Source organism: Patagioenas fasciata, chromosome 10, assembly GCF_037038585.1.
Source record: "Patagioenas fasciata isolate bPatFas1 chromosome 10, bPatFas1.hap1, whole genome shotgun sequence".
NCBI lineage: Eukaryota > Metazoa > Chordata > Aves > Columbiformes > Columbidae > Patagioenas > Patagioenas fasciata.
The window spans coordinates 18,998,220-19,141,867 of NC_092529.1; the positions used below are offsets into that span (position 1 = coordinate 18,998,220).

Here is a 143,648-nt window from a genome sequence, read left to right on the forward strand (position 1 = left end):
GTTGGTATCCTTGTTCTCATCATTTTGTATCTAAGTATGAGCTTTAGAAGACCTCACTTCATAAACTAAAAATATCTGTGCCTTTTTGTGTTATTGAGCCTGAAGAATTAAAGGAATTCTTCAGTGTAAAATCAGTTGTAGAATTCATCTTGGCCACACTGTTTTGTAATAGAAGATGCAGAACAGCCAGCCACTGGGGAAGAGGAAAACCTGCTGTCACTCTAACAAGCTCTGGGAGACTCTGGGTCCTCCTACAAGTTCTTACTGGGTCCCTGAAGTTTGCTTTATGCTTCTAGACAGATATCCAGTTATGTTGCAAGAAGGGAATGGCTCTTTACCCTTAACAGTCCACACAGATAAGGATTGCTTACTGCCAGAGAACCTGTTTTTCAGAGTAATGAAGTAAAGCCAACAGGATTGGTGACAAGGGCTTGCCTTTCCTAGAACAGAATTCATCCCAGGAGAGCTTGGTGCACAATAGTCAACAGCTCTAACGTTGTCACGACAGAATTACCACGAACATGAGGTGCTTCCTGGCCTGTGAGTACTATGAAGATTTATTTATTTATTTTGTGTAGCCTCTAGCAATGGTTTTTAGGTGGTGTCATTAGATATGGTGCAAGTAATTCAATGGTAAAATTTTAGTGGCTTGTGTGCATGCTGTACTCCGGTTGAGAAAGTGATGTGATCCTTATTAGCACACAGGGAGTTGAAGCCTTCCAAAATGTGCCTTGCTGTGTTTTTAGAAGAATAAAATCACAGGACAGGATTATCCCAAAGAGGATGTCTCTGCTCAGAAAACAAATTGGGATGCAATGTTAAATATACTGTACATCTTAACATATGTTGAGTTTGTGGTTTGTATTTCTGGTGACAAGCCTGTTCAGCTATAGGTAGCTTTATGCACAAACCTCAGTACATATACCAGAAGAGCCATGTAACTATGTTGCAGTTGGTGGGTTGTGCTGATATAAATTTAAGCAGGGTTTGTCCATATTAAGGGAAAGGTATGTATCTAATCAAGTTCTACCCTTTTGGTACTCCTGTTCAACTCCAGTGATTTCATCAAAGGCATAACGGTTACTAACATCAGGGTTTGGCTTTGCTGTTTGGGTTTAAAGGAGGCTGCAGCAAAGCAAGGCTTACCAGTACTCACTGCAGAATTTCTGTCACTAGGAAAAGTTATTATTTCACACAGGGAAATGCATGCAGTTAGAAGTTCGTTGGGGTTTTTTTTTTTTGGTTTGTTTGCAGCGATTTTCAAAGCAGTGCAGTTGACAGAATTAACTGTCCCTTGTTAATGGAATGTGAAACTGCTAAAAGCAGCTGAAGAACCAGGAGAGCTGGGAGATCTGCAGCCCATTGGCTGCACTAACATCATGGAAAAACATCTGCACTGCCATTCTCAATTCTGCTGCTTATGCTTAATTATTTAGAGCAGAGTGAACATTTGAGTCCATTTTTTTTCTTCTTCTGAGAGTAGTTACATTAATATTTTCCTCGTGATTTGTACAGATAAGGTAGTGATTCCAAGTGCATTTCATGATGCAAGATGTGCTTTTAGAGAGTTTCAGATACTTAAGTGAAGAACACAAAATGATCTTGCTACTTCATCAATCAGTGTAAAATGCTGCCTGTGATTACTTGTAATGGAGATGTTAATCTCTTGAACTGCTTGTTCTACTGTTTCAAGTGCAATGCATTGGTGCATTAAAAATGAAGTTCTGATAGGTGCCATGTAGTGCCAAAGTCAGTTTGCATGTTTGATGGCTACAGCAGAGATCAGACTGGGGCTAGTGCCGAACATAGCGAGGTTTTTTTTTCCCCAGGAGGGAGCAAGCACATAGAAAATAGTATCTTTTTTTTTTTTCCCCTCTGGTTATAAGCACTTATATATTTATAGGCTTTGTGCAGTGGAAACTGTGACTATTTGTCATCGACTGACACTCATGATGAGTAATGAAATGCATACATCTCAAAGTAACATGTTGTTCTATAATATTTTGTGAAGTGTTTCCAATAAATCATATACAGGTACATATCATCCATTAGAGGGCAGGACTCTCAGGGTTTTTAATCCCAGGTTGAGCACTTAGTACCTTTTTGTATGAAACAAATCTTTCAACTTATCCATTGAGTTATTGTCTCAAAGCATCTCTTTCTCCCCTGACACCAGTGCTGTAAAGACCACTTTGTGATTGTCTGTAAAGTTAACTAAGGAACAAGGATTCTGCAAAAGATAGGTGTCAGGTACAATTGTTTATATTTTGTATATTTAAAACACATTCGCTGGATAGGACTCTTCAGACAATAAACTGTACTTAAGTGTCATCAAGCACACTACTTTGCCCATACCCTAGAATGGGACTTGGAGGTCAGTCTGCATTGCTTCAGAAAGCTCGAAGCTGACCAGGTTGCAAATGCAGTCTGCTTGAAGTGAAACAGATGACAAGAAATATGGTTATGGTTAGAAATGACAACATAAAAATGAAAGCTTCATACTCAGTTGCTCTGATCTCATATTTGAGAAGAAACTGCAGTGTATTCTCTAAAGGTGTGCTCTTCTGCTCTAGTTCAAAGCAGCAGCCCTGTAACGTTGTGCTCTAGTTAGAGGATGTGACCAGTAGTTATCTTCTGGAGTCTGGGATGGAGAAATCCTCAGGATAGCCACATCTCTCTATTAAATACAAGGTACCTACATACCTAACCTACTCACCTGAAATAATTCATGTCCTAGGCTGGTTCTTCAATAGCTGAGCAAACTCTTTGTGCAGTGGTTGTCTATGTTTTAGCATTTTTACTGAATAAACTGCTGATAATTTGAAAAAAAATAGTACAGGATGATAATGGAATGGTGAGTCTAGTTGTTTTGAGTGTCACGACAACAGTTTCTCTCACTTGAAGGCCTAGATCAGGGCCTGATTATGTCAGTAGTGCAATGCCATGAATGTATCTCAAAATTTGCTTATTGGTTTACAATAGTGTGCTAAATCTCAGATGAATAAGGAGCTGCAGCATCCCTTGGATTTGTTGATCTAGCCAAGCATGTAATTTTTTTTACAAAGAAAAACCAGGTGAGGCTTTGTGTAACTGACTTTGATAATTGAATATTGAAGAGAGCATTAGTGGTTGGAGTGTCCCTCTGAGGTGTCAATGAGAGAAAACACAACATATTCCATGGGGAAACTATAGTAAGAAATAACCATGGAAACAGTATCATTTGAGCCTTCCGGGTGACAAAAACAGGCTCTTTCCACCCTGTTTTCCATTATCACATCTCCTGTGTGGTAGGAGGAAAGTAGGGGACCAGGTAGCAGGACAGCTGTGGAGTGCAAAGGAGTTCAGCTCTGAAGCAAGGAAAGTGGTCTGTGGCATTGTTGTTCCTTCTGCATCCAGGCTATGGTCTGGGCCATGCCCAGAGGACAATCACCATTTTTCCAGTAGAAGAGAGAGGACATGTGATTTGCATGGCTCAGGGATGATCACTCCTATCCAAACTTGCAAGGATAGCTTATCCAATATGTATGGGAGCAGGCACTGGAGGGGAAAAAAGAAACTCATTTGAATGTCCTTGTCATCATTAGATGAGCAAGAGGGACTTGACTACTCGCCTGCACAGTCCTACTAATAAAGCATATTATCAGGAAATCTAAGGATCTGCTAACCTATCTACTGGCAAAAGAACTCTCATCCCCCTCATTAGATCAATGGAGTGAGTGCAACACTCAATTGTAGAAGTGCCAATGGTGAGGAAAATTAGTTCCACTGGGGATTAGCCTTCAATTTTTTTTTTTCCTCAGGATGGATCAGAGAAGAACAAGATATTAATTTATAGAAATGAAACTATTAAAAATGAAATATGAAGGCACAGCTCTCCTCAGATGTTGGGCAGCTGACAAATTCAACGAGATGTGGAAAGGATGTGCATAGGACTGAAGGCGTGTCAGTCATGAAGCCAAAAGAGCTGAAGAACAGGAGCATACTTAAGAGAGTGGACACCAAAGTTGCATGGAAATGTCTTTAGAAAGGCATATAATTCAGGAGAAGAAAGCCTGGATTAGAATCATTATAGAACCATTCAGGCCTCAGTCAAGACATTAGGAGCAGACACTGGTGAGGTGGCTTGATATGCCACCACTAAAATATGAAGCATCTAGCCAAGAGGGGTTGTTCTGCTGCTTACATAAACTCTAAGCAATGAATCTAGTAAAATTTAATTCTAGTTGCTTATTTTCCAGATTGCAGTAGTTAATTGTTATTATGTTGAGTATGAGAAAAGGAATGGTATTAACTACAGGCTCTACTTCCTCCCCTCCTAGACTTGCATGCACACGTAATTTTCTCCTGCATTCACAGAGCAAAGGCTTTGGAAGGCTTTTTCTTAATATTCATAGAGTCATTGGGTCTCTGTATAATTTAGGAGCTTGTCTTGTGCAAGGCTGCTTAGCACACACAATGTTAAGTCAATGACTCCAGCTCAAATAGAAATGTTTTTCTACATTTATTCCAAAAATCTCTAAGACACTAACTTCAAAGTTCTTCAAAAGGGCAAGTTTCTAACTAATGGGACCTGGGAAAGGTCTATAGGTTCAGAAGGGAGAAAGGCAATTAAAAAGAGAGGGGAGCTATTAAAGGAAGATCTCAACTTCTCTGTTCAGAAGAAGCCAAAAATTTCACAAGGGGATTGATCTCGGTTTATTTTGGATTAGATTTTATTTCTGATTAATCTGTTCCTTGATATCTATGCTCAGAAAAAAAAAAAAAAAATCTGTTTAAATCTTTTGAGTTGTATTACAAAATAAACATTTCAATTTTATTTGAAGGAGTTAAACAATGTGGTCACACTTGAAGACAGCATATTAAAGTGTTGACAGATGTCCAGGTCCACTTTCCTCCATAATTACAGCACTACTTGAATAAAACCTGAAAGGTTGTTACCAGATCTCTTCTTTCAACCTACTTTCATTACATTTGAGGTTTCGGTTTTGTACAAACCTTGGCAGAAACTCGAGAACCAAATTTAAATCCAGAATATACTTGATGAATAGAAATGAGCACGGTTGGGCACTTGTGGCCAAGTGACTGTTGGAGTTTTATGACTCTTTGCAATTGAGACTTCAGTCATCAGTTGTGGTGTTCTTTGAAAATTAACTTTTCTCCCTCTCATCCACAATGTTAGCATGCTTGTAATATAAAATATAAATATTTTTATTTCTGTTGGAATGTTGCACCCAAAGCTTTCAACACAAATATTTCATTTCTCATTCATCTGGTTCTCACTCAAAAGTGCGAACTTTGTGCTATATTTATTTCGAAACACACTAGTTTTAAAGTAAAATTTCAATCATTTTTTGTGGATGCTCATTCTAACAACTTGTCCAAGCCAATATGCTTTGTTCATGACCACATTTCACGAGATCATACAGAAACAGATCTATCTCCTCTACTGTGATTAGAATCTATCACACTTTTTCTGCTGTATGACCTTATAGCAAGGTCTTATCAGTCAAAGCTATGTTGTTTTATGCCTGTTATCTTATATGAGGTTCCTGACTGAGGTTTATTGACCCTCGCCTCCTGTTCCAGCTCTGTCAAGAGCACGACTTCTATTTATTTGTAGTGCTCCTAACAGTGGAAGAGGTGGGACTGGGAAACTGTTTCTAAGCAGTTACTGTGCTGTGTATTAAATTAGCTACCACATACTAAATTCTGCAGTGAGTGAAAGGTATTTGTAATGCTTCTTTCTGCAAGTGTGGATTAGGTACCTAATATGCACTCTATTCCCTGGGGGATACAGATGACATGACATCCCTGGAAGGCAAGGTAATAGTCACTGAAGTCAGATAGAAAAATTATTCTATCCACTGAACAGAAGGGCATCTGAATGGCTTTGTTAGTGCTAAATGACAATGAGGACATGAAACGGAGGCAGAATACTGTGACAGAGCAGGAAAAGCAGCTGAGAACTGAAAAATTTGGGACAGGGTGTTTGTGAATCACTTGAGAGTCCACAACTCTGAAGTCTTCACAGCCGGGATGGACTAGGGATCCTTACCATGATATTACACTATGTCAAAGTGGGGTAGCTGTAGTATGTGCTTATCCCCGTGTAATCTGCTACTAAGACTAAAGAGAGTCTCTGCTCTTCTGAGATGACATTTTCTCTTGCCTGTCTCAAAAGGCTTAAGTAAGAGGTAGGGCTGGGTTGAACACTCTATCCTGAGGTGAACTGTGCTCTTAGGAAACACCCTGTAATTGTACCCAACCATGCTGGGTTTGTTTTGTAGAGGTCATGTGTCTTTATGTTTTAGTTTAACTGGGTGGGTGCTGAAAGATCGATTAAAGTTGGCAACTGTAGGCTTAACTGCACTTTCCCCCCTGGTCCTTCATGGTTTTGGGAATATGATTTGCTTGCTGTCCAATTATGCATCCATTATCTTGGTAGGAGAACTATTAACTGGCAGTGCTGATGGCATGTGGTGTGGACACATACCCTGGAAAGGGGACAGTGCTGACATCTGGAGCCCACAAATGGTGTCCTAACAGGGGGAAGAACTGGATCTGAATGAGTTTTGATACCTTATTGTTTGAGGTTATGGACTGGCGCTGGTAGGGAGCACCTGCAAGCAACTGAGTAAGAAGTTGTTATATTGGGCAATTAAACAAAAACCTGGTGTTTATTCCTAACTTGTTTCAGTTAGTCTTTATCTCATATTGTTATTTTGGAAATACTTTGATGTTAATCCATGCTTGATGTTGTTTTAAACAACAAAGAAAAAAAAAGCCTAACTCCTCAAAGTACTTGATGTCAGTGCATTGCCTAAATTTACTCATGTGTTAGGCATTTTGCATTTGCTTCACTGCAGTTTTATTTTTAGTTAGTTCCTAGTGCAAATGAGTAAACATAAGGCCATACCGAAGCTTTCTACATGGGCTATTTTTGACATATTTTTTTCTCTGCTACTTTCAATAACTCCTAAGTAATGCTGTAGGTACTGTAGAAAATAAATAGCTTATGTTTAATTTGGAGGAATGACATAGGTATGACAATATAAATAGAAAGCAGTAGGAAAAAAAAAAAGGTTGCTGTTTCAGATGCTGAAAGCAGAGTAGCTGAGACAGTCTAGAGCTGAGCAGGGAGGCAAAGACCAACAGCCTACCTAGAACAGGGTTTGTAGGGCATGACTTCATGCCTTTTCTTTGGACCTAGGTTGGCCAGGCAGAAGTTAAGCTGAGCCTGACTCCCTGTTCCAGAGGAATGTCCTAACTGCCACACACTACAGGCTGTCCTCGTAACCTCATGTTCTTAGAGAAGCAAACACTTTGGAGATGTGCCAAATTTCAACTACGCAAATCTCCTCTTAGGAAAGGGAATACCCACAGTACCATGAATTTGAACTCCCAATCTGAAACCTCTGATACTACTCAAGTTATTTTATTGTTTGTTATTTTATTTTTTTTTAACTTAAGCAGTTATTATGTTGCAAATGGAAGCTGTTAAACCTCTGGGAAACTGGAGCATCTAAAAGTGGAGTTTCTTGCCTCCCCTCCCCACCCAGAACAGTAACTTGCGTTAGAACAGAATTTTCTAGGCTCCTGTGTGTGGAACAAAATAATGCAAAGGGTTGAGTAACCCCATCTATGGGGTTGCTAGAGGAAATATTGGGAAACTGGAGTGCCTTGCTTTCTTCAAAATGTTCATCTTTCCCTGTACAGACCTCCTGACATGTGTGGAGCAGTCTCAGCTTGAAGTGTAGTATCAGGATTCTCCAGGCTTTCTCTTTTTGTGTGCATTGCTTTTGTGTCACTCGTATATCATATTTTTGCTTGGTACTGTGTGGTTTTTATACTGCTGCCAATGCTTTGTGGGTGCCTGCTCTCAGCACTTCTTTGGATGACTTTTTTTATTAACTTGCATCCACATGGCAAACTTCAATTTCTGAGGTCAAATTGATTCTACTGGTCACCTTGTGTGAGTTAATGAAAAAGAGTCTGGTTTGTAAGTCAAATAGGGAATTTGTTCCTGATACTGTGATTATGTTCTCTTTGTTCAAAAACTTTTGTAACTTTCTTGATGGCACGGGTTTGAATTTGTTTTACAGATGACTCAGGGCTTTGCTGTAAAACTTGTAAATGATCTAATTAGATTTGAACAAACTGTTCTTCTGGAATAAACTGGAGTCAGTTGGCCTCTGAGAGGTTGTGTTCATGAAGTTATTTACATTTTTGGTTTTAGGGCTTCAGATCAACAAAGACAACTGAGTATGACATGAACTTTAATAGATGTGGAAGTAGTTTTTTGAGTGGTTTACTATGTCTTAGAGTACTGCAGCAACAAACCACCAGCATCTTCTGTAAATGATGGCAGGAAAAAGGTATTTCCATAGTGGGATTTGTGGTCTTTTATAAACCCATATAGGTAAGATTTCTCTCTTTCTGCAGTGCCTGACTGTAGCAAGAGCACAGATTGCCATTTTACACTAAATGCTTTGCGTTTAGGTGGCTGAAGGTGGGGGGATTTCACCTCTGGCTCTGCTACTTCTGCATGAAAGAGGGATTTCAGTTGCAAAGGAAGAATGCTGCTCAACAGGATTAAGAGGAGTAGCATTAGGGCCTGAAGTGTCTTCTGGACTGATTATTGAAAGCCACAGGGATAAACTTCTGGTGATTTTAATAAGATAATATTCTCCTTTTAAGACCAGCTAACTCCAGCTGAGCCTACTGAGGTCACCTTCGAGCTAGAATATCTGTTTGGAAGGGGAATGGTGCCCTGAAGTAAAGGGAAAAGATTGTTGCCTTGAACAAATGTGCAATAAGTAAAACTCTGAGAGACCTGTAAATGACTCCAAACTTTTGTCTATGCAGGTGATGATAGCAGCTGAGCTAAGCTCTACTCAGGGCAGGTGTGTGTTTGAGAGCTAAACCGGTATTTAACAATGATGAAGATTGAACACCGATGCCCCTCACTTTCTTCTGCCACAGCATGATGTAGTCTACATGCAGACTGCTGTTTCTGTGATTTAAAATCAGCTTCCTCTGCCTCCCCTCTCCCCTCTCTGCTGTCAGTGGTGGCATTTTCCAGATCCCTTTCCAGGACTTAGCTCACATTCTGAGCCTGAGCAGTCCTGCCTCTTGGGTATGTGTTAAAGTGTCTGCCTCGGGTGGGAAATGATATATAGTAGTCTCCTTTATTTACAGGAACATCTCTTTAATGAGAAATACTCTCTAGAATTTCCCCAAAGAATAGTCGGGCTGCTGTACTTGCATGTCCTGTTTCCTGGGACACCCACGGAAAGGGCACGTGGATTTCTCACTGCCCAGAGTGAAAAATATTCCTGGTGAATGTAAATTTTCTCCTGAAGTTCATAGCTATATTGGGATCTATGGTCTTTTTGTGTGGTTTGGAGTTATTCTCTGTTCTTTGCCTCTGAAAGAGGGGTTTGATTTATAGTGGTTCTCTGTGAAAAATGGTAATACATGATTTTTAATGGTATTCAGCTGACAACAGTGATTTCCCAAGTGCTCATATAAGAAAAGCAAAAGTGCAAGAGAGGATCCAAGTTCCTTGGTAGATTAAAGGCCATTTCCACCATGCCTAAAATATTACGCTGTGGGTACTTGTGGGAAGATCTGAAAAGAGATGTGTTTGTTCTGCAAAACTTGACAGAGGCACCCCATAAGCAGTACAAGACCTCTTTGGAAAAGCTGCAACACTTTGTGCATCCTCCTGGAGTGGCTGAGCAGGCTGTGGCGGTTGCCTTGCCCTCCCCTCCCCATCAAAGACCTGTTGAAATTCAGACCTGGATCACAGCATCTGTGCTCTGAATGGTGGTTTTGGTCCAGCGTTTGCCTGTGGAAACTGCAGCTCTTGCCCAGGTCAAACAAAAACAGTGGAAGAGATGGCCCGTAACACTTGAGCGCTCTGATCCATGTGTACTGTGACTTCAGGATTCATCTCCTGCATTTGGATAAAAACAGTTGTTTGTTTGTTGTGTGTTTTTTTTTATTTCCATGAGCACTCTGGATACAGCTTTGCTTCTGACTGTTAGATCAAATGGTTTGGGGCTTCAAGAGCTGAGAAGAGCTGTTGTACATGGATATTTTGTTACGGTTGTTCAGTAGTTTTCTTTATCTTGTGTTTCCAAAAAGGCCTCTCTGCTGAATTCCCTTCCCTTGATGTGTGAATAGGTGTTAGAATGAGAATGTATAGGTGCTCCTTACTCTGTCTCCCTTCTGCCTGTTCACTTGGTGCTAACATATTGTCTGAGGGCAATGATGCCTCAGGGTGAATAAATACCTTTCTAGTATAGGCAAAATACATTTTTACTGTCCCTGATGCCATAGGGATGTGTTTGCTGTTGCAGTTGCAGTTGCTACCTGACTTTTTGCCAGCACCTGCTTAGCCCAGTGTTTCCTAGCGGAGAGCTTTTGGCTTCAGCAATACGTTACTTGCAAAGATAAGGAATTGTGGCCTCTTCTCTACTGACTAGGCATAGCAAGTTTCTTTTTTTTTTTGAGAATATTTCATTAAAACTTTATCCCTATGTGCTGCCAAATGTTCTTGTCATAACAGTGCCCAGATGTGTCTTTAAAATTGTCTTTATCCATTGGTTTTGATAGCTTTCCTTGGCAACTTACCCTCTGTGCTGAACACTGCATGCATTGTCATGAGGAGTTCTGCTCAAGTGCTGGGTCTCTCTTGGTGTTTTCACATTTTTTTTGTCAGAGGCTCAATAAACTAGGAAACAACAACTGCATGTTGGCCAGGGCTTTAGATTTATAGTTCTCTGGTTGGGGACCAGAAAAAGTTAAAATAAATCCCAGTCATCTTGTCTTATCTTGCTGGTAAAGCATTGTCTGCAGGAGCTGAATTCATCCTCTTGTTTCTGCTGGTTTAGCCATTTCTTATGCCCTGTCTTTCTCTATTGAATGAGTCCCAGCCGTTACACAGCAAAGGGCTTTTTTCCCATGCTTTGATTGAAACTTCCTCCTGTTTCAGCTGTGTTTTACCAAGAGGACTTTGTCATGAGCAGCAAAGGAAAGACACAGATCCTCAACTCTGGCTTGTGAAGCCCATGCTGAGAATTCTTGTTTTCATACAATAATAGCCTTCCTAAGGCAGGCAGTTGGAAGAGCACACGTCATCCATGCTGTCTAAGGCAATGACATCACTTGGGCTGGTATGATGTCCTTTGTTAATGCACCCTCTGGACCTATTTGCATTCCTACATACAGTGGGAACTCGTGAAGACTTCCTGAGAGCTAGAACCAATAAAGCTTCTCAGGAGGGGATTCCTGGGGAATGTTGTTTCCAGTTCGGTGGTTTTGCATAATTTTTTTTTTTTTCTTGCAAATACTTTTAAATACTCTACAGCAGCCTTACATTTTTATTTTTCATTCTGTTTGGAAGGCACATTTTGAATTCTCAGTGGAATTTTTCTTTGATACTCTAGTGTCACAACCACAGATAAAGCAAAAGTTTAATTTTCTGGTTTTAAATTATCAGCAAGCTTTTTCTGGTATTTTATTTTCCTTTTCTTCTAGTGATGTACATTTGTATATAAGAAAGGGTTTTTCCTTATCAGAATCTTTAATCAATGGTTGCTGCTACTTCTGCCCGCTTGCTGCATCCTGGATGTGACCGTTTCATTTCAATGTATTGTTTTGAGTGACCTGGGTGTTGTCATCCCTTTGGTAGTGACATACCTGGACTTGTAACCATAATCTGCCTCAGTAATGACGCGTATTAGTTTCAGAGGGGTCCTTAAGTTGGGCAACATTAACATATTCCTGCTGCCTCACATCTGTGGTTTGCAGCAGTACCAAGGGGACCTCGGTTCAGCAAACCACATGCCTACTTCATCCTTGCATATTTGAAGATGTGGTTTCTGGATATGCTTGTTGTGTCCTACTCTGCTTCTCTGATTAAGCCTTCCTCTTACAAATCTAATTCTGATGCAGATGCTACCATCTTGCATATATTCTTGAATACGTTTCCACCATCAGTTTTTAGTTTTATCCAATACCAGGCCTATTGCTGCAAATTCAGTGACTAGAGGCATAAAATAAGTGAACATGAACATTTCAATAGTGACTTAAAGCATAAATCCCTGAATTCACGTCTATTTCATCTTCCCTGACAATAAAAGATAACATTAAAGGAAAAGAGTAGGTAAGGAGTAGAATTAAGGTTTTACAGTTCTTGATTGCTTAATGCATGGAAGATAAGAATTTCAGATATTCCCAGATTTCATTATTCTCCAGTCCATTATTTGCTCTTTCAAATGAATCAGCATCCTGTCAATGATGCAGCTGTGTTCCATTGTTGCAAGAACTGCATCTGGTACTGACTCTGCAGATAGCAGTGTTCCAGTCACGTCAGCAGAGAAAAATGGGAAGTGTTGCCTGGGTCAGACCAAGGCTTGGATGAAAAACTGTCCAGTGCTGCCTGTCCCTGCTTTTTGCACTGCTAATGCCAGTCCTGTAATGCATAAAAATGCCAACCACCCCACTAGAAACAGCGTTATAATGCTGGTCAGGCTACTGAATGAAGCTTTGCTCATGTCACTGCTGTCCCTCCTGCTTGTCCCCATGGTCAGTAGCATGTTACTGAGGCTGGAGGATGCAGGAGATTGTTGTAGGCTTTTAGAATGACATTTACATTTCATTCGTCCAATCCACCCAAAAAAAAAGTCAAAATAGCTCAAAAAATGTCTGAAGTACTGATTTCTATCAGGTTCTTGTCACCACTGGAAGAGAGCTGTTGTGTTACCTATTAGAAAGAGCACAAGTTTGAGAATGAGCTACCCTAAAATGTGCTCTTGCTTTTGTTACGTCCTGTTAGTTGCAGTTTTATTTCCTTTAATTCCAGCTGCAGTGGCCTGTGGGTCAAAAAAAAAAAAAAAAAGAGCACTTCATTTTTCTGATGATTACAGTTTAACCATGGAAAAATACTCTAATATTTACATTGGAGTAAGTGCTGCTTTTACTGTGAGGCAAATATGCCTCATAATCTGCTGTGGGCTTTCTCGCGTCCAGCATGGGAGAGCCCTGATAGACCCACACAGCAGGGAGCAGGATGTTTAGGAAGATAAATCCTTGGGTCGCCCAGACTGATGGACTCCATCTTCCATGTGCCATGCAATATAGTAAACTCTGTGCATCATTTTTCCTAAATGAAGAATGAATCTGACCCTTTAATCCCCTTTCTTTAATTACCCTACATCTGTACCTGGTTTGATTTGGGCCCTAATGTAGCAAAGATTTTTAAGCATGTTAAATTGTTTTCCTTGATCAGGTCCTCGGGTTCTAATTCAAATTCTCCCAGACATCCTTTTTTCCCTGCTTTGGACACTGTTACCACGTTTCCAGACAGAAGCAAAACACGTTGGGTGCCTGGGGTTTGTTTGGTTTTTTTTCTATGCCAAGGAGGCAAAAAGCCCCCAAAAAACCTCACAGAAATCTCTCTTACCAGTGCTTGAAAGCATTTTGGCTTTTTTTCTCTAAGTATACTGACAACGAAGCTGGTCTGATATGTAGGTGCAGTCAGGACAGACCTTTCAATAGAGCTCAGGAGCTGCTGCTCACACTGCTGAGTGCTCCAGGGCAAGCATCTGATGTACAACTGTGCCCTACTGCCCACCCAAACTGTTGGGATGGCTCCCCAGGGCTCTGCACATCCTCTTGCTAGTGATGAACTGACAGCACCACCTTTCCTCCTCTTCCAAGGCAAAGGACTCAAATTCTTTGTGAATATTTGCTTTGGTTTTCATGCCACTTCAAAGCTTCTTCAGAAAGCTGATTTGCACTTTTGCCACCCAAAGTTTGATTCTCAGCATCCTGTCATGGCTGTACCAGGCAATAGAGAACCCTCTCTTGTTTTGCAGCACCTCCCTTTTTATTTGGTGCCAGGCTGGTTTCTTGCGGACTTTGTGTGATGCAGGTGAATTACTTGGGTTTGTGGGGTGGTTTTTGTGTGTTTTCCTCTCACTGCAGGTGAGCAAGCACCAAGAATATTTAGCTTGTTTCTGCCCAGTGTCTGGCCATCCCACACGTCTGCCCTGCCTTGTCACCCTAGCCCATCCTTTATCTCCTCTGCCTAATTTGCTCCTAATAATTGAACCCATTCACACTCAATAAATTTATCTCAGGTAAGGTGTACAGGATGCATGGTATTTGCAAGAAGTTGTCTCTGTTTTCCCCTCTTTTTCATGTCTGTCTTCTCTACAGAGACTGCAGGGCAGAGATCCTCTCTCTTTTCAGAAAGAATCACAGTTTCAGGTGAGCTCTATAGGCTTCTGCATAATACAGAGCAATATTTGCTTTAATTTAATTTAACTATCTATTTATATTCTCTTGGTGTGTTGCATTCTGCTCTGAAGATTTTGCATTATCAGGCAGGTTGCTGTTGCTGAACAACCCGATGGTACTGAAGAGCAATCTGTTACCTTTTAAGAGGGGTAGTTCAGGCAACATTGAAGAGCATGTCATGATGTGCAACATATCCCTTCTATGGTAAAGATGGATAATTTATACCCCTATAGAATGTTCTCTATGAGGTTCTGTGTGCTTTTAGAGGGAGCTTTATGAATCCACTCAGGTTTTATGGAATTGTATGGGTGTTGTCCATGTTTAAAATTTTATTGGTCATGTTTACTGTGACAGAAAATTGAGTTTCCCTTTTATTAGTCTATAATGGTGGCTGGTATATGTCACACCACTCACAGTAAAAAAATAAAGCAAAGTCTACTTAAAAGTTTGGGACTCCTCTGTATTTCATATTTCATTGCCCCAAGGAAATATCTTAAAATTGCTCTACTGCTTTTGAAAGGAAAATGTTCTGGCTGGATTTGGATGTGGACTGTTGTTTCCCTATTTCATATTAAAGAAGGGAGGTCTGCTTCTATGCCTATCACAAACCTGTGGCAGAGAGCCATAGGATATAAAGTGCAGATGAATGCAGAGAATAAAGTGTGGAAAAAATTTCACTGCCTCTCTATCCATATGCCAGTGGGCATACAAGGCAACAAAGGGTATCCCAAGGCAATTGATACAGGCCAAAAGACCACCCAAAGCAATAGCAGTATGTGAAGGTAGCAATGCCCAGTATCTGACAAATGTGGCACATCCCAAGACTTGCAGTCTGCAACTCCAGAAAGCAACTTCTATTTCTCCCTCATGTTCAGATTCCTTCTTTCATTTTGGACTTTGATCCATCTTGTGCGGAAGTTGAGAGCAAAGCCTCGGCTAAAGGTCACAGAGCAGGTTTGGTCCTCTATCTCCTCAACCATCTGCCACTGGGTTGGAAGAAAGGGGTGTTTTCTTCCAATTTATCCTCTCTGAGAGTATCAAGCACTTAGGCATGCAGACAGACTTTTTTTTTTCTATATCTTTGTGGTATTTAACATGTCAGCTCTGCATCTCAGCTGGGACTTTGAGGTGTTACTGTGATATTATCATAATCATCACAAGTAAATGGGCAAAGGATTCAGGGCTCAGTAGATGTTTTCTCTTGGGTTTGGCCACCAGAATCTGCCTGCACGTGTTCTGTTGCTGTAATCTCGTCTGAGCACGTTGCAAGTGCCCACTGTTTACTTTTGGGATTCATTGAACACATCATTAAATTACTTCTGCAGGTTAATTGAAGAAGGTATATGAGTTCAGGCATTAGGATGAGCTGAGTACTAATCCCCTCTGTGTGTTTTGAAAGCCCATCTCAAAATCAATAACTATGCAGCTATTCTCTCCTTTTAAATAAATATTGCCATAAAGGGCCTGATCCTTGCTGGTAAGACAGTGTTTATTGGGCTGTTCTGTTGAAGGTATCTTTTGGAGGAGGATGCAAAAAGGCAAGCCATAAACCTAAAGAATAACACTTTTATAGAGTGAGTCAGATTAAAATCAAGCAGGTTGAGGAGGAAATGATGCCTGGTGTAGTGTAATTTAATTAATCTGTTTTAGGTTTGAATCACTAATTAGTCTCTTTTATGTTTCACGTTACTGTGTGCAAGTGCATATTTGTAGAAAGATGGTTTTTCCTAAATGCTAGCATACCCTTCTAAAATAAATAAGTAGTCATTTCTGCCTGCCGTTGTTTTTCTGTGAATTTAAAGTCTTTCAATGACTTACATTGAAATGCAGAGTAGCTGCAGTGGAAGACAGGAGGCTCTGCATGATCAACAATAACTGTGTTAAGAGCAATAACTGGAGCTGCTGGTCACTTGCAGGTTGTGATCCAGTAGCATCGTGGAGTAAAACACTTGTTTTAACTCTTTCAAAAACATCCTTATCTGATGACCAATATTTGTAAGAGAGTAGGTGCAAGCTTTGTGCATGTACTGAGGCAGAGGATATGTGATGATTTTCACTGTGAACGGAGACCTGATGGTGCAAGTTTCCAAACTACAGGATTGAGTGAGTCAGAGTAAACACGGAAATGTCAGAACTGACTGTCCTCCTGGATGTTGCTATGACAAAATCCATCTCCTGGCAGTCAAGTATTTGCACAGCCCTAGAAGGACCTGGGGTTGGACAAAGTGCTTTAAAGCTGGTTAGTTTGCTGTGAAAACAGAATCCTTTGGAGATCTTGCTTCAGGTCCAAATCTATTGAGTGTCTCCTAATGGCAGCTGTGGGAGTATCTGGTATGAGGTACAGGACAGGACTTGATCTTCAGGCACTGGAATAATCCAGCTTCCAAAAGTAAAGGCATCAATGGATCAGACATCACTTTAAGCCTGCTTGTGGGGGGCTGCCTCCATTTTAGCAGATGAATGGGACTGTGGCGGGCAGATTGTTGGATTAAAACACTCTGACACCTAATATTTTATCAACAGGGAGGGAATAAGATTAATGTACAAGTCAACCTGGGTAATATGATTGCAGACGTTGTGTTTAACAGAGCAATAGGAAAAAGGAGGCTTCCATATTTCTGACATGATCTTAAAGAGGCTTTGCAGATCATTGATATCTAGTTTGAGAGAAGCTGAGAAAAATGAATTGCTGCTGTGCAAAGGGAGGCCCTTTCCCTGCCAGTGCTGTGCAGCATGCTGCCTCCAAAGAGAGAATGAAAAGAGGGAAACAAAGCCCGTGGGAGAGATGCATGGCAAACTAAACCTCTGGATAACCCCATGTCAGTAAATCACTTGCCCCAAACACTAGTACTTCGTTCCTTAACATGCCATGAAATCATGTGAAATAGAACTTTAAACCCTGTATATTTAAAGCTAAAGCCCTACATAAGTGGATGAAATAGGAGATCTCAGGAAAACTCTGCAGGGCCATTACGTACCACAGGTTGTTACCTCCACGTGGTGTTCCAGCCAAAATGCCCCATGATTGGGGTGAAACAGGGGAAATACCTTTTCTGTGGCATTTGGGATACACCAAAAGTTGGATGTATGTTATACTTAACTTGAATCCCAACTGGAAAACCAAACTAAACTCTGTTCTCTAGGGATCAGCCTCAGTTCTGCATATTTGTGACAAGCTGGAACCTTCCCCTGCGATATAAGGTGTCTTCTCAGATGCTTGTACATGACAAAATGGTTTAATTGTAAAAAGCTCTCGTTAGTTACTAAATATCTGAGATGTGATTGCTATACAGTGATTACAAGTAATTCACAATTAAGCTATACATATATATATATATATATATGCTGTAATTCAGCCAGAAAGAGCACTTGGGGCTACTTTTCCTCTGTTCCCCTGTGCTCGTCCGCACCGCCCAGCACAGCAGAGAAATCCGGATGCAGCCTATGTGTTCCAATAGATTTGCTCCTTTGCAGTTCCTTCAGGAGGCAGGACAGAAGCAGAAAGGATCTCTGTATGTGTACATGTGCATTTCCAGGCAAGTGAAGGAATTTGGTGTCTTTGTTAATGATGTTTTGTTAGCAGACTTAAGTTAACTTCTTGGAATCAAATTTGTTAAAGTGACTCTTATTTTTTTTCTTTCGGACTAAAATGCCTTGTAAAAGTCGTTGTGAGATGGGTTTCAGTCTCTTCTGTCTCTTTGATGTTATTACTTTATTTGCTATTTGCGTTGCAGAACTGTTGAGGACCGGGGTCTTGTGCCTAGAACAAGTGCAATTAAAACCAAATTTCAACAAATTATTCCTATATTTTTGTCTTAGTAAGACATGACAATACAGATAGACCTTCAAAAGGGCTTAAAGGAGAATGTTGTGTTTATATACAGAGTGATTATATTATAAAAATCCATGTACACCTCTTAGCCATACTGCTGCATGGCTAACTTAGTAAATGAGAAACTATGGACCAATATCACTGCAGGAGGAAAACCAGGGCTGTAGAGAGAAGTGGTAGGAGAGATCTCTTGGGCCCCGGAGAGTCCTGTGTTGAGGAAAAGGGATGAAAAGCTGCAAATATGGATGTGGTGGCTCTAAGTGAAGCTCTAGGAAGAACCTGACAGCAGAGTTGCTGGGAGCTTGCCATTCATCTACCTGTCTATGTCTGAGATTGATAGTTTATCAACCATCTTAAATTGAAAGGACAAGGGAAGTTTCTAAGATGAACAGATTCACACACAAGCAAAAATTCCTCTTGCCTGCATCATCTGTGCAGAACAAGCTGCTAGTTTGTGGTACAGCTTTACAAAGCCCAGCTCCTGGTGGATTAGCTCTGAAATGCTCTCAAAAACGCAAACACATTATTCTACCTCCTGCATCTTTTTCTGATAGTAGCTTCTCAAAAGTCCCGCATTTGAGGCAGTAAAATGTGGCTTTCAGCTGAAGCTGAATTGTGGTGTGTTACTGCTATGGAGTCCTGAGTTTTGCTGTATGAAAACACAGTTCTAGGTAATCACATATATTTCCCAAATGATGATAAATTTCTAATCCAGCTGCAAATTCTAGTCATGCCCACTGTTCATTCAGGCTTCTGCAGAACCACCAGCTCCAGTGAACTGTAACCATACATAAAATAAATTGGTACATAATGTTATTTATAGTGTTGTACCAACATTTCCCAACCAAATGTTGAAATGTCAATGTGTTTGTGGCACAGGGATGCTGATAAGGGCTGTCTTGAAGGTAAAGAGATGAGGCAGGCAAGGTATTGAGCTGCTGTTCCTGCACAACCAACTGCTCTGAAGTGTAGCACATTGCAGGCAAGGGGAGTCAAAGAGATGTCTCTGCTGCAAGTTTGAGTTAAATTGTGCTTTGAGGTTTGCTTAATTTTGGAATTACAATTTGATTGTAAAGTGGATAAAATCAACTTTCCATGTTTTACCAGGGGGTGTCCCTGAAATCGCAGGGACAAGGAAGGTAGAGGGAAAATGAGAAAATACAGGGTGGTCTGTCTTAACAGGGTTTGTAGGTCAGTGGTTAATGAAAGTGTAGCTGGTTTCAGAGGGTCACTTTCATGCCCAAGAGGCAGGCTCCCATCCCCGGACTTCCCCATCGGGCTGTAAGCTGAGAGCTCCCAGCCGCTTGTCCAGCGGGTACCGGAGCAGCCTTCCAGCGGGAGTAGCTGGGATGGGGCTGTGCCTGGAGAGCTGCGAGACTCCTGACCTTCGGCTCAGCTCTGGGGTTTGATCTCCTCTTTACTGTGGGAGAAGCTTTGTTTGGTTTCTTTTGCTCAGTCAGCACAGAAACATGCACATCTATCTTTACAGACTGAGACTGCTCTCATGTTTAATTCTTACTGAACAAGTGAGGTATTGTTCACTAATTCTGAGAGCTGTTTGTTAGTTTTTTTTAGGAAAAAAATCTCCTTTCTCCCTTGTAGCAAAGAAAGCTAATTGAAGTAACAACTGGTTTAACACTATCTTGTTTTTAAAAAAAAAATAATCAAATAAATGTTTAACATTTTAACAAAGTTCAGTACATGCTTCAGCAGTACTGCATCTGTGTCTCCTCTGGTCTTTTTTTAAGCTTGGCATACAAAGTACTATTTAAATACCATGGTGAAAAGGGCAAGTGTTCAATTTAATGACTTTGAAATTATTCTGGAATTAAATCCTGGGCAATATATCTCAGTCGAGCAGTGTTGCATGTAGTCACATGCAGCTAATGAGCCATCAAAGGCAATGCTTTAAATCTCCATGCGTACAGTACACAGATCCTTTATTTTTGCTGTCATAACACAAATCACCAACCTTGATTCTAAATTCAACACAGGTAAAAGGAGGAGGAAAAAAAAAAAAAAAGATAAAGGAAAAGGAAAAAAAATAAAAGGAGGGAGTAACTTTGTGGCTAATTGGAAAGAAATTTGAAACAACAGTTGGGGTTTCTTTCAACACCATTAATCACCTCTGCTGGAACATCCTTCACAACCAAAGCTTTTATTGTCCTTGTTGCTATTCTCCCTCTTTAACATGGTACAAGCTGTACATACTCTTTATTGTTCTTGAAAGCTGTTTCTTTCATGCTGTGGTGGAAGGGCTTAGAGTAGGATCCATTCCAGCTCCCTTGGTCTTGCCAGGGCTGTAGGTTTTCTGTCTTCTGGTGCCCTGAGCAATAAGGACATGGCTGCTCCTGCCCTATGGTCTCCGTGGGTGGAGATGCTCATTCATCTTCTACACTGTCCAACACAGCAAGGCTGAGACCTCGAAGACATCATGCGATGAAAATATGAAGCCATAATGGGAGGGTGCAAGACAATATTTGTGTACAGAATCAGGACATGGGTTCTGCCAGCATTTCCTTCCCCTGCCTGTTTTCCCCCAGGCAAAAATAAACATATGCAACAGCTTTGGATCTGTGCTGGTTGCCTGCAGGCTGCTTAATGGCCAGTGTAAAATGCCATTATCCAACTCCATAACTGTGAGCATTCACCTTGCTAAAATCCTTGAGGTACCTGGAAAGAGGAGGATCTGCTGAGGGTGAACACGTGAAAAGCCGCATCAATGGCCTTGGCCACCTTGATTTTCACAGAGCCTATGGTGAGATCAAAGTACGTTTTCACCAACCTGTTTTCCATGTGGTACAGCCATTTGCTGGCAAGACAGCTGAATGGGTGTTGGGTGTGTATATTGTTGTTTTTGTTTTTTGGTTTGGTTTTATTTTTTTTTTTTCAATTTACTTTTAAAAGTGAGAAGTCATCACTGCCCATAGGCAACCTGGTAGCCGTGAAGTGAGGGACCATACAGTCAGCATGCGTTGTTCTCAGAGCCTTTTCTTGACTGGTTTGTGTTTTGGACAGCCTCATGGGGCGGGTTTTTAATTACTCATGTCAGATATCCTTTAATTGCATGATGATGATGGAAGCTAAAAAATGAGGAACTGTGAGAAACACCCTTTTTTGTTAGGTGAAAGATGTTTGTAGGCTAAGAGGTAGTGCTTACCTTAAACACTGAAATGCCAAAGGTGGTTAAAAAGCTGGGAGCAGGGAAAAGTTCTTACCAGCTCTACAGCTGCATCAGTACGACACAGAGGAATTAACCTGTCCAGAGATGTTGGGAGGAGATCACTTAAGCCCGACCTTAACCACAGAGGTGTGTTTGAATGCCATGGCTCAGTGTCCGCGTGCTGTTCCCAGGTACTATGAAGCCACATGTGTATGTAGATCACGTACCTGTGTAGAAATGCTCTTGTTTGTACTATCCACGAGAGATGAGTGAAAGAAGCCTGAGTTGGAATTTGTAGCTATGATAATCCTTTAAAAAATAATTAATAATCTAGTAAGCAATAATGAAAAATGCTTTAGAGACTGGAGGAGAGAACTATGAGTCCTTCAGTCTGCTGCCTTAACCATTCCCAAATTCTTATGGTTTATCTCTGCAACGTAATTTTTGAGCAAAATAATGTTTGTGTATTCTTATTTAAATGCTATCATCAGTTTTCACTAATGGAGTGGTTAAGAGGTTATAACACTTTCTGAGCTTTGAATTTTCTCTAGTTTTGATCCTCAGGCAATATGACTCAGATTTTGTGAGATGTCTAACTTTCTGGCAAAAAAAAAACCCATAGAAAACAAATCAAGCTTTACTGTTATAATTAAAGTAACATTTTCTACTTTGAAACGTTTATGTCTATGTTTATGCATGCATGTTTATATAATATATGCAGGTCTGCAGGTTTTTTTCCTATAGTGGAAGTTCTATTTTCTTTAAAAAAGGCATCAGTGAAGACTGGTCATCTTTGTATTCAGCATATGTTAATGTGATAAATACAGATATTTTTCCCTGTACCATTGCAAATATTTATAAACTACACATCACTGCAATTTACTTTAAAATGTATTTTCTCTCACAGGGGTTTCCTCTGTTTGTCGTGGTATTTATCCAACCAGGAAACACTGAAAAATGGGAATGTGTTAACAGAACAAGCTGGAAGGATACAAATCATTCTGTTTCTGCCCCTCTGTGGGAATAATGTGAATATTTATAGATCTGGAAAGCTTTCAGGAGTCTTTAATAAGTGAGAGCCAAACCATTCTCTTTGTGCTGATGCCATTTCTTGTTTTGACCTGAACATCCATCAGCTAGGAGCTGTAGCACCAAGGAGACTGAATCAAATCAGTCATCTCTACTTAGTCCAAATTTGTGGGTTTTTCCTGTTAAAATTGCTATAGAGCAGGAGCGAAGGCACAGAGCCCCCGAAGGGTAACATTGCTCCCAGCACATGGCAAAAACGACACTTAAATGCAGTCCTCTTGAGGAGTGGGAAGCTTGTGGCTTCTTGCTTTCAGACACTACTGTGAAGTTACATGGGTTGAATGTGAGACCTATTCAACTTGCTTGTCTCGGGCAGGTAGCAGTATTCCCTATGTAATGTTTAGCAGTGGTTTCCAGGCCTCTGTAGTGGTTGTCTTTTGCCAAACTGTTTTATATGGAAGGTGGGTAGGATTTTATGAGGAGTGAAAGTCTGCTGATAAGACAAAAGAGGAGGTTCCAGTGAGCTCGTCTTGCTTATTGAAGCCAACTGATGGAGTGGGGAAAGAAGGAGGGTTAACATGATCTGGTGGGAAAGCAGAAACCAGAAAAAGCACTTCAAAGCGAAGGCTGAGCAGGGGTCAGAAGCAGTGTCAGGTCCAAAGAGAAATGGAGAGGGGAAAACCTGAACTCCCTGCACCTTCCCTGACAAAGAGAGCAGTGTCGGATAATAGAGGGAGTAGTGGAGGCTGGCGAAAATGGACATGCTGCAGTGAAGAGGAGGTTAGAGAAATCTGTGGAAAAGAAAATTCACTACAATTAAAAAAAAAAAAAGTAGATTATCTCATGAAAAATCAATTTTTCCTGTTGTCTTTTTTTTTTTTTTTTTTTTGAGTTTTCAGGAACAAGGTCGGAGCAGAGCTCCTGAAATTGAGTGGGAGGGTGTGTATGTGTCTTCTCAGAGATGTAAGGCTGGGTTTTACTATAGCTTCTTCACACAACTCTTTAATGTAAAGGTCATATTTGAGACTGTGTTTGTTGGCTTTAGGATTGAAAGCCTGTTCTGACCAGGGCAAATGTCCCCTTTTCTGTAATACAGCACCAGCCTAACTTAAAGGTGCAGGATAGATCCTCAGTTCTCTGAGTATGTTTTATTGATTTGTTTTGGCTGCATGTTTAACAAAGGCTCATTTGTGATTGTAGATACTATAAAACCTCCCAGGATGTTAAGTTTTATCAGAATATTTTGCCTGAGAATGTCGTGTAGGCACGAAGCAACCACATCCTATAACAGTAAATGGTCACACAAGGACTGAAAAGTTGTTGATTATACAGTGTCCCTAATAAACTTATGTGGTATCTAAGGATGGAGGCAAAGCAATTGCAAACCAAGAAGACAGAGCAGGAAGAATGGATTACAGTTGCTTCAATCTGCATTAGATCCACTTTGGGGTGGGAGAATAAGTGTGAAGTATGACCAAGCAAGACACAAGGACATGCACTGGTTGTGCTGGGGTCACATCCAGACAACTTTCATCTATACCCAGCCGCAAGTGTTGCCAGAAAGTGGGGTATGGGACCACCTCAGTTGGCCACACATGCAGCTTCACAGTGGGATTATCTTGAGGAGAGGACTGACTGGCTTATGCCAAAGCAGAGAAGAGGTTCCTACTGACTTGTGCGGAAGCACTGGCCCTGTGCCTGGTTGTTGTCAAGCTACTTGGCAAATTGTCGGGGAGTTTAGATTTCTAGGGTCTGCTGGTTCAGTGCCTGTTGGCCATTCAGGCTGGCTCTGGTGTCTACAGGTTTAGTATAGCTGTGTCCCAGCAGCTGCCTGGGTTGAGGGTATCGAGCTCCATGGATTCCTTAAGGAGGAGCCAGTGGTCTGGCAACCTCTGCTGTGCTCTCCTGACAGCCTCAGAACAAGCTTGGGGGACACCAGGCTCCCTCTCCCATTACTGGAGCCAGAGGAAAAAAGAGTACCTGGCAACTTGAGAGACCAAAGAATGGGAATCTCAGCTGTTGCCAAATCTGGAAAAACTTCATATTGTTTTGATGTGTTTTTTTCTCTTATTTCCTCTCCATAAAGAATGCTGTAATTTCTAAACCTTCCTCTAAAACAGAATGATGATAATTCTATTCTAAACTCCCCATGGACTAAATTTGAGTCTACCCTCTACCCTCAAGATTCATTGGATTTTGTCTTGTGTGTCCTTTTCTCTAGAACAAACTATCTGATTTTCTGTGCTAGTATATTTGTCTTCAGGGTTAAACTGTCTTGACCATGCAGGCACTGTAAAGAGGTTGCTTTGTCTCTTCTTCTAGTGCTTAGACAAACCTTGTTAATACTATTTAGATGCTGTTTTCTGTTTGGTAACTGTTTGTCCTTTTAATAATCCTGGGACACAATGAAATCCATGTGTGGTCACTTCTCAGTCTCTACTCCTGAACTGCATGCTCCTTTTTCTGTCACCTCCCTGTCTTGTAGTGGGACTCCTGCTATCTTATTGCCATCAGCAAGGCTGTCCAACTGCTCCCTCTACGCTGGAGCAATCCCAAAATACAGTAAGCTCTTACAGTTAAGAGAAAATGTCTGTGTCAGGTGAAAACAGAGAACTTAAATGTCTCAGAACATCATTTGCATTAAAAATAATTGAAAGAAGAAGGGTCAGTATGGGAGATTGTGGCCTCCCCTCTCGTTTGGATGATTTCTGAGCTAAAAATCTCGATGAATGAGGTCATACTGTCCTCCGATGAAAAGGCTGTTATATTCAGCAGGTGAAATACACAAACATTTAATAAAGTGTCTGTGCACCAGTGTTATGTGATGTATTGGTCGTTAAGCAATCTTCAATCCCAGGAAAGCCAGGAATGGCTTTTTTGGTTTGTTTTAATGTTGAGAAGACATTGATAGCTGCAGCAGGAAAACATGCCATGAACTCAGGGCAAACACACTAATCTTTGACTACTGGCTATCTTGGACCTGAGTAAACACCTGGAATGGTAGTTTCATCATTTCTGTGGAGACAATAGCCCTCACCAAAAGCTCCATTTGTCCCCTTGCTGGTGTGAGCATCCTGGCCCAGCTCAGTTCTCTTTGCCTTTCTGTGCTTGCAGGAGAAGTGGTACTGTGTTCAAGAGACTCACCCGTGCCCTGGGTGCTGTGCCTTGTCCTGGGATTACCAGCCTGGTGTCTACAATAATTTAGTGCAGTCTCAATCTGTGGCTTTTGGGAGCTGTTGAGGTTTGCACATCAGCCATGCTGCAGCTTGGGGATAAGGTGATGTTCTGGTTAGTCTCAACCATATCAAAAAAAGAAAGGATTTGGTCCAAGTAGAATACCCCTCCTCATGTCCTCAGCAAACACAGTTATTACACGTACCGCATTTCAGGGACTCTGTGTTAGAGCATTTGGGAATTTTAATTAGTACGTCAAGTTGATGAATCACAAGTGCCACTTCTCACACTTCAGTATTATTTTTAGTCAGGCTATTAAATAATAATGCTTTTCAAAGCAAGAAAAACCACTTCAGTATAACATTGAGTCCTGAAGTACCCTAAACAATAATGCTGCTCCAAATTCCTGCTTTGTGTGTGATGAGGAGACCAGGACAAGCATAGGACTTTCTATTATGAGACGTGAGCCACTGCCACAGCTGAGAAATGGAGTAGGAAGGATATAAGGGAGTCTAATAACAACACAGAGGCAATACACAACCTGTACTCGCAGGAGAAGCTTTTACTCGTGCGTTCATGCCAATTAAAAGTTGCAGAATCCAAATGCAGCTTTGAGGTACCTGGCTATGAGCTCTGTGAGTCTCAGTGCGGAGTTGCCATTTCTGATGGCCTTCAAGCAACTGGGTGCTTGCTTGCACCAGCTGCCTAAGATGTCACAGAGACATTTCAGAAAGTCTGTTCTTCTAAGGCATCAGATAGCATGAATGCCTCTTACAATTGTCTTGCTAAATACCCTTGGGCTCACTGGCTTGCAATTCAAAAGCAGGCAGTAATAAAACTCTCCCAGAATGTTGTAGCTTTTTCTCCTCCCTGCCAATAAACTCTTGAGTTATTTTACACATTAGGTTGTCTTTTAGTGTAGCAAAAAGAAAAAAATTCAGATGACGTGCTTATTTAAGCAAGATGTTGGTGTCACTTTTTTTTTTTCTACTCTGTTGTGCTGCATCCACCCATATTCTGCAGGAATGAGCTTCTTGATGCAGTTTGATTTGTGTTGTTGGTTGGCTGGTTTTTATGACCTTCCTTCTATTCTAGCAGTTTGGTGCCTGGGGGGCCCGTGGAGATGGGTCCGTGTGAAGTTGTCTGTTCCCTTCTTCCTTCTGTCATTGCCTTCTGCTCCCACTTCTGTTACTTCTTCCTTTGTAACGGCTGTTCAAGGAGGATGGGGAATTGACTGTCAGGACACATTGGACCCTCAGTCCAGATTGTTGCAGCTCATTTTCTAGATTTGCTATGTACTGCTGAAAGAACATGAGCAATATTTGTTATTGTGTATTACAATAGCAGCCAGGGGGCAAAGCAAATGCAAGGACCTTTGTGTTTGCCATCATGCAGGCAGAAATCCTACCCCATGAAATACCAAAATGCACAAGACAGGCGTTGAGTTAGGGAATGTCCAGCCACTGGGGGATTCCCACTTGGTAGGCAGTTGTACTTTGGGATGGATTTCTCTCTGTAGAGCTGGAGTAATGATTTCTTTTGTCAATGTTGTGTTTGTCATACGTGAAAAGTTTGATTATTTTGGTGTTGGAACAATAATAACGAACCTTTCATTTTACTTTTTCCTTCTATATTTCCTCCTCTCTGAGGCTGTGTGTTTCTATGCATTCACTTTTTTCTCACACCCCTGTTTTTTGTTTAAACATAGGCTCACAGCAAGTCCATCAATCCCAAACCAGACTTTATACTCTCTTTTCCTATTGAGAGATCATTTACATGTGCAGCAATGTCACCAAGATCACTAAAGACTGCTTGTTTAAAATCTGCATGATTGCCTTTCAAAGTATAGTTGGAAATCCGTGGTTTACCTCCCTATTTTGTTTAAAGGAACTAAACTTCATTTGGAAAGGTTTTGATGCACTGCAGGACTTGGGGCAGCCTGAAGCTCCATGTGTGTGGAAGAGCTGACAAAATAATGGTTTGGACTCAAAAGTTTTACCTCTACAAAAAAAGCTGCTTACTGCTCAGCAGAGACTCAAACAAGGAGTATTTTATACTATAACACTCTAGTTCACATGAGCAGAGAATGAAAGACAGCCACTTCAGGGTAGAGTGTAGACTTTGAGAGACTGACCTAAGCAGGCTAAGACAAGAGATCACAGGAACTAAAGGACAGCTCTAATCGGGTGTTAGTCAGCCCTTACTGCACACTCTGCATCTTCAGTTGCCAAAAACTCTGGAAGCTGAGTGTGTTCCCATCCTGAGGAACTTAATTATAATGTAAAAAAGTCACTACCCTTAACACAGAAATTTCATAACTTTTGCATTAATCATTTTCTGTGCCATAATTTAAGGCTTTTGCATCTCAAAGCTCTATTGGGGTGACTATAATGAAATAGCAGCAGTGGCTGAAAATTTTATAGTTCATTTGGTAATTTGTAGATGTGTTGTCAGAGTTACCTTTTATGCTTAATCAGTTTTTGTTAAGCATCTAATAGTATGCTATAGAAACATCAACGGATGACATATGTAATGTTGTCTGATTTTCGGTTACAAAGAGTAGGAAGCTTTCACCCATTTTCATCATCACTAGCTGTGAGGCATCAGGTATTGGGAGAGGGATCCTGTGTTGTCCTCTGTGAAGAAGAGGGACCCTCTTGCCCTGAGAGTTGGGCAAAGCATACAAATAGTTGACCTGTATCTTTCTGGAGACTAGTGATGACAAGGAGTAGTCATAGTTCCTGTTCCAAACACAGCCTCCTTAAAGACTCCACAGGTGAATACGAGCCATAGTTGGTGATTTCACCTGTAAGACAGCTCAGCTGAAGAGCAGATTTTTGGCTCAGTTTTCTCCTAGCCTACAGGGTACAGTCCACTTGAGGTAAAGAACATCATTCATTATTCTCTGTCAGAGGAGCACTACTCCTGGGAAAAAAGGGTATACCTGATTACCAGAAGAGCTTTGGTGGATCTTTTCCATCAGTTAGAGACTACATGAAGAGCTACATTTTCCAAATTGAGTGCAGAAAATGTATGGAAGATATCTGAAAAGGACCACCTGGGAGTTAATGCTGGTGAACTTTATTTGAAAGCCCTTGATAAGGACTCCAGTTTTAGATTAATTAGAGATATCATGAGAACAAAGCCAAATACCAACAGGCTCTTGGAATAAAGCAATAATACCTTAACTAAGTTCTATTACAATAAGATGGATTTTTGTCTTTGCAGTAGTCTTGCACAGACTGGAAAGTCAACATTTTATATGATGTGATACTCCCATTAAAAAACAAATAAACAAAAAAACCCACCAGCATCTACAGCAGACCTAACCAAACCAACTTAATTTCTGTTAGCAGAGATGTGTCCGTCGAATGTGTATAATTGTATAAGTGTTGTGTGTTTCTCTCTTGTGCTTTGAGTAATTTTCTGTTACCTCACAAACATCTCACTTTTACTGTGAGAACCAGTATTGTGCAGACCTCGTATATACAAGGAGCTTTGTTGCACGAAGCGTCAGCTCTTGGAAGCAGTTCCTTGCATTTTGACTGAATCCAGCCACTTGGGTTTTAAGTAGTTAATTCAGCCTTTTGTGTGCACACATCCTATACTGATGTCAATAACGATTGTGCAAGAATATTTAAAAGTGCAATTGGTCCTTATAAGTAGGGTAATTTGCCCTTTATATGTATTCTTAATATATAGGGGAAGTGAAATGTTTTTCGTCACCTCTGCCTTATTGTTGCTGAAACTGTGTGTTTATTTTGGGGGCAAAAACATAGCAGGAGAATGTTTGGTACGAAACCAAGATTTGCTCTTGTAACCAAAACGTAAATGGTGGGCTCCCAGAAGTTGTGGATGTACTTCATTGAGAGTAGAGTTGCAGGTTAAACAAATAACCTACTTTGCAGAAAGACAGGATGTAGAAATTGAGCATTTCAAGGTTTTTCTAAGCTTATAAATATCTTTTTTTGTCTTTGACAGATATGATGATACAGAATGTGCTTTTGGAGATATTTACTTTTAGTTAGGGCTTTGTAGAAAAATATTATATTGGTGCCTGTCAATTGGTATGGGAATAGCTATTCCTTACATAGTAACATTATAAAAAGTGGCACTTTGAAGAGGTTATGAAAATTTCTTCCTGCCATGCTGTTCCATGACTGCTGCTTCATTTCAGAACACAGGAAGAACAAGCAGCTATGGTTACCTAATGGTGCCAGAAGAGCACCATCCTCTTTCACCTTTTGCTGCATTGTTAATGGTAAAGCATGAATCATAGTTATCGCTTGGTACATTTTCATAATGATGTATGGTGATTCGGATGTGCGTCTCTGTAATTAATGAGAGGGAGTTGCATGGCTAATTCCCTGTGTGCTGCTGACATCCTGTCTGCAGCTTTGTCCCTGATCTTTTACTTACGTGTCTCAAGCAGCCGGTTATTGCATTACATCCTTGTATTATATAAATGAAGCCTTGACCTTTGTCCTTTGCAATACTGGTTCAGAAGAGTTTTAATTCAATTTGGAAAAGAAGCTTGAGCGTTCAAACCATTTGAATCTCTGTATACAATTTAAACGTTGATGGGACTACTTCTGCTCAGGAGAAAAGCACAGCACTAAAGCTAAGAAATTGCCTTCTAGATCTTTGTCATTGACAAATGAGTGTGTGTTTCTTCAGATTGAAACTATGCAGGACGTCCCTTCTGGGCAGGGAGTGTGCATACTCCTCTGCATTGCAAGGTATCATGGGCCTACAGAAATTATTAGCAGTGCAGTATTTTGTTTATTATTTCATCAAACAATTCTGGAACAATAACCCTCTTCAGGCAAGTTCCTTCCCCTGCTGTGGGCAAATCTCCAGTAGTATTTTTATTCTTTTTCCCATCACTGTGTTTTATAGTTTACTTAAGGCTTGTGTCTGTGAATCCTCCCTGATAAAACCATGCTGGTTCTAGAAGTACTGCAGTCCATTAAGACAGAGACCAGCTCATGGGTATATCGATTGGTGTCAGAAGTTCAGGACTTCTCCAGGAAGAGTCTGAGCTCTTTTCTTTGTATTTATGGGGTTTTTGTTTGTTGTTTGTGGGTGTTTTTTTTGTTTGTGGTGGGGTTTTTTGTGTGTTTGGTTTTGTCTGTTTCCCCTCAAATGTGTGTTAGAAGTGGAGGTAAGCAGTGTGCTTATGTCTCTGAGTATCTAAACCATGTTACTGTTGAGATTCAGATCACCACTGATGGAAAACTGGGATAAAGACACTTATCATCTGTGGATATTGTGAGATAAATTCATTAAAGATTTGGAGTATTAGAACTAGACATAATCTGGTATTTATTAATATCACTGTGATTTTAAGGTCACTAGTACCTCTGTGCAAATCCTAATTAAAGTAACTTTTTTTATAATGGAGACACAGATCCTCTAATTATCCAGGACATCTCAAATTAGAACCACAAATGACTGCTAAAAGTTGAGACTGCATGATGCGAAACATAATTGATTTTGAATATGTTATGACGTAACTGCTCTTAAGTGATGTACAATGTTCTTTTCTCCTGTTGGACATGTAACAATGTTTTGAAGAGAGACAGATGTGATTTATACCATTGCTGTAGATTTTTGGGAACAGAAACCTGAGAGAAATAAGTAAAGAAAACCAAAAAACTTGCTTGACTCTTTCACCCATTGCCACTTCTCCCTTGCCTTATTTAGTTAGAAGTGGCTTTCTATCAATTTCATATTATTTGCATATTGTAAACTGGGTGCAGCTACAAAATTAGAATTAAGAAATAGATATCTATCTTTTAATTCTTCATTTCAGATTTGTCGCATTAGTAGAGATTCCTAGCAAACCTCCAAAGGTTTCCTTTGGGAGAGGTAAAATAAACCTTGGTCATTGATAAGTTGACATACTCCATTTAGACTCCCATCCACCCAACCCCATTACTTTTCATACAATTATGTGTAAGCAGTGATTGCACAAAACTGCCTGGATTACATGTAAATGATACGTCTTAGGCATACAGGAGTTTTTGTAAATCATTTAAAGCAAGGCATTCTTCCATGCTTGGCAGAAGAAGGATACAGAGAGCTTTTGTACTTCACTTGCATCAAATTGAATATTCCTTTAATCACCCTGGAGAAGAATGCACTTGATTGCCTTCTGCAAGCTCTGCTGTTATTGTTTTTGGGTAGACCTGGTGGGTAACAGATGACCTGACTGCACACCACTGCCACCCCAGCCACCCCCTCGAATCCACCAGCTCTTCTCCCCTGGGCAAGAGCTGCTCTGCTGCAGTAGTAATTGTGCAACAGTCAAAAGGAAAGAATGCGAGGGAATAGCCGTTAATAATAAAGTTGGCAACCCCCCGTGAGGAGAGCTATTTTCGCATGAAAATCTTCTCCAAAGAAGCAATGAAGCTTTGCTTCATTTGATGCCTTATCAGGTAATTGCACAGAAGGCAATTTCCAGGTAAGGATTTTTTTTTTCTCCTGAATGACCGGTGAATACCTACCATTTAAAAACAGACAAAAAGCCCTGAACACTGCCCAAATTGTCTAAGAATTAGAACCCAGTGCAGAATTTTAATGTTGGTTTGACGTTTTGGTCAGTTGTTTGAGGGCCTTTTAATCCCTAATAAAAGGGTGCTAATAAGACAATAACTTCTATATGAGAGATTATTAATCTTCTAGAAGAGGAGAGAGAAACTGATGAAAGCTTGGGACTGGTTCTGCATATTGTTGCATGGTGATGTATTTAATTTTGAAGAATATTAAATCTGAACCTTATCCTCCTCTTCTGTATTTACAGAAAATAGTGAACATAAAGCCATAACTGAGAAAGTACATTGTGCTGTCATCAGTTTAGACATTTTTCTGAGAAATATTATGAAAAATTTATCTGCTTTACTATACTCAGCTTTCACTCATAAACTCCAAGTTTTAAGTAGTCACTTAATCTAGTTTCAATCCTCATTCAGTCAGCAACAGTGGAAAGGAGTTCTGTTCTGCTGGTGTCTTAAATCAACATAGTCAGTCTGACTACCAGAAAGCTAAGAGGAATTGCAGTCCTTGGCTTCCGATTATGAGCTAATTACTAATTTGAGAAATGAGACTTTTTCAGTGGACGTCTCATTCTGAAGCTGTGTTTTCTGGCAGTAATAAAAAAGGAGTTAAACTGCCTTTGATGCCTCCCCTCCAAAGAAGCAGTAAGGGTGTACCTGCAATGAGCCTTTCCCTGGTACTTTGGTGCATGGTGCTCAGTACAGAAGGGGTGAACCTCCCCCAGCAGGTAATGCTATTAGGCAAGAGCAAGAAGTGCTCATCCCATGTTTGGATCAGCTGCTAGAAAGTGGTTTGACATCGTGAACGGACAGAATGAACACATCATTCCTTGCAGAGTTCTACAAGTGTGTGGGAGCAGAGTTTTGCCTGTCCTATTTTTCATTGAATTTGTACATTAGAGGCTTTATTTTTGACCTGGTCAGCAAAATCTCTGAATATATATGTCTGCGCAAACAGGTGCAAACATTTGCTTATCTCCATCTGGATGCGAGGCAGTCCAGGCTGGGAACTGTGCAGTCATGTTTTATGCACTGAGGCAGTTCAACTCAGAATCAGCAATGCAAATAAAAGGAGACTTCCAGCTGCCAGCAGCTTGCATCTGGTGGGATCTGTGCGGGGCTGAAGGAGCGTATGGCTGCCTGTGACCATATGTGGAGAGATGTCAAATGTAAACATGAATCCAGTTAATTTTCACACGTTTGTTACAGCTTCCCTTGCGTCCACAGAGGCCTCCCACAGCCCTCCTCCTTCTTGATCTTGCCGGGAAATCTTGGATTAATGACAATGCAGGTTGTTCCTTGGCCTCATAATGTGGTGCCAGAAGTGAGGCAGCAGCTTCATCACAATATCGAACAGAGAGGCAAGCCAGGCTGGTAGGAGATTCAGTCTCATCAACCCATGTCATCCTCTCAATTTATCAGCTGCTGCCACAGAGAGCAGGGAGGAAGACTGATGGAAGGGGAAGGCTCTTTTAAAGAAACACCCAGGAGGTCATAAAATGTCTCTTAAATTGAGAGGAGGGGCTTTCTTGTAAATCAGCACTTTCCTGCTCACATCGTGTCCCCTAGCATGGCTTTCTGGATGCGTACATCCCTAAATAGAGTAACCAGGATGGGAATTGATTTGTGTCCCTGCTTCGATGCTTGTTCTTTTAATCAGAACCAAGGAAGAGAAAAATATCAATGATTTCTCATATGTGTACTAAGCACACGTTATGATCATTTATATTGTGTTTCCTGTGAGTATTTGGGGCCCACTTAAAGCAACAGCACAATGCTCTGCTAGTGTAGCATGCAGGTGTTCAAACTTCAGGAGGGCAAAGCAAGGTGGGGAAAAACTACTTGGCTTTGTGTTTGCATTTGTAAGTCCTGCAGAGATTTTGAGTGCCCTGTGCCGTGCCAGGGTGCAGTGTTGTGCCAGGGCGGTGGCTGTTGGGGCGGCTGCGACCGGACTCCCCATCCTGTGCGTGGGTGGACAGGGACAATGGCCTCAACCCGGCTGGTGAATCAGTGCGAGGACTCGCCCTGCAATCAGCTGCACCGGGATCAGGAAACAAGCCACCTGCCCTGCTTCCTCTCATTTAACCAGTTTATTTTTAAGTGGAAAAGGCTATGAGCTTTGTTCCTTTTTCTCAAGGACATCATGTCCTTTAGAGATCCCTAAAGGTTGCGGTGCAGTATGAGCAGTCACAGGGACCCTCCTTTGTGGGCCGTATCCTGGTATCTTCAGGCAGCATCAGGCACTAGAGCTGAGGATATTTGTGAGATGCACATGGACCAAACTACTAGGCAGTGTGGGAGAAACTCCTGATAACATCTGAGCCTCCTTCCTCTACATTCTGAAGGAGAGCAGTGGAAATTGTTAACAAATAAAGAAAAACAGGTCCTGGCTCTGCTGAGCCTGTGTTTTCCACACCTGCATCTAGTGACCATTACTCATGCAGCTGTGGGAGCAGTGAGGCTCTCGGGCTGAGTGGCAGCATGGTAGCCGTTAGTTCGATCTTCTACAGTGTTATATACTGTAAGCATGTCATGCACTCTGACATTTCCTCTGCTGTACATTTTGTGTAAGAAAAATGTGAATCTAAGATCAGTCTATGGACCAGTAGCACTTCCTCCACAGGGTTCCTCTTCTCATGAGTGGGATTTGAGATGTTCCCAGATTGTGAATCAGTACAAAGTAGTCCATCCCAGATACTGCAATTCTGATTTCCAAGAGTCTTCCTGTGTAGATCAGCTCTGGAAAAGTCAAGGTGGCCTGACCTAGTGAAAGTTTCATTCCTGTGTTTTGAAGAAATGTGTTGTGCTTGCATTCTCTCATTCAGCCATTGCTATGTCACCATCCCAAACCTTGTTACTGCATGTGAAGACTGGCGATCTAAGCCTTGGCTGGATGCTGTGGGTCTGAGTCCAGTGCTGTAGCCAAGTGAGATGTTCCGATGACGTGATGCTGCTTCTGGGACCTGAACTAGTCTGTCTCTGTGGCACAGCATCGCGCTGTGTAGATGTGCTAGTTTCCTCGTATGTCTGGCTGGGGCACCTCCAGCACACCTCTGCATTACACGGTGTAGACATGCCTGTGTTTGCAAAACAATGGTACTAATTAGTGATTAAGTAGAAAACAAAGGGATGCATGAAAGATCCTTTCTTTGAGGAATTCAAGGTCTACCCATGCTTACAAACCCATCCTTTTATTCTAATCTTCTCCCTATATAGACTAATCCACTTTAACATCAATTAATCCATATGTTTCAACCTGCTCACCCATCCTCTTTTTGTCAGGTTAGAATAGATTCTGGGAGGTGGTTCTTTATCTCTCATTGAGCTTTTGCCAAACCAGTGGCTCTCTTTGAGAGGAAATGTCAAATGCTTAACAAAAATTAGTTTTAGTCAGAGAGAGAATAAATAGCACAGCATCACATGTATCAGAACAAAACCCGTCTTTGTGGTGTTAGGGTGGATTTTAACTAGAGCTCCAGTTAAAGATGTGTATATTATACTTCTTTATCTGGTGAAGGGATGGGGAAGATGATTCTCACAGAGACCCCCTTTTCCTATTGGGTTCTGCTGGGAAAGGTGTACATCATTTCATTTCACCTCTGCAAATGTGTTTGTGCTGGTAATTGGAGAAAATGGTCTTACCTATACATCCCTTGTTTTTGCAGGGTTATCACTGTTTGCAAAGCTCTGTAGATGCAGAAGAGAGGTTGGAATTAATCTAAAGTCCCAAGTCTTTCCACTTCTGTGATACTTCATCTAGGTTCACCCAGCTGCTGTGGCTGAAATCTTGGTGAGATATTTGACTTTTAATTCGCTTCACAGGATCTGAAGTTTTAGCTGATGAACAAGCCAGAGGTCTGTAGACATTCATCTAAATTCAACAGAACTTGTTCTGTACTTCTGATCTTTCCTCTGTCAACCTCCTCACCCTATTTTTAAATATCCTCATAATTCCTTACTTCAACCTCTGTTCAGGAAGTAACTAACAATATTAATACAAACCATGTAAACAAGGCATCATTACACAAAGCCAATGTATGACACTATTCATTGATATTTCTAGCTATGATGATTTTGTACTCTTTATTTTTTTAATACTTTTTTTTTTTTTTTACTGTACTCTTTCTCTCCTTTCTAATGTTTGTCTTTTCCCAGCTGACAAATGTAGGGGTTTATTCTGTTTTTCGCAAAACATGAACCAGCCTGGGTTTTCTCATTAACTTCCTTATTATCATAGGCACCACCACCTGTAACATTCATCATGGTAGCAGCATGGTGCTGGGAGCTGTGTGTACTAGCTAACCCGTATTGTCTCTTAGACCTACATGGCAGGATGGGAAAATATTGCAAATTCATGCTTTCAGGGCAGGTTGTGGTGTGGTTTTTTTTCTCATCTGTTTTGCAGGAGTACAATAAAAATAACTTAAAAAAAACCATCTCTAAGTTAAGTAGCTGAAATCTGGAGAAGAATGAACTCCAGCTCATCCTGTACAGGGAAGCCAGGCAGCCATGCAACCCTACAGGAGTGGAAGCATTTTCTTCTTTTTGGTAAGCCTGACTGGAGCCAAATCAAAAGGAGAGCCTTTCACTGCCATGCAATTTGTTACTCCACTGCAGGTTCTCCAGAATACAGCACATTGCAGTAATGGCAACCAGAAAAATACCTTGAGGTTTTAAAATAGGATGCACAGTTCATGCTAGTTATTGGCGATGAATAGTACAAACTGCACTGAAAAACTCCACGAACATGCTATTTCAGCTAGCATAGCAAAAAACTTTAGCTATAAATAAAAATAACCGTATCTTTGTGGTCCTTGTTGGTTATTTACAAGCCTCTTGAAATATTTCCTTATCAGTGTTTCTCATAAGAAATTAGGAAATTAAAATAAATAAATCTGAAGCTGAAGAATATCAAATAGTGAATAATTATGGCATCATTACGTGGGAAGTGGTAATGAGGGGAAGACAAAAAGAAAACTCAAAGTTTTTTCAGCTTCAGGAAATCTAGTTTAAATGAAATTGAAATAAAAGTCTTAAATAAGTTTGAAGTAATTATGTGGAAGAGGCAGTTGCACAATGAAGAGGTATTTGCAGCCTGAAATTCAACTTTATGGTATTCAGGATCTTTTTAAATGGGAAATAAATAATTACAATGTTATTGAACTAATAAAAAAAAAAACCGCAAAACTTTGTATAGGGAAATCTCTCATTAGAGAGAAAAAGAAATGTACTCTGGAAGTCCACTGATTGAGAAGTTTCTGAAAGATAGAACAAAGAGGAAATGTTTTGTTTAGACATTGGTAGGTAGCATCAATGTTTATGCATTTCTTATTAGTTTTTATTTTATTACACACTAAATGTGTGTTCAATATTTTGTTTGTGTATCTGTAATACAGCATGAAAATATATTGTGTAACAACTGTATCACAAAATGTATTCTGGGGCCAGCATAGCTGGTGTTTGGGGTTTTGTGAGTTTTAGTGGTGTTTTTTGTTGGGGTTGGTTGGGGTTTTTTGTTTGTTTGGGGTGTTTTTTGGTTGGTGGGTGGGTGGGTTGGTTGGTTGGGTTTTTTTTTTTTTCAGTTCTGATATTGACTTGATTATTTTTATTTTCTTCTGAACAAACAAAACCATTTTGATATGCTTAATGTTTGTTTGGTTTTAGGGTGAAAATTCAAGCTTTGTTAAAAAACCACTGCATTCCTTGCAAACTAAATCAGGTATTTTAAATGTGTTCAACTCCCCTGAACATCAAAAGGGGGGTGATCAGCAAATCTGAGGCTTGGTTCTGATTTGACAATTTTCAGAATTTTAAGGTAGCATCTTTTGGCATTGCCTACACAAGCCTGATAGGATCTGCAGAGCAAGTCTCCAAGGAGATAGATATCCAGCAGATGCAGATAAAATGAGCCACTGCTCTTCAGAGAAAGGAGGTGTTGATGTCCTATTCTGCTTGTGCTCTGTAAAAGATGAAATCAGGAAACTGTTGCCTACACTTGCCAAAAATTGCAGTCTGATCATGACAGGCAGGACTGATGGCTTTGATTGCTGAACACTGCACACAGTCCTCTCCTCTGGCTGCACCGCTATTAGTCAGAGCAATGGGCCATCATACCTTCAAAATTCGCTGTCAGTTTAAAAAAAAAAAAGTCCAGTCTGCTTTTTAGTTCAAGTATTTCTTCTTTTTAATAAATTGTGTCAAAGCACAGCAAATTGAGTGGAAAAGAGACTATTTGAACTGCCTTAAATTTGCTCAAACCTAGTGACTCTTTTAAGGACACCTCCATATCATGTGCTTATTGGTGAGTCCTACGAACATGATTATCATTGGGTGTGTATCTGAGGACCAACTTGATGAATGAGACTTGGGAATGTGATATCTTTTCCAGATCTTAATGTACTGCAAGGCAATGAATGACTAAATTTTCACCTCGCAAAGGACGAGGAAATACTGTAAGGCAGTCACCATAGTTCAAGAGACGCCATTCTTGATCTGGGTAATGACAGGGATAAGAACTCAAAATTTTGGGTAAATGGAGTACCAGGCTGACAGGTCTGCAAGAAATACAACTGAAAAACCTACAGGTAATAATAACAGATGGCAATTTCACAAAAGGATAAGCTATAGCAAATTGAGTCATTATGAAAAGGCGAACTTTGGTGTTACCCTGAAATAAATTATTAGAATCCATTTCAGAATATTCAGCTTGGGTTCAGAGAAAAACATTTTAAATATTGATGTTAAAATGTTCACATCCTTATTTAAAAGTACCTTTTATATGGACTCACACCACTTAGAAAAAAGTGGAATGAACATCTCACCATCTTATCAACAGGTGAAGGCACTAGACATGCTGAGTGACAGGACAAGGAGCTCATTTTCCCGCTTAGAAATATCAAACAGCTTCTCAGAGTAGTGGTAGTTATCTACTTTGTTGTATTGTGCCTAACTTTGAATACTTTTCTCTTGATGGATGCATTGGCTTCATTGTGTTTGTTGTATGGAAAGGGTTAAGTCACTAATTTGAGGGGACAATACTAACTTGCACGTTTCTAAGGGCCCAGGAGAGACTGAGGATTCATTATGCAAGGTGCCGTCTAAACATCTAGGCAGTACTTACAGCCTGAGTAAATAAAACAGAAACAGAAAAGTTCAGGAACTCACAATGACCCCATAAGAAGCAGCAGCAATTTGGAGTCAGCCCAGCTGCCGTGGCTTCTGGTCCATTGTCTTTTCCACTGGATGTTGCCATACTGACATCTTGGATTCTGTAAAAAGTATTGGGTGATATATACCAAAAGGGAGGTTTACCATGGGTATCTCTACAAAGTCTGGCACCAGAAGAAATTAAAAAACAGACATCAAATTATAGACATGTATCTATATCCTGAACATATCTGTTGAATGTAGTAATGTATAACTGCTTGATTATTGGCAATTAAATCCTCATGCTGCTACTCATCTCCACCTGTCTCAAATACATTGAGATCAGTCCCTAGATTTATTTCTTGCTCTTGGTCTCAGGTGTAGCAATTAAAGAAATGTTCTGTATTGCTGAGAGCACCAGATGTGTGCAGTGGAGCATCCTATACTGACAAACATTTTGCTTTTAATGGTTCCTTTGGGTACACATTGGCGTCTGGTCTTATTTTTCTGTTTATACTTTATTTTTCTGTTTTATGGAGCTGTTGTATGGGGTTTTTCAGTTTCTTGCCTCAAAGGATGGTTTGGGGTAGCATGGATTATGGCACAGCACCATTAAGAGCTGCCTCTTGTTTCTGTGTTCAGTTTTTAAGGTCGTTCTAAGTTCTTCATTTGAATCCTTCTATATGAAATAGGAGCCATGCAAAATGCTGATTCTCAAACCTGCGTTGTGGATCATGCTCACATCTTCCTGGACCTTCCTGATGTTGTTTTGATATCTCTCATGTCTTCCAGGACCTGGAACCAAACTTAACAAATATATGACAGCGTCCCTACAGGAGCAAGGTTTTTCAGGGACAACAGTTGCAAACCCTTCACCCACACCCTGGACATGCTGGGCTGCTAGAAGGTGGCAGGTGATCTGCAGATTTTCTCCATCAATTTTTCTGCTGGTTCTTCACTGCCAAATAGAACATGATGCTGGGTTGAGAATCTCATTGTGAGACAAATTATGAAAGGCTGGAGTGCAGCAGCAGGCATATTCTAATGATTTAGAGAAATCTATTTTTCTGTGAGATATTTTGCACCAAATTGAGAATGCCATGCTGGCTATAACAAGCTGAGGAGAGCCACAAAGTGCATTTATTCCTGTAAGCAGAGTAGAAAATCTTTCCTGACCTCTCTAAGTGATTATCTCCCTGAACAGTGGAATTTGACTATTTTGGCTATAGTTTGAGCTGTTGTAGATGTTTTTCACTGTGGTGGATGCTATTTCTTCAAACTAACACAGACAGTGAAAAAACAGATATTCAAGCACTTATCATGATACACCTGACACTTCTTATAAATAATACCATGACCATAGAATTCTAATATGGGAACCCCTTATCTTGCAAAAACCTCATTTATTTTTTCAAACAACAGTTCAGGTAAAACCATGATGAGCAAAAGATTAAAGCACTGTCAGATAAAAAAGCAATGCTGCACTATTTCAACTATCCTAGTTTTTCAAAAGAGAATGAAATATGCAGTAATTCACACAGACAACATAAATATTGAATAACCATTGCAATGGATTGTATTAATACAAGATGAATAAAAACAGATTTGATTTAGTTCTCTGCTGATGGTGCCAGTGGATTACAAGGACTAGTCTGTCTACTGCAATGTTACGCATCAAATAGGTATAATTCAAATCTTTCCTTTTGTTTTCGCCTCCCAGAAAAACGAAGCAGTCATGATAAATAACTGTCATTTTGTTTCTCTGGGGATTGATTCTGATCTTGCCTATCTAATTTCATGCACATGAATATTCCCATTGATTAAGGTAAGAAAGTTTTTCACATTCATGAATCAATTTGGAGCCACGGTGTGTCCAGTTGATCTCTGACCTCTCTCAACTATCTGTGCATCTACCCGGCCTAATACCATATCACAAAATTTGGGCATAAATTTGGTAGGAGAACTCTTGAAGCACAGGTAGGAGCCAGGCTCCCACTGTCAGTTGAGGGCAGGTCCCATGCTGCCCTCTCTCCTGTTTTGTAAAGATAAGCATTTTGAGGGTGGATGTTAACAAGAGTTCCTGTCTATGAGGGATTCATATTCATCTTTAAAAGTTCCATGGAGTTCATCATTACAGAAGACTCCTGTTACCGGTTAGCTGGCTGTGGACCAGGACTTCAAGATGTTGCAGATATGACCCATTTCCCTCTTCACTGTGTGGCAAAGGCTGTATGTGGTCAGACAACCAAAATCCATTTTCCTGTATTATGCTACCAGTTAGCTGAGGGGTGCTGCAGAGAGCCCTGGGTCCCTGGTTCTTGCTGGCCCGTGGTTCTACCCTGATGCCAACTCCTTACAGTAACATCTCCAGCAGGGTGAGGACAAGTGAGACTGATGTTAGAAGGAGTTGTTCTCCTTCTGTCACCATGGATCTAGGGTGGTATAGTGTGCTTAAGGGCCCAAAAGCTTGAGGCTACAATTTGATATCCCCCTCTGCATTTGAGAAGTGATAAATCATATCGTCTGTTTTGATTCGTTTTCCTCTACCTCCAGCGGCTTTTCAGATCGCATTTACTGAAAGAATTGCCCATGAGTTGGCATTAGAGGTGTGCCTCTAGGGAACATATTACCTGAATTAAAATGTGCTAATTCAGAAATACCTTTCCCACCTTCTTGTTGCCCTTGTTAGGGAAAAATGCTTCACTTTAAACTCCAGCTAACTGATTACCTGCCAGTTCTGAAGCTGTGCTCTGAATTAATCTGCTCCAAAAGCCAACAGAGATGACTTATGTTTGGGCACCTCACAGGAAAGCAGGGAGATGAAAAGCCTTAGGAAAACTTTGACAAACAACTTGGAGTGTTTGACCAACTATGCACAGCTGCTGCTGAATGAAGAATGCAAGTATCGTGCCAAACAGAGGCAAGAGGTGATTAACAGAGGAGGCAGCTTTTGTATCTCACTGAGCATTTTATTTTCAGAAAATGAGAGGAAATATGCTGAATTACCTGTAGGAGGTGTGCCTGCTTTTGCTAATAAATGTACCCAGTTAATGCATTGGCTCCCAATTGGTCAGATCTTGTACTTAAGTACACTAGAATCCCTCTGAGGTTAGAGATACACCCATGCACGCACCTTAATTTGATTGATTTCATGCCACCCGTTTAAACATGCCTTACAGACTTGTTTGCAGAGCTGAACTGAATTATCTCTGCCCCCTCCAATTCCTGATTTCAGGCCATTATGTCTCCTCATAAATCCTGGGTATGATAGCACCGGCGTGACCCATCACTTCATTACATCAACGTGCAAAGCTGTGTATTGTACTGAGGAGGAGTTTATCTGGTCAGAATGGATCCAGTCCAGGAACAAATAAAGGAGTTAGGAATCTGATTATTTCTGGGCCAATTCAGTATGAATTACAGCTTCTCAATTTTCCTGATGTCAGCTAGTTTTTCTTCTCTTCATTTTCCCTCCCCACACAGGAGGTGATGTATCCAGCCAGCAAGGCATCTTGATTAACCCCACCATCTAGCTGATTGCTTAACGATGCAGTTGTCCTGAGACCAGACCTGAACTTCAGATCAGGTTGGGATGAAACGCACCGTATTCAGTATCATTTGAGCCTCAGCTGGTTTGGTGTGTGCCAATTTTGGTCCAAAATCAGGAACGCCCCCCACTGCTAGGAGCATTGGGAGGGAGAAGTGACTCCTCAGCCCCCCTTGTCTGGCTCATCACATGCTGTCTGGGAGGAGCAGCCTAATTTCCTCAACTCTGAGCAACTGAGGAATCCTTATACATAGAGGCAATTTCCTGATGGCCAGATATAGTGGGCTTTTTTATAGTGTTTTTCACTGTCAGCATGAAGGGACTAAAGGAAGATGATATGTTGGGCTCTAGGCTGCTCTGCACTGAGTCAGACATGAGTTGGTGGGGAGACAGAACCATTTCTTCTCTTTTATTTAATTTTCAAACTTTTCTTTATGATTGCTTTCCAAGGATTTCAAAGATAGTGCAAGGCCAAGAAAAAACAGCTAGCTTGTTTAGTCTGATGTGGTGCATATCACTTGTTTATTTCTTCCAGGGCATTATGTTTTCCATGTATTTACTGAATGGTTTATATTTGACTAATGCACATTTTTCAGAAAGGCATTCAGACTTGATTCAATGATTGCTGTAATTTGTGGTGTTTTCCAAAACATGAAAAATTACATCAGTGTGTCAAGAGCCTCCCTTGCAAAATTCATCTATGATTCCCCTATGCAAGTTTTGCAAACTTAATGGCTTTAGCAGACATAACTTTTGTGAGTATTCGCAAAGGTTTTAAAGTTCTTAATTGGTCTTGAACGTATAGTGCATCTCGCAAAATACAGGACTGAGAGATTTACGGATTCTTTTTGTCTGTTCTGCACATTTAAGTTGTCATTTCCAGGTAGGCTGACACTCGTATAGAGGAATTGTGAACTATAGTGGTTTTCATCAGACAAGGAGGTGTTGCTAAGGGGAACTTGTGGGTGTATGTCCTTCGCTGCAGTGTGGTGACAGCTCTTCAGTTACTACTTTTGGCACTTTTCTTTAGTCTATGCCTGTTCTGAATGTTAGAATAAGCAAAAATTTTATTTCATAGAAACATTTTTACTTTGTTGTAAAATTTTTGTTTACCTAAATTTTCATTTGAATTTTTTTTATTCAAGATTTCATTTGATTGGGAAGTATTTCTACAGGGCCTCATGGAAAAGTTGGTTGGATGTTTCATCTTGCTCTTTCCCAGGTGTGTGCCTGCCTGGTCCCAGTGCTCCTGGACCTTTTGGCTGTGTATAATCCTGTGCTGCAAACTCAGAACTGGTGAAAAACTTAATTACTTTCTTATTTAATATAGTTTCAAATTCTTACCCTACTAGCAAATCAATCCTTTTCCAGGAGCTGAGGACCAACATACAATTTTTACTGGTATCATTTAGCACTGGTAATTAAGTTCCAAGTGACATCTTCAACATAATCTCCAGCATTTCAATGCAGAAATTAAAAAGAAATATCTCTTTTTACAGAAAGCTGTTTGAAATCAGTGTAATGTTACAAGCTCTGAGGGCTGACTAAAACATGAAGTACATATACTGTGACCCCTCAGGGGAGACTGCATTCTGGAGCTCCCTTGCCTGACCTCTGCTACACTACAGATTTCTGGCCCCTGGAACGGGATTTCCTAGTGCCAAATGTTGAGAATAGAGTGGGAAAAAATTAGTACCCAGCTCTAAAACCCAGTTTGGGTGTTATGGTTCCATTGCTCAGAGCTGGAGGTGTGTACACCCTGGTCCTGCCCTCCTGCCAGCCTCCCAGAGCTGTTAGTGTTGATGCCCTGCTCCTGCCAATGGGGATGGGAACAACTCAACCAAGCCATTGTGGTGTGAAACTGTGAGCTAGACTTGCACCCAGTCATTGATCAGGAAAGCTTTCTTATTTACCCAGAAGTCGAATTTGTTTAGCTAACTAATTTCTAATCAGGTAGCGGGGTTTGGATAGCATTTTGAGTGAGTATTTGGACGGATACAGAACACTGATTTTACAGCTGTGCTGTTTCTGTCATGTTGTCTGAGAGTGAGGGTGTGTTGGGAAGAGAGTTCATTGCCAGGCTGGTGTAAATAGCCAGAGGGAAAGATCTCTATCAGGTGCAACTGGTACAAATCATAATTTATCATCAAACAAATACACGAGCTTTTCCAATTCTCCTTTCCATTGGCAAAACAATGGTGCGTAGCCTCTCCTGCAAAATTCAGATTGTGGTAAAAGGAATCACATACACCAGTAAAATGTTTCTGTCGTGTCTCATACCAGGAGAGGCTCAGTTCTCAGCTGCAGGTGCGAGGAAAATCCTCTGCACAAAAAAAACCATACGAATTAATCCATTTAGGTTCTTGTCCTTTTGTCAGCTGTTCTTTAGTGATGAGGACTCTGTATGTGTTTTTATGACACACAGCCATGCATCTTTTAGTTTTTAAATTAATACTTTTGTCGTCTTAAAATTAAACTTGAAGACATGTATTCTGGAATACCTAAAATAAAATGATACTTTTTTTTAATTAATAAATCCTTACATAAAGAAAACAGTTGAGTAAATGTTCACTGCCAAAAATTCTGAAGAATGTCAGATCACTAAATGGGAGAAATTACTAGCTAAACACCTGGAATTGGAGCTTCTTGAGTAATAAACTAGCTTATGACAGCTGTAGCTTTTTTTGCAGGTGCAAAAAAGAACACATTCTTCTTTTAATTTTATCTGCTTTACAGTACTTAATGAGTAGAACATTCTGAGTCAGGAAAACAACTGGGAGTTGAAAGAACAGGAGAATTTGTTTATACTCTTTCAGGTATGTGGGGGAGTTTGAGATGGACTTACTCTGATTTTGGAGAACATGGGAGCAAGGGAAAAATAGCTCAGCTGGTTAATTGCTGATAATATTTGCACTGTTAGGTACACCAGCTGTCTTGAAATGCAATGAATATTTTGATTATGTTTCCTATAATATTTAGAACATAATGTAGTTATATTTAAACAATTGTTATTTTAGATACTTTATGTTCAGAAGCAGCATGACACAAAGCACACACTAAAACGTTGATCAGGTGACTAAAAATGCCATGTTCTGTTTTCTCACAAACCAAATGTAAAAATCAAACATTAAAATAAATGCTGAGGTATACAGTGACATAAATACTATTTTAACGTATTCTCTTAAATAACAAAAACAAATATTAATTACAACTGCAAAGCTACCTTTCATTGCAATTAAACATTTATATTAATCGTCAGTCTTTGAGAATAACTCTTTCTTATGAATATCTGTTAGAAGGTGCAACTGCAATGCAAATTGAGTTACTTAAACTGTGATTTTCTGGTTCTGATTTAAACCACAATTAACCAAACCAATTTAAATCGAAGTGATATAAATTGGTTCATCTTGCTTTAAAACTAATTAAGGATGTGCCTTGAAAGCACATGTATAGCAGTGCTTTGACTCAGTAGGTTCTCAGTACCACTCAAGTCTTAATAAATCACAGTAAGGGACGGAATTTTTATTTAGTGTAACAGTCTTGATCTCTGAATTTAAGGCCACTGAAGAATAGATTGACATTTATAATTGCTAGGTTGATCAGTAATGCAAATTTTAAATGGGGATTTCAAAACAAATTAACCTTTGCGACACATCGTGCAGAGGCACACAGACAGTGAAATCATTGAGAAGGTTCCCCTTGTCCTTACAGTGATCTATCACAAATCAGCGTACCCTCTATGGTGCTTAACCGCTCTGCAGCAAGAAACCTCTGGAGTATCAAGGTCCAAAAAATGAGCTGTGATAGCTGAAAGAACAACATGGACAGTTTGAGGCTGGGAAGTCTCTGCATGGACTATCATTGCTTTGCGTCACTCCCGGCAGACTTTTGTATTTTGGGACTAAGATTAGGATGTTTAGGCTAGGGCCAAATGGATTTATAATTAGATATGTGCAGGCCCTAACCTATTAACTGTGGCTCATGTTTCCCTACATCTACCATCCACATTTAACGAGACTGTGCTTTAAAGCCATCAATGGGAAAAGGATTTTCTGTACCCACATGCTTTTCTGCTCCAAATCTGCCCATCCTGCACTTTGCTGAGAACCTTTCACTGCTCAGTTGAGAGGCAGCTCAGGTTTTTCCCGCAAGCTGTCCCTCTTTGGGATACCACGCGGATAGAACAGGACAGTGTGTCAATATGGTCTCTGCTGTGTGCATTTATAAAATTAAGAACTAGATCCCACCTGGAGAAAACAATTGTATGTGATCAGCACCTATGTGTCATGCTTCTCAGGTAGAAAAGTGATCTTAACTGCAGAAGATGGAGTTGATTTTGATGGCACCATGTAAAATCTGGGGAGGTCCAAGAGCGTTACTTCCATGCAGAGATAACTACAGAGATGGAAAACACTGTCAAATGCTGGAAAATTTTGCAAAGCCCTGTTGAGAGGTGTATGGGGAAAGAGTGAGACAATCTAAGGCCAGACAACCATAGTAGGAATGGGAAGAGCAATGATATCACTTATCAGAGCAAACAGCTTTGATTTCTTCTCCCACAGGTACATCAGCTCCTGGAGAGTTCTTGTTAGTGCATGTAGCTGATGAGAACTCCAAGATCAGTGTCTGGTGGTGTCCCAAGGAACAGGAGACATTGGAACTGTGCTGTCATTGTAAGCACATACGATGTCTTTCTGCCATGGTCCACAGACTCACAGAAAATTGTTGTTTTCACATCTACAGTGCTTTGCCAAAAATTGCAGTTCCTATGGGCAGCCTTTAGTATCTTCAATATGCATTGCCAATGACTGAAGCTGAATACAGAAGAGATACCATTTTGTTTCGGTTTTTAGTCAGAATTTAACTGTGTGCCTCAACAGTTCTTACCAGAACAGAACAGCTAGAAACCAATGTGGAATACATTACCCATTATTCTGACCCTGTGGAAAACAGTAGATTTCGCAGATGCTTATGCACATCCTTTGTGTAACAGTGGAGCTATTGTATAACTTGTCTTTTTTTTTCATGAGTGAACGGGGGAAACTGGTAGAGTTATCTCCTGATCCCAAGGCTCAAGGATGATATAAATAGGGAATGAACAGTGGTATTAAAAGCTTCCTCTGATCAGAATACCTTCCCCCCCCACCAAGTTTATAAACAGAAATAAAACTAAAACAAGTTAAACTAAACAGACTAGAATAAACACAGAACTGCAGCAGATATTGTCATCGCCACTCACAGTGAGTGAATGGTATTTTGGTTAATTGGAAAGCAAAGCCACGGAAGATACTTAAAAGTGTCTAAGCCTGAGCAGTGGAAATGAAAAAATGTTTCTCTATGTGGTAGAGCACAGATGACTAATCTAGCTCCTGGTTCCATGGTGTCAATGGCACTAGTCGAGGCTTGGCAGTTGTCCCCATGGTGTGCATACAGGCACAGCACCAGGCACAGGAGGTCAGGACAAACCTTCCTGCTGGGGCCACACCAGCCACTTCCAGCTGAGATGCTGTTGGCTTCTGTCATTGTAAGGATGGCAAAAAGTGGGTGGTAGGTGAAGAAAAGCTGATGTGGTGGATATTGATGAGGCTACTGAATCATCAGCCAAATACTTGGAACATTTTTCAGAAGTTTTGGCAGACAATAGAGGATTGTGGTCCAGAAGAAAAAGGTACTTGTCTATCTGTCTGTCTTGTTCAGTAGATGTTTCCAGCTGCTGGTAATGGTAATAGGAGCTAATTAATAGATGGAAAGTTATTGCTTTTTAATGCATGCAAAGATTGTGCAACTTCTATAGACGTTCAGTTAAACATGCCTTGCTTTGTATGGCTCATTTTTTCTCATCTAGATAGCTGAAGTTTGTTCAAGAATTTCTTCCTTTCCCTATGCTAGATCATTTACTTAATATTTTTTTCCTCTTCTTCTCACAGAGGAGAATTCTCATAGAGGAGAATGAGACATTGCACATGGACTTTTTCCAAAATCAAAGCTCTTTGGTATGGTTAACCTTTTGGGTCTATCTTACTACTGATATTTATACAGATGTACTGGTAAAACCAAATTTATTATAGTACTTATTGTACTGAATTTGAGGTTCCTTATAATGTGGTTAGATGGATATTTATTAGACATGTTACGGTAGCTTTTTAAAACTTCTACAGCTGTCTAGTTGGGATTATGACATAAAACAGTATTTATTCTATACAATGCAGAAAATGTTATAGGAAGAGTAAATTCTAAGAAAAATACATACAACCACCAGAGTAATGGAGGGACAAAGAATAAAACTGTAGTTTTAAACAGCAGTTCTCAGCTGGAGTAAGGGAGGGGAATATTTAGGATGTGAGGAAGTCCAGGTGCAGGTTTTAAGTTCTCTAAAGTGCATCAGCAGTCTGCCTAACAGCTGACCTTTCCCTCATGAAATGGACATTTTTCATTTAGAAAAGGAAATGAGAATCATCTTCTTTGATCGTTTTTGCACTGATTAAGTAGAGTTTAGAAGTTCTGTGGGACAAGTTTCTTTAGGGACCAATTTCATAAAAAACAACCGTTTCATAGGCAGGTGGTTACTTTGACATTTTTAATGTTTTGTGTTAAGGTGGTATTGACTACTTTATTTCACTGATGGATTCAAGTGATAATGTTTTTTCCATGTCAGTGTTTTTTTAGCTCTGTGTTTCAGTGTTGTGTCTTCATAACAGTTTTTGGCACCATCATTACAAAAAGTTTCTATTAACATCTATGGGTTTTGGTCCTTTTTTCTTATTTAAGTCAGAAAATGAACGCACATATTGAATGTCCCATGAAAAAATCTGGAGGAGGCTTCTCCACAAGGAAGAAGAGACCATAAGGGCAAAAATATTGTAAAAGAATTATGAATTTCCTTTAAAAAGTAGTTTTCTGTAATCTTCAGAAAATGCAGACTCCTTAGGAAAACAGATCCCCCATTTTCATATACAGACATGAGCGATCTTAAAACATTTCACAAAGAAAAACCATTCTCGTTATTTCTATTTAACAGACCCATTTCTGTGGGAGGATGCGGAGGAGAGAGGAAATGAGGCCACTGGAAGGTTTTGTGGGTGGGATGGTGAAGCTGAGCAGCCATCAGTTTCCATTTCTCATGAAGGTGCAGCAGGAGGACAGAGAATGGGGTGAAGAGAGTTGTCCTCCTGTTTCTCACGCTTGCTTTTTGCACTTTCTTGTGACAAAAATTGTGTTTGCAGTCAGTATCACCACTGTGCAGAAGCTGCAGATCCCATCCCAGCTTTTGCCTTTCCAGCCTAAGTCAAGTTCTCCGCCCCAAATGCCAGGGGACCACCCCCATTGCATGTGCATAGTTAGTTCATCATGAGACAGCAGCTGTTGTGAACCAATAAATATGTACTTATCCTTTGCTTCTTGCAGATGGAGGAGTGGAAATATTAAAACTCCTCTCTTTAGATACTAAGAGCCTTGAATGGCACAGGATGCGATGTTGAGAAAGACGGAGGCAGGAGGGCATGAGGGAAAACTCTTTGTCCAGATCCCACACTGACTGGGAAGAGTTTTAATGATGACTTTTAAGAGTGCAGCTGCCAACTAAATTCAAGCTAATGCTGGTGAGAAATTACCATAGGTAAATCAAGGAGGCTTATATATTTTCTTAAATTTTTTAGCTGCCCATAGAGGGTTAAAGAGAACATAACTAAAAACAATTACATAGGAGTTATGGAGATCAAACAGAATGTGTTTGTTCACACAAAACTTCAAGGGAGGCAAATTAGAGAGGATTATCAGCATATTCTACTTTTTCAACAAATCTTACAAGGAAGGAGAAACATAATAATGTAAAGGAGCTGAAGATTCATGTTTCCATAATAGCTGTATCTGCACTATCCTACCTGCAAAATTTATTCTCTATGGGTGGTGATGTTATTGAATATTTTTGATTTCTTAGCCATCCTATTTTTTTCCTATGTAAGCAGCTCTTTTGAGTATGAATATTAACCTGCAGTTCTCTCCTAGCTAAAACTTTCTTTGGCAGCATTACACCTGGGCAAGGGCTCTTACAGGGAGGAAAGAGCAGTGTGCAAAAGTGATGAGAAACACACCTACAGAAATTCATTTTTGTTTGAGGTTGTTCATTCTAATTGTTCTCTTGAGGCTTGATCTGAAGCACAGAGAAATCCAAAGGGGACTCACTGGGCTGTGGGTCAGGTTTTCAGGTCACCTGTACATGGCAAGTGGTGCATAATGAGGGGCAAGCTGTGTGGTACCAGCTCCTCAGGCCTTACCCTGATGATGGAGGTAGGAATTCAGCCACTGGTTTCACTAAGTGCAGTTTCAGGGCTGGAGGAGAGCATGGCCACTCACTCCTCCTGCAGCAAAAGGCAATCACAGACCTTAGTGATCAGCAGGCTGGTGTGTCCCAGTAATGCAGTTGACCATGACCTGATTAATTGCTGCAAACCGTGCCCCCAAATGTTTTCTCTGTAGAGCTAGCACTTTTATGGATGGTAATGGTCCAAGAAGTTGTTAGAGCCACTGCTAGGACTTGATATGATTACAAATATATTTCCATGTGTAATTATGAGTACTATGATGGCTGATTTGTCCCTCCCATATCTATAAGCAGGCTGGGATTGATACATGTGTTTTGCAAACAGGACTACACACATTGAAAAAATTTTTGGGTGGACTTCTGTCTTTCTGTCTTTCTGTCTTTGTCTTTCTGTCTTTGTCTTTCTGTCTTTCTGTCTTTCTGTCTTTCTGTCTTTCTGTCTTTCTGTCTTTCTGTCTTTCTGTCTTTCTGTCTTTCTGTCTTTCTGTCTTTCTGTCTTTCTGTCTTTCTGTCTTTCTGTCTTTCTGTCTTTCTGTCTTTCTTTTTTCTGAACAGAATCCTTTAATTTGGTTTAAAAAGTTTGCTCTTGCAGACAGAAATGTCTTTCCTTTTAGTCTAGATTAGGCATTCAGGTGGGAGATTGGGTTTGGAGGTCCTGACCCATGTGTTTTCTGCAACCAAGTGTCAACCACTTTGGGCTATAGCCCGTTGTTGTCCTACCAAGTTTTGCCCAGCTTTTCTAGACTTAAAACTTGTGAGAGGTGGTTGTAGTTTTTTATCTTTTTTATAGACACCAACACGGTACGATCTAAGACCAGGAGTCCTGGACATCACCACAGTAATCTCAGTAAGAGTTTGAGACTTTCTTGGTCAATTGTAAAACTCCCGCCAGTTTCCACAGTGACAGAAACAGGTCTGTGGTGAAACCCGAGTTTTTAGCACTTAGTATCTCCACCTCCATGGGTATTCCTTCCTGGTATCTCATTGTTTTCCATTCATTGAGTTCTACTGGTGTCACAAGGATCTGGAAACAGATTTGTAATTACTAAGCATAAATCAGATTACTCCATGGCAGGAAAAGAAATGTTCCAGCCTGGAAGAAAGAGAGTTAATATAGAACTAATTTATCTTACACAGTTTCCAAAGATCCCAAGCTTCCTATTTAAATTCCCCTGTCATTAATCTAAGAAAGCTCTACTTTGTTCATAATTTACTACACCCTTCAATAAGCATTGTAATATTTGTTCAAGGTAAGTATATAAATCATTGTTGCCCTTCTCTACTTTTTTACTTATTTGGTTCTTTCAAGGTCACTAACCTACCTTATAGCTTTCATCTGGTTTAAATATTCTGCTATTACCTTTTACACCCTGCTTCCTAGTTCATGCTTATTTAGGTATCTACAGCTGCATCTTCTCAAGTAGCTATTGATCCATGTCTCCTTTCTAAAGGTTACTAATTTCATCAGCAGTAATGATACAAATTGCATCTGTTAGGGTTCACTTGCACCTTTGTGCTGTTTAGAAAGGGGGACTGGTTTCTGATTTTGTTGTTATTGACTGTATTTTTCTGCCTAGGATATCTAAAACAAATTCTGCCAATGATATTCAGTAAAATATACCGATTTTGACACATGTAGGCTTTCAGCACTCAGGTCATGCAGGGAGGCTAATCAATCCCTACTGACATCCAAGAGCCCGAAATGTAGCTGGGTAAGGCCCCAATCCAACAAAGCACTTAAGGATATCCTTATATAAACATATAATCTGTCCCCTTTTCAGTGTGATTTGGAGAGAAGTGCATTTCAGAGTAAAGCACCTCAGAGGATGCTGCTTCTTGCGAAGGCCACACAAGACCAGGCTGTTCCAGTCACAAATGCAAGCTCGGTACAAGGTGTCTGGTATTCTTGCGCTGAGCAAAGTATAATAGCTCTCTTCAAGTGTATCGCTGTGGAGATGTCCTCAATATTGGTGGAGGTTATTGGGGTGCTCCTGCTTCAGGATCATAGCGCATTTCTGAGTATAAGCCCTTGTCCTCTGCAGACGTGGTGAGCTCTTAAGAAAACTGAGTTTTGTTTGCTAACTGTTTAAGAGCCAATGAAATAATTCAGGAGTGGGCAGAGTAATAGTCTGGGTCCTGCAGGACGTGATAGCTGTGTTCACTGTGTGATGACTGGAGAGATCATCTTATCTTCTGGCTTCATTGGTTCCTTGAGCTAAGGATGTTACTGCCATGGGATTGCCATCCTACACCAAAAAACACAGGTGAAGTGTTCTGCTGCAGCTGTCTGCCAAGGAGTGAGTCTGGGATGGTTATCACCATGGTATAGAAGAGAATAGGGCTAAGAGGGACCTCAGGAGGTCATCTCATGCCCATGCAAACTGCTCCAGACACATTTGTTTGATGTGTTTCTTTAACCCTGCCAGCACTGGCGATCCCCCAGGCTCCCTGGGTGATCTGCTCTGGTGCCTAATGACCCTTGAAGCAGGAAAGTTATTCTAGTACTGAATTTAGCTCTCCCTTGCCACACTTAAACTCATTACTTTTTGTGCTCTCCCCATAGAGGTGGATAACAATTTATTGCCTTCCTCTTTGCATAAGCCTTCTACATAATTGAAGACTGTTATCATGTCTCCTCTCTGTCTTCCCTACTCTAGACTAAATAGCAGAGATAGGAGGATGAAAGCTGGAATGGGGTGTCAGGGAGGAGTTAGAGGAGGAAATCAGAGAAAGATTAATCCTGCTTCCTGTCCCTACAGAAATGGACTTTTCCTTCTCAAGGATGGGGACTGTGGGAGGGAGACACATGCTTCTCAGTGCTTATAATTCACTAACACAGCTCTGTGTATCAGATTGTTGGGTTGCTGCCTTGCAGCCCATGGAAGAGGGGTTTGCGCTGACCCTGTGCTGAGCTGCGACACTCCTGTCCAGCCTTGTGTGCTTGTGAAGTAAAGCTTTAATTTCTGACGTTGGTGAGGAGTGTATCCAACTCCCCTGTCAGCTCCTGCAAGATGTATCTGGTTGAGCTTCTGTGTAGAATGAAAGTTGTTTCTAGGTCCTGTGTGTATGTTAGAAAAAGACAGTATAGCACCATCACGCTGCAGCAGCATCCAGACAGCCCACCACCAGCCCTGCCAAGGAGCAGGAGCCTCTTCCCTGGTGACAAAAGGGAAATTCTGTTGGGAGCACTGCCTTCACCGCAGCTGCATCCTTCCCACCCGTGCACGGGACGGAGAGCCACCCACCGCACACCCTGCCGACATGTGTTTCACAACTTGATTGCTGTTCATAAAACCAACACATGGAACAGGCAAACAGCATCTAATCCAAAATGCCCCGGGGCGTATTATGTCAATGTCACATACATTAAGAAAGTACAGCAAGCACTCGGAGTGACTTCTCGTGTTCGTAGCCCTTTTCCATTATTCACGTCTGCTGTCAGAGCTGCCGCACGTACGCAGCCGTTGCATTGTGGCTGTCATAACCTGGAGGAAACAAAAATAGCTCCCAGCCTGGAAACTTCCAAAATCACAAGGTGGGGGATAACATAGGGAAAAAATGGTTCTTCACCACTTAATGTTCCCCAACAGCTTTCAGCAACAAATTTTGCCTTGCTCTACGTGCTCCAAGAACAGCACATAAGGTGGAGCTGTTTTCCTTAGACTCTTGGCGACATGGGATCACAGTTTTATTTACATTAGAATAGGCCTTGAAGAAAACAAAATATTAGAAGCTGTTTGGGACAGCAGGGAGGTCCTTTGCATTGCAAGTGCATTGTGAACTAGCTCCAGCATCCCCCGGCTTCTCTCTGCCTCCCCCACTGGCTCATCACTCAGGTATTGGACTTTCTAGTTCGATTTCACAGTAAAAAAAAAAAAATCATCTTGATAAATTACAATTCGATTTTTTTTTTTTTAATAAAAAAGCCCCTCTCCTTTCCTCCCCTTCCTCCCCAGAGTGACTTTGAAGATGACATTTGTATTTCTGAATTAAAACCGCATTTGCCCAACACTGTGAAGGGAGGAGGCAGGGGCAGAAGAGAGAGAAACCCTTTTGTTCTCCTCCTCTTGGTTCCCCCTCACCTGCCAGGGCCAAGCTCCAAAATAATTCCTAACAGCTGAGGTTAGCCGGGGACATCTAATCCCGGAAAGCTGACTCTGAATTCCAGCACACAGCATTTGAGTTTCATCAACCACCATTTACATCTTATTCTCCCAGAACTCTGAAGAAGTGTGGATATGCATACGAGTATGCACTTATTTAATTGAAAACAACAACAACAAACTTTTAATAAATCTGAACCCAAATGGCATCGACAGCAGAAGCAACATTTATACTTCTAAAAGCTAAGAAAGCTCAGGAATTGTTTTGAGGATGTACTGGGGTCTTTTGAATGTTTCCTAAGCAGTCATGATTATAGAATGTCCAAGAACTGCGATGTTCCACTGAAGGGAGAGCAGAGTCCTCTTTCCCTGATTTTGTATAATGGAAAGAGATTGTTCTCTGTAAATGGAGCTTAAAGTATCTTACCGAGTTTGCTGAGACCTGTCCTATTTTTTAACAAAGGGGGTGCAAGAAGCATCCTGGCAACACAACAGAAAGAAAGTTCTTGGGGTTCAGCTGGACTGAGATGGGAGGATGTGGCAGCAACAGGCTCACTATGAGGGATAATGCACCTTCCCAGGCATGAATGGGGACCAAGCAAGACGTGTTGGGTAAAAATACAGTAGTTGTTCTTCTTTGGAGTCAATGAGCAGGGATAACATGCTGTTTTTCTCAGGGGAGTTTCAATTATTTTGAAGACAGTTCCCCAGTTAGCTGTAACTGTATCTATGATCCAAACATAAAACTCCCCATCAGTTCTGTTGCACCCCTTCCCAAAAAGAAAATTCTAGCATCTGTACTTTTGGTAGTGTTTGCTTTAAGACCATACACTTTTTATTAAGAAAAAACTTTGGCTTTGCTTTTTAGCCAATTGAAATGAGTAATGAAAATGTTATTTGCATAGAACAAAGGAAATAGTTTATTTTAAATTATCTCATCTTACTAATTGATTACAACAGGACTACTTGGATGTGTGCAGTGAACAGCATCCGGTCCCTCTGCTCCGAGCAGGGCTTCAGCCAGGCTGGTATAAACCATCCCACAGGAGAAAACAAGAGGAAAAGCTGTCAGGTATTTCAGTCTGCCTGTCCCATAGAGCCAGCTTCGTGTCCACAAGGAACTCATTTGAGTGTCTGAAAAGAACATGTTCTAAAAATAGAAGTTTCTGTGGAAGGTGAAACACTAGAGGATATTGATAATTAAAAACACAGTCTGGAAATTAAGAAAAAAAAAAAAATCCTAGCGAAAATTCCTTCAAGGAATAGGCATTTTCTGTTGTTCAGTGCAGACATCACTGATAGCCTGCTATTATAATATGGAAAGTACTTTCTATCAATGAAAACTAATAATATAAATCCATAGTATGTCTGAATTTAAATCAGAAAGGGAAACAATTAATATAAAGGATTACAGTATTACTGTACAATTCCCTTGAGGTACAAAAAACCTTGTATCTGAAAGTGACTTAAATATAATAATCTTCAAATGTTCATGTCTGAAAATGTTTCCTAAATGCTGTTTCCAAAATAGATGTCATGACATAGCAAATATGTCCTGAACTGATTCCAAAACCATGGCAAATGTTGTTTCACATAAACACAGAAGAAAAAGTAACATTGACAGAAATGAAAGGGTGAAAAATCGTCCAGGTCTGTGTGTTAACAAAAAGAGAGAAAAGGCTTTAACAGGAGCTTGGAGAAGCAACGTCATTCCCAGCTCACCAACACATCCACGTGGTTTGCGTGGTTGTGATCTATTCCCTTTCAGCTCTGGCAGCCACTCCCACTGCTGCCTACTGCAAAGAAGTAGGTCAAAAACCTATTTTTGTCTCAATTTTTCTGTGGCCCCACCATAGTCCCTATCCCTGCGTGGGGACAGGAGAACCTCTGCCCAGTGTCAGGGTGAGCAGGGTGACCTGTCCCCAGTTCCCTCTATGGTCAGTGACAAGAGAGAAAAATGTCTCCAGCAGCAGGAATTACCCTTGGGGTGCCCGTCTCCCTCTGCTCACTGGAGAGAGATTTTAAGGCAATCAGGGACTTAGTCTGTGGTTAAGTGGCCAAATATAATAGGGTGAATCTGAGCCAGAGAACACGTAACAAAAGCGGCCCTGCAAACACTTGTGTTGGTGTGGCTGAGGTGGGGATGAATGAAGACACAAGGCAGAAGGAGGAAGCTGGGGACCAAGCAGAAGGATTTGTGCTGTGACTGCACAGTTTGGTGCTCCCGGAATGAGAGCTGCCTGTTTCTCCTTCTGTCCCCCAGGGCTAGTGATTTTATCACCTCTGTTTGCTAACATCCTTCCTTCCTCCCCAGGTACCAGCTACCCTTTCCATCCTCCCCATCCCCCTCCCCCAAATTATCAAATGGATTAAGACAATTCAGTTAAATTCAGCAATTGTTTTCCACTTGTTCTTACCTTTGAAGTTAGCTAGAAGACATGCTCCTCTGATTTTCCCACTATATCATCTGGAAATTAAAAATAAATAATTATTTTTAAGAATTAACCTGAAGATACCGTATCTCCTTATGGAGTTGCCTTATTTGTATCTCTTTGTCATGAGTACCAAAATCCTCTTCTCACTGCTTCACCTCTCTCCTGTCAATGCGAAGCAAAGGCTGGCAGGGACGGTGGTTTTGCCATGCCAGAGCTCTGTGACCTTTGGGAGGACAAGTGATCCATCTCCCTGTGGGAGACTTTGCGTTTTGCCGCTAGTCAAGAAAATACTGTCCCCAAGTGAATAATTTTATGAGTGGCAAAGTCAGCCAATGCTCCCGCCTAAGGACACGGCACTGTCCTAACACTCCGCTTTACCATTTTTTACCGTTGAGGTGAGTTGTAGGAGATGCCAAGCAAGGACATTAATCGTAATGTGGATGTCTAATTAGGTTTTCCTAAAGTACCTGCAGGTTTTACTCAAGCGCTGTGCTATTTGGCTGAGGGAACTGCAATCTCTGTGACATTAAAACAAACTGCAAAGTGGTTGCCTCATCATTCTGCTCCTAGCAGGTCTTGAGTCCAGCTTTTCAGACCAATTTTTCCCTTTTCACAGCACATCTGTCAAGATTCCCACTCTGGAAAAAAAAGATCAGAGCAAATGCAGACTGAGGAAAACAAAAGCTGACCCAAACCTTTGACCTAAACTTAACATAAAGCCAAATGAAACCTTAGAGGTTTGTAAACGTTCATGAGACATTTCCATCTCCTGCTCCCCTCTCCTTTATCTTTAGTTTCTTTATGCTTCTACGCTTACTGTTTCTGACTGAAAGTTGTATTTTAAACCTCACTAAATTAATGGAAAGACTTTCACCGATTTTAACAGCTTTTGATTCAACCTCCCAAAGAAAGGAAATGAAAGTGTCTTCAAACTTAAGAAAAAACAAAACCTGAAAAGAAATGAGGAAAATCAGAGGTCAAATGCAATTTTCGAGCTAGCAGCACATGTTCTTCATCTGAACCATGCCCATAAAATTGATATTGATAATGTTAAGCTAGAAAAAAAATTACTGTACAGAAACAGAGAACTACTAAGTCAACAGTGAACTGCTTTGATAAGCTATAATGTCTATTTGCAACAACTGGAAATTTTGCCATTCGTTACTATCAGCTTGTGCTGTAGAAGAATACCACTACTCATCAGCTGCCATTTACAACCTGAAGTTTCAATCTGTATGTGTGAGATTGTCTTTTTCCTTGTATAAAAAATGCACGAAAAATGTCAATTGCACGCAAAATTTATTAGGGAAATAACTCTCTGATACTGATACAACTTTAAACTTTCTAGGTGACTTTTTTTCAGAAGGGGGCAAAAATGTGATAGTTTATAGGGCTTAATAACACCTGAGCTTCCCTGAATGATGCATTAGATGGTTAAAATAAGATTCATGGATGAAGGATTTGAGGAAGGCTGGTAAAACCAGCTCAAGCAGAAATTAAGACATGGATTTTCTTGGGTGGCTGTTGTCATGCTGTCATTTGTCAGTGACAATTCCAATGGATTAGTGTTGCCAGGTCAGAGCTTGGTCTCCTCTGAAGTATTGAGCTGCCTTGAGCTCCTATTTTGCACACACAAATTGAGTGCTTCGTGTGCGCAGACTGGTATGGCTGCATATTTTACTTGTGAATACATGCACAGCTTATCTAGAGAATTATTTCCTAATATTTGTGCAACAGACAGTTTTGATTTTGACAGTCACTGGGTAGACATACACACAGAACAGCGTGTGCTCCAAAGACTCACTCGATCTTAACGGAAAACACAGATGTGGGAAATGGTCCTAGGAAGATGCTGGTAATAAGCACTACTGCTCATTCATAATGTTGCTGTAAATGAGGATTATTTTGTCAATTATATGCATATTTTACACAGTATGCACTTTTTTTTGTCATTCTCTCTCTTTCTTCATGTTCTTTTTGTCCCCACTTTGTCTTTTTTTTCCCTTTCCTACTAGATTTTCTAAACAATGTTCATCTTCTAAGGAAAATGCAGACCTTGACCCAAAGGTGCTGGCTGAGGTACATGGACCATCCATTGCAGGGTAGCAGTGTTGGAGGGAATCCTCTGGATAGAGATATCAGGGACAGAAGAAATAACCCTACTTGCTTTTTTCAGCCCAAGTTAAAAGTGACAACCTATTTTCACTGTTAAAACTTAGAAATCTTGTCTTTTTCTCCCCACTCATCTGGGATTCACTTTTTCATCGCCTGAAATGGCTCTACTGTTGCATTTTTTTTTTTTGTAGATGTTTGATCTATCTGGTTCTAGAAAACAAACAGGGTATGAATTACTGGAAATAAGGCAAAATGTACCAGACACAGACTCAGCGCATTCTCTGTAGCTCATATTCTCTGAAGACTCATTCGTTCCTTTTCTCATTTTAAATATTTCCGCTCTTCCTTCTGGCCTGATCTTGTTATTTGCTTCATTGGCCATTTGTTATCCGGCTCTTGGCGAAATATCAGGGAAATCTTCCTGGCCATGAACTGGGAAGCGCTTTCTTAAGGGAACAACAGCAGCTTCTTTGTTTGGGAAAGCTGAAAATGAGACAAACCCAAATATTGTCTTTGCTGAGACAAAGTTCGTGAGGACTGCAATGTTCTTTGTTGGACTCAGTTGTGTAGCTGATGAAGCTTGTCCAGTTGGGCTTTTCTTTGTTTTTTTAGAGGGTTTAGGGTGTCATTTCTCCCTGTAAAACTTCCTTTATTGGTGGTCAGGTAGATAGCAATAGCAGGATGGACTGAGCTGCAGTCTGGTGGGAGCTGAGCTCCACGTGTGTGGCTCCCAGAAAGTGGTGGGTCTTCTCATCCAGGGGTGGAGATGTCTTTCTGGCTACATGCAGCCCAGACTGTTGTTAAAATGAGCAAACTCTGTGCTTTCATGTCTGCTGAGTCCACAGCTTCCTCAGCCCGGACGAGATGGGTTTAGACCCAATCTGGGCCTCAAACTTTACACTTTTGCAGTTTCATCAAAGGTTTGACTTTGCTCTGAGGTTATCCTGACATTCAGCTGCTTCGAGGCTGTTGGGTTCCTCGCTGTCCCTCGCCAGCTGAAAGTTCACAGCTGAGCTGTGCAAGTGTGTTCTAACTTCAGAACAAACTCAAGAAAAGGCAGCTCCAGCTGCAGCTCACAGCCTGCCAGAGAGACTCCCCTGGCAGGTCTCCGACAAGCCTGTTATGACAAGTTCACCCCAACCACCAATCCTGGCGAATGTGACAATTTGCATGAAGTTCATATTAGTTCAACATTAGCTCATGTTGCCAGCAATTCAGTAGTTCCTTCTAACTTGCTTGAATCTCAGCTGAAAGATCTGAGCACACTTGACATGTAGTCTATCTGAGAAAGTCATGAAGGTGGGCTTAGTTTTCACAGATATCATAGTGCAAGTGTATGTTATGATGTCTTCTGAAAGGACCGAAGACTTTAAGTCCCAATACGTAGTTTTCATCTCTGCAAGATGTAATAGCTTTCAGATAAGCTTCCGAAACAGCACAGGACATACAAAAAGTAGGTTTAAATAATAATTTTCATTTTCACTCACTGATTCAGTGAGGCCTTAAACCAATTGCATAAAACCGAATATTTGTAGAGCCTTTCTTTTAAAACAGTTTCTACTGCTTTGACTCTATTTATTAAAACACAGCCTGTTTAAAAGCAATTTCTCCCCTCTAAAGCACTCTGTGCGTTATAACCTCTGTGATACCTTCAGCTGCTACAAAGTTGTTGTAGAGCTGAGAAAGTTCATGTTAAATAGATTTTGTATTATGTTCCTCAAGTTTGTCAAAAGGGTTTATTTGCTCAGAAAATAAACATGTTGGTCACATTTTGGAGAAGGGTTTGCTGAAAAATCTCTTATCTGATTTATTTTTTAAACTGGAAATTAAGCCAAATTTCAGTTGGTATAAAATTAATAGTATTACACAGATATTACCAAGGTAGATAACATTTTCCCTCCTGTCCTGATTTATTGTGGGAAACAAGGATTAAACTATTGTGTCATCCCTGGTGTTGGGTGAATCCTGTGCACTCTGGGCTGAGGCTAATGATCCATCTTCAGTCCTTGACTAGATCCTGGAGCAAGGCAGAGGTTTCCACAGCTCCCCACGGATTTCTGCAGTGCAGAAGGTAGCACCATATCCAATGACCTCATCAGGTACCTGTTCACATGTGGCCTAGAGATGCACCCCCAGCTGTTGGAGCCAGGAACATTTCCACCCTGCTGGAAAGGGCTTCCCGAAGAGGAAGAGAAATTCCTCTTGGTGCTATGCAGAGCAGACAGTGACTTTGCAGGGATGTCTGTGGGAAGGGACACCCATGGGAAGAGGTGGCTCCTCCGCAGCCCTGGGAATGAGAGGCATGTCTGTGGTGGGAGGCAGCACTCATGGGGTTCCCAGCTTTCACCATTGAGCATTGTTCTGAACAAACATAGATGCTATATATGAATGTGAAGCTTAATTTTGTGGTTTTTACACCCACCGCATTTCTTGGAGTTGACATTTTCTGGAACTTCAGGGGGTTTTATCTCTAGGCTGTTGTTTCTTTTTTTTTTTTTTTTCTTTTTTCTTTTCCTTGTTCATTTTATAAAAAGCTAACAACCCATGCTTTTTAATTTACATACTAAAATAGCATGCAATTATATTGACTTATGCTTTAGTGAAAGCAGCCTTGTGATGCTGTCCTCTACTCAAAGGTGTACAAACCTAGAGGGCTGTGGGGGGACATCCTTGGTTGGTATAACATGGCACAGCTGCACCATGACATTGTTTGGGTGGATGCTAAGAAATCTGTAGCAATTCCCTGGGGAAATGTGGGGTCGGGAAAAGAGAAGAAATGCCTGTTTCACCCACTGTTCCGCTTGGTGCCCAACAGTGAGAACAAAGTGCCTTGTTTTTCAGAAATGCCTTGGACCAGCTGTGACTGAACAGCACACAGGCTGTTGCTTGTTCCTGGCAGTACCTACAATGTGCAGGGTATTATCCAGGTAGAAGAAGGTTAAGGTTAAAAAGACACAGAAGACAGAGGGAGGTTATTCAAGGTAGCAGCTATTTAGTGTAAGTGTAATCTCATTCATTCTAAAACTTCAGCCCTTTGTGATGATTTCATAGTTTTAAAGGAAAACATTTTACTTCCCCCTTAGGAATACTGAAAAGCTCTTCACTCTTACTGCTCTGTGGCAGAAGATACCCCATTAAGTTTTGAGCAAGGCTTTGACATGAGGTATGTAGTACTCGCATCTGAAAATCAGATGATTATTTTCTCTGAAGATGGAAAAAAAGACGGGACAGTCACCCTTTTTCCAGGAATTTCCAACCAGCCAGAGTAGTTATGCCTTTTAATTCATTGGCAAGTGGGCTGTAGTGGAGGTCATTGAGTCCCCTTGTCAGACATGGGATGATGGGTATGCAGAGATGGCAGGATTGTTGTCACCTCTTGCTCTACCACGTGGCTTTAGCAGACATCATAAGTCAAAACCCTGAAGGGTCTCTTCAAACCCCTGTGCACCCTGACCTATCACGGTCCTTTTCTCAAAGCTGTTCCTTCACCCTTTACCAGCCAGAATGGTTGGTTTTGGCACACGAAGCAACAAAGTCCAACAGAGCCAACTTGAAGAATCTGATAGTAGCCCCAGACAGGTGTTGAGGGACATTCCCCATTGACTGAAAGTTTCTAGTCTAGTTTCAAGGACACTTCAGTTTTCAAATTCCTTTTCCATTGGACTTGTACGTGTGAAGTCAGGTAGCAGAGATAAAGGCTGGCACAAGAACATATGCCTCACTGTCTAACGGCTATTGTGTACAATAATTATAGTAGCATACACTTTGGACTGACAACACTTTTCAGCAACAGAGTACTTTAGAAACATTAATCTCACATCAGCTATTTGTGTTGAATATTGCCTTTTTCAGCAGGTGATGTGAGCTAATATTATCCTACTGTTATAGATAGCAAAACAAACAGAGAAAGAAACATTAAGTGACTCACCTAAGGTTAACCAATAGAGCTTGGGGATTATTCCCTCCCAGTGATCAAGAAATGTGTGCAATATTTATGAGAAATATCATATGTCCACATATGATAAATTAGAAGTGAAATGAGCTTATAAGGTTATTAATTCACCAGTATGAGGGATATTTTCATTGCGTGGTATTATGAAAGCCAGCAGGACACAGAGCTTACAGACAGCAAAGGCCAGATCCTGCAAAACGTCACCGTGTTCCTGCTTGTGCAAGTCCCATGGACTTCAGTTTCTTAAAGGGGAGCTGGAACTTCAGCAGGTGATCAATAAAATTCTGCAGTTGTGATGAGCTTGTGGTTTGGTAAAAATGGCCAAAGTTTTAACTCCTTTAGCCTGTCTTCTCCCTCTTGGCCATTTGACATTCCATTAGCTAAAAGGGATTAATACTGATGGGACTGTTTCCCAAATATGAGGATAGGCTACGTGATGGGGAGCAGAAGTTGTGTGTCCATGTGACTTCTACAACAAGTCTCGAGGTTACAGCATCTCTGAAACTGAACACTGACAGTATAGTAATTTTAGGAAAAAAATTATCCCTTAGTTGAGTAAATTTCAGGGGGAAAAAAAAAAGTTTACTTTGAAAAATTGGATAATAATATGGCTAATGTATTTGTACATAGGGGAAAGGAGAACCCAGGTCTTTTGTTCCTGGACTTTCTTCTCTTACATTGCATAATTAATGCCATTCAAGAAAGAAACCTCTGCAGAATATGTCTAATTGCTAACTAATTACGTTTCAAGAAAAACGAGCAGGGTCCCAGATTTCAGTTGGCTTGGATGTTTGAGGGCAAATAATGAGTTACGTAATAAAACAACAGAATCATTAAACATTGATTTACATGTTTATTTTGCTATAAGAAATTAAATTTTTATTGGCACAGAATTAAACAGAGGTTTATGTGCTTGTATTCCCCATTGCCTCTCATACTCCAGTAATATAGCAATATTCATAAATCACATCAGAGTTTTCAAATTTCCTCAGGAGTGACCTATGCAAGAAACCCTTAACAACTTTCTGAAACACAATTAAGCTGTAATATCCTAATAACTATTTTATGGTTAGTTTGGTTGCTACAAGGATACATTTAAAGAAACCAAAGTACATGATGAGGATAAGATAAAATGTGGGTTTAGTGTCATGTAGTTATTCCACTAGAAAGATTTATTCTATGTTTCATTACTTCATTGAATGTGGCAAAACAGTCTATTCCTTGAGGGAGAGGAAACTTTATAACAAAATCATGGAATGGTTTAGGTTAGAAGGGACCTTAAAGATCATCTACTTCCAGCCCCCCTGCCATGGACAGGACATCTTCCACTAGACCAGGTCGCTCAGAGCCCCGTCCAACCTGGCCTTGGGTATAATCTGTATAATGAAATGTGAAAATACTAGGTCTTCAACCAAGCCAAACAGGAAAAACACTATATATTAAATAAAACTTTTATTTACATATTGAAGGGCTCTGTTCCCCTTGCAATCAGATACATTTGTGTGATACAGGTAATTGACAATTAACTTTCATGAATATGTAACACTTTACTGCATTTAACCAAGCTCACAGCTACCGTAATCTTATACACGCGTTAGGTGAAGTGATTCCCCGTGTGTCCAGTGTCTCAGATAAATACATACCTTCCTTATAACCTCAAGGGTTGTAAGGTCATTCCATGCCTCATGTGCATATATATGAACACTCATACAGTAGCATGCACACACATATACTCTCTCCGTATGCATTTGTATGTATAAATGTACATGTGTTCAGTCACACATGTGGTCTCCACTTTAGGACAGGCTTAATAGTAAAATGTCATTAAGGGTGGGACAGACGTTATCAAGCACAATTTGAACTATGTTTCTGCAATGCCCAGCATCCCTGAAGCCCATTTTCATCCCATTACAGTTTTTGAACTTTCTGCAACGCTCACTATGCCAAATTGAGATGACAAAGTGCTACATTTTGAAATTGTTAAAGGTATTTGTTTTTTCTTTAATTTCTTTTACCACAGAATGAAAAGGATAAAAAATGATTCTTTTTTTTCTCAGTAATTGTAGGTCTGACTTCTCAAACCTTATGGGGGCAGAAAACTTCCTCTGAACTCTGTGTATGTTGGGACCCACCTCATAAGCACCTTGCTTTATCCCACTCCATCATCATCACCACCTCTTGTTTGAGATGTGGGTTTTCATTCTGTCCTTGCTAGTTAAGACTAGTGAGTCATTTCAGGTGGTAGTTAAGCTAAAATATTTCTTGGTGTGTATGTCTTTTCATGCCACCTGTCTTCGGGCAAGGGGCTTTCTATTGCTGTTGGACCTTCTGGGATATCAAGTTTCTGTAGGTGACTTTCTTCAGGACTTCTTGCCCTTACTGACCTGTTTTCCATCTACACCCAGGAGGCTGACCCATGACTGAATCACTGAGGGGCCAAACCTCCCAAGATCAACCTCTCACCAGGCACTCTGTGTGGTGACGTCTTGACATCATCCATGGAGAAGCAGCTTAGAAGAGCCTCTATGACTGATCAGAGATCTTCACTGTGTCTGAGTCATCCTGATGTCACTCTGTTGTTTATGACCCAGCCAACTGATGCCTGGCTCTGTGATTTTATTTACAGGTGCCCCCCCAGTACTGCTGGGGGCCCTCCCAGTACCACCAGTACAGCCACTGTGGTGAACGCATAATGTTCACAGCAAGTATTCAGCCAGTGGCAGCCTGAACCAATGTGCTCACTGATTGTAATAATATGCAAGAGAAATATGTCTGAGCTAAACTCATTGCACACATCCATTACATGAGGGAAGCATCAATATTTCTGTAAATACACCAGGGAATTTATTCATCTCGCCCTTCAGCAATGGTGAATTACGTTGGTAACTGGTGCAATTCAGAAGTGTATACAGCCATAATGAGAAAATACCATGGTTTCCCTTGAAGTAATATAGTGGTTATTGCTGATGGTTACTGCCTTTGTGAAGTATTAACGTGTGGTTGTAATGCACTCCTGTAGCAAAATTATAGGGGCCTGTAGAATGTTATTTGGCAACACTTGCTAATGTTGAGGTGGTAATGAAGAAATGGAGTAAAAGAAATACAGAGTATACTGAAGTCATAAAATAAACTGTGGTGTGACTTGAGAAAGCTGTTCTGAAGAGTAAGATGATGTCTATTTCTGGTTTTGCCTTTTGAATATGGTAGAAGAACTTAAGAGCTGATTTGAGGCAATCTATTTGAAATAGCTAAGTAACAGAAACAAACCTTACTCTTATTTTTGTTACTGCTGCTGCCTGGGAAAAGCATCTGAATTGCTGGGCTTTTGAAGATCATCTTCCTGTCATTCCAAACCCATCCTGAAGCATTAGCTGGCCAATTAAAATAATCTCTCCTTTGGAAAGCCAGCATTTGTTAGAGTTACAAATGAAGGCTTCTTTGTACTGCATCTATTTTCCTCATTTGTTCATTTACATAACTCCCTCCACTGTTACTCCAGTGCCTGTAGGCATATCTCAATAAAAGGGTAAGGCCATAAAGACAGACATTTCTAGTTATAGATGAACCTTCCACATGTTGCAGATCTGTCTCAGACACTTATCTTGGTTTATCTCCACCTGTTTAAATTGGAAAACTCACAAAAATCCATCTCCTGTGAGATTTCCAATGTTTCTTGATTTCATTTGGGTCAGAACTGCCAGAGATGCATTTCTCAAAGCATGTCTGAGCTGATGCCAGGAACACGGAGTACTGGACTGTGCCACTTAAAAAAAGTTTTATTTGAAAAGTCACCACATTTTCTAGTTTAAAAAAAAAAAAATAAAAAAAAAAATTGGCATAGTTCAGTCTTGGGTACGACTAAAAGAGCTGCCCTGATTTATTGGTGTCAAAGTACGTTTGGGCTGAACATTATTTTGTAATGGAAAAAATGACAGTGGAAGCACCGCCTATCAGCACTGCTTGGATGGGATGAGCCTTAAATTGCAAGTGTCTTTAATATGGGAGAAAAGGAAGACTGTTGAAAGTGTTGTACCTAGAAGGCCGTTTCAGTCTCCCAGATAAAGGTGGCTGTGAAGTCAACCTCAACAACATCTGGGTTTCTTCCGAGTAAATAATGATATTTGCCTGCTCTGCACCTCACCCTGGTCCTGCAAAGCAAATGGGGAGAAGTTTCTCATTTCTGTCCCACCAGGAGTGCTGAGCCATGAATATAGAGTAGTGATTTAGAGAATGTCTCACAGGAGAAACTTTCTGTGTACAGGAATTTAATAAAAAAATTATATTCTCCAGTTGGTAACATAATTGTTTCCTGCTGTCCTTTAATTTTCCACTTTTTCTTTTTTTCTTGTGCATGATAAAGTCATTTTCTTTTGATTAAGTTCTTTTTCTTGCACGTTGACTTACCCAAAGCAGAACATTGATACCAGGACATGTGTACCAGGGACTACCCAGAGACGAACAAAAAACCAAATGTAAGTGACTGGTGGTGACCAAGAGCCAAGCTTACTGTTAATAAACCAGTCTGTTTCAGCACTTGTCCCACCAAAACAAAAATATTATCTGAGGCATTTTTAATAGGAGAACCCCTGTGCAAAGAGAGACCTTACTAAGACAGATACTCCTGCCCTTCCTGAAACCACTGAGTTCGTTTATCCCCAAAACATGGGATAGAGGTGACTTTTGGCTTTAAATCTGCTTTATGACCCATTGAGACTACAGCTGAGGCCTTAAACAAGACAAAATTAGTAGCAAATATAAATTTAATTTTGTGAACTAAAAACAATACAGAAAAATCAACACTGACAGGAAAACTCTGACGTGAAAAATTACACTGGAATTAGCAGAGTTCTCTGCACCTATATACATTTCTTGTAGCAGATGTTCTGGCTGTCCAGCTTTCAGGCAACTACTCTTGGTCAAATTGCTCCAGACACTAAAAAAAAAGTGGTCCTTATTTTGTAACTTTTAGTACTGTTTATTTTGGGCGAACAAAATTGTCTTCTGTCTTAAGATGCTTAATGATTATTTGAAAGAAACTTGATGAATAGAAGAGCATGTACTCCCACTTGGGGCAAATGTATTTTTGCAGTGATTCATAATAATTAATCTTTGTCTCAATGGAATGCATTAATTTCTCCTACTGGTGGTGACTATACTTCTGTTTTTTTTCCTAAGTTAGATGGTTCTGTTCCAGAGGAACATTCGCTGATTAAACAGAACCACGACTGGGTACTCAGGTTATGTCACTATTATCCAAATGATCTTTTAAAGAACACAGAGTAGTTGGTTTTGCAGATATCATGCACTCCATGTTTAATCATGGACCTTTGTAGCTTGTTATTTCTAGAATTCAGATTACTGCAATTTAAAAGCCTCTCTGTCCTTGCCAGTGCTCAGTGACATAAAATAAACCTGCCTATTACGAAAAAAAAGCCACAATACTTGTCAAATTGCACTGAGGGACAGAAAGAAAAAGCAAGCATGCTCTGCCGCAATCTGGGAATGTTGTCTGCAGTACAGCTATAAAGGGAAATGTTATAACTTGCTAATATTTTCCGTGTTACCAGAACTTTATTTTTGAGAGTGCAGTACCCATGTGGCAGGGGGTCCCTGTGGAGTGCAGGGTCCCATGGCATGGGTGGGTCACAGACCCAGCAAGAGAGGGTTCACACCCTAAAGAATGTACAGTGTCCATAGGCAGCAAGAGGGGGAAGTGGAACACCGCAGAGGATGTGATTTACCGCAGTCACCTGCTACTCCTCAGCAGAACCAGCCACTGAACCCCAGGTTTCACCTCATGTTTGCTTCTCCAGACCCTGCTGTGGGCTGCCTGACATCCTCAGGGTCGCTTGGGGCTGGTCCCAAGCCCACCCAGGACTGCTGAGCCACAGCAGGGTGCCTGTTGCCATTTTCCTCCTGCTGCCGCCTCCTCCTCCTCCCGGGCACCGGGGACGCAGACAGAGCCGGCACAGCCTCTGCAACGCTCGACGGGCTGAAGTGCTACGAGTTCCTTTTTTAGTAAAATCGCTTTGTCTTGGAAGTGCTGCGGAGCAAATCCTGCTCGCCCCCGCTGCCCCCCTCCTTGCGCTCGGCGCAGTGGAGGTGCCAGGCCGGCGTGCCAGAAATACTCCGCATCCCCAGAGACGGAGCAATCCGGGCCCCACAGCCCGTACCCCAACCCAGCATCAGTTTACCCAGGAAGAGCAGCCTGTCCTCTCTGCCTCATCAGATCCCTCTCTGGTGAGGGCTGGTGGCAGCATTGCTCCTTTATTTTAAGTGTGGCATCTAAGGAACGGACAGAAACCATCAACTCTTTTTTTTTTTTTGGCATGGGATAACAAATAACTTGCATGCGGCTATAAAACACTACACTCAGGGCAGGATTTCACTGGCTGGAGGGTGAAAAACTCTGCACAGTGTCACTAGTTTCTTCCATACCCGGGTTTACCTTTTTCGTGCTGGTCCTGAGCAGCTCACACTGCTGCTGGGTCACGGCCAGAGTGCTAGAAAGGAAACTGACGCTAAACGGTGATGGGGGCAAGTACCACTATCTATTGCTGAGTTTGTTTGTGCTCCGTTCCCATTCCGATCTCATCCAATTTCCAAAAAGGCTTTGGCTCTAAGTCTTTGCCGGTATGTCACCACACAAACAAATGATTTACTTGCCCAGATACTTTCTCCAAATCAGATGACAGACCGAGGTGGGGATGACTGCACTGAGCTACAGTCAGCAGAGATGTACAAGCAAGTCAGTGGGCAGAGGGAAAATGAGGAGTGGGGGGGTTAGGGAAAAGGGGGTCAAGGAGAGGCTGGGTGTGAACAAGCTGCTAATGAGGCTGATAAGGAATGCATGGAGAGGAATGAAGAGAGCAGTAAACAGGAGAGATGATTGGAGGTAAGGTGTGGAGGCTCACAAGGTCATAAACAGTAAATAAGTGGTAGGGGATAGAATTACAGTGAAGAAGGTGAAGCTGGATAAAATGTGGGGTTGGGGTGAGAGCAAGATATTTGAGGGTGCAGGTAAGAAGGGCAGACTTGTATTCACAAAATAAATGAACTGACTTGTTGCCCATCAGGATATTGTTTTCTCCAGTGTCTGGTTGGAGTTGAGTGCTCCTGGTTCAGTTCTGGCAAAGGGTCTCTGTCTCTCCCTAACTTTTCCAGAGACTTCCTGTATCTCTACTAGCATACAGGGCAGATGCCACTACACATGCTGTCTGTGTGGCTGCAGGTGTGATGCTAAGCGTGAGAAAATGTCTCTGATTTGGGGAAATTACATGCTGCACAATGATGTAATCCTTGGTGACGTGACTGGGCACTGCTGGGTATCAAGGCAGGCTTTGTCTTTTAGTTTATTTTCTATTTATTTCTATAGGTCTCCTGCTACCATGAGTGGCTCTGCTGTAGTGCAAAATCCTGGAAGAAGGCTGTTATCTGTCAGATTCATCTTCCTCTGTGATAGGAGGTAAGTCTGGGACTTCAGGGTAAGGCAGAATGGTCCCAGGATGAAGGTCTCATGTATCTGAATGCTGTCCTGATGAACTGGTTTCAGTTTCCTCAGTTATCCAAACCAAAGTCTCAAGATTACTACTTCTGTGGTTTTGGCCAAGGATTGGTTTGTGTAGGCATTGAATATTCCCAGTTACAAAAGATATTAACGAGAGTTGAGTTTTGCATGCACAATGTGAAGGCCTCTGAAAAAAAACAAGTTTTCTGAACAGTTTGGACACCACAAAACTAGTAAAACTTTTTTACTTTATTCTGATTATTTTTCACCCCTCCCTATTGTCACAACATGTGATTTAGCTGCAGAAATACTTATGTTTCTTTTGGATAACCCAATAATGAGAAGAACAGAAAAACCATGAGGCTATGAACAACTTTGTCTTACATGTTTAAGTAACAGGCAGCAAGTACAACGTGCTGCAATGCAGTAAACAGCAAGTAGAAACCCAAACATAAAATCATTCAAATATATCCTCCACTCTGTGCAAATGAGGAGCAGAAAATTCTTAAGAAAATCTTTGGGAATTTAGCTGCTATTGCTTGTATTCCTGTTAGCGTAAAGAGTATTCAAGTAAATCCTTGTGCTTTCACACAGATCCCATTTCAGCCACTCTAATGACACAGAATCATATTTATTCTGACGCTAGGTGCTACGTTACACTGTGAATAAAACAGTCACTGACAGAGTAACTTCTGCTTGCCCTGAGAGATGGTGACATTACTGGGCCTTGTATTAGAAGCTGAAAACGGCTGATCAGTTACCACATCCCCCGATCCTGCTGGGAACCTGAACTGTTAACCTGAATGCTCATTTTTAATGTATTTTCCACTGAAATGGCTTAAAAATGTCTTCATTACTGTGAATTCTTGTTTATTTGTCATGAAGGGGGAAAAACACCAAAGAGGAATTAAAAAGAGGATTTTCTTTGTGACTTCAGTCCCTCATTAGGAGATTTATGATCAGGTTTTGGGAAAGCTTTCCTTGAATTACTTTAAGATTGTAGTGGTAAAAACCTCGGGGAGGTCATGCAAATGGGGGGATTTAGTACCCATTCAGAACCATCTGGCATTAGATTGCACGCATGGAAAGAACAAAATCTGGCAGTAATATTAATCTCCATTAACCCAGAATACAGGCTGATATGATTATAGCAGAGAAAATACTCTCACTCTTTGACCAGGAAAAGCTCTTAATAGACCTGGACTAAATTGGTTTATAAAACCAAATGCTTCTTGAAGTGTGGATTTGCCCTCTCATTGGGTGCATTTGCTTTGTCTTTAAGTATATATTTCAAATAATTTTAACCTTGACAACTAGTATGTTAAGGTATAAATACTGCTAGGGTGAAAGATTGTGTTTGTAGCTCCTAACTTATTCTGTGCATGCACACTTAGCAGTGTAAGCATAATGCAGGAGTAGAGGCTGTTCATGTTTTGCTCCTACCTCTTCTTAAGAGCATCACTGAGAACACAGGCCCAGTGACATCCACAGCAAAACTCCCCCTGATGTTGGTGGTGACTAGATATTCCTCCAAGACCTCAAACCAGCTACGTGCTTAAGGTGCCAGCCCAATTAAGAGAGTGAAGAACATCAGGGTGATGGTCACTTCTCAACCGGGTTACCCGTCTTTCACCCTAACCACTGGGCAGGCTATCTTCAGCCTGCTGTGCTACTCATTACTTCTTGCATCATTTTCATCTTGTCATTCTCCATCAACACAATGACTTCTCCAGAGATGGTCTCTCTGCCTTCCAATTTACCTCTCCTCTTTCAGCTCAGTGCAGTCAGGCAGCTCCTCTCCTTCAGCCAATGTTACAATTCAGTTGCTATATGGAAAGCAAAACCATATGGAAGACAAGAAAAGGCCATTTATCTCAAAGTCTATTAAGATGTGAACATCTCACATTAAGGTTTCAGTTCAGCCAGGCTCTCTTGCACATGTTGCTGTCATCAGTTTTCACCAGAACTGGGATGGACTCCTGCACCAGCCAAAATGATCCTTTTAGCTTGTCATCTGGTTTGCACTTAGCGTGGCTCTGCATGCGAAACATTTGAAGGAAAACAGAAAAAAAAAAACTATTATGCCTTTTCCTTTGTTATGAGAAGCCACCTGTGCCAGTTTTCCCTTTGGAGACTGCTGTCTGGTGAAGGAAATTTTTATTGTCCCAAGTCAGGGCTGTAGTTCAGTAAATACACTGCGCATAAAGCCTGGCAAAGGGAAGTTTGTTCTATGTTCACTAATTAATGCTTCTCCCTCAGTGGCTGAGAGGGGATGATATTACTCGGTGAATAATTACTTTCAGGGTGGGAGATCCCCAGTGATGCTGAGTGTGTGGCCAGCTGAGGAGCAGCAAGCGCAGCATGTGGCCCGGGACACTGCTCTGAGGTGCCCCAGTGCTTCCTTGACTGAGGAAAACATCAAGCGTGTAACCAGGTATTTAATGCTCTTTATCTGATGTTGGCTCCCTGCTTCTTTTCTGCAGTCCCCATCAACAAGTTGAAGTGACAGCTCATTTAATTTGGGGTGAAAGCCTCCATCTTTCACACTTTTGGAGAATTAAGAGATAAGGAGTCCTCCAAGATGCAGCTCTGGTGGACGTCCTGCAGTGTCTGCCAGTACAGTTCTGCTTTCTTCTCTGGGGTTGTAACATATTCCCTGATGGATTTATGCTGCAGTTAGAAACCAGAACCCAGGACAGTCTGTTCTCTGGCTTCATGCTATAAACATAAACACACTCACATAGCCATTTGTATCTGGTTCTTTCTATCTGCACAAGGATTTTATTATCTCTCTAAAATGGTCCTGAAGGGGAACAAGAGACTGGCAACAAAAGGAAGTGCTCAAACAGGAAAGAGAACAAAAAGGAGCAAAGGGCAGGAGCTGCTGTAGGATCATGCAAGCAAGAGCAGGCAATTAATGGCAGGTATCAAAGTGGCTGTTGGAAATCACGTGTTTTCCTATGAGGGCTCATCTTTGGAGTAGGAGCTGCCATCGAATCGCATCAGAGTCACTCTGGTCTGCAGTGCATTTTTAGCACAGAGAAAACTTTTTCCCATCTCCAGTTTTGAACTTCACAGAATGAGTTGCTAAGTTAATGACAGGCCTTGAAATTGACTCGTGTTGTGGAGCAGCCTAGCGAGTAATGTGGAAAAACAAGTGCAAGCAATTACGATTTAAATAAACCTCACCCAGCATGTTATTAGAAACTACCTAAGATGAGATTTTTAGTAGTGTTAAATTCATCTTACAAACAAGTTATCCCAGCTCTCCTGTGTGAGAAACTGGGAACCAGAGGGTTTGCAAAGTGCAGGAAAAGCTGAGTAATTCCAGGCAGGGAGTACTGAGCTCTCAGCTGCTTTCTCTAAGTCCTCACAAAGCCCTTATGTTCGGGTCCTGGTTTTCTTATTACTTTGCCCCTAATATGCTGAAGGTCTTTGACTACGAAAGACCGCACATGCAGAACAAGACCAGGCAAACAGGGAGTGGCCAAGACAGGGAAAACAAACAAACAAACCACAATTAAAAGGTGTTTAGCTAATAAAGTGATGTTTATGGTGACTAGAAAAAAAGTCCATACCAAACTCCTGCTATCTGTTAATTCTGGACTTGGTTGAGAGTAAACATCTTGTGCCCTGTGGGCCACAGCCATCCTGAAGAAGCCAAGGTGCTTTGCTGGCTTTGCTTGTGTAGGCAAAACTATTGCCATCTTTCAGTCACTGCTCTTGGAGAACTGCTCAAACTATCATACTCTGAATTATTACAGCTGTTCTCTACTCCCTCAGAGATATCATCAGAAAGTAGTTGCTTACACTGAGATTACTTTAATGATATCAAAGGGTGTGGAAGAAGGCTGCTAATTAGTAAACCCTGAAGGTACAAAGGTATAAATAGCCCTGGAGCAGTGAGAGCAGATCCAACTCTTCAGTCTAACATTATATTGGGATGAAAGTATTATGTGTCTACTGATTCCACTAGAGAAGAGTGATTGAACTTTCCTGTTGAGCTGAACAGCAGGGCTTGTTTGATTGATAAAGCTCCTTGTCAGATTATGCAGCATATTATCGATGTATCAAGCCACCTGTCAAACCTGAGCCAGGAGTGACAGTAGCAAGAATTTAGTCTGGGATGAGCTATCATTTTGCAGCAAAATTACTGTACTTTTACTTATTAAAATAAAATAGCACCTATCCCAATTTCCATTGCCAAAAGCCAAAATGCCATTGGGGTCTAGTCAAAAGGCAAAAATTGTGACAAGCAGCTGAAATTCATCAGTTGAGCATTTGCTAGAAAAATAAGCCTATCCTATGCCATATGGTCATGGCAGAGAGGAAATGCCAGAGCTGGGAGAGATGGAAGTTGCAGCATTGCCCATTCTCAGGCTCTTTGCACACTCAGGAGCCACATCCCTCGTCTCACAGCTGCAGTGACAGTTCATCCTCTGTCTTCCAGCATAACTACAACTGGCAAACCAGTCAGCTGCTCCTATATAGCCATGCTGTGTTTTGATGCAACTTGCTGTACTACTCCACACTTTGCTTTCTGTAGGGATTACTTAAGGGTTGTTTTTATTTTTTTAGTCCTATGCAGTGTCTCTTGAACACAACACAAACCAGCTGCTTGCAGCGGCTTGACAGCACTATCACCCTCTGATAAACTTAGAGAATTTGGTTTCAAAGTGAGGGATGTCTTAAGGGAAGAGGGGGGGAGAAAACAAAAGCTAACCCAAGCTTCCTTTCAAAATACCAGCCCAGCCATAAGCGTGGACTTGCACAGCTGTTCCCAAAGGCAGGATCAGAGCACCGCACGTAAGGAACGCTTCTGCAGGACCACACAAGTTTACTGCTCTTCTTAAATCCTAGCCTTGCAAGTGGGAAACTCCTGCCAAGTTCTTTGAGACAGTGGCACCTGGGAAGTATTATATGAGTCTGTATTGCATCATGAGAACCCTATTTACACTTAATTACACATCTCCCTCCCTCCTCCCAATATAACAAGTGAGACAGATGCTGCATCTACAAAGTGAGAAAGAAACACAGTTTTTAAGTGGAATCTGACAGCCAGAAACTTAAGAGCAGGCTTCAGGCAAGATCTCAGCAATGAAGATCCTTACAGTATTGAAGATTTCAGACCGGTGAATTTTGGTGCTGTCTGTAGCAGTGACTCCATGTATCCTAACGCAGCTGTGATTTGTACAAGTTGTCTTGCACTCCTGCTTGTTTGTTGGTGAAGAGGTCTTGACTTCCCTTCTCTGTCTTGGTCCCTCTCAACCAGAATTCTAGACACTATCTTCACAGACCTTCTGCCAGGTGTTTTGTATGGTGCTGATCATAACACCCTTACACAAAGTGTGTTAAGATTCCTTGCAAGGATTATCCTTGCCTCTGTATTTGGGACAGTAGTTTAATAGGCACCAGTTGGGCTAACAGAACTTCTAACTCAGGTTGCTCTTCCAGGGCCAGGCGATGGGGAGGCAGGAAAGCCTCACACCGGCTTTGCTGGCCCACGGTGTATAACAGCAGCATCATCGTGCTGTGTTTAACAGGAGCAGATTCCCCGTAAACAGACACAGCTGGTAGGTGGGCGCAGATCCATCACCGGCTAACACCCGTCTGAGGCCCAGTGTGTTTGCTCCCTGGAATAGCTGGAAGACAAGATATTTCTGGTTCATAGGGCAATCCCAGGGTGTACTTACTACGAATGTGCAAATCAGTCTTTTTAGAGCAATTAATTGGAAGTGTGGGTCTCAATGAGCATTTCTAACTTGGGCTCATTACCCAGGGCCATGCTGTTGTGTGTACTTAGGGGCTTTACCCTTTTATCCTCCCCTCATTTACAAGTCAAATCCCCCGTCCCCTGCCATGTAATCCAAGACAGGAAATATCTTTTTTGTTTACATCAGGCCATGGTAATGCAGTCACTAATCTGGCACAAGCCTGGGCTGCTGGAAGGGGGTGATCCTTTTCCCACTGCCCTTTTCCCACCAGCTTCCTCACACTGCCTCTCAAAACCTCATGGGTTTGGGCTTTAATTTTGCAGGTTCTTTAAAGAAGTCCCCAAAAGTATGCTTAGCAGATTGATATAGCTGAGTGAGAAAAATGAATGGCCCTCTACACTTAGAAAACGCAAATTTAGCAAGGAAAGTTTCAGTTTGACTGGTTCAAAAGTTGTGTAAATAGTGATCATTGTCTTAGCTGGGAGGTGAAGTTCACCCATATTTTGTATTGACTGTTCATCTGCATGGAGCCCACTTGACACAAAGTTTGAGTGTCAGATCACAAACTGCCCTTGCACAGCTTCTCTGTACCATGGCTTTCAGTACAACATGGAGAATATTTTGTGCTTTCACTTTAAAACATGTCTAATTAAATCTATCACTTATTTAGGCACATTCTGGATTTGAAAACAGGAGAAGGAAAATACAGGTGAGCAAAGTCACGCTTCGACGCTCTTCAAAATTTTCAGCGTCTTTTCAGATGGTGGGCAAGTTCATTCTATAGATCAGTCATTAAAACTTTTTCATATACTTTCATTTTAATATTTATTAAGGCTCCAAACAAACATCAGGACACTTAAAAAAACCCCAAACAAACAAAAAGCCCCTCAACCAGTAGTTTAGCTTTCCCATTTACTTCAGCATGTGTTTTAAGCACATTCTTCTCCATACACCAAAGCTAGTTTGTGCCTTGCCCGTTTGGCACATTCAGAAAATATACAAGTCTAGCTTTGCAGCTGAAATGGGAGTCATTATTGCAATTAAATGGTTTATATACTGAGAAACACACTGTCTTTATGTAACACAAAGCACCATTTACAATGTAATGCATATTGGATACTATTAGGTGAAAAAAATATTCTTCTACTACAATGGTAATTGATTTCTTCTCTGTAAAGTTCTAGTAAGTTACCCACACTTTCAGTTTTAAATGTGTTTCCTTTTTAATGATGTTTTGGCTTTAATGATGTGTGAATCCCAGTCAGAAAAAGCTACTTTATACAGAGATGAGAATAGGGTGTTTTTCCTCCCAAATCTTCAGGAGCTGTGTCCTGTGACCAAGTTCCCCTGTGAGGCAATAGCTCAGGTTTCCTTCTGTACTGGAAAAAGCACCATGAAGATGATCTCATGGATATCACTGCTTTTCAGCTCTCTAAAGAACCTGGTAAACTGAACAGTAGGTGGAAGTTTCCATGATTAAATTCCTTTCAGAATTGGGAAACTGATATTCTTTCACATTCAAGGCTTTTTAATCTGATTGTGTGTCATCTGGCTATTTAATTATTCAATAAGCTGTGCTAGCCAAAGAATGTAAAGCGGAATTGCTGTAAAATAGCTGTGGTATGAGACAGTCTCTATAATTGATGTTGCTTTTGCTCAAACTTTCTCACAACTTTTTTGGCACTAAATTAATTCTGGTTTTCACATTAATAACCAGGTAGTATTCAGCAGTGCAATATCTCTTACCTTGTATTATGGATATTTTTCCTTGTGAGGGGAAGGACCTTCTATACTTCAAAGTGGTTTTAATTCAGCTGCTACATGGGCAGGCACTTGTCAGAATGAAGGTTATTTTAGTGGCTTGCACAAAAAAAAAAAACCAAACAACAATAATTGAAACTTCATGGAAAGCTCTTTGGATCCTGCTGGAGCTGGCAGTGTCTGTCTCTGCAGGACTCTGTTGAACGTCACTTCTTGTTACACATGTGCCTAAGTATTTTGTGGAGCCAGGCCCTCAAAGCATGCAGAAACACTCACGCACTTCCAGAGAGTATCCAGGGACAAAACACTTTCCATTCTTCCCCCAGAAAAACTCGCCTTGTCCTCGCCTTGCTGAGATGCGTAACCTCAACAGCAAAGACAACTTTGCCTGGATGACAGGGTAGGCATGGTAGAGCTTGTCCAACACTCCTGGCGTGGGAGGAACAGACCATTGTGTGCCTGCTGGGGCATCTGAGGGTGGTGGGTTTTCCTTTGGCTGCAGGACATGTTTCCCAAGGCAGCTGAAGGATTCCTGGACTCCAGCCAGAGACTGCAGACGTCTCATCCCAAATCAGCTGCATATAGCTGAAGCAATGCAAAGAGCTTTTTTAGGGGATATACTTGTTTCTTAAAGCAAGAATAAAATGTTAGCCTCCTCCAATCTAGGAGAAAGATATATTAGATGTGCATGAGTGGCTGTGTTGCTCCAAGAACAGGCAAGAAAATTAACTGTGACCCTTACTCATGCTTCAGGTATGAGGGAGGATGGGCAGCAGCTGACTCCTGCCTGGATACTCTAATTGAAGAACAAAAATGGGTTAGGTCAGGGTTTTCCTCACTCCTGCTCTTTCCAGGTCACCCAGTAAGAGCTGGCCTGCAGCCCTGCTCTCTCCACTGCAGCACCGAGGATGGAGGTGAAGGTTTTGCTGTCCTGTGCAGCTCAGCAAGTTTGGGACAGCCTGCCTGGCCAGCAGGAAAGGAAAAATTCCATGGTGTACAGCTGTTTGTTGAAAAACTTATCACTAAGCAAACCCTGAGTCCTGTTTAAAAAGCTATGATTCATCTGCTTGCTTGAATTTATGCTTTCTGTTGTCTCAGACAGATTGCCTGTGCCTTCAGTCATGCAGCTGATGCCTGGAAGGGAGGATGCACCTCAATTGCCCAAAGCTTTGATTTGCTCTGTGTGTGGCACACTCCCTTCTGCAAGGCACTGGATTGATGTGGCACTTCCAGCCTGGCCTGAAACCTCTGATCTCCGTCACTGGCTGGGTTGAGTGTGGTTTTGCTGAAGCAGATGACAGGGTGAACCTGCCCTGCGTGCCAAGCCAGCGGTGCTGCTCCACAATGTCAGCGCAGGTGGTGGCACCGGGGTGGGAGACACCACCTGTGCCCAACCCCAGCATCGGCACCGCTTCACCAGCAGCCAGGGCAGCCTGGACTGGCCAAAAAAACACTTGGCCTTGAGCATTTCCAGGGGGTACTCTGTGTACCCACTCAGTTTCTGCCTGCCTGCTGATCAGGGTAATCTGTAGGTTGATGACTTCAGTCTATATTGACTCAAAGAGAGTTTTGTCTAAAGTTTATGCCAATTTTTTAAGAATACCTGGGTGAAGTTTCCTTTTTTTCATCTGAAACAACAGAAAAAAATGTATGTATTGAAAGGCGTAAAAGACATTCAAGAAATGCACAAATCATCCTTTCAGGCAGGCTGAGCAGTGGGACTCAGTTAAATCATTGATAGCATCTGTTTTGATTTTTTGAGTGGTTTTAAATTCTATAGTTAAAATAAACAATTTCCTAGGTAGCTTTCAATATATTCCTTTGTTTTCTCGATCACTATTGCTATGCTCTGCCAAACATCAGTGCAAGTTGTGTGACTACAGCTAGATAAATCAATTCTTTCTGATAATGCTGCAAAAAATACATATAAATAAACAGATTCAGGGACAATTTGTTCAACAAGAATCTATAGAGCAGAGGCGATTCTGGAGTCATCTTCAAAGCGTATGCTGATGTTTTTAAAATGACCTATGAACGTCTCTCTAGTCCTTTAAGAGTCAAGAGGGATTTTCAATATGATAGATTTGGGTTATTAAATTACTGTTGGAAATGTGGAGCTGACCTCCAGTGGCATATATTTCTGTGAAAACATTAGCAAACATTTTACTTGGTGAACTTTTCTCTATTGTTTCTTTTCTAAAATCAAAATAAACAATAGAAATATATTGGATGAGGCAAGAAAACAAAATGAGCCTATTTTGTTCCATTTTCTGATGAGCAATACAGTCTAACTGCTAACAAATGCTAGACATATCTACTTTCAGCAGATAGTCTCAGTCCAAGATGCCTTTGAACTTGCATGTAAAACATGATGAAATTACTATTCCTTTTCAGCTGATTTTGACTAGGGATGGTGAGAAACATATCCTCCCTGTACCAGTGCTTCATTGCACAATGCTGACTGATGGAAACATGTCGGATTCAAAAACACTGTGATGGGAAGAGGTTCCTGGGGATGGATTTCTGGCTCAGAAAGGCAGAGTGAGTGACAGGGGAGTGATGGACACTTAGACCTGTGACACTTCGCCGAAATGTGCCTGGTTTGAGACCTGCACGGGGGTTTCCATCTCCCAGCTCCCTAATGACCAGATTACACTGGCAGGAGCTCTAATCTGGTGAATGCTTCACTGTTTATATAAACGAAGCAGTTCAAGCAGTAGGGAACAACAAAAAAAAGGCCTGTGGTGAGCAGAAAAAGGGCTTGAACCTGAGCCTCTTGCACTGAGATGAGTGCTTGCATGTGTAGTTTTTAAATGAAAAAGACAGTTTTGATTTTGACCATTAATAAGCCTAACCCATAGAGTTGAAATGATGGATTTCTCAGTGCTTTCAGGCTCTTTATGAAGAATTTTGAGTCAGCCCTTTAGTAATGGCCTCAAAATTTAATGCACATTCCTCATGACCTCTCAAATTTCCAGACTCAGCGTGCTAGAATAAAATCTTCACAGACTCTGTTGGCCTAGCCAATGTGACATTTGTTTGACATTACTACCCTGTGACCAGATCCCCATCTGAAAAGCTGGCTGTCTCCAGCAGTGCTCAGCCAAACCCAGTCTGATTATCGATGCTGTAACCATCTCTGGATCCCCTGGGTACCCTTCAAGGCAAAATCCTGTATCTGACATTTTATCCTGGGCAGAAAGGCCAAGTTCCAAGGTCCAGTTCCTTGAACCCAAAACCTTGTGTTGGAGTAGTCAAGTGCCTCCAGTCATTTTGTGAGAGCTCATTAACGCCACCCCCCCAAAGAAAAAAAAAAGTGATAGCAAAACCCAAGAAACACTGGAATAGCAGAGATAGGCTTTAAGTACAGGAAGTGTTATTTTTAAACAGCTTGAGAGGGTTAAATCAACAAAATCCTAAACTCCCCCCTGATGACCCCGTTCTCATCTCCTTGGAAGCACAAGGTCTGGACAGCATTCCCAGGCCAGATCGCAGATCCTGCTTTCTGAGCCAGGGCTCCTCAGACATGCCTGTGGGATGGCTGTGAGCAGACTGGTCCCTTTTCACACTTGGTTTCTGGAGTTATGGCTCAGTCTAAGTCATCCAGCAACAGTCTTTCCACTAGCTCTGAAAAAAAAAAAGAGGAAAAAAAAAAAAACATGTCTTTGATACTTTACAATGTAAAATAAAGCTGGGGGTGAGGTGGGAACATCAAGGTCTACAAAACACATTTCCTATTAGTGGGAAATGCTGAGATAATTCTAAAAAGAAAATGAGATGTGACCCAGGTCAGATCCCTGAATCCTGATGTTCCTAATGTGTGGGAAAGAGAACTGCATCTCTATCGTGCACTGAAAGTCCATTTCTTGGCAGCAAGGTAACCAGGAGTTTTGTGGTCACCAATTAAAGTCGAAACAAAGTACTACCATTCTGCAGAGGCAAGCAGAATACACTGACATGTACAGGGCACTATGTTTTACAGTCACTTAACTGCTTTCTGGTCACTGCAGGAAAACACGCGATGTGCTCATTGTTTTGCCATGTGTTCCATAGCATTAAGAGGAGTGATTATTGATAAAAATGGTAATAACTAGGGAAGAATGCAGCTCCGCTTTCTCGCTTCAACTTGACAAGATGTGGGGAGCTGACTAAGCACTGCCCAGGCGAGGAGTGGACAGAGAGCAGATCTGGTTATCTTATATACTGAGTGGAAATACCCCAAGGGGGACTGCAATCTGAAACTAGTTCAAGTGGTTTGGCACATAATGTGATATAACCTTCACATCAATAGCATCACCCAGGAGATGCAAAACAAAGGCCATGCTATTGTGTAAAATCTTTCTTCCCTCTGGGCAGAAATGGATCTTGCTTCCTCGCCGCTTGCCAGCTACCCAAGTTATTTAGTAGTTGTTTAGCTTCATGCTGATGAATGAATGGTAAAACTAAACCAGAGCTGCAGAACACAGTTCAAACAGCAAGATAAAAAGGATGGAGAACGCATGGATAGCAGTGTCCAGAAGTGCAATGTGAAAATGCTGATAAATGAGACCTAAGTTATTAAATGGCAAGAAAGCAACACATGGAATGAATAAAAATTGAAGCAAAATATAGAGGGCTAGAATTATGTGGCCTTGCTTGCCACGTGTTGCTGATTTTCTGGACATTTGAGGGAAAATTTTCAAGTTTGTTGTTCTGCGTCACTGATGGAATATTGCTCTTTCTGCTTCAGAGCCAATCTAGAGGTCCGATTTTCTGGGCACTCACCAGCCTCACTGGAGATGGGTCAGGCCTTCAGAGCATGCATGGGTCGGGCTTTATAAAGTTGGTGGGACTTTTAGGATTTTTTCCTTGTCTTTTCTATTATTCTTCTGCTGAAGTTTAAATTTTGCTTGAATGTACTGGAAGTTTTTACCAGTTTTGTTCTGGATAAATTTTCTTCTTACTAGGGAATGCTAAAGGGAGTTAACAGCTATGTAGGAGGAAAGGCCTTTTGCAGAGGGGCACAGGTGTCTGATGGGTTCAGGACATGCTCTATGAGGGCCAGGGGAAATAAACTTTCCTCTTTTAAATGTAGTGTCTTTAAAACACTGAAAACTGTATTAATGTTCTGCTCTGTGTGTTTCTGAACCTGATAGCAGTGGAAGGTGAGGACCCGTTGGCTCCTAGTTGTGATGAGCAATGTGATGCATTAGCTCTTTTTGTCCTGCAGAAAAGCCAATTGAGTAATTTTATGGTCATTTATGCCCAGATGGAGCCATGGGTGTCCACATGGCACAGCAGCTTCTTCTGCAGGCAGTGTGGTGGATGTCAGTGGAAGTGCCTCTTGGGCACGGGACGATCCAAAATGACCTGTAACAAGCAGTAATCCAGAGACCTGGGACATTTCTGTGTTATATTTTGTTACATCAAGTCACACATTCCAAGTTTAAAGACCAGAGGGGACCATTAGATCATCCATACTAGCCCCCTCGTACCTCACGCTGTTTAACCTCACCCATCCATCCTTGTGTGAAGCAAGAAACCTGTGTTTGGCTTGCACATGTCTTCCAGAAAGGCATCCAGTCTAGATTTAAAGATACTAGGAGACAGATGATCTATCACTTCATTGGGTAGTTCATTTCAAAGGTTAATCCTCCTCACTCTGAAAATGAAATGCCTTATTTCTCATCTGAATTTGTCTGGCTTCAGTCCCTACCCAGTCATTCTTGCTGTCTTCCCTCATTATTAAATAGCCTTTACGTGCCTGGTATTTTCTCCCTGAAGTTTTTCTGTCCTATAGTCCAAGCAGTTTTAAATCTTCTTCAAAAGAACAGGCTCTGTAATCATGTGCCAAACAAGTGTTTCCCTAGTGGTCAGGTCACTGTGCCCCCCTCTCCAGCAAAACACCTCCTGCCTTTCTGCATCCTTCAGAAGACAAGAACCAGTGTTGCCCACGGCATTGTGACTCTGTCCTCCCTGCTCGTGTGTGCCCAGGAAAGTCTGTGCCCTCCTGGCAGCACATCTTGGGATCGTGCAAGCCCCTTTTTGCATCCCTCTGGGGGTGCATGACACCCAGTCCCTGCTTCTAGTTGTCTCCGCTGAATTTGGCCACGGTAAAACTCATTTTATCTCACCAAAGCAAGCTATACGGGTGACAGGTTGCTCTTGTCATGTCACCATGCTGTTAATTCTCAGTTTGCACTCATTTGATGTCAGTGATATTTTTCACCTCTAATCAGAAGTTTCTAATCAGCTTCCTTATAAATTTTTTTTTCTGTAATCAAGGGCTGCAGCAAGACCGTATGCTCTGTGTGTTTAGGAAATATTTTTTTAGTAACTGGAAAGTACTTGAAAACCTTGAGCCAAGAGAGTTCTTTGTATTTTTTTTTCTTTTAATTTTGTCTTTATTTTGACAGTTACAGCTCTATCTACTCCATAGGCTGTTGCAGAGAGAGCAGCTCCACCCCAAACTGAGGTTGATTCTGAGGTTATGAAAATTTACTCACGATTCACTCTATGCACTGTGGTTTTTGTGAAATGGATTCGTTTAGAAGTTTAATTACTGGAGATTAAATATATGACAGTAGAGGTAGACTGGAACATAATACTGATGCTCAGCCAACCTTAAACCTGCACACTTGACTTGCTCAGCAAAACCCCATCAGATTTGTAGAAGCACCAGATTTACCAATATACATTTTCAGGTTGGTGTTTGTGGGAGCTGACTTTTTCCTCTGTGATTTACATGATGTTGGAGGATTATGTTAAAAGTACTTCAGTTTGCATCTCTTTTTCTTATCTTTGAAAAAGTGCCCAGCTACGGATTCAAGAAAGTTAATACTGTATACACAGTGGCCCTCTATACAATTTTTGTAAGATGCTTTTCCCAGTTCTATTTTGCTAACAAAGGCATAACACGCATGGGTTGAAGCCCACTTTCAGCTTTATTGTGTCATAAAAAAATATGATAGTTGATGAAGGACAGAAATAAGTAATTAAAAAAAAGAAAAGAAATACCACACTGCAGAAAAAGCTTGAGCCCAAAAAAATATCCCAGAAGGCAGAAATGAAAGCTGTAAAAAGGAGAAAAAAAGAAGTTTCAAACTATTTTAATTAGATTTTGTAATAAGCTCAAGAAATGACCCATACTGATTACAAGGAAGCAATCCATGACTATTCAGGCACTTTTTATTTTCCCCAGACTGCTCGTGACTGTGGATGGATCTCACCCATCCACTCGCTTGACTGCTTGTTTGCTCTGACAGCGGCTTGTGTTGCTGCCACTGGCCAGTTCCCACACGGGAACATTTTACACATGTCCATACTTTTTCCTGGAACGTGCATTTGGTGCATGAGTGGATTTGCAAACCAAAGACACATTTGGAAACACCTTCCCCTGAGGATCATAGAATGACTCTGAGATGTTACCTTGTTCATTCACTAGAAAAGACCAGCTGTGTGTAGACTTCTCTCTACAGATACCAAACCAAGCTGAACCCAATTAATGAGGTGTTTCACTTCCCCAAACGAGTTACTCCAACACTTAATGAGTATTACTGCAGGGGAGCCACCCACAGCTCACCCACCTGTGGTGGAGCATTAGGAGCACAATCAGGCCACTTGAAGCTCCTTAAAAGCACTGATGCTTCAGCCTTTGCTGTTTGCTGGCCAAGGAGGCTTCTTGGAAGCTGTGGGCTGTAGAGATCCTGTCCTCTAGTCTTCTCTTGGTAGGTCTTCTGCAGGGCGTTCAGCAGCTAGGTGGGGACCCTCTATGTACTAGCATGGTCACTCATGAGGGGGAAGAGGCAGGAAACAAATTTTGAACGAGTTGTACTGGTTGTTACCCCATTACCAGCATGGGTGCGCACTCGCCCTCCTTGGTGCAGGTGGTTTGCTCTTACCCTCTCAGACCAAAGGTAGCTGAACTTGGTGCTTCTGGCTGTGCATCACTGCCTTTCTACTGACACCACTCGGGGCAAACAGTAAGCAGGCAGGAGATTTGCAGACTGAATTTAACTGCTCCTCTATTTCCTACTACAATTTTATCTGTCAATGTGCTATTCTTTTCTTGCTTCATCTGGAAATATAAGGCTAGCTTCTGGTGTAGACACATGTTGTTATACCCCCACTGATTTCATTAGCCTCCACTGATTCAAATCAATATAGGAAAGGCTTTAAAAAAATTTAAAAAGACAGTGCAAAGTGACATGCCCTGACACAGATCAGTGCTGACACTTGTTTGGATCAGAAATAGAACGGACTGGTAGGTCCTTTTTCTTAAAACTGGTTCTTGCGCCACTGAGATGGTGACAGTGTCCCTTATGCTCTGCATATGTGCTTGTGTGTTATGCGCTCCCTGAGTATTAATGTACGATTTTCTGGATCTGTAATTAGAAAATACTGAGTTTTTCCAACATTTTCCAGCAGTCAGGGTAACAGCTTGAGAAATGTGGAAACAACTGCTGTACCTCTGTCTCCTAGAAACATGTCTTCAAGAGATGCATTTCTGGAGACAGCAATATACCACAGCCATAATTTTGGAAGGAAAAACAATAGCAGCATCCCCATACATCAGAGAGAGCTCTTTCATGTGGTGAGGTCGGCACCAACCCCACCACTCGATAGGAGATTACACATCAGCCACAAAGCACCAAATGCGTGAAAATAAACTGGTGTTTTGCTCTGCCTGGCTCCCTGCACCCAGCAGGTCAGAGCTGGGCAGCCGGGAGAGGCTCCAGCTCCCTGGCTTGTTGGGTGGGAGTCCCAGCACCTCCCCAGCAAGATGAACCCCAACCGCAGACATGACATTTATGGTTATTTTTAACACATTTCAGCTCCTTGCTGTAGGTTTTGGCACACACATCCCCTTGAAGCACTCATATGCTGCTTGGCCCAGCACAGGTTGCTGGACTGGGCTGTGGGGTGACCTTTGTTTGCTGGGGTGGCCCCTGCTGACACACAGAGCCTGTGCAAAGGGTGCAGGATCACACCTGCAATCTTCATGGCTAAGAAGAGCATGAACTTGAGGCATACTGAGGACAGATGAAAATAATTACTTTCTAACTGATCTGGTGGAGACTGACCCTTGGAAACCATGTGATTTGTGTGAAATTTTTTTCTAGGAATTATACTCAAATGTTTCTGTGATGAACCATAATACTTCTTTCTACAGTGCTGTGGCCTTTATATTACCATGTTTTGAGCCAATTTTTACAATTCACTTTGGTATGCCAAGGAAAACTTCCTCAACAAACATAGTTCCTGCATCTGTGCAGTAGTTAGTTTTCAAAGTTAAATGTCCCTGCTGTTTCATGGTTTTTTAGATGCCAGCAATGATTACACATTACCATGGGCTAATTGCTTGTACAATTCCAGTTTTTACCTTGCAGCCTCCTTGAAATGTACAGCTGCAACAACAGGAACAAACCCCATGTTCTCAGAAAACACAAATTAGTCAAAACCAAAACAGAACTGGGTTTTCTTGTGTTTTGTTTGCAGCTGTTTATCCCACAATTGGAGAGCTACTTACACCCCCCCTCCATCTGAACCTTATAAACAGACATTATGCTGGTCCAAGGCAACATATAATCAATGTCAGTCCGGAGCTTTGCAAAGAGACCTTTTCCACTCAGAAACACTCACATTTATGATTTGTACTCTGAGTCTCAAGGATTTTCTCTTACCGTGAGGGATGATGAACTCTTTGGTTAAAGGATTTGTGTTTTTTCATGTCTTTGATACTGCTGTTCAAACCAGATTTATGCTAACAGGACTTTACTCCTGCTGTAATTGCTGCTTGTACCCCTAGGAATCAACAGACAGGATTGCAAACACATCAGAGGGAGCAGCTCAGTTTTAGAGCCCATTGTGCTGCCAGCACTATTGCTCAGCTCCTAACCAGGGCATGCAAACCATGGTCTGGACATTTTACGTACAATTTTTTTTCATGAATAGTATGTGAGGTGTTTAAAAAAAAAAAGAAAGGCATGCAGACTCATCCCCAGAATGATGCCTCTTCAGAGTAGTGTTGCTCAAGGGTTAATGTTTTTCTCCCCAGAATAAATTTCTGTATTTACTGAGCCAACTGTCCTTAGGACCGAGGCACTGGGACAGCTGGGTGTCACCTCCCTTTAGCAGAGCAGCTGTAGCTGACACGACATGTGTTTGCAGCCTGTCCTGGCTTCAAACAGCTCTCCTGGCCCAGGTGTTGCCACCCGAAATCACCTTGCTGCCTTTTGCAAATTTTGGCATGCTGTTATTAGATTCAGATGCTGGAACATGTGCTAATGCTGGAAAGCCTACATCATGACGGCGGATGTTTGCTAATCCCAAATTTCAGAGCCTCCCTGGTCTTGCCAGCACATCAAAGCTTAGCAGAGCATTGCAGCGCCGATGAGGAAATTACAAAGGGGCAGTGCATGGCAGGTAATGGATTAGGGTCTTTTAGAGGAGTGAATGTTTGGATCAGGAAAATGATAGTTAATTATGAACAGTATGGGACTTGAGATGGTTCCAGGATTAATTTATATCTAGCTGCTTATTTTTTCTATTAGCGTTTCTTCTACCCCTTCCACTGTATCCCCTGTGCGGCTGCTGGGGGGGAGGACCTGCCACCCCACATCTTCTCCTTTTCCTCCCATTATGGGTCTGCATCCAGGTGCTGCTGGGCTCAGACCTTGCACTGACTCTCGAGGCTGTCTGCCCTGTCATCAGCAAGTCTTCATCTTGCTGTTACTAAAACATATGGGAAATCAGTCCTTCTGCCATGTTTTATGGGGACAAATCCCCAAGCGAAGATCAGCACGTAAGCTTAGACATACACATGCTTTCACAAATGTTAGTGAATGCCAGGACAAAAGTAGGAATAAGTAACCAAATCTTTAGCCACCCTAGAAAACTCTGAATTTAAAAGCATTTATTTAAGCAATCATAAAAATGTGCTTAAATAGCCTGGGCTAGTTTCAGTTCCTAATTCTAGGAATGGGCTTGAAACAAAATACTAAGCTGCTGTTTACTGGACAAGGGCAAAATGCAGCCTGGCTGAACAAGGTAGCAGATGGTTAGGCAGCATGGGTTTGGGGGCGCTGTAACTTGGCCTTCCTTCCTCCATTCACAACCAGAACCAAAATCATGCCAATTAAAAGGCTCCTTGAAGTGTTCACATATTGGTGAAAGTGGGGTGGGTCTGCAGCAAGGGCTCTCCTCGTGTACTGTCTCAACAGATGTGCGTGCCCACTGGTTGGGCCACTCAGAGGGGCAAAAATACTCTCAAGCAGGAGATTGTACTTGTAGTGTACAAATCTGCAGTCGCTAATGAGACCAGACCAGTCTCCATGCTGTTGGAGTTAATGCAGAACGTGATATTTCTCGCTGCATTTTCCACCTAGCACGACCTCTTACAAAAACCAAAGCAGCCACACTCCTTTCTGTGCTGTTGTCTCTCATCTAGAACCACCTCTGCTTACACCTCTCCAAAACCCCTCACCCCGTGGTGACTCTTAAAAATCAACAGGGCCTTCAAAGCCATGTCATTCCCATGCAAAAACCTTCAGCAGAATTACTCACCCTGCTCCTGAGATGTTATACAATTACTGCAAATGCTAAGGGGAATGCTCCACCCTATTTCCCGATGGGAATCCCTGGGCTGTATAAAGATTTAGGATTTGCTGTGTAGTCCAGGTGCCTTTTGAGTTGAATTGTGCCTGTGTTAGTCACGCAGGAGAGGACGTAACATATTTCATTGGAGCTGCTGAGAACAGACCGTGGCTAGGAAATGAGAAAATGATGCTGTCGCTCACCTGCATTTTCATTGCTTTCCTCTCTGCATACTCCAGTCTCTCCTAACGTGTCAGGAGGCACTCGGCGGCCCCAAGAAAGCATCTGTGTGTGTGCTGTGCTCTCTCTGGAGATTGGGTAATACCTCGCTACTGTTATTAGCAAGTAAATTTATTTCCTTAGCAAAAAATGGCAAGGCTTGTACTGCAGTACTGGTGACTCTAAAACTATGACCAGTAGGTCATTACATTATCTACACCCCACAGCACCAGCTAGTCTGTTTATTGCTTTCCTTCCTCTCTCTCTCTTTTTGTCATGAGCAAGAAATAAAAGACTGTCCTTTCCCCTACTTACCTCATTAGGACTTTAATAACTGAAAGCACATTTTTGGCAATCAAAGTTGGCAGTCATCAGGGTTTTTTTTTTAAAAAAAAAAACAAGTCTGAACCTTTGCAGCAGCCTCAATAAAAAAAAAAAAAGAGGGGTTTTTATCCCTTCTCTTTTTATTTTTTCACAAGCTTAAAGAAAGTCTGTACCACTGTTGTGTAATGTTCTCAAGTGGAACAACTAACTTTCTATACAGTTAGCAAAATTAAGGAGTTTACAGTTTTTTCCAGCTGTTTTCTGTGACGCGACATAAACAGTAAGAGCAAAAGCCTGCCTTGGAAACACTCTGTGCAAGCCACACAACTGGATTCCAGCATGATAAGGTTAGGTTATGCTGTCTGTTGCTGCTTGTTGTTCTTCTCAAATTTCTGAGTCAGCAAAAGTAGTAAAGAGAAAACATGCAGATATCTTACCATCACCCAGTTCCCTTCCTCGCCCATGCCAGGAGGAATGCAATAAAATTGATGTGGGGACTTGGGGAGTTACTGAGGAAGTTTTTGTGGCTTCCTGAGAAGTATTGGGCTTTGCATTAGAGCAGGGGAGAACAAAACAAAACAAAACAACACCAAAAAAACCACCACTCTCGTGGCATTTCCAGAGATAAAAACTTGCAGAGTAAGGAAACTTTCATGCCTGTGTGTAAGGTGAGCTGTGCAAAGCAGGATCCTATCCATCAGCACAGTGGTCACAAGTTGCTTGAATCAGCCCTTGCTGTGAAATGCTCCATGGATGGATGTAACCATAGGTGCTCTGCCCATGCTCTAGTTAGATATCAGGCAGCTCTGGTCTCAACTGAGGCTGGCTTTTACCATCTGCATAAATTATTCCTTGCAGAATGCACACAGTATGTGATTAACTCCCCATCATGTGGAAGTGGGATGGATGGTGAGCTGGGAGCAGGCATGAGCTGAGAGGGGTGCTGCTGTCCCTCTGGCCTGAGAGCCACCCTGGAGTAAACCTCAATACACCTAAGGGGTAGGAGTTGAGCTGGAATGAGTATGGTGGCATAGAGCCAAAGTATTGTTCTGAAGCAGACCCAAAGAGCAACTAAGTACCAGATTTATGTGGTAAGCATGTGGTTTGAGTACCTGAGCTAATGAATACCTGCTCTGATACTGAGGCAGTGCTCTCCATGTGGGAGTGAGCTCAATCAATCCCATGTGCAAATGCTGCAATTGCACGTGTGGATGACGCATGAATGTAGCCAAGGACTTGAGCTGAAACATTCTTTGAAAATGGACAAACCCTTCTAGAGCTCAGAATCCACTTGAGAGCACCTTGCTGAGGGAAAAACAATCAACAAAGTGAGTCTATTTTTTTCTAGAGCTTTCTAAAACAACCATGGCCTCTTATTAAAGCCAAGGCAAAAACATGGAGGCTCTGTACTGCTTCAGAGATACCAAGCCCGAGATACCTTTACAGGTCTAGACATTGCATACCTGCAGACTCAGCAACTGGAAAGGTACGTTTCCTTAGAACACTATTATTTTATTGTTGGACTTCAAGTGGAAAATCAAGTGAAAGATGGCAGTGCTGCTAGCATCTGATTCCACTTCTCAGTTACGCTTTATCCTCCCGTGATCTCTTTAACTGGTGAGAAGTGACAGGGTCTGATACTGGTTTTGTGCCAAAAGAAATCATCTGAATCTGAACATAGCCTTCCAAAGAGATGTTTAGTGAATTACAATGGTTTTTCCCTCCCTTGATGTGCAACAAGCCCTCTCCTGCCTCCCCCACGCCTGTCTCTTTCTATGGCTGCAACGTCTGGTCATGCCCTGCTCCATGGAGAAGAAGCCAGGCATGTCTGAAATGTTTATAGCTGTCGTTGCCAAGATACAGAAGGAGGCTCATTGGATCTGTGTGCCAAGCTATTAACTACTGAAAGTGAACCAAGTCAGGGGCTGCAAATGTGCAGACTGACAGGTTCCTCTCTAATGAGAAGACTGAAATGAACAAGCAGCATTTTCTGAGCAATTTCAAGCCATTCCTCTAGGCAGACTAAACCAGAAGTCAAAAATCATCTGGTATCAATGGTGAGTAACCATGAAGCTGAGAACAGAGCAACAGCTCTGGTGCTTTGATGTAGCTGGGATACTGGTATTGAATAATGTTCTCAAGTGAATTGTGAAGAGGATTCAGCAATGATGTTCTTTGCAATCTTTCCCTTCAAAATCTCAAATTCTTGCTGAATCAATGGCTTCAGGAAAAAGAAACTGATATAAAGAGCTGGGAGAGAAACAGTCTTCCCATGACAGAAGATTTTCTAGAATTCTGAGATTTTTCTGTTCTGCACCAATGCAAATTCAAGGCTTCCTAAAAGGTTCTGCAGAAAAAAAATGTCCAAAAGAGGCCCATTCAGGAGCAATAGAGAGCCTGAGGGCAAGGCCAGTTGCTTTGGGAGGTGCAGCTTGCTCTGAGTCACAGTACAGGCTCTTGAATTCAGTTCTCCCATATTTCTGATGAGCTGCCCAAGAAGTAGGCAATTCCTTACTCTGCAGTGAGTCTCTCTTGGCCTTTGCTGGGAAATACTGGCCAGGAGCTGAGAAACCTTTCCTGATGAAAGTCTCATCAGCATCAACGCATTCTCACAAAGTCTTTTGATGAGCTGACATCTCACAGCGTAGATGTTTCACTGGCAGAGTCCCAGACTCTTCTAAATACAATACTCTAAGAGGCTTAGCAGCAGTATAAACACCAATTTTGATGAAAGATGTTCAAACAAATATTCTAATATTGTCTCTCAGACTTTAATGGTGCTTTCATGATATCATCCTGTAAAGCAATGCAGCAGTTTCCTGCTAGACTGCTCAAACTTTCTATCACCTACAGCTACTGACTGCAGTGTGTTGAGGTTTGTAGCTAATTGAGATGCGTCAGGACAGAAACCCTCTTATTGCTCTAACACCCTTATTCACCTCGGCCTCATGCCTGTACCATGCACAGTGCATCAGAAAAATGTATTTAGGCTGATAACAGTATACATAGGAAACTCACCTGTATATAAGTTTCTTGAAGAAATTCCTGCAGCTCTTTCAGAAATGCATAGCTACAGATATTCTGCCATTGAACCTTTTCAAATAAGGTTGAAATAAACTTTATTATAAACTAACAATTCCTGCAGTGTTATCAGAACAGTGTTGTTAAATGCCACTTTATTGATGCTCTGCTCATCACTTCAAGCTTCTTAAAGTGTTCATGTCTGCCTAAAACCCTTGGCTTCTCTTTTTCAATGTACAATTTTATCTTCATGATAGGGTTTATCTTGGGTTTAAAAATGACCCTCAAAACTCCGTATCCAAAAAGCTAAATAGAAAAATCCCTGATATATTTTGTTCATTCTCTTGTGGTGGCTTATTTTGGTTGGTTGGGGTTTTTTGTTTGTTTTAAGAAAATCAGTTGATCCTGAATGCCTGACTGTTGTGAAAGACTAACAGTGACCAAGGTTGCATTATTGTACTAAAAAGAATTGTGTAGTACATCGAAAGCCATATTGTTTAAAATTAAACAATATTATTACCATGGAAAATAGAAAAGGAAGCATTATTGCAAATACGGTTCACCAACAGAAATCCCAGATATTGGTAATTTCCTGTTTAATGGCTGCACAGGCTGATAATGAAATGATTAACACGAAGACAAAAGAAAATGCAGAGCATTAGACTGGGGATGCAGAGGAACTCTTTAGGCTAAAAAGTAGTTAACAATTTTGTGCATGTTCTTCAGGGACAATGTAAGAGAACCTGAGGATGGAAAACTTCACTCAGTGATGCTTCGAATAGGCACAGGCAGAGGAAACAGGAATTGCCAATGCTGGGATATTCTTAGGAGCTGTTAAGGTTACCATTGTCGGTGTGTCTCACTCTGGGACTGTAAGCAAGGGACCTGCCCCACTGGGGACAATGGCAGACCTCTCCATGAGCAAGAGCAGGGTCATGCCCTGGCAGAGCAAGTTTTACCCATTGAACTGTTCCTTTATCCTTTCTAAATTATTGTTGGTTAGTACCTCCTCCCTGGAGAGGCCCGTGGACTTTGGCTTGATTGACGAAGGGTGGGTTTGTCAGTCGATTCCTTTATTAAGTAGAACTTGGGACCTCTTTGCTGTTGCAATCATAAAGTCCTGCACATGCTGGTACCCACTCTCCTGCTAACCAAAAGTCTGATCTCTCCTTCCAGTGAGGAGTAGCTGTGCTTTGAGTCTATTTGTTAGCTTTGGCAAGCTCAGTGATTTCTTTAATCTTCCACCAAGTCTTTTTTCCCCCTCCAAATGACTCTGGATCCTTTACTAGAAGGATGTTATAAATCACTCCAGAAGCTGGAGGGAAGGAAGTTAGGACACCCATCCAACTTCTCAGTGTGTATCTGAAATACCTCTTCTGCTCCAACTGATATCAAGGATGTTTTCACAAATTGCACTCCATGTTTTTAGGAAATGGACATGAATTTAATCACTTCCTTAATACTGCTTTTTTACTCCCTCTAGCTGGGGTGCATGTTCCTTGACTCTATACAGTGCGGCAACTCAGTCTCAACTGTAGCTCCCTGCACACCTGTAGAAACTTGGCCTTGAACGTACTCATGGCCTCTTGGCAGGCCTTCTCCAGTTTATCTGGGTTTGAACCAGCGATTGACTTTCAGGACTAGTAATTTCCCTTTCCAAGTCAAGTGCCAGATTCTGGCAGGACACGAATGCCTGTGCTGGAAGAAGAGCAAGCCTCAAACTTGTCTGTCAACTAGAGCTGCATTGGGAGGCAGACACACAGGGCAGGATATTTCTGTTTCTCTAGTTCCTGGAGGGGTTATATCTGAAATTTTGCAATATTCTTTGCTTAGAGCATGGTAGTCCCAGGCCCCATTTGCTCCAAAAGTAGAAGGCAAGGGGCCGTAGCTCTAGAAGCAGCACTTGCACCCAGGAACAGAGGCAGGGTCGCCCCTTCGTGTTGGCCAACACCTCACCCCATAGGAACAGTGGAGCTGGTACCACCTCATGCCAACAAGAGCAGATCAGGCCCCTTGGCTGTAAAGTGCTCTCCAGTGTCTGCTCTTGCTGCAGATGGTGGTGATAAGAACTCACTGTCTGCAGATTAAACCCAGCATCCCTCTTTGTGCTATTAAGTGTATTCTTCTGGACTGAGTAAATTACCACTGGACATCTGTAAAACACATTTATGTGGCTAGAAGGTTTCTGTAGACAAAGATGGGTGAGCTCTAGCTACCCTCCTAGTTCAGCCCCAGGGTATGTTTCTGTTGTGCATTGTCTCCAGTGACTAACAGCATTCCAGACTTAACAAAAGGCAAGAGAAGCATTTTTGGTCTGTGTTATCCATCAGTTGCTGGAAGCTTGTGCCAAACAAATTCTTATTGTTATGGTTGATTTGTGTGTAGATATCAATGGATATACCTCTGAGAGCAAGGGAATTTTGTATATAGGAACCCGTCTCCAATAGTTCACATTTTTATGGCTTTCTATGCACCGCACTGGGTATCGCACATTATTAATATGTATGCTATCTGATTGCTAAAACCCAGGGGGATACATTTGCTTTTCCTCATTCCTCAGGCTTGCAAAAGTGCATTCATATGTTCCAATTTTTGCATGGTTACTGTCTTTATTGACTTCACTGGAACATTCACAACATTGTGCTAAGCATATATGGTTTTCTTGGAAGGATCAGAACCATATTCTGACCTTTTAGGAAAAAAAAAAAAAAGCTGTCATAATTTTGGGACAGATGCAATCCTTCTGTCTCCCTGGCTTGCTAGTTGTAAGTTCCTCAGCCATGAAACTCGTACCTGTGTACTGCAATTATGTAAGGAACAACTACAAAATAGCTGTATACAAAGGCAATACAGCACCCAGGGACACACTCTACCCACCTACGCAAAGACATAGATTAAAAGCTCCTTTAGACGAGTGACACTGTTCACAGGAGTCATGCCACATTGTTATGGCGAAATGCATACACTGAAAAATTCGATAAACATTAACACATTTCACAAGTTCCTCATGGTGTAAGTAATTTTTTTCTAATTTTTAAAAATAATTTGAAGAAAATAAAGCACCAAAACTTTTTCTATTGGCAAGGGTCTCTTAAAACCGGGAATCAAAGTTACCTTCTAGCAACAGCTAACACTTGGCAAACAAATGTCTGCTGAGCCCATTTGCTGGAATTATTTATGCCTTGCTCTCAGTCTGTATGTAAGGTATATTGCTAACATAGCGCTCATCTAATTTAAAGCTGGGAGTGAAGCCATTGTGCATAGTAGAACGTGTGAGTGGGGAAATCCAGAGATATTATTTTCCAGGCCATATTTGTTTTTAAATCTGAGACATGCTGCAATCTGGTTATTCCAAAGGGGGACAGGAAAAGGGAAATTTCTCAATAAGTACTTTTATGAACGATGAAGATAAATCACCTCCTTCAGGGCTGAGTTAGCAGTAGTCAAAGAAGCCATAACTCCTGAACAGGGAAGGAACTCGGTGTAACCCCTGTTCTGCATGCCGGCCGTACACTGCACCCACAGAGCATTTGTTTAAAAGCTTAGTTCCTCCAATACCTACAGAAATACTGGTGAAAGGGAGAACTAATGACATCTGAAGTTACTAACGTGCTATTAAAAGCAAGCCGGCTGTTGAAAGTTGGCCGTGCATGGATCTTTCGTGATTAGAGGAAGAAGAGCAACAGATAACAAGATAAAGATATCTACCAGAGCTGGCTCACAGTATTTGCAGAGAACAAAGAAGAAATGGGGAACTGTGCTGCCAGGAATGACCCTCACTTCATCTGTCCTCGAACTTTTCAATTGCTCTGAGTCATGCCTGCATTTCACACATGCAGTTTAACCACTAAAGGGCCAAGCAGAAGCTGTGCTTACTTCCGGCCATCCAGCTGGGTTTGAATTTGATGCTCATTGAAGCCAAATGCAAACAGCCCTCTGAGAGACTGCAAGCATTGTTTTCTCCTAGTGCTCTGGTGCTCCAAAGCTCGAGGAGAGGCTGAGTAGAACCTTTGGGAGGAGAAAGTATCACTGCAGGATGGTCCATACACTTTTCAGTCTTCACACCCACCCCAATCTACATTACTGCTATGGGACAGCCTTCCTAAAGGACACTTTATCTTTTACAACTGGGCAAAGGGGCCCCTCTCCTGGAAGAGATCTCCTGGGGAGGTATTTCATCTGCCATCCAATCCCTTCTGGCTGGTTAGTTCAGTCAAAAGGCACTGTGGGATTAACCCTTGGAGGTCTGATTCTGTGCAGATGTTTGGGTGACTTTGGTCAGGAGCAGCTTTGCAGATTTTAGGCATAAGCAAGCACAAGATCATGTATTTGATTTTACTCTTTGGTGTCCACAGCTGAAAACAGGATCTAAAGTGCCAAAAAAATCAGGACAAAAATAGAGAACAGAAATATGTAACTCATCTAAGGTACTAGACAGTGACAGACTATATAAAATGTTATTGTTCAACAAACACTGTCTCCAATAAACTCCATTTACTAGTGTTAGCAGCTTGGCAACTTGGAAACCCCAAACTCCTGTTAAGTAAGGAAACAAAAAGCAGAGCCATATGATGATACCCATAAACTGCGCAGCTGGTTTCTGTTTTAAAAGATATTCTACTTTCCATATTAAATAAAGCTGCTTAGAGTGCAAAAAATCCCATATGGTTTTCTGGAAAATGAGAACCAAGTTCCAAAATAAAAAATCTCTGGCCATGTACAGCCATTAAAAATAAAAGTGTGCTTTTTCTCTAGCTACTGTAACATCAGAGATGAACCCAACTCAATGGAGCAAGGAGTTGGGGGGGCTTTCTGCTTCTGTTCCCTGGAGACCCTTGGGAGATGCTGCAGTGGGAGTTGTGATGCTCAGTATCCCTGTGATATGCGTGTAAGGCCAGGTCCCACATCCTTACCTGCCATGGGTTTCGGTAGGAATGGAAAGACCTCAAAGTTTCACATGAAAAATCTTTCATTGACCTTCTCTACCATTCTTACTGGTGCAGTTTGACGTATTATACCCTAAGACTTCTGATTAAAGATGATTTACAGAGTCATAAAAATATTGCTGTACTTCATAAATCTTTTATATATTTGTGAAATGAATATATATGAAGTGTTGCTATATTTTTTTGAAAATATTTGAAACACCCCTAATTAGACCTTCATTTCAGCTACTGATGGCAGTGAAAGAGATGGCTGCTAATTTTGCCTTTGGTTTGTCCAGCCTCCTTGAGTATTTCACTTTCAATGTTTGTTTATTCACAGTTCTGTTACATGCAACGTCCTGGAAAGCTCCCAGTTCTCTGTATTGCAATCAGCATACTAGACAACCCCTAACAAAAGAAAACTGTGGCATTGACCTGTCACCATTGCCAGCAGTTGGTTCTGCTTGTGCATGCTGGTTATGTGTACCTATGGCCAGGTAAAAGTATCTAAAGCGCTTTTAGCATGTTTTTTATATTTAGAAATGTATTTATAACTCTGCCACGTTCTGGCAGAGTTCTCCTTCTGCTGTGCTGGTTTCTGTACAGGCACAAGTCATGGACTCAGGGACACACAGAGTGGTTTTCTAGTGCTGTGGACTTCTGAGATAGGCTGGAGAGGGCAGATGGAAATTTTTGTCTAAACCCACAGATGTTTTATTCATTTCTGAAGGCAGGAAGAGGCACCTGCAAAATTCTTATCCAAGTTTAGTTTGGATTTTGAACATCTCTAGTGCTTCTATGCTGTTTTCATCTGACATTCCAGGTTTGAAGTCACCTTTCCTGTCAGTATCAGGATTCAGAAAGGACAGGTGATGTGGTAGCCCCGAGTCATTGCTCTTCTTGTGGGGAATTTCTCTATAAACAGCTGTTCTCTTGGAATCTGTCAGCAGTTTTAAAAACATCCAAATGATGTTTTACTGAGGGATTTATAAAATAGTTTTGAACTTAGAGCATAATTTTCTTCTATCATATTCTGTCACAAGTAGCCTATGAAGAAAAACAAAACAATTCAAGCAGCAATACTTAAATTTGGGAAGGAGTTTTGGCAGACTGAATAGCTTTAGGAAGCAAATCTTTCCAGAGGCCAGGATATAAGTAATAACACATTTATACACAAGTGGATTAATATGGCAGAGTTTTAAAAAATAAATGAAAAATCAGAAAAAGTTGTAGATGTTGCCTATCAGAGTTGGAGACTATTGGTGAACCGATGCGCCTTCCATGCAAGAAGAACAGCTATCCAAAGCTTTTGTAGGACTATAGAATGATTCCCCTTCTGCTCACAAACTCTGAGAGGGCAACAAATCTGCAGGGAAAGTGGTGAGGAGACCAAGGTTGCAGGATTCAGCCTGTGGATGGCCTGGCTGGGTGCTAAACAGTGGTTGAAGCAAGTCTGTAGATGGTTTCCTTCATGAAGGGCTGGTTTAGGTTAACAGTCCTGGAGCCTTCTGTGCACATGGGCTGTGGTGGCAGCAGTCAGCACGTCCCCCTCCAAAGAGAAAAGTACAATTGTCCAAACACAAAGCAGCATCTGGAGGGCTGTAAAGTGGAACAGTCAGGATGGGAAGGAAAGAGGAGCAGCCTGGAGGGATTCAGCCTCCCAGGACAACTGGATAAAAAGTCTTACACAAACTTAGCAGTAAAAGGCAAGTCTACATTCAAAACTGGCAACAGGGTTGGGGGAGATAAAGATGAAAGAACATTTTCTTTCTATCTCATAGTGAGGAGATAAGGACAAGGTGAGCAAGCTGCTATTTTCAGGAGGAGACTTGCATTTTCTGGATCTGCTGCCCAGGGGTCACACGAGCACATCAGTCTCAAAGAGGAGGTGAATTATGTTTTCAGCTTCAATGAAGAAGAGACAAGGAGGGATTCACCGGAGTGTGCAGGTTCTAAAACTGCAAGTCTGCAGACAGAAAACTTTGCTCATTACAGATCAGGTTATTTATGAAGTGTGGGGCTTCATCTTGCAGGAGCCAGTGGTGAGACAAGCAGCTCTAACCCTAGAGAAATGCCTCCTGAGAGCCAGCAGCCTGGGAGATAAGCACAGAGAGATCCCAAGAAACAAAGAACATGAATCAAACAGAGGAAACAAAAGGCAAACAGAAGCTGTCCGGAGGCGTGAGCATCCTGGATCACAGTATGTCCTGTGTAGCTACCACAGAAAAATGGTCCATCTCTGAGCTATGGTGCAAAGAGTGAGAAGAGGAGCTTTGCCTTTCCCGCAGCTTTGGTGACTGCAAGAACTATAAGAAGAAGAAGGAAAAAATACTGTAAAGGAAGAGGCTTGCTGTGTGAATTTGTCAGATCCAGATTCAATAAATCCATGAGGCAGGAGAGGACTGCCAACCATTCGGCTGCGTTCGCACTTACGTTATTGAATCAACAACCACTTCCCTGCCAGTTGGACCATCATCTGATAAGCAGAAAAAAAATCAGGCTGCAGAAATATAATAAAATCATTCTAAGGACAGTAGGGAAACACAGGCTGGTGATAAGAAACCTCCAGAACAGGCAATGCTACCACTGGGTCTTAATGAGAGCTGCTGGTGCATGGACATGACTGCCATGCGACACCCCAATAAACTCAGCTTCAGAGCAGGATGATGGTCCCTCTGCACCTTGTCTGGGACACAAGGCTTTGCCAGGACTTATTCTGCAGAGGTGGATGGACTCAGGGAGAGTTTTGTTTAGTCTTGATGGAGCCATTAAATAATGAACTGGAAAACCTTCAAAGAAGAGGCATCAATGCACACATAAAAACCAACATAGACTGGATCAGTAGCAACATAAATGAACGAAAAAAAACCTCCAAAAGAAGTCAAGAATGGCTTATCTAAATGGAGGAACCACTTAGCCGAACACTGAAAAGAAGTTTCTCACTGCTATCAGCACTTTGGGACAGGCCAGCTCATCTACCCAGGGTGAAGCATCCTGTGGCTGGGAGATCAAGAGCAGCTGCTGGTACCCTGAGCCAGACACAAGCAGACACCAGCCAGTTCAGGGGAGCTGGCTTTCCAAAAGACAACCGGGAAAGAATTGTGCCCAAAAGCCTGAGAGTAAATTTTCCACAGATTCAGAACCCTCCTTCAGCTTCCTCCTTTAATTCTTGGGATGAATGGTATAAATCAGCCTCAAATGAAGAGAGGCTGAAAGATACATAAAATATCTTATGGTATTCATTCAATAACAAATCAAAATGGATTAAACAGGGAGCTGCTGTGTGTAACACAGGCTACTGCACAGACAATTCAAAGATTAATTCTGCTCTGATTCAGTCACGTACTTGCCCTTGCCCAGCTACATCTGTGTCTCCTGGCCTCCCTCTGCGACCCAGGTTTCTCCCACAGGTCCATTGAAAGTACTGACACATCCTATATAATCTCCTCAGACAGGTTGCTTCAATATCCACGCAAGAAGAGTCTATCACTTCTGAGGAATATGAAATATATCTCTTCAGGCCGCTCTGATCCTGCCTGCTTAAGACTGAGTCATGACATTTACACTTTTGAACAGCCCCTTTTTCTCTCGTGCTGCCTCCAAATGTAACTGGAGGAAAAAAAAAAATTCTGCATCTGTTTTCCAACAGGTAAGCAACACTTTTTATCCTGAGTGTGATGGTACAATCTGTCTCAGATATTAGCCTGTCCAAAATCTGATGTCTTTTTGGTGGACACCTGAAAAAGCAAGGCATGGGCTACAGCTTCATTTCCAGATGAGAAAAGTTATAGATACAACTTAATTTTTTTTTAGAAAAACTGCACATGTGTTCCCTGAGAAAGGAAGAACCTCATCAGAAAGGAAATGGAAACTGACTCCATCCCAGGGTTCAGACAGGACGGAACCCAACCCCTTCACGTATCTGAAAGTGCCTATACAAACCCACCAGAGAATTCACCTCCCTCTTGAACTCCTTTTGAGTAAGAAAATGGACCTCCCATGTTCACTAGTGTCCCTCAGCCTTGGGAAGGTGGTGATACATTTTGAGACAGAGCTTATTAAAGGAAGCCCTAAGATAATGGAGCTTGGAAACAGCGCTTGGTCAAGCCCCAGCAGAGAAAGTACCAGATCTGCTGAGTGTGGCATCACCCCATGAAACAGCCCTGCAAAGCACCAAGGAATCTGATAGGGAACAGAGAGTTTGGGGAGGGGGAAAAGGAGGCAAGTGATGAAGATACAGGGCTGGGAGGAAGGAAAGGTGAAATGAACTGAGAGGTTTCACTGAATAGTGTGTAACAGGAGAGCTTTAGGGAGAGCTCGACATGTATTTGAAATGGTTTTGTGTGTCTGATCCAGACCGAGTGACTCTATAGGCAGCTGGCATCTTTAGTGGGATCCAATGGTAATGTCATTTAAAGAGAAAAGAGCTGTGACCAGGTTTCAGCAGCGTGGGTTCACAGAGTGCTTGCACCTGCAGTCTGCTGTGTTACACATGCAGTCCCTGTAAGCACATAAGCAGATTAAATGCAGACCCTAGCTGTTCTCTTGGCTTGTGCACTTCCAGGCAAATGGTCAGCACTCCTTTAAAGACATTGCAATGTGTTGTAAGTGTATAGCCTTGCTTTCATCATGCCTTCAACCACCTCTTTTTCATAAAGAGTTGATTTCACTACTTGACTGACATCTAACCCAATCCTTGTGGCAGAGGGAGTACAAGGTGTAACTGGCTGTACCGATCACAATGATCTTGCTCCATTACCCCTCATTTGCAAAGCCTTTCCTGACACAGCTGTGATATTACCAGGCTGGGACTTCACATCTCAGTTTTCACTGTGAGTGTGCCAGGATGGTTTTTCAATACCGTGCTTTAATCATATTGCATCTTTTAGCATTAGTGGAAACATGGCCCTAAAACTCTGGCACAGTATACATCATGATTAAAGTACCACCTTACCGCTATTCTGCTAAAATAGGTACATTCTGAACTGGGACAGATGTTGAATATCTTACTTCTGGGAAGCAGATCTGAGCATCTGAATTATACCAGATACTGTTCATCCTTCATATACTTGCTTACTTATTCTGTTTGCTCTTTCCAGTGTGCATTCCCTGTTGCATTAACACTATGATGCTACCTAAAATTGCCACATCATTTGTCTATTGAATTAAAAGATCATCGGGCCATCAAAATGTTATTTAGTAACTGCTGTTTACACAGATTGGTCATTAAAGATTCCAAGCTCCATTTAGCTCAGAGCTTACAAAGTGACTCATTAAGCTAAGACTGCAAGGCTGCCCATTCAGCAAAGCAACTAGCACGTGCTTACATCCCATTAAAACCAGTGACTTTTAGGCTCATCATTTTGACTTTTGCCATTTTGTTTGTTGGACATTGCAACTGTTTCTAGGGGTCATTTTAAATTATATATATTCTGATGCCACAAAAAATACCGAAAATATCATCAAAGTCAGAGCATTGAAGGCCATTTTAGAAACCAATGTCCATCTAGTTGTACAATTAAAAAGCTAGTATTTATAATAATTAATTATGTATAATATATTCACAAGCTTTATATTTGTGAGTGACACTCACAGTGTGAGCTGTGGATTGCTATTTGAGAGAAGGCAGCAAAGAGGATACACCTTGACCACTGTTGACTCAAGTGTTACCTTTCTGCAAGGTTGAAAAAATTAAATCCAGTCACAGAACACCTGCATCACCCATTTATTATGTTACTCAATAGAGCTTTTTGTGTTGCCTTCTTTGTTTCTCTGTCTCCATTGATGCTATCGTAGATTAATTGGCTTCGCTGCAAATGTTCACAGCTGTCTACAAGATGTTGGTGAGTGTATCATGTCAGTCAAGCATGCTATCACCAAGGAGATGAATTTATTTCATTCTTCAGGAAGACAGTTCTGTAATGTGACCTAATCAAATAAAATCTTTCAGCAAGCATTGGGAGAATATCCATCAATCTTCGGATTAAACCAAAAAAGCTAAGCCTGTGCAGATACTTTATTATTTAAGAGTTCCACACTGAAATTTTATCAAGTGGTCACAAGACATCTTATTACATAATACAAGCAAGATGCCTGTTAAACTTGGGATGTATAGAGCTTCTTACTCATATGTCTTCAATCTGGCCAAAAAGGGGGTGATTTTATATGCTTTATATATGTATCCATATATACACAGGTATGTTTTGTAAGAATTATAAAATAGCTTTATGTCTGGCAGGTAAGGTGATGATTATTCTCTGAACCACTTAAATATTTCAGCCAAAGTCACTCCAGCAAGTGCTTGAGTTCACTACTGGGTTTTTGTACCTTGCAGACCATACAGAAGTTGAAACAGTTGCTTACAGTCCCTCTGAATTCAGACCTTTTTTATATATATATATATATATATGCCTATATATATATTTATATAGGTTGACTCATGCAAAGGAAGTGCTGCCTCTTTGAGTTGTGCTGGCAGGTATGCTGAGGTGGGTGGTGGGGGGATGTCACAAGGCCATTGGGCAGTGCTGCCCACCTGTAGCCACTCAGTGCCCATTTGCAAACCAGCCAACAGAGCAAGTGGGATCTTATTAGACTGAAAGATCAAGGTGCTTTCACTCTATGATTAACATGGGTCCAGCTGTTTCCTTTGAGAGGAGAGGTTAAAAGAAACTAGCTGATGTGTATGGTGGCCTCTTTTGGTCTGGAGGTGATTTGTAGTACATGAGGCTGGGGTGAAAGCTCAGCACCTAGGCTACCTTATGACTTGTCTCTCAAAGACAGAAGATCTGCATATGTGTGTTCATCCCAGGTAATGAATTTATGTATGTATTTTAACCTAAAACATTGATGGAATTGGAAAACTCTGCCCTATTCTGTTCTTCTAAAGAGTCTTTGCAGAAAGTCTTGGGTTATACTTCCTGAAAGTGTATTTCTGTGGGTTTTTTTTGTTATAAGGTTTTCATAACAAAAGCAGTATAATATATCCTGTTTAATGTTATATTGACTTACCATAACAGAATGTCTGTTAAGTGTAGCTAGGATGGAGTCATTACACCCTCTATCAAATTTCAGAAAGTAGTAACCTTCAATTATGTCTACAGAGACTTGTTTTTCAAATGACAGAGTACTTTTTCTAAGAACACTAACCAGATTCGTTTTGATTTAGTTCTGTGATCAAAAAGAACTAAGCTACCCAGAACAAAAGCATTTGACCAACTATGAAATTTTCACTTTTTAAAATCCAGTCTAAATGTCTTTATAGTGCTTGTTCTATGAGACACCTGCTTAAAAGCATATTACACGCTTATTGTGGTAGTGTTTCTCTTGAATGATGAGTATTTCTTGAAATGGCATTACATCAATGTCAAGAGCTGATATGCTCTCAACATTAAGTTTTTGGAAATAAAGTAATACACACTAGGTGGTGTGTGTATGTTGGGGAAGTATGAAAGGGGAAAAGGAAGTTGGCTCATCAAAGTCATTTTACTTGATTTTTTTTTAATGGAAATCTGAAGAATGTCTCCTGCAAAATAGTGATTTCCTGAATGCCATAAATCTTTCTGCTTTCATAGCCTGTCTTATTCGTTCCTGGCTTTGAATTATTCATTCAAAATATGCGTTCTTAATAACATTCAGTTGTGATTTTTAGCTTTTATGAGGGAGAAGTGCGCAGCTGTGTCAGTAGCCTGTGCTCAGTAGAAATCCATACATGTATAACTTCTGCAGTAGCCATGATTCACAAACCCAGGGCTGTTTCACAGCCTTCCTCAGCAAGCTGTAATGATGTGCTGTGTTACTGGAAGTGAGTGTGCATTGGAGAAGGAGATTTGTGTGGCAGTTTGAAGATGTGGCCTTTAAAATAAATGAGGTCATCTGGAAATACACCCTTGTCATTAAAGTTGTGGCTGCTGCAAAAACACCTGAATCTCCACTCTTTGTATGGATTCCTTTGTGCTTTGCACAGGGAAAGCACCGCAGGGAGAGGTTTTGGTGTTCACACTAAAGAAGTAGCAGAACTTACACTGCAAAAGATGGGACAGAAAAGGCCCTTGGAAATGGGATTCATTTTTGAGGAGAGCAGGGCTGTGCTTATACTCCATCCCGCAGCACAATTGTGCCACAAGTGGGTGAAGCTGGTTCAAGTCTTTTCAGAAGTTCAGGCGTTGCACAATTCCTTGGTCCTAAGGAAGAAGTCATTAACCCAGCTCCTTGGTCTCTCCCATCCTGCAGCTACTGGGATAGCAATGATATGTGAGGGGTGAGCCCTTTTTCTGCTGAAGTGATGGTTTCTTTCTATAGATAGGCAGGCAGTCAAAAGCCTGGCTCGTCAAGGCTATTGAACAGACATGTCCCATGTCCTCTTCTCTGGACTGCTCCTTCATTCTTGGTGCCACTTGCTCTGCACAGACAGAAGGCTGGCCCTGGAGGTGCCACCACTAATCTGGTTACGAGGGTGAGGGGGACAGCAGCATGGGTTTTCGTGGACAACCCTGAGGGTATGTTTGTGCTTCCAACCTGTCTTGGAGCCCACATCATGTTTTATTGTCTTTACAACCTGACATGTAGTCCTGCAAGGCTCCGCTTCCAGTGTGGCATCCACATACCTGGAAATGGGATGAGGATGATGACAAGAATGACTGTGCCTGGAAACCCCCCTTTTCCTAGTCCAAGAGGTGTATAAAGCCTGAAATAAGCCAACTTGTATCACTTTTACACACATTGTTCTTATTTTCAGTAGCCTGCCCCTTGTTCATACCCATCCATCCTTCTAAGTTCACTGGAGAGCACACAAACAAGGAGCAATCTACTGTCTAGTTTTTCAGTGTGTGAAAAGTGCTGAGACTAAATGAATGTTCCATAATGTACAACTCAAGTCAGGAGCACGATTTGATGCAACAATTAAGGCAAAGAGCTCAGCAGGAGTCAAAGGAGCAAAAAAACAAAGATAGATATTAAATATTCCAACTTTAGACTATAATTATTGAACATATGAGGTCAGAGAAAAATGTTCCCCTGGCACAGCTGGTGAATAATTATTGATTAGGAGTGTTTACACAGTAATACCAAGGATTATATTTGTCTAGAGTGGACATCAGTCTCCTAGTAGAGCAATGCTCTTGTTCTTTGTCTTCTGCAGCAGCAAAAAAATTGATAAAATGGCTCAATACACACTAGAACATCCATATTATGAGCTCAGTCATTTGTATTGCTATCACATGTAATTATTGCTTATGGTATTGATTTCTTTAAAGGTCTTTCAGTCAGAGTTAACAGTTCTTTTGTATTGACCTACTTATCAACATTTTTTTTTTTAGACTCAGCTGCCATGCAGCAGCTGGTATGCCATCTGAAAATCTAGCTCTTTCCTTCACAGACCCTTTAGATTAATGGCAGAAAGGTCCCTAATTCTCAATTATGTTAGCCCTCCTTCACGTGGTTTAGAGAGCAAGGGGTGAGGAAGGCAGAGTACTTGGTGTTCTCAGCCCCGCTTCTTTCATAGTTGAAAACAGCGAAGTTTGACTTCCCACCCCTGTGGGACTTCATTAATACCTCTCCCAGGTGAACTTAGCCCCTCACAAAAAGGTTCTTTGTATTTTGTCTCTAACCAGCTTTTTGTTTGGGCAGATATCCAGGTCAGTAGGAAAAAATGTCAATATTCTCTGTTGAATTAGTGGCTTTTTCCTGCTGTAAGTTTCAAAAGAGAGTTTCAGAGACAAGATGGTTATAATTGGACATAGAAATAAATGTGTGTGTATATATATATATACATGTACAGGAGGAAGAAGTAGAAAATTTACATTGAAAAAGTAAATTTTTCTCAAAGAGAGAAAAACTAGACATTAGGGGAATTGTTTCATTTAAAAAAAAAAAAAGTGCTTTTTCCAAATGAATACGGGTCTCATGCAGCTGAGCAATTGCAGTTCTTATTTACAGTACTTAGTAAGATGAAAATAGCCAGAAGTTGCCCTTAGACCCCCTAACCTGACACCAACATCTTTGTTCTGTGTATGTGGCTATGGATGAAGGGAGAAATGCAGAACATGCTTTCCAGAGGGTAGAAGTTAATGGTGCATTGGGAGCGCCTATACCTGTGATTTGCTGCTGGCAGGATTCATGCCGTCTGTTCTGCGGATGGACTGGGACCACCAGCAGCAGCTCTGTGTTTATTCTGTGTGCAGCAGAAGTTTTCCTGCTCTTCTGAACCGCTGCATGTGGGTCGTGTGTTAAAGCCTTAAGTGGTTCAATTCTGTTCATTTTTCTTCTGGTCCCTCTTCTGATAATTGATACCCCAAAGAGCCTTGTACTGGTAATAACTACTAGAGAGATACTGAAAACAGGCAGCTTTAATAACAGCTTCTTGTTGGGCTTGCAAGAGTAGAGGATAGATACTGTGCCATGGAGAGCTCACTGGTGCCATCATGTCTTCTGTCACTACGATAAATGAGCATCTGTGGTTTCGATGTAGTTATTCTCCTAATGCAGAAGGTACAGAAACATTACTGTCTTCATTCTAACAGTGTGGCATTAAAGCAGCGGGAGTCACATCCAGATTCATCAAAATATTTCAGTGCCTAATTAAGAACAGGACAATCAGTATAACAGCCTAAATCTGAGGCTGTTGTCCTACCTGCCAGGCCAGATCTCTTTCTCTAATATGGCTCATAAATGATTGTCTCAGTCTGTAGGTGTAGGTTCCTCATCCTTAATGCAGACATTTTCTCTAAATAAATTTTTTTCCAGTGATAAACTTGTGTCATCTGTAGCTATGAAACTGGAAGGAGCAATAAGAAAAGTCACACTGCTAGGCTAGCTTTCGTTTCTGAGTTTGAGTAGAGTATCTGCTCCTGAAATGAACTCCTACACCTGAGCATGTGATAATTTTTATATATATATATATATATATATAAAAATATATAAGTTTTTTTTTCCCCTCCTTCCCTGGAGAGAACATGCAACAACCTTGGTAGACAATCGTTGTGCTTTGTTATGCTCATCTGGCACTGGACTGAGACCTATCAGTGGTATGGCTTTTTCTAAAGAGCCAAAAGAAGAGGAGGAAAAATAAATTTTAAAAATACCCAAACAAATTACATTTACTTCATCTCACCAGAATGTAAACTAAAGTGGATCTTTGATGTTGCACGCACAGATGTTGTAGTCGACATATCTCATGGCAAGCACCAAGTGAGAAGCGATGGAACGGCAGGAAGCTGAGGAGACCACAAACATCCAACACTATAGGGATGGTCTGGAGTGGCAACCTACACAAACACAACGATCTAACTCCATTTTTAATTAAAGCAGTGCTTTCTAAGATACAAATAGAAAATTGGTGCTGTACTTACACTCCAATTTTTAGCTGCGGTTATTGGTGCTAAAGGTTTGGAGCCAGCACTCACTGTGCAGGCTCCTGCCCAGACAGAGGTGCATTTATTGCAGTCTGCCTGCATGCAATAAGCTGTGATATCCGGGTGCTCTTTAAAGAGTTACAGATTTTTGGATAACCAAAGAGCTTACATATGTCAGTTGTTTGCACATGAATTTAACCATTATTTTATTAGCTAGATGGATATTCCTATTTCACAATTTACTATACTTTCTGTTGTTGGAATATACGTGAGCAGGGAAGATGTCTTCCTCTTACCATGCAAATAAACTTTTGCAAAAATTATTTTTAAGTATATTTGGATTTAATCACAGACTCTTGACTCTACCTTTTGTGCTCAATATTAACATGGAGTTTAAATCAACCAATTCTCATCAGTTATTAATATTTCAGTTCTGGGATTTGAATGTGCGGTATTATACAAGAGTCGGCTGTGTTGTAGAGGGGCTGAAATAGGAAACTGTATATGGACATTTGGGGGGCAGTGTTGCTTGAGAAATTAGAGAAATTGTGAATATCTGTATCCAGTAAAATTCACCAAAATAAACCCACAAAACCATTTCTATATAGGCCAGGAGTGCTTTTCTGTTGCTGCAAACCGACTGCACTTTTACACAGTCCTCCCATGAAAATGTGCTCCACCTTCGTGTTGCTCATTCAATTCCCCTTTTGAATTCCCAACAGCTTTGGGAGCAGTATCTCATACTGTGTTAGCAGCAGTGTTCTGTCCTCTGAATGACTTCTGGGGACAGTGTGTGAGCTTACAAGCTTAAAATTCTTACTGCAAGCACTGATGCAGTAGACTCCAGTGGAAAAGTCTGGCTCGAACAAACTCATTTCAACTGCAATTGTAATGCTCACAGGTGATTTTCACTTTTCTCATGCTCTCTTCCCATTGCCTGTGTACTTCCTTGTGTACTGCAATGATGAGATGCTAAAATGCTGCATAATGAAGACCCAGCGTTAGACCCATGTTAAACCATTACATAGAATATAAATTGTTATATGTAATGGATGTAGTTGGATTCTATTGAGTGCATCAGTAATGCTACTGTCATTGCCCTCAACACACTCCTTTAGTTTTTTATATTGATGGTGGATTGTTCTAATTTCTCCAGCCTTGGTAATTAAAAAAAAAAAAAAAAAAGGTAGTTCAAGATGGTATGAGAACACCTAATGTACTTGGACCTAAATATTACAAAAATATGTAAATATGTATAAAAATATATGTGCAGTCTGTCAAGAAATGCAGCACAATAGCTACTAAATGTTACCAATTTCTGACCAATATTAGTATCTCCATGTGTGGGAATATGATTCATATCTGTACTGCTGGGAGTGTTCCCAATGGAGTATCAGAGGGCACATACTTGAGACAATGCACTGTTTCTAATCAGCTATAGAAATGTTGGTGAATGGCAGCAGATTTATCATCTCCAATTATTCCCTCCAAGTAGGTTGGGTTTTTTTATTGTAATACCAGGAAACTAGTAGGTTTTTTTTTCTTAAAGTGCTTTATTGAAATCATCTGGATATACTCTACCCAATAAAACAGTAGTCTATGGCTGTTGGACTTCCTGTGAGAAAGAAGAATTAATCAGATACGCACAGACACTATAAAGGGGAATGGAAGTTCTATTAGTTGCTGTAACATAATGGAAAATATGTTGGATCCAGGCATCAGTGGGTGTAAGATGGTTTAAGCACAGGGCTGGTCGCTGGAGCCATATCCACTTTCCCCAGCTGAAGATGGCGTATTTGTGTTACAGTTGCTCACATACTCGAGACAAACCAAGCAGGAACACTGGTACAAATGTTTGGGGAGTTACTTTATTTCCCTTGCAGTCAGCAAAAGCAATGTTTGGAAGCTGATCTGTGTGGAAATCATTCCAAGTGAGAGGCTTGAACGCAAGCAGCCTATTGTCTGCTGCTTACCCAGAGCTTCTTGCAAAAAGAGATGTGGTGCGTCGCAGGGTGCTTCAGAGAAGAGCATGTTGTGCTATTGGGGTGACTCATTGTCTGATCTGTGCACAAAGCAACTTTTGGCTTTGCTGTATGCAAGAAGCAACTCCAGATTCAGTTTTCAGGTCTGAAAATGAAGAAACAAAGAACTGCCACGTGGGATGTCTGATTTTTGCGTGTGCAAGCAAATAATGGCTTGCCCACATATCACTGGCCATCTAAAACTCCAGGATGTACCACAGAGGTGCAGAAAGCTCCCTTTTGGGAGCCACCTACATTATTTTAGATCTGTGTTAGGAAAAACCTTCCTTCTTGGTTGTTCTGTGTATGCTATTGCAGTTGTCTCCTTGCTGTAGTATCTAACAGCTTGCTAATCATGCACTAAGTGACATGGTTAATACATATCCTGTGTGTTTCTCATCCAGGGGCATATACCTGCTTACTGTTTTGGTTCTAAGGAGGATTTTCTTTTGGCCTCCAAATTTGCTTGCTGCTCTGTCTCTTACAGCAAAGTGACCTGGTTAAAACATGTCTTATTTCTCCCTCAGAGAACTCTTTTTCACTGGATGAGGGGGAAAGTTAGTAAAATTACATTGGTCAGTGCATTTGTGCAGATTATTTCTTTCTCTGTCCCCTGAAGATAGCTTGGGTAAAAATATTTTACTTTTCCAAGAGTTAGCAAGTTAACTTAAACCAAAAAAGTGGACATGGTCTGTCTGAGCATTCTTCTCTCCCTGTTACCTGGTGGATAAAGTGAAAATGGTTGCAAGAAGGAAAGAAATACATAGAAGACCAAAATGATGAAGACTCTGAGACTGTGAGGAGACCAGGCTGCAAGGCAGACTGATATGGGAAAATGTAGTGTCTGGGAGTAAGATAACAGGACTTGTAGTGTCTGTGGCCAGATTGGTTTTGATGAATGACCAGCTTAGTGGTCTTGTCTCTATGACTCACTTCTTAGCTATCTAAAGAGGTCCCAGCTAAATAGCTCTTGCAGTTTTACACTCAACAGTTTTCTCTCTCCCACTGTGAATTCATGGCTGGAAAGCACTTGAATTAGCTCTGTCCAGGGTAAAATTTTGGTTTGGAAGACTTGTTCTCTATCAAAAACATATTTTTCCTGTTTGAAATAAAACAATTTCCAAAAGTCTTTTGTAACATCAATCTTAAATAAGCAATAGATAATGTGGCGCACTGTCTCCAGCTAGTACTTGTCTTCAAAGGCAGGAGCACTTAAAATGTAGCAACGAATGAGCCATTCACTCATTTGCACCTTTCTGGAGACGCATACATTAGCAGTCAGTCTGGAAATGTCATGCAGCCATGGATTCTTGCTTTGGGCTTATTTTGCCTAATTTATCCTTTACCCAGGCCAGGTTGGCAGCTGTCTTAGGACCTGACTACTTAATTCAGTGGTTCCCAGACAAGGAGGACAACCTTCCTGGCGAGCGGGTCACTGAGGAGGGACAAGTTCAGGGGTTTTCTGTGACTTGCCAGCAAAGCAGAGAATAGTGAATAAATGGCTCAACTCCTTTTGGATGCTGCCAGCGAGATGCTTACTCCTCTTTAGCTGTGACTACTTTGAAGTTGGGGGGCAGGGGAGGAAAGGCCTTTCCAGCAGCATAAAGCACTGTGAGAGTGATGGTTACTGTGAAAATCCCCGTCTGGTGAATCTGTCTGGAAGTTTAATGGTTTGCCTGCATGAGGGCATTCAGGCAACATAATTCAGGGTAATTAAAGTGTGTATTTAAAAGGGTATTAGACTGCACTGCCTTGTAGTTACCTTTATCCGGCACTGAAGTTGTCTTACTGTATCTGCCCAGAGGTTGAGTGCAGTCTTAACTCATCCACTGCAAACCCAGAGTGATTTTGCTGAGTGTCTCTGCATATTTGAGGAGAGAAAAGATGGATAAGCAGACAAAAGAAAGTACTGAAGATTTCTCTCTCATCAGCTGTATTAATTTTAGATGCTTCCTCAAGCCAATCTCCACCCACCCTTCCCCTCAGTCCCGGTGGCTTCTTTTATTTCCCTGCCCCAGAAAGTCACCTTCAACCTTCTCCTCTGTATACATTGCAGTGTGGAATTGCTTGGACATTTTTTCTGGTTAAGTTGAAGTTCCTTATGGCCCCATGCGAATCTTGCACATAATTTTTCATATTCTTGAACTATGTCCACAAGCCTTCGGGTGCCAGTATAAATCTCTGATATTTTATTTTTTTTTTCTTTCTAATTGCACAGAGGGTTTTTTTTCTGATTTACAAGGGTTAGGAGAAACAAGCTGCAGTCCAGCTGCAAGCCCTGTGCATTTTTTTATATCGCTTTACTCAATACCATCCCTGAGTAATAGTTACAGTGCTTTGCAGTGGGCTTGCAAAGCTTGACTCCTGCACACAGACATAAGCAAGCAAGACAAAATATCCGCGGAGAAATTACTATTAACTTTTAAATCTAACTTCAGGCTAGTTCCCCAGGTTACTAGGAACAGAAAGGCAGGCAAAACCTCAGAGCTAGAGCAGTCACCCTGCTTTTATTGGTCATTTTTGTTGTCTTGAAGATAAAGTATTTTTTGGCATATGAATGACATCTGATCTTCAAGGACCAGAAATGGCACAGCTGATATAGGGGTCGTCTTCTGTGCAGAGTAGGGTGGCAAGAAAGGGGTCCTCTTGCACTGATCCAGAGCCTGGTATGGATCTGCCTTCTGCACCCTATGATGAGCTGTTAAAGAAAAGCATCACTGTTGGGTTTTTGGTTTTTTTTTTGAGACTGCTCTCAAACAGCCATCTATGAATCTGCTCATATGCAGGACAGACTCAATGGTGTCTGTAGAAAAATGATGAAAGCTCAGGCAAGTTATGAATAGAAGTTTCTATTCATGTACATCCCAGCCCTTCACTAGCTGAAGTTACTGGCAGCGGACACAGGCTCTCAATCAGCTTGAGTGACATACGGGAAGCAGTTTTTATTAAAAAGAAAAAAAAAATCTTATTGTGTGGTCTTTGGGAAAACAACTACTGATGCAGTTGTATTTGTTAATAGCTTTGCTGTTTTGAGCCTTTCCTGACATCTCCCTGGGTTTTGCCCGAACTTCTGTTTTAATTAAAACCAAGGGATGCTGTATTTCCACCCTGATTCATTGCTGGCAAGTGTGGGTACAGAGTCTGTGCACACACCATCGTTTGTGCAAGAGGGTGCTGTATTTGGGTGAAATGCACTAAAAATGCAGCTTCTGCTTGTGGCATTGGCTCAGCCTTCCCGCTGCCTACCAAGAGCAACCACACTGCAGCAGCTGGGACATTTGGGATGGGGAAACTGCTGATGAAGAGAATGGGGGCAGAAGTTATGTGCTTGGGGAAAAAAAGGGTTCTGGGCAGAACTATTTAATTGCAGCTTTAGTGTGGGCTCAGGACTGAGAGTCCAATTCTGGCATTTGTGAGGGTTTTTCTTCTTTTCAGTGTGTTGTGGAGTTCCCTCTTTTTCCATGTAATTGCCTGCGTTTTGGTTCTTTCTCCATCTACTAGAGATGCTGCTGCACCAAACTTTTGAGTGATAAAAGTTGCACGCTTCTCTGTGCTGAAAAACATCCAAGTTTCTGTTTTAGGAAAATTTTCTCTTTTTATCAAATGTGCAGAACCAGAAAGCCAAGTTTTGTTCTCTGCTGCAGATTTGGTACACAAGGGCACACAAAACATGCTGCTCCATCCTCACCATCTGTCATGGGCAGCAGCTCTGTACATGTCACAGTCTTTATTTGTGCCTTGGTGTTAGCTCTGTCCCCTGGGCTCCAGATGAGAACACATCTATTCCCTGGCAAATGCAAAGTAGATATCCTTGCCATGAGCTCATTCCACTTAAATACCTCTAAAATATTGCAGAACAGAGAAGTACCTCCTATTTTGTGTCCTTTTAGACTAGAATTAGGTTTTGTCCACTTTATTTCTTATTTGTGGCTCATTCCCTCCTTCCGTTGCCATCTCCTTCCTTCTTGTCTGTTTCTTGGAAAGAATAATTTCTCATCATGCTTTGCTTGTAATATGATTGCTATGTTATGCCCTCATCCTACACCAGAGTCTTTTTCGGTCCCTTTTTCTTGCACTGACACTGCGTGAATTCTGGGGACATTCATGCAGATCTTATGATGCAGCTGACTCTCGTAGAGGATCATCAGAGGATATCAGATTTTGGCTGTTAAGTGGCTGGTCTGGGAGGTGGCATGGCAGAAGAGGGAAGCTGGTCCCTCAGGCAGGGGAGATACCCTTTCTTATATCCATTTAATGAAGATGGGTGTGACTTAAAACATGCAGAAGCCTAGTGAGCCCTTAGGATGAGGATGTGAAGTGACTTGTAGCTGAGCCTTTCCTTCCCTTCCCTTTTTGCTCAACTAGTTCCAACTGTCATATTGTTTCATTGCCTGGAATAGAAGTTCTTGTTATAATACTGGAAAACACAGTGTGGGTGGCTTGTGGAAACAACACTTGGTCACTTCCAAGTCAGGCAGGATGGGGGGAAACACTAGGGGTAGATGTTTGTTTTAAAGCAGAGATCTTGGGTATGATTTCCTTCCTTGCCATTATCTCAAGTGAGGGTAATAGCACAAACCCAATGAAAATGCATCTTACAGCCAAGGAATTTCTTCAACATATGCTCAACCATTGAGTGCAGTGTTTGAAAATTGTTGGTATTTCACTGTTTCTCTTGGGAATATGGCAAAAAAAGTTGGAATTCCTTGAATAAGTTGGTAAGATTGCTCAGTGAAGGCAGCCGCTGGCCCCAAGGCCACCCTCTGTGCTATGGAGCTGCGCTGGACTCCACGCAGCTGGACCTGCTCCAGTCTCCTGCTCTCCTTCAAGAGAAAGGGAGTTTCAGGGGGGTGCTGTGTAGTATGTGGCAGGATCAGCTCGCAGCACGCAGATCCTCTGCACCTGCTGCCCTGGGGAGCTGTGTTACGCAGAGGTGATGTATCGTCATCTTTGCTTCCTCTGACCAGGTTTTGCACCATGTAGCTCATCCTGACCTTCACCTCTGCCCTGTATTTACCTCACTAGCTTGTTTTGTTCCCTTTGGCAATGATCTGAGTACATTTTTACTGATTCTGCCTCCTCCTTTTCTTCAGTCTCCTGGCTACTGTGTTTCTGTTCTTCATGTACAAATATAAGCAAATGGTTGAAAAATGGTAAACTCCAGGTCAGAGCTCTGCTAATATCTTCATCTTCAAAGGCCTCAGGTGTCTGGACACGGACCTGCTAGTCATGCTTGTTTTGAGATGCCTTTGGCACTGGGACAGGTATTTTTGTCTACTGGACAGGATCTTTGTTTATTTCTCTTGGGTTCAGAGGCAGGGCTGTTACCTCTAGAGCCTCTCACCAACTGGAAATTATTTATTGTGAATCATTTTCCCTCTGTGCAAGATCTTTGTTGTTAGAATGAAATAATCACCTTCATTTGTTTTTTCTCTCTTCCAAGAAGAGGGTGGAAGGGATGTCTGGCCATTGTGCACACATTTGGTGAGAGGCCACTCTCTGTGCTCTTTCAAAGAGGTAATTACAATTGTAGCTTATAAATCATTGGGGAGGTATAGGACTGTCCTGTCCTAACGTGGCTTTTTGCAAATGATTGCCGATTATATGCTTCCTGATGGTGTAATTGTATCTGGTCTGAACTCACCATACGGTTTGCATACCGCTGTGATTAGGTATTTGCCTTTCCGAGGCTGCCAGATACATACAGGGAAGCACGTGTGAGCTGACCTCTAGCAGAGACTCTACAATTGTGGTTTCTTTCCCCTTAATCCTATTTCCAAGCAGTAGTATCACAAAGTTTACCGCCTGAACTGTCTGAGCCAGACAGAGGACAGTCATGCTAGGGTTTGCTTTATCTTGGGGGAGGATATTTTGGCCAGTTTGTTTAGCAAGAGAAAGTGGCATCAACATTGCAGAGGGATGCGCTAGGTTATAGACAAAATGCAATGACTTAAGTTTTATATTAATAGACTTATAACTACTAATGACACTTTAAGGATTAGACACAATATGTCTCAAGGTTGAATTTAATAAAAATCTGTGAGCAAGCTGGCAGAGAGCATTCCAGTTGTGAAATATCTGCAATTGTTAGTGTGTCGTAAAAGGGATTGACTGTGCAATGCTAAATGATGGCTGCTTACATATAAGTAATGCCAAAAAAGAGCTGAACTGTTTTGTTCTCAATATTTCTTCTCCTTACAAACAGAGGAAGTGGTGGCTTAGGATTAGCAACACTTAACACAGTACAAGAACAATATTATCTATGTTTTCAGCTGCTCACAATATAGTAGGGAAAATAATCTGTTGCTGGATTTCTCTGTGAAAATTGGCAAGTCTGTGTTGCACAGCAGCAACCTTGAACCAGGTTCCATTAAATTCACCAGCTCCAGGACTAGGGAGGTCTTATCTCTAGTTGATGGGTTCCCTCCTCTGCCCACAGCAGGTTTGTGTTCCCTTCTCTTGTTTCCAAACTATTTGGTTATGAAGTAAGTAGGGTAGAGTTCTCTTCAGCTAAAATTGTTCTGATTTTCACTGAATAATTAAAAAAAAAAAAAAAAAAAAAAAAAAAATTAAATGGAGTCTGGAGTTTACTGGTTAGGGTACTCACCTCTAAGTGGAGATACCGGGATCCAGGCCTTGGAAATCATGTGGTATTATTTAAATACAGAATAACTAGGTTAGGGGGTCAGATCCTGCTGTGATGGAAAGATAGCCAAGTATTCTGGTATGTTTAGCTCTCTAAATAGATATTTAACTATCTAAATTTGGTATGGATCTAAAGGTTTTTCTAAAGTACCCCGGATATCAGAAACACCAGGTGTATGTTGGCATTTTTAGATAACAAAAAAGTTTTTATAGTTTGTCTTCCTAAGCCATTTATGAAAACAGATTTTAGACTCCTGGGCACCTTGCTCATTTGTAAGTCACTTGAATGAAAATTTCAAGCTAATATTGTAAATGGGAGGCTATGTCTGAAGAAATGCTTTTCATTCCCAGTGGAGAAGAGGGAAGACAGAAAACCATTTGATAGGGGAAGAAGGGGAAAGAAAGGAAACTCTTTGTCCAATTTGGTAACAGTTTTAAATCTTCCAGATACAGATAAAAGTCATTAGTAAAATTCATATAAAGACAATCCTTTAGCTCATCTTAAAATATGATATCGCATAGTTTGTAAATTGAGAAACTATGTGGCATTGTTACAAAATTTCCTTGACCATCCATTAAATATCCAAACAATGCTTTTTCTTCATATCTGAAATGAACTCTTGTCGATTTTGTTTTGAATTCTGTTTGGCTATAAACTTTGAAAATAGGTTGTCTCTATGTTTATGTAACTTCAGTGTTTCTCTGCATATAATGTTTAGAGAAGAGATGGTATTTAAACCAATGAGTTGAGTTTTGGAGATGTGGCATCTGATTTAGCTCCATTAAGCTGGTCTATTTCTCAAAGAGTCATAGTCACATATGCCCAGCTTTAGGCACTCTCAGGTCTAGTTTCCCATTGTACTGGTGATGGTGATTGTAATTTATGCCATGTTTACTTTTTTTATGCTGGATGCAACGTTTTCCCATGTGCTTGGGGACCCACAGTATCTGCCTGCATGGCCTGTTCAGTCTGGTTACCTCTTGTCACTCCCTGTTGTTAGGTACCCAGGTACTCATTCCGCATCCAGGATTGCTGGATACTCAAGGTCCTGCACTCAGGTGTGTTATTCAAAGTGCAAAGTTGCTTCAGACCAGCTTTGAAGTCACCCTTGTGTCTGTAGCTTCACACAGGCAAAGAGCTGACAGAGATGTGATTGAGTTAGGAGGGTGTGAGCCCTGCTATGTGTGATTTTTTTCATCAGCATTGTGCAATCAAGCCTTGCAAATTGAGTTCTGTAATTGTGCCTCATTGTGAAATCAAGCATAATTATGCCCGTGTAAGTTCTTAGCGTTGTGATGGAAAAGGCACTCACCAGTATATTTGAAGTTGCCTGGCTCTGTGTGCAGTTCCTGGAATCTTTTCTTACTCTTCATACATCTGTGGTTTTTTTTATATCCAGAGTGTGTGGTTGTATGTAACCCAGGAAGGAGACTCTTCCATGGGGAAAGGTAGTACATTCAGTGTTACCTATAACTAAAAAAACAAACAAGCTACAGAGTAACAAATTTTTCATGTTTCTAGATGTTAGGAAGGGAGTAGGGGAGTACACACCCTAAAAACCATCTGCATTTGTTAGGTGTGCACTACAGTATGAATGTAATGTTCAAACAATTACATATAGTTTTATTGTGCATTCAATTATCCCGACTCGTGAGAAATTTTTGCAAATGAAAGTGAGCTAGTAATTATCCTCCAAGTATCCATCAGTGCTCCAAGTAGCACTGAAGCAGGTTTTAATGGCTCATATGCACTGTATGCCCCTCAGCGTGAGTTTGGCTTCGCTGTAGTCATGGTCTAGCTCAGTGTGTCAGTAAGTATTGGAAACTGGAGACAGATAAATCTTTCCTTAAAATATGTAGCTAACATGACAGAAACAGAGCTACCAAAGCACTTTGTAAGCTGTTATTGTAACTTTTCATATTCACTGGGTATGGGGAGGAGGGGGAAATAAGAGAGGAAAAAAAAAATACATATTTTGGGATACATCAAGATCATGATTATGCAATAGTCTATCAGTTAGTTCTGATGTTTTAAGTAATGATTGTTCTTCACAAAATCTCACTTTTTTGCTCTTGTGTGTCTCCAACTTTGGCACTTTACCATGGGTGATCCTAACTTTGGTGCCCCTGTACCTTTCCCTGCCAATGGTTCAGTTCTTCTTTCATTGTCTTCTGGTTTGGGGTGAAGGTTTCTCTTTTAAGCTGGGTTCCAACAGAGTCCAGTATCTATACCTTCTTTCCTACTCCTTCTTTGGGGCGATATTCTCTCGGCTAAATTTTTAAAATCACTGAAAAATCTGATGTGCCTACTGATATCTAAAGGGGAGACTTTGGGGACATTGTATCATCCAAAACTGGTTTATTTGCGTATGTGTCTAAAAGAGAACTGAGTTACTCTTGAAAAAGCAAAGCAAAAAAATCCCACTTAACCTCCTGGGCAGGATTTAGCTTCTTGACTTTAAACAGAAAAAAAAAAAATCTTTAATATAAATACATCCTGAGCTTTTTCAAATCTTGTTTACTGTTAAAAAATGTATTCTTGAGCTTGTGATTGCAGAAACTGGTGTAGTAAGCATCGCAGAGCCATATAGCACATACTTTAAAGCACTTTACAGAACTGAGAATCTAATAAAGGTAGCTGACAAGATAATTGCCAAATTATATGAATGCATTACCACCACTCACACACAAATGCTCTTTAATTATTTTTTGGCATCTGAGGAAAGGAAAAGAAATGCTGAGTTAATAGGCAACATGTAATCCATCTGTGTTTGTTTTCGTGCATCCTGGATTTGTGGAAGATACTGACAAGAGACGTTGCCTGGGGTATAATGACCTTTGTGCACAGGAAAAAAATTGCCACTCGCTAGACTAATAGTGTAAAACAAGAGAGTTGCTTGTCTTTGGATTATGACCCGGTCACCGAAAGCATGTGGGAAAAATGTGTTCAGATAAAGGCTACAAAATTGTTAACACTTTTAATTATGTTTAGATTACAGAGCATTATACAACTAGCAGTGTCCATGTTATTGAAAACCTTATCAGCTGCCATTCAGTGAATGGCCCCACTAATAAAGTGCTTCGTGGAATTTCTGCATGTATTTGTGCCTGGTGTTTGTCCAGTCACGTCTCGGGGGTTTCCTTCTGAGGCATCCATCTGATCCTAATCCTAGCCAACAATGGCTGTTTTATTCTATTATACTCTATCATGCAGTAATTAAAGAAATTATTTCCTTTCTATCGTTATCATTGCCTGTGTGTGCATCACATAGATGAAAATGAGAAAAATATTTCTTGTTTAGACAGTCTTCTGAGGTATTATTCAGTCACTTGTCTTTCACGCTTTCTAGATCCATTTAGAAAATGACTTCAAATTACAATGCTATGAAACTCTTTAATAGCATCATTGTCTGATTTCATTTTTTAAGTTGTTTTTTAAATTAAGTCAGCAGTCTGTTCTGTGTGGAGTGAAGGTAAAATGTTCTTCATTTATAATACCCTGTTCAAAGCTTGATGCTTCAGGTGGCAGAAACAAAGGGCTTAATGAAAACTGACTTAAATTAGAATAGGAAATATTGGTCATGCATTTCATATACATCAGGCAGATAGATGAATAATTCTTCCTGTGAAAGATGGCTCACTAGCAGTGCAGAATACCAAGGCTATATGGGTGTGTACCCCTCCTTGTTTAATGCTTTCAGCATCCCCAAAGTACTCTGTGAAGCTAAATTAATTTGGTAACTTGAAAACCTGAGCTGGCGGCTTGGTACTGAAGAAGCCATCAGACAGGGGTGGAGAGATCAGTGTTAGTGTCCAGCATTGGTGCTTTAGTGTGGTGGGGATTGGAACAAGGCAGTAGAAGGGGAGAGCACCAGGGCCTGGAGAGGGGATTGATCTTATGGCTGTGCCTCAGCCCCGTACAGAGCACGTTCCTTATCTGTACAGAAAGGGTGTGACTTTGCACACACAAGCCTGGAGATACCTGGCACATACTTGTCTGATATCTTCTGATACCTGGCACAACCAGGTTCTCTGGGAGAATTCAAGGGATAATCCTCTCCAGTTGCTCCACAGAGCAGGGAAGTGATGACAGATAGTTGATATCTGCTCACTGAGAGCTGGTTGGAAACCCTTTTCTCCCAGAATCCAAAAGCTTGGACTGTTTCATGGCCTGAATCTATTCGTCTAGGTTTCTGAGTGAAAGCTTCCAAGAAAAACAAGGGCTTGACCAGAGGTGTTGTTTGAAAGCCCTTATGTTGACTTGTGGGGATGGGAATATATTTGGAAAAAGCTTTGGGTGGTGATTGTTGTTCAACAGCAGTCAGCAGGCTGTGCTGCTCTTTTTTTTCCCTTTCAAACTGCTTAGTTCTTTTCCCAGCAGTGCAAGGCAATCACATTTTCAGTCACCAGTGTCATGCTCTTGGGAAACATGAAGAATTTGGGACGGGCAAAAACAATGATAGGATTTTTGAATAGTTGTAATATCTGGAAGAAAATGGAAACCTGCTCAGAGGATTTGTGTTCACCACCCCAGCAGCCAATTTCCACTGCTCTCATGGACATCAATGGGAAATTTGCCTCTGTGTGTTTATCAGCATTAGAGCAAAGCCTACAGCTCTTAAAACAGCAGACATCTTTTCAGGGGATGGCAAGGGGATATTTGAACTTCTCACAATAGCATCATCTCTAGCACAGAACAGTTCATCCTTATGTTAGGTTTTATGCTCAGAAATGTGTGGCTGAGGAGTACAAACTGGTTTTCCAACAGTATTGATCCTTTAGGGTACTTAAACATGTGTAACTACATGGGCATTGTTATATAATGAATAACATAACTGCAAAAGCTTTACCAGAATGTAGCTCCTGAAGTGATCTTGATCTACAAGTATTGGGTCAGGAATTGTTGTGTTGTCTTCCATTAATGTTTTAGTTTGAGCTCATTGAGCCAAGCTGTACTGTGGTTGATGGGGGAGAGTAAGAGCAGGTTATCTCCCTTAAACAAAACTCATTCATGTTATTTTCTTTATTTCTCTGTATGTTTTTCCAAATCATAAAGTGGAACTGGTGGGCCACATGGAGTTTCAGAGAAACTTTTACTTGGTGCGCAAAGATCTGCAGTGGGGGTTGGGAAATAGTTACAGAAAATCTTCAGAGTTACTTTCAAGTTTTATATTCCTTCCCACACAGTGTTTCTACTTTGAGAAATCCTCTAAGCGTATGTTTTCACTCGTGCTTTGAATAATCCGTATATATCGCCAGATTTCGGTTAAATTTTGCCTTTTTTTATGAGGAATAGGATGAGATCAACAGACCATGTTTTTACTCAGCAATTTTGTGTGTCACTGGTTTTAAACAACTTTCCAATTATGAGTGAATTGTTTCTCGTTAGATTTTTCTTATCTCATGAGGTCTCTGAATCAGATTTCACCCCTGTGCAGTTAAGAATTTAAACATAGTTTACTAAGGCTAAATACGTGCTTAAAACTAAGGGTGTAAGTAAGTGTTTTTCTCTGATATAAGCAACTGTAAATTTATGCTGCTATTATTTTCTGAAGGGTTACACATGAGTTACTTTATTCAAGCACTGCAGTGGTCCTGAGGTTTGTAAAATCTCTAGTGCACATAAAGTTAACCTTGGACAAGTGGTTGTGGTATCCAGACTTTGTTACAGACTTTGTAACTGTAAACATTGTCTTTCATTAGTATGCTCCAACTTTTGCCTAAAACTTGTTGTTTCTGTGAAATTCCTAGCAGAGAGATTTGCTGACAAATCATACTTGCAGAGTAGCACAACTGAAGCAAACTCATTTGCAGGGTGGAACAAATGCACACAAGGTACTACAGACAGCAGCCACCACATTTGCACTGATAGTATTTTAATTTCAACACATTTGGGATTTAAAAAAATGCAGTAAAAATGAGGCTAGGGTGTCTCCTTGTTTTTGGGGAGAACAAGTATGAAGACTCACTTGCTCTCATTATTGATTTTTTTGTTTGTTTTTAATTTAACATTCATGACACTTCAAGTAGTCACACTGTTAACAGGTAAAGTAAGAACTGATTAAAGCTGTTTCTGAACTATTTCTCTTTAGCTGTAACTAATAGGCATAAATATTTACGCTGTACTTATCAGTAAAATATATTTTTCTGCAAGTACCAATAACAAACCAATCCCCTAATTAGGATATAAAACAGCTGGTGGCATTCAGGGAAACATTTCCCTTTGACAGATAAGGCAAAGAGCAGAACAACAGTGTTATTTTCATTTGGACCCTTTCAAAGAAACAGGAAAATAGAACACATTTTTAAAACTCCCTTTCTACAAGCACATTAACTCCCACATTGTTTTCTGCCCAATATTATAAACAATGTTTATTTGAGAGGCTTTAGATTTGTTCATGTTTCAAATACTGTAGTCAATAATTAAAGATATTGAGCGTTAATCTCTTGGAGGTACATCAGAGGCACTTCCAGCTTGTGCACCCCACGATAAACCTGGCACAAACACAGGAGGTGTGCAACCTTTCTGCTGCTCATACATCGTTACATGAAAATTTCATCAAATACTCGGTTCTTTTTGATGTTTGCCTAGGTAGTGCCTGTCGAGAGTTAGAAAGATAGATTGGAGTGGAGTAACTACTGTTTGGATCCAAAAGGCTTCTAATAGTTGTGTTACGGTCCCTAGAAACTACTCAGGGATTCTTTAATGGTAGTTAATGAACACGTCTTAGTGATGAGGAACAAATAAAGTCAGAGCAGGCTGAACTCTTCCAAACGGTTTGTAAATCCTAAGCACAAAATTGATTCTATTCTTAACTTCATTCAGCAGTTTATAAATTGATATGTGAATAGGGGTGATAGGAAAATATGGTTTACAGTCAGCTGTTGTCTTTTGCTTTTGAGACCAAGCAGACTCAAATTCAAAGCATCTGTTGCAAAACTAAATGAATTCTGGTTGAAATTTATGTCTAAAAAAGTTGCCCATTGGGACATTCTTGTAGTAAGTTGAATATTTATTTCTGCTGCAAGACAAAATTGCATCTGCTGTGTGGTTTTCATTTCTGAATGTCTCAGAGCCAAATCTTGGTTGATTTAAATGGGTATAGCTGTTCTCCCTTCTTTTGTTACAGAAAACTTTGCTTTCAGATATCAAGTCATGGGGAAGATTTCTTGAAAGGAAATGACTTTAGGTTTATTTTTTGGTGGGTTTTGGTTTTTTTCCTTGTGCAGTTTGGGTCAAGCTACAAATAGAATACAGGCAACGATACTCTGCTGTGGCTGGTAAAAAGCCCAACTTAAATAGTTTCCTTAATAAAAAACTGGGCTGCTCTAGTAAAAGTTATGCTTTTGTTTTGCTCAAGTTTCTATTTCCTATGGGCACAATAATATTTCATTAGCAGTCAAAACATTTTCATTCAAAATGGTGCCACTGCTCCTTACTGTGAGTATGAAGGATTCATGCCCAAACCCTTCACCGTGGGCCAAACTCCCTGGCTGAACTGACATCTGATATGGGGAGGAACAAACTCTTCCCCTGCCCGTCTTCAAATGACATATATTTGGGGTTTGGGTTTTTTTTTTTTTGGAGTGTGTTGTGTGTGTGTGTTATTACTTTGGGTCTTTTTTAGGAAGAAAATACATTATTTTTAATATCTCTAGCTTTGTATTTTCTACCAATGTCCACAGCAAGGTCTTTTGCTCAGCAATCATTTTGCCCTTGAGCAAATTGTGGTATATGGACCTAATTCCATCATCTCCCAAGGTATCTCCACAAAGCTTCTCCAGTGTCATTTATTGCATATTGGAAAGTCTTTTATGAAAACAGTGGCATGCAGGCAGCATAGGTATATATCCCTTTCCATACTGATGCCCTGTTCTCTGTGGATCTCAATGTGAGAGTGGTGAGATACCATTATAATTTTAATACAGAGATTTGGGGCTTTTTCAGATTTTTCAGCCTAACTTTGTTTCTTAGTTCTTTGTCTAGCCACTCGGTGCATGAAACAATTAATGTGGTTTGGGCATTCATTCAGGAGAAGGCTTTAAGTTCAACTTTTAAACTGTTTAGTTTGTGTATGAGGAATTTTTTCCCACTAGCTTTGCTTTGGGCTATTAGCCATAACTGTATCCTGGCCAAGCTTTTTCATGAAGCACCAAGAATTTACTGAGTACATATGTTCATTTTTTTCCCCCAAAGGACTACCCTTCTCCTGCAATCCTGCTTGGAAAAGGAACTTACCACTAAAATGACCTTGACATTTTGCACAACATTTCCTACACTTACACTCTTGGACTCTTCAGGAAACTAGCACCAGTGGAGCAGTGCACAGAACTGCAAGTAAAATGTGACTTTACAGTTGTACAAGTCTTATATAAAAGTCACAATTTATGCGAATTTGAGTGGACATGTGACAGAAGACAGAATAGAACTAAAATAGAACAGAAATCTTTAGTGCTTTATTAGCATTAATACTGTACATTGGTCTAAGCTTTAGAAACCTGGAAACAAAATTGCTAATTACAGAGGGTAAGAAGTGGGAAACTCAACTGAGGCACCTCTGTCAGCTGCCTACTTATCCCTGGCCCTCAATGGTGAGTAAATGTCAGCAGGGTTCAGCAAATGTTGGAAAGGGTGGGAGAGGCTGAGAGCCGATTCCACTCACAAGATGGTTAGAGAAGTGCACCTGGGGGAGCTACATATATAATTTCCCTTGGTAAATCCACATTCAGGGCATTTTTGGTCTGGAGATGAGCCCTAAGGCCCACCGTGTATCGGAGAAGTTGGTTTCTACTGGATGAGGCTGTACAGCGAATGTCTTGTGGAACTCTTTGCTTTGCTTCTCAGACTCTTTCAATTTTTCATGAATACTTAGTACTGACACAGGGTGTTGGATTGATTGCTTAGCTCTATAGACACAATAGCATTTGCTGTTGGGTCTGACTTGATGATGTGATTTAGCAGCACACAATATTTGTCCTGCTTCTTGAGACTGGTGAAAATGCCAGCCAGTGAAAATAAGATGAAACCTGTTACATTTTTGAAGGTGTGTTTCTTGCTCTGAGTTGTGAAGACCCACGGCATGTTGATTTTTAACTAGACAAACTGAACATGCTTTGACTTTAAAGAGAAGACAGGTGACCAAGGAAGAACACAACAGTCCTCAGCCCCAATGTCATCCTCCAAAATCCTGTCCTTTGCTATTAGAGTTTCCCAGGAAATGCAGTCTTGCAACACACCAACTTCTTTCTCAGTGTCTGTGAGTTATTTACACTATTGAAGATTGCCCAGCTTGAAGTAGATTTTCTACCAAGGGCAGAGGGCTCCAGCTGCTTAGGTCCTTTAAGATTTGACAACCAAAAATCATATAAGCCACTTACTCATCACACCTAAAACCCTGGACTGTTGATTAGCCATTTAAAGCAGCACTGTTTTCTTGTTTCTGTTCAGGTTGTGCATGTTTGCAGCAGAAACTGCCTGTACTATTGTGTATCCATCCTCAGCACACCTTGTGATGTGTTTGCACAGCTCTTGCATGCAGCTGATTATCTGCTTTCTCTCTTTCCTAAGAAAAAGTGTGCAAGTCTCTCTGCCTGTTTTAGCAGGGTGCTATGTTAATATTAGCAAAAAGGAGGTTGCTGAAGAATACTCGTGAATACAAAGCAAAAGATTTCATGAGTTTGGGTTTTATTTTAGTTGGCTAGACATTTAGGACCGAAAGAAATGAACTTTGCCTTTAAAATGAGCATCATCACTCCTTTTTTCCATAGCTGTTGACCGTATGCCCTGGATTTTCAGGGGGCTCTTCTGAGTGTTTTTGTTCCCAATGACCAAGTGTGACTGGCCAAGGATTGACATCTACAGGTCAGAATAATTTTATTAGTTTTAGCTTCTCCTGCAATTTGACTGCCAGGCACAGTATGGATGTTTTCAGGTGGCCCCACTTGGGGATATCAGGACATAATTTTGTACATTGTTGCCTGGGGCATAACTCTCCTTGTGTGCTTTGAGTCACTGGTCTAATTTTTTTAGGAATCTCAGTGTAGTATCACTGGAATTTGAAATCAGTAAATTGGTAACCTTCCTTGCTTTGCCCTGAGCAGGTGGGACCCCTCTTTTCTACATATTAAAAAGAAAAAAAGTAACAAAGTGACAGATGAAGCAGAGTAAGTCATTGCAATTTGGGGAGCTCATATATGGTATTCAGCTTAAGCAGGAAAAAGAAATTCAATGGTTTTGTCCACTATTATTTTGGGGACTGTCACTAACCGTGATAAAAATGACAAGATGACAAGACCACATGTGAACTTAAAGTGGGGGGAAGCAGCATCATTCAATCTGTAGATTTAATTTTCGCGCTCTTGCAGCCTCTAAGGACTTATACGACTGACAACTGTAATAGCACAAATCTGTATTTGAGGGTCTTCCTCCACTGACCAAACCTTTGCCAAGTCGTGATGGTTGCCTGATGCACAGCCTGAGTGTCAGCTGAAGAAAGAGAAACACCTGGGATTCAAGAGCTGAAAAAGACATTTTAAAAGGAAATACAAATTCAAGAGGAAGAAGGTCACTGGCAAGGACTGGAAAAGCTAAAATGAATAGTATAGAGGAGCAGACATCACTGGAGATGAGGCTGCTTTTGTCTTGCGGATTACATGGGTTTCCAGCTTGGGTTTTGTCGCTAGTAATACCATGCTATTGTGATTTTACAAGTTCAGGACTGGATCTTCTCTGAATGTCCTTCCTGTAGCAATGCTCCATGAAATAGGCAGTTTTCTGCATCTGGAGAGTGTACCATCTACATTTGGGTGAAAGCACCAGGTGAGAGGGTGCACCAGGGAGCAGTGGCCTAAAAAAACAAGGGCTCTTCTACCAACTGGGAATGCCACAGAGCTGATCTGTAGTTTTGAGCTCCTTTTTAATGTGATTTCCTGCAAATCTTTAATAGAGTTCATGATTATGGCTGACTAGCATTCTTGCGTTGCTTTTATCTGAATCTGTCTTGTCTCACTCCATAAAAAGCGCTTTTTATGAAGATGTGGAGTAGCCTACTGCAGGAGTGACACACCACCTCCTGAAATCTAATAGAGCTGTCATCCTTGTGTCACCATTGTATCTGTTAAAGTAATCAGCCGAACATCTGTCCCTCCGTATTTTATGCACTACAATCCATTCTGCCAATTCCCTCCACCCAGGCAGGTTTCCGGAAATACAGCATTTAAATGCTTTTAGAGTGGGAGGAAAGAGGGAGTGCTTTTTCATTTTTCAGTCAGCTGCATCTGATAAAACAACGATTTGTAGTGCTGGGTAACCCCAAACATGTAAAAGCTCATTTGCAAGCCGTGCTGCAGTATTATAAAAAGGACTGGAGCTCTTCAAAACCCATTCAATTGGAATCACATTGGGCCTGAATTTGGCAAGAAAACCACCTCATTTCAGTGCTGAAATCTGTAACAAACTGGAAGTAATTCTCCATTAGTATGGAGTTTATATAAATCAAGGCTGCTGCTTCCAAAACTGAATTACCGACAACAGCACAAGCTATTGTTGCTTTTAAGAGCAGACATCCAAACCAAGCATGGCCAGTTCCAGGTGTTCAATGCTGTAATGGGGGCCAGAATTTTTTTAGGCAGTCGGATATGTTAAACAGCATGTTGAACTCTTCAGAAAAATCTGATCCTCTCTTGCTTGCTATGGAAGGGATTTTTATTCTTAAAAAAAAAGGTCAGATTTTTTTTTTAATATCTGATTCTGAATATTTTGGGCAAGTCCATTTTCTGACAGTATCCTTGTATTTGGTTTGATTCTGCTCACAGGAAATAAACACAAAGAACTCATGAGTCTGGAGTACAATCAGAAAACTGGCAAAAGCAGTGATGAAGTGGAGGTAGCAGGAACGGGAGGACACCACAGGCCATGGCCAGAGGAGCTTCCTTAGCAGGTCCCTTCCCCTCACACACACTTGGATGACACAACTTTGTCACATGCACCTCAAACAGAATTTCATCTTCTTCTAATGAATGAAGAGCTAAGCAGATTGCTATTTAAATTAAACAGATTTAATAGTATTAGCTGTAGGTTTCCAAACACAAAATAGCCAACTGGTTTTTTTGCCCTTGTTTTGATGCATTTTGCCTAAATGGCAGCAGGTGTGCTGGGTTGCCCTGCCAGCACTTCTATATGGGTCAGAAACCAAATCAGCTACCAAATACTGATGGAAAAGAATGACTTCTGTAGTACTTCTCAGCTCTCTCTTTGCAGATATTGCATTTCTTCTCATTTATGTGCTGTACCTGACTGAGGGGCAGTTTCTAGGTTAGTGTCTCTTCATTACTGTTTTCAGCTTGGTGTGGGCGAAAAGAGAAAAACGTTCTTTACTGCCTGTAATTCTAGATTTTACTTGTGGGTTGTGTTTTGTTTTTCCTGACGCCCTTTTGCTTAGACATGGCCAGAGAGTTAAACCACATGCAAAGATGCTGCATGTTTAATACACTGCTATTGGGACAAACACGGGGTATATGAAGTATTTGAAAATTCATCTTGAGGGAAAAGCCATGGTGCAGGTAGTTTATGAGCTGTGATAGCTCTTGCTATCTTGAGAAACTCACCCTGTTACACCTGCCAAGAAAGACTGTCTCCTGGAAAATCTAAGGCAGTTTGTCTCAATAAATACTTGGATACAGCATAAAGCACATATGCTGGCTGTATACCTGCAATCAAAAGAATAAACTGTGTGTGTCTGCAGCCTAACTATGTGCTACTGATAAACTCATAATCAAAGAAGTAAAACTCTTTTGAAGATCAAAGGAACTGTTATTCATATGGATGTGTATAACATATCTGATTACAGGCAATGGTCTAGCAGTGTCCTGCAGCAGCAAATACAACCAGAGAGACAAACAGGGGTGGTTGGAATGGATGGATGGGGCTTTAGCAGTGTCTTTGGCCTTGGGCACTCTGACTCAGTGTTAGGAGTAAAATACACGTTGCTGCAGCCAGGTTACATCCAGTTCCTCTTCCAAACGAGTTTTCAATCAGCTGGAGAGACCTACAAGGAATATTGAAACTGTTACAAATACTTTTCTGTGGAAAGACATCCTGACTCCTAGAGAAAAAGGAAAGCTGTACTTTTTCCCCCTGCTTCTCTTTGTCCATTGCAGAAATGGCCAAGAACTGGGGGGAAAAAAAGAGAATCTTAGCTAGAATACCTTTTAAGCTTACATTTTAGATGTTACGTGTGTTGCATGGTTTAGGCTTAGTACTGGTACTTAGGTGGGGTTAGTCCCAATACTAACATACTTTCTAGTGTAGTAATACAAATATGTAATTAAGAGCTCTCAGTGCCTGCTCCTCTTTGGAGGATGTGCTCTCAGAACTCCTCACCAGGACCACGACTCTATTGGTCTCCTGAGGTTTGGGGGACAAGGGGAATTTTTGTAGGCTCAGGGCACAGAGTTCAAGGAGTTCCTGAGACAAAAGTAGCTGTGTGATAAGATCAGTGTTGATGGGGTGTGGAGGAGTATGATTAATATGCTGAAACTTAAGCTGTGTCTGCCAGAGCCTGGTATCAAAATACCAAAAAAAAAAGTTGTGACAAGATGCATATTTGTGAAATGCTATAGATGGTCTCATGTTGGCTGGGGCACAGTGAAAAGAAAGCTTCTGCCTTGTACATCTGCATGGGCCAGATATTATCTTGGTGATAGATATCAAAAAGCATGAGAAAAAGGATAAATGGGATATCTGGCAACAGGGATTTCTCCCAAAGCCACCCCGATAGCAATCACAGAAGAGGTTTTTCAATGTGAAGCAAGTCAGGTGCACTAACATGGGCCATAACTAATCCTTGTCTCCCATATCCTCCAGGAAAAATGGTGCTTGTCGACACCTCTGGGAGTCGTGGTGTAAAAGGTCTGTACAATGACCTAAATCTTATCCAGGGTCTCAAGTGTTCACGCTCTCTTTCTCCTATCACTCCAACTCCTCTTGGATGTATTGTAGCAATGGATTTCCCAGAGCACTTCTGTCTTATTATTAAGACATGCTGTCACTCTGGTTCGTCTGCCAGAGAAACGGAGTAACACCTGAAAATCTGAAGAGGGAAGAAACTAATTATTTCTTGATAAATTATTTCTAAACTAAGAAATTCAGAAGAAGTCGGTTACAACTGTATCTTGAGAAGGACGGAGGTTCATACTAAGAGAGAGTAAGGCATTGTATACTGCAAATTTTGGTCACCCAAAGATTTTCTGAGAAGGATTGTGGTGTTTCAAGTTCTGTATCAATCCCGTTTATGAGAAATGCCTCATTCTGATAAAGCAGAGAGGGAAATGGGGCTGTTAGGCCACCTCTCTCCTATTAGTTTTTACACACACCATGTAATCAAAGACTGAAGCATAATCTGTTGGCACGAGGTTGACTGAACTAGAGTATACAGACAAAGAACTTTTTCAAATATTTGATGTTTCAGTCTCAACCATGGTTTACATCTGAAGTAATTTGGAGGTTTATTTTGATTAGAATCTGAATAGTCATTTTTGATTAGCAGACTGCATAGATCAGAAATGATACTGCAAACCCAAAGCCCTGTAGATTGCCAAAGGTAACACACTGTCTTTGCTTACTCAGGTTTTCAGTGCTGAAGTTATTTGAAGTTGAGCTGAACCATGGAATATTTGTTTGTTTTGTAACTGTTGTCTACCCATCTGCTTTAGGTTTTGCTTGATTTCAAGAAGGGTTGGATTGTTTTGGTTTTTTGTTTTCTATTCAGGACATTGGGTGCATTAATCCTCTGAAAAATCAAAACATCCTCAAGATTAATTACAGATATGAGTCGGCTATTTGTTGCATTCTACCCATATGAAACAGGTGTTTGGGTTGGCAAGTCACCCAGAGGCAAGGGAAGCATTTGGTAGATTAGAAGCAGCCCTATGACTTTTTTTTCTTCGAGTTTATGGTAAATCCAAGCCTCACATACTTTCCAGGAGTCACTTACTTCAAATGTTGTGTTCTGCAAATGATTCTCACTGGAATGGTTTAATAGACTCATGGAACAATTGAAGCTGAAAAGAAAAATTGCAGGTCATCTAGACCAGTTCCTGCACAAAGCAAGACCATCTGCCTTTGTCTTCATTATCACCACCCATGAGGTAGCTGGAGAAAGAAATTAGATGTACCTATCCTCAGCTCTCTCTTTTCCAGGCTGAACAAATGAATTCTCAGTCTGTTCTGTGTTCCAGCCTTTGCCTGCCTTGGCTACAGTATCTTCACATCTTTCTTGACTGCAGTACTTCAGAGGTAGCCTTCCTACAGGTATAGAGTGTAATAATCACTTCCCCTGGCCTGCTGGTTACGTTCTTGGTTGACCTTCTTTGGTGCACTGCTGGCTCATACTCAGTTCCTGTCCACCTAGTCCCAATCTCCTTCTCTGGAAAACTGCTTTCTATATAGATAATCTGCTGCACGTGTGGGGATTACTGCTTCAGGTACAGCAGTTTGCATTGGACTTTGTTGAATTTCATGAGGCTCCTGTCAGTTGACTTGACCTCCTGGTCAAGATGTAACTGAACAGAGCCCTGCCCTCTGGTATATCAGCTTTTCCCAACAATTTATTATTTTATGTGAACATGCTGATGGTGCACTCTATACCGTTGGCTAGGCTAATGTGGTTAAGCACAGTGAGCCCCAACATCAAACTGTGAGGAGCTCCACTGATGATCAGACACCAGCCAAGCATCAAGTCACTGACCACCACTCTCTGAGCCTGGCAGCCCACACGTTTGTTCTAGACATCTCCATGTGTCCCCTGAAAGGTTGGTTTTGGTTAGAGAATACTGCAGGCAAGGTCTGGGGAGATAGATTTGGAAGGTAGTGAATTCACAACTGGAGGACAGACACCATTTGCTAATGACTTTCAATGGGAGGTGGTGTTTTCTCTCGGTGAAATCTCCTCCAACAGCATATTTTGGTGTTTTTGAGACTTGTAACCCAGTTTTGTTTTCCAAAGATCTACTTGGCAAATAAATAATGCTTCCAGCAGCCAACAGTGTCATAAATTTGTTACAGTAAGGAACCCTCTCTTACTAAAAGGGATTCAGACTACAGTGGTTAAATCCAAGTGCTGGGGTCCCAGCCCAGTGCTGCGGAAGGCCATTCTTAAGGAGAGCTTGTTTGCCAAATACTGACAGATGACTGTCTTTTCCTCAACAACTAAACTCTTGTTTAGCTTTATTTCAAATGTTAACTTTTCTGCCGGGATTTCAATAAAAGACCCTTGTCTTGCAGCAGCAGCACCAAGTCATCCAGCACAAAACTGTCTTCTTTTCATGCTTGTAAAGCTCTTTGAGAGAGAGTGTGCTACCCATCCTGTGTTTTGCTTTTGGAAGGAAGTAAAACATACATTATTGAAGTTATTTGTGTTATTGTCAGATCATCGGGACAAAGGGCCTGACTGGTAGCAAGTATAAAATAGATGAAATATATGCCCCCATGATTCTTTAATAAAAAAAAAAAAAAGAAAAAAAAAGAAATAAAAGTGTAGCTCATTCATTAGGTCTCCAGTTACTTTCGTTTCTGGATTGTCTTTTTAACTCGGAGCTCCTATTTGCCTATTGCATCTCAGGCTATCTCTGGACCATAGAAATAAGGCCATCTCTTTGGTTATTCTAACAGAACAGTTGCTCTTGAAAATCAAATTCTTCAGACAGATGATTGGTATATCAAGTCCACTGATGGGGAGTGCATCCAGTACAGCAGTGTGCAATAGCTCCCCTTTCCTGGTGGCTTTTCCTTCTACTACTGCACAGTCATCATCCCTGCAACACTGAACTAATGCTACAGCAGGTCTGCACAGGAGCAGAAATCTGTATTTCAAATTAGTTTGCCTTTCTGTCTCAAGATTCAAATGGTGCTGAGCATTGAAAAAGGCAAGCTTCAAGGCAGGAGCAGCTCTCAAACCCATGATCTCTGCAGATGCAGCCCCTGATACCTGTTGGGTGTGCTCAGTGTTGATAGTTTCTACTACTTTTTGACAGCTCTCACAGCATCTAGCCCAAATAAAATACTGAATTAATCTCTTATTCCTGACTTCTGAAGAGGGGGGAGCCATGGAGGCAAAACCTGCCAGTCCTCCTCTCCCACTGGTGTTGACTAAATCATGTGAGAGGGATTAAGGAGACCAGTGAAGCATTTTTAACCCTGCTCTCACCGCAAGAGCAGCAGATACCTGGTGTGTTCACATAATAACCAGATATGTGTATCAAAGAGGCTGGTATATGAGAAGGGGAGCAAAGTGGAGTTTAACAAACAGCCCTTAATCCAGTTAGCTCTTGATGCTGATGACAGGGGCACAACTTGTAACTAAAGGGTTTGTGCTCCAGGATTTCCTTTATGGGACTGTAAAAGTGACGTGTTCTCTCTGGATGCTGAGTGTTAAGAATCCTTCACTGCTTTTTGGAAGGCAGCAGTGCTGCAGCAGATTTGTATGGTGCTGCCACAGCAGTTCCCATTCCTCCCGGGAGCTTTCTAAAACCCCTGTGCCTTTTAATAGTGGCCCAGCTCCCCAGTTCACTGCCTTGTCTTTGTGCAGGCACTGCGGGGCCTGGGCTAGAAGGGAGATAATGCTTCCTGAAGGGCTCGTTTAGCCCAGCAGGAGAGAGGCAGCCAGCAGCATCCACACAGGTTATTAAGCTGCACTGGAAAGAAAAGCAAACTGCAGAGTTGTATTAGTTTATGTATTATCAGCATTTGTAAGGTGCCTGTTGCCTTAGTAACAAAGAACAATGTATATAGCTTTGACCAGGCAAAATTGCCCTCTGGTCAGGGAACTAAAAAAAATTCATGGCCTTTTCTCCAGAGCTGCTCCTCCTCTGCTTAGGGAGGGGAGCTTAGAGGGCAGGAGAAACTGAGCTGGTTGTTATGATCTTACAATCCCCATTTCTGTCTATTCACTGCTCCTTGGAACCCTGTGGAGCTGCTAACAAGCTGTGTGTATATTGAGAGCACATAGGAATATGTTGGAGGCAGGGGAGGCAGAGGGGTGTGCAAACTCCTGCAACCCAAAGCATGCACAGTACCTTTTGGTGGAATGGGCTTGGGGTTATCCTGAGCTGTCCTTTAGGCATCCCTCCTGCCCTCATCTCCCACAGACGCGTGTCTGGCTGGGGCGTGCGTTAGCGGTGCTTCTCCTGGCCTCATCCACCCTGGGAACTGGACCATTTCCACGTGAGAGGAGTGATTGGTTCTGCTGTTTGTGTGGCAATTGCATGTGTTGCACTGTCCCTATTTCTCTGGGCTTAGTATTTTATCATTACATGGGAATAATAGTTTTGGCTTATCTGAAAATCTATCATAGGTCTCATGGTAGCGATTACTATTCTAATAAGGGCTAAATGAGTGAATGCATTAGATGCCACTACTGTTTGTATCACAGGAAGGTTTAAGGGCCATTGTACTGAGCACCGGGAGCTCAGTGCTGGCATGGTGGTCCCACTGGGGTACAGCAGGGTCACCCCATCTCTGGGGCAGGGAGCCTGGCCCAAGTTTACGGCCCTCTGGACTTTCAGATGTTTGACACTTGATATTTCCCTTATGGAAAAATGGTCTGCTCTGTATAAATAGTGTAACAAGATAAACACTCTGCTCAGCATGACAACCAAGAAAAATATTGCAAGGTCAACTTAAAGGCTGAGATGGGCTCAGAAGACAATGCTGACTTTGTGTTAAAATTGGGGGAGACTCATTGCACCAGTCCTGGCAGTCATAGGAGGTAAAGCAGCACTTTCTATTGCATGTGGATCAGCTAGCATGGGCTTGTTCCTTCTATTTATTCTATACGCTGGCTAATGACAATACAGTTATTGTTCTTACACCTGTTTGCAAAGGGAAATGAACTGATGACAGAATTTTAGTGCCTCTCCATGAGGTAAATGGGTCAGGTTTCTTTATTTTTGCCATTTAGTGCAGTACATCTGGTCTCACAAATCTGAGCTGCAGCTCAAGATATATGTAGGCAATTCAGAGCCTTGTTTTATCGTCTTCTAAAGGACGATAAAGTAATGAAAATCTCCACCAGGGTGAAATAAGAGGTGAGATTCTGATAGTTGTATACCAGGCAGTCAGCTAAGGTGAATCCAATTACTTGTGGCATTGCAGGTTTTTGCTGCAGGAACATGTCACACATGGTAGCCAGCAGCACAAAACTTACTCCACTTTGGCTTGACACCTGTTTTCACAATTCCTATACAAACAATAAAAATGCAGCACCTATTACTGTTCCATCCTCCTATCACACTCTTTTCCTTGCATCAGAAGAGATTTATCTTCACCCTTAATCAGCCACCACAGTGGTTGCTGCCACTATAATTTTAATTGCCTACAGAGGCTGCACTGATCTTCTTTCTGACACTGAAAGATTTAACAGTGGAGTTGAGGTCCAGAATCGATGTTAACAAGTCTTTATTTGTGACTATTTTATTTAATAGACTCTTATAGCTACTAAGGGTGATTTACAGAACTGACCTTCACTGGCTGTCTGGTAAACCAAAGAATTGGCAAATACATTTCTTCAGCAAGTAATGGATGCGTCCTTCTTGGGAATCACCCCGGTCCCTAATTCAAGGGCACAGCTCTACCTGCCCCAAACCGTTACTTCTCTAACTTTTAAACAGATGATATATTGCCCTGTAAAGAGCAAAATAAAACCAAATTTCTGGTTTAATATACTTTAAGATGCAGCAGTAGCGATAGAAGTGGATGGTTTCTTGCAGAGCAGACCATCTTCCCATGTCTAGCGGAGCTGACAATGTTGTTTTAAATGTCCCAAGTAATAAGAGTCTGGACCAAATGCCATAAAAGATATAGTATGGAACAGTTAGGCTTTGATGGAGACATGGCTGGCTAACCTAACAGACATTCCTTGGCTTTAACAACCCTGCTATAATGTGCAACGATTTGTGTGGCTTTGAGTTCAATATGAAGGTTTCTGCTTTAAAAAGTCAAGGGGGAAAAAATTACATTGGCATTCTGTTCTAGCAGGCAACGTTGCCATTGGGACTGTGTTCCCCAGTGAAAATGCCACAGAGACAATCTGTCAGCTCCTGCCCATCACATTTCTTTCCATGCCAGTGGCTGGCAGGGCACTTCCATCCGCATGTAAAAATCCAGGCTGCTGATTGCAGTGGTATTTGCAAAGGTGAAAACCATGCAGCTGTTACAGAAGCTTGCTTGCTCCCAATCAGAAAAGTCAATGAGCACTTTATGGATGATAGGTTTGGGCAGTTCTTCCGAAGTGACTCTGCTCTGCTCCCTTTTGCACTCTGATTTGACTGTGGTAGGTGCTGTATGTGCTTCATAGTAAATGATATAATAAAGGGTTATTAAGTGATACAAGTGTGTTAAGAAGTGCTGTCGACAAATCAGTATAAAATATTCCAGGTTATTATAAGACCCTATTACAAGAAAATTGAAGGATTTTTGCATCAGTTGATTAACCAGTTATGTAACCGTGCTTCTTGTTAAACTTTCAAATGACATAGTAAATGTACAGTTATAAAGGAAAGGTGAGTAGACCATTTATACCAAAAAAAAACGGACTCTCATGATAAAAAGGGGGTTGTGCTTTTGTGAAGTGGTACTGCTAAGAGGAATAGGAAGAGCAGTCCCAAAAGTGAGAATGGCACAATGCGGTTTTAATCCAAAACAGAGTCCTGAATTTGCCCTGTTAGAAAAATCTATCGCGGGGACATGAGTGAAGTATTATCTAACCATCTGAGACACAGCCCTATAATTCATGGGTCATTGACACAGTAGAGAAGATCAGTTTTGTCTATTGTAGCAGCAGAGGGACTCTTAATCCATGGATTATTAACGTGGAAAATTGAAGGGGCTGTTACAGGCTTGTGGTTTATTAGACTATTGTGGATTTAGGGAGCTTTAATTTGAAGATTATGGACACAATGGAGTGCAATAGATCCTTTGACAATGTCAGTGGCAAGGCTTTTGTACAAGAGAAAGCTTCTGCCTGTATTCTGGCCCTCCCCATCCCACAGGATACTGCTTAGGGAAACACTTATGGGGCTGTAATCACCTTTGAAACTTATTTGATCAAAGCAACTCAGAAACCCACTTCTCTGAAGATAATGTTCCCTGAGCTCTGCAGCCTGGAAATCATTTTGTTCTAGTAAGGGTCTTCTTGCTTATGCTTAATTTGCACCCATTGTTGCTGTTTTGTTTTGTGAAAATGTGATGCAATACATCATTAGGTCCACGGCATCTTTTGCAGCCCTAGTGAGCTGAATGTATGTCACACTTGGAGAAGGACCAAGGAGTGAAACCTTGGACTTCCACTAGCAACAGGTTAGAGACAGACCCTCCTGCCTGTGGTCACCACCTCAGAGGAACTGAGTGAGCTTATCTCTGCTTCCCATACACTTTGAAGGACTAATAGATGTGAGCAACTTTTTGTGGGTATAAAGAGGCACAGTGAGGCTTGAGCACAACCACAGTTCAAAAGACAACCAGCCTGCTCTGAAAGCCCACTGGGAAAAGTTTCTACCTTGCCCAAGCATCTTGCAGGTTGTATGTTGTTGTATCCTCCTCTGTTCCAAAAGCAGGGAAGGGAATCAGAAATCATCACAGTAAACACTACAGGAAGGGCTGGGCTTAAAGAGTCGTGCAGGAGACTCAGAGCTGACATTGGGGTGAGCTTTGTAAGTGCAATGGTATCTGAGAATGGAAATGGTTTGCTTCTGGAGGGCATGAGCCTCTGTCACTGGCAGTGTCTGAGAGCAGGTAAAACATCTGCTGGGAAGGTCTCAGCAGTAGTGTGTTCCACTGCAAAGGCATGAGCTGGACAACCTTTCTGTTTAATTATCTTATTTATGTTTGCAATAAAAGAGGAGGGAGCTGTGAACAGAACTGACATAAAGTGGCTGGCTGGATCAGGGGTCTTGACGTGTCCCTTGTGGACATGCTCAGCTCAGGGTGTCTGTGCATGCAGGGGTCAGATTTGCAGGTCTTGCATTCATGTCTGCAGCTGTGAGTGGACTGAGGGGAGCAGGAACGAAAGCCAAAATGCCATATGTCCCTCGTATTGTTTGACTTGCGCTGTTGTCCAGAAAAAGCACGATTCAATCACGGAGCTCCATGCTACTGGAAGTTGAGGAAGCAAAAGTATGAATGGGATCAAAAGGAATTACACAAATACGTGGGAAATGGCTTTTGAATGATGGCTCAGGCACAACCTCAGGACCAGGTTTTCTAGAAATGGAGAGGACAGCAGGAGGAACAGGTCACTCTTGTTTTCCTGTCTAGGTTCTTTCCCTAAGCTGAGTACTGTCCACTGTTCCTACTTGATTTCATATTAGGGCCAGACAACATCTTAAAAACTTTTCCAATAGAAAAAGGACTGAAAAAAGAAGACAACTATATGAAATAAGCTACAGGGTACATTAATTGGGGAAGGGCAAGAGAAAGGAAGTGGGGAGCTCTTCTAGGCCAAGAGAGGAGCAGAAAGGTGATCTGAAGACTCCTGTTTCTGTTCCATTGATGTTGGGTAAGGAGCTCAGAGTATGAGGATAAGCTTAGGTCTCCAAAGCTGTGTTTGTCATATTTATCTCTATTTTGCAAGAAGGGAATGCTGGAGAAGAAAGGAAGTCTCTCTGAAGAGAGACTCCCTCAAGAAACATTCTAGGAGTGGCCTTAGCCACTAGGACAGTCTTTAACCTCTGAGGCTCCAGTGTGCAGCAAAGCCTTGGTTTCTGTGCAAAATCCCAACAGATATGCAGAGCCTTGATTAAATCCTTGTAAAATTGGTTGAGGTATAACACTAGATTGAGTGATTATTTTAGTTGAAAAAAATACATATTTACTTGAAATAAACTCCTATTACTCAAACTGGATGCTTACGTAATGCATTACATAATGTAATGCTTACGTTACAAAGATAGCTTGGTTTATGTTTAAATAGAATGTTTAATATTCAGCCTGGGAATTGTTGTTTAGCACAAATAACTATTTCTTCAATATTAATTTCCACTTCAAGTATTTCCTTCTGCTTGCTTTGCCTCTCCTGCCCTCTTCATTCCCTCCCCCCACCAAAATTTACTTTTATTTCCCAAGGAATATATGTGTTTTAAAGTAATGCAAAAAAAATGATAGATTGAGTGCATTTGCAATGGCCTTTGAAAACTGTCCCAGTGTCCAAAGGCTGCTCCGTTTTAGTCCTTGAAGTGTTCTGTGCTTACTGCTGCAACGTGTCATCTACACAGCCAGGAAGTTGTACAAGATATACAAGATTCAAGCCAATAGGATAAAATCCAAGTGATCTTTTAGCCAGCTTTTGAAACGAATATAACTTTGTGACCCAGGACTCCAGAAATTAATCTTAACTGAGTGGTCAGACACAGATGGTCCATATGAAGTTTTCTGTGTAACTTCTAATTTGATATGTGAAACTTCTTATATAATTTTAAAATATATTGCGATTTTGAGCACTATGCTATTTAAAGGAGCACATACTGTTGCAAGGAAACAAGGACCTTCTGAGAAGTGCTTGGTTTTAAAAGACAGATAGGTTTAAGCAGCTTTTAAAATTTGTATAGTACAGTTATTGAGTTAATATTCCAGCCTAAATCTATGGATGTACCAGCAGTAAAATATTCTGAAACTGCAGACTGTAGAATCTGCTCGGTTTGAAGATGTTCTACAAACCTGAAGATTTTGATGTTTGGATTTGTGAAGATAGGACATAGCTACAAATGCTTTCACAAATCCAGGTCTTTAGTCAGGAATCAAGGTGTTCAACATGAAGTCAGGGATGCAAGCCAGGGCTCCAGCTGGTAATGCTGTTGAATCAATACCAGAAAGTGAGCTTGTGTGCACAGATCTCTCCAAAGGCAGGGGGAAGGCTCATATCACATCGTGCCTGAGACACCTCTGGCCTGCTTCATTGAGCACACATATCTTCTGCTCAAGCCAAAGCTGCCTGATTTCTGGCAAGCTCTGAATGCAAAACTCCCTGGAATGGGAGTGCACCTTTTAATGGTAATGCACTGGACACCTGCAAGATGTTCTGAAAACTTTGATTGCTCAGAAGTCCTCAGCTCTAAAGCAGTGGGAATGTATCCCTTGACTTCAGTAGATGTCTCCCACAAGTATGCAAGAAAATACTTGTCTTAATATATGCGGTAGTTTTTAGGTTACAAAATAGCTGAAGATCAGAACTTCATTTTCTCTTGAGCATGATGCTGAATGAAAAATAGCTGAATTACTTTTATTTGGTATTTGTAGTCACTGATTACACTCCCTCAAGATATTACAATCTCTTATTTTTCCAGTTCTGCCTGATAAAGTGTCTGGAGTTTGTTAAACAACTGGAGTGAAAGGGGTGTGGGAGGTAAAAATACTGTAAAATTGAGGTAGGTGAGATGTTCTCCTGGTGAGTATATGAAGGAAGGAAAGACACTGAGTTCCTGAAGCTCCAGGCATCACCCTCCCTATGAGAGAATTGTGAATTAGTATGTATTTTGGTCATTTGGTTGCTAACATTCAGAGCAGAATTATATTGTAGTTGTAAGGGGTTTTTTTTGCCAGCAGATGAAACCTTCTTACTGAAGTCTAGAAAGCAGAACAGTCCTGACTGACACTCCTACTTGGGCTACTGCTTCTCTCCTGTCTTGTGGCTTCCCTCTCCAGCAAGGTCAGATGGAGAGCCAGCCATGGACTGCTGACACTAATTCAGAGCAAACCGAGCCCTTTCTCCTCCTCAGCTTTGCCAAGACAATCATCTCCACTGTGGAGAGCCAAGGTGGGAATTTCTTATTTTTTTTCGCTTGATCAAAGTGGGCAAGTTTCATTCTTTTTGAGCTTTCCATGTTAGCATCATATAAAATCTTGTTTCATTTAAA

The 143,648-nt window shown here is 41.3% G+C and overlaps 2 long non-coding RNA genes across 3 annotated transcripts; both read left to right on the forward strand.

Moving 5' to 3' along the window:
* The first annotated feature begins 313 nt into the window (after positions 1-313).
* Positions 314-37,785, forward strand: LOC136105983 (uncharacterized). The gene is made up of 4 exons (XR_010652064.2): positions 314-540; positions 35,731-35,855; positions 36,471-36,613; positions 37,730-37,785. It is a non-coding gene; the product is annotated as an uncharacterized lncRNA (long non-coding RNA).
* Positions 37,786-46,412: 8,627 nt separating this feature from the next.
* On the forward strand, positions 46,413-68,378 carry LOC136105816 (uncharacterized). 2 transcript variants are annotated; one of them, XR_011740769.1, is made up of 7 exons: positions 46,413-47,431; positions 48,686-48,751; positions 56,142-56,253; positions 58,233-58,353; positions 62,815-62,894; positions 65,598-65,669; positions 66,089-68,378. It is a non-coding gene; the product is annotated as an uncharacterized lncRNA (long non-coding RNA). The 2 variants fall into 2 exon arrangements; XR_010652048.2 differs by lacking the exons at positions 46,413-47,431; positions 48,686-48,751 and adding an exon at positions 55,531-55,793.
* The last annotated feature ends 75,270 nt before the right edge of the window (positions 68,379-143,648 follow it).